The sequence below is a fragment of the Pararge aegeria genome, chromosome 14 (assembly GCF_905163445.1).
Source record: "Pararge aegeria chromosome 14, ilParAegt1.1, whole genome shotgun sequence".
NCBI classification, from domain to species: domain Eukaryota; kingdom Metazoa; phylum Arthropoda; class Insecta; order Lepidoptera; family Nymphalidae; genus Pararge; species Pararge aegeria.
The window spans coordinates 11,658,121-11,802,299 of NC_053193.1; the positions used below are offsets into that span (position 1 = coordinate 11,658,121).

At 35.8% G+C, this 144,179-nt stretch overlaps 2 protein-coding genes across 2 annotated transcripts in view; one reads left to right on the forward strand and one right to left on the reverse strand.

Moving 5' to 3' along the window:
* The window catches only part of LOC120629271 (NADH dehydrogenase [ubiquinone] 1 beta subcomplex subunit 10), a 2,887-nt gene extending 29 nt beyond the window's left edge, over positions 1 to 2,858 (reverse strand). The window contains exons 1-4 of the mRNA XM_039898161.1: positions 2,679 to 2,858; positions 2,462 to 2,597; positions 1,776 to 1,915; positions 1 to 160 (exon numbers count right to left, since the gene is read on the reverse strand). The exon at positions 1 to 160 is cut by the window's left edge and continues 29 nt beyond it. Coding sequence (XP_039754095.1) covers positions 54 to 160; positions 1,776 to 1,915; positions 2,462 to 2,597; positions 2,679 to 2,772 — 477 coding nt within the window. The 5' untranslated portion in view covers positions 2,773 to 2,858 and the 3' untranslated portion in view covers positions 1 to 53. The remainder of the gene's footprint in view (positions 161 to 1,775; positions 1,916 to 2,461; positions 2,598 to 2,678) is intronic.
* Positions 2,859 to 6,711: 3,853 nt separating this feature from the next.
* LOC120629208 lies at positions 6,712 to 111,089 on the forward strand. Its single transcript, XM_039898067.1, has 8 exons — positions 6,712 to 6,941; positions 25,757 to 25,857; positions 95,039 to 95,192; positions 98,161 to 98,346; positions 100,680 to 100,903; positions 102,537 to 102,753; positions 103,045 to 103,248; positions 104,531 to 111,089. Exons 1-8 carry the CDS (start codon positions 6,768 to 6,770, stop codon positions 104,666 to 104,668), a joined length of 1,398 nt encoding a protein of 465 aa, XP_039754001.1. The 5' UTR covers positions 6,712 to 6,767; the 3' UTR covers positions 104,669 to 111,089.
* The last annotated feature ends 33,090 nt before the right edge of the window (positions 111,090 to 144,179 follow it).

The window sequence follows — 144,179 nt, forward strand, 5'->3', positions numbered from 1 at the left end:
TTTATACATAATCTACTTATATATTAACAAATTGTTACACAGAAAAGAGTGTATCACTTGGTTTGATCGGACAGAGGGCCGTTGCGTCTTTCCCAAATCATGCGATGTTTCTGTTTCATATAGGCTTTCCTTGCATCTGCATAAGCGCCAAGATCTCCATCTATAAAAATATTAAATTAAATTATATCCAGTGAACTGCAATAAGTTACAATAAATCTTCAGACATCAGATTGAATTTAGTATTGCTATCTTTTTTAAATATGTTTCTCTTCCCCATAGATAATGAATTCAACCTAGCCATCTTTTGATGGCTAGGTTGAATTCTGTACAAATCATATCATCTAAAGATGGCTAGGTTGAATAGCTAAGGATATGGCTAGGATGAATCAAAATAAACAAAATAAGAATTTTTATGATTTTGTAGTATTTCAAAAACATACTAGACACTTAAAAAGTAGTAAAAATATAGTTAACATTAAACATAAGTAAGAAAAAAATTTGATTTTGGTTGATGATAACTTATGTATTTAGTGGAATCGGAAATAGTATTTGAGTCAGTGTCATAAAGACTTCTTACCTAGACAAATACTGTTGCTGTGGGATTTTAAGCACTATTGTATTTTAATTCATCAAAATCCTGTCAAGCCTTTTAGCGTAAAGTAACAATATCATTCTCATATCAACCCATTACAGGGCATGAGTCTCCTACCACAATAAGAAAGGGGTACAGATATTATTTTATTACTATCTTCTTCTTTTTTAGGTGCCTCTCCAACTAGTGAAGGTTGGCTGTCAGTTTTTGATACTTTTCCTTTTCTCTCGCGAGGCTAAACAGCTGGGCGGCACTCGCGATCCCAGTCCACTCCCAGTCAGGGGGGTAAGGGGGAGATCGACAATAACACCTGGTCGGCCCCAAAAGTCAACCTCACCTGCACGCGGTGCCCCCTGCTAGACAAAGGACGAGGCTCTGGCGACCGAAAAATGGTGGTTAAACCATAACTAGTGAAGGTTGGCTGTCAGTTTTTGATACTTTTCCTTTTCTCTCGCGAGGCTAAACAGCTGGGCGGCACTCGCGATCCCAGTCCACTCCCAGTCAGGGGGGTAAGGGGGAGATCGACTATAACACCTGGTCGGCCCCAAAAGTAAACCTCACCTGCACGCGGTGCCCCCTGCTAGACAACGGACGAGGCTCTGGCGACCGAACAATGGTGGTTAAACCATAACTAGTGAAGGTTGGCTGTCAGTTTTTGATACCTTTCCTTTTCTCTCGCGAGGCTAAACAGCTGGGCGGCACTCGCGATCCCAGTCCACTCCCTTTCAGGGGGGTAAGGGGGAGATCGACAATAACACCTGGTCGGCCCCAAAAGTCACCCTCACCTGCACGCGGTGCCCCCTGCTAGACAACGGACGAGGCTCTGGCGACCGAACAATGGCGGTTAAACCATACATACCTGATCGGTTCACTGGTCAGAGGAGGGCTCAGTAACCTTGGGTTCAAATAAACCCAAAAAGTCTGGTGCAGAAGGCAACGGGAAACCACTGCACTGCAATCCCTAGTCTGTCAGTTTTGACATTTATTACTATAAGCCCAGTAAACTACTTATTTTATATAAGTGCATCCACTTTTACTAAGTTTGTGAATAGAGAAGTAGGTTAACGGTACATGGGAAGAGCCAAGGAGATAAGGCTTAAGGCTTGAAAGGATATTTTCCAGTTCTGCCAGCACTTCATCAGAACACATCTTGTATTATTTCATATTTCATTGTTGCACTTACATTTAATAAACCAAGCTTCCTCAGCATCCTTGTACTTTTCCCAAAAAGGTTTGCAGACAGTCAAGTGGTCTGGTCTTTCATACATCATACAATCTTCATATCGCATACGAAGAATGTTCAATATCTCCGAATCTACAGCCCTGCACACATAAATTTATAATTAGTATTTCAATGGGAAAAGTTGCTAGCGTTTATTTCATTGCTATACCTAAATCACCATCATTAATAATTGATTGTAAAGGGATGCATTAAAACATGTAAAAACCCATAGATTTTGCTAATACATTATTTTTATCAGTCCAATTAATGATTAAGGGTAATGAAAAAGTATCCTAAATTACAAAAAAAATTATAAATTTCTTAAAGGTAGCTTATAATCCACTTTCATTTTCCACAAGTTGGCGAAGTGATTGTTAATTTATAAAATGAAGATAATGATAATGGGTAATTTCTGAGTTATATTCCTGCTCATTTGCAGCATAATCTACATTCTTAACTGGTGATACAGTCATTGCAAGCAGACAGACTTGTTATTTCAATAGTTCTTTTAAAGTAGTATTAAAAAAAAATGATTTTGAGCAGCATAGAGAATTTTAAGTTTAAGAATACCTGTCTTCAACAAGAGAAGAGGCCTTTGACTAGGACACTAATGAGTGCAATGATAATCGTAAACGGAAAAAAATAACCTATCACGCTTGAACTGTGCATTGGCTTCGAAGTCGCACACCACGTCATCCGAGTAGCATTGGTCGATAGTAGGAACACGACGAAACTTCTGATGGTACCACGGGTATTTCTTCTGGTTCGGCTCAACGATCTTCTCTGCAGCAAAGTGTACAACAACATTAGCGAGTCTCAACACTTACATAACATACGTCATAATTCTATCACACGGACACCTACCTCGGAACCATGTTACGGGCGCATCTATGGTATTGTAAATTGCACTCGCAAATGCTCTAAATAGATTATCATCTGGTGGTCCCCCTTGAACCATTTTGCAATAAAAGTCCACAGTTTGTCTGACCAAAGGGGACTCCTATGAATTTGATTTTGACATTTCTTCCATTAGGATCTATGACAGTTGACAATCAGCACTTGGCGAATGTCATTTGTAACTTTGATAACAGTATTTTTGTTTGGTAACATTATACACGTCCAGAATCAAAGATAAATTACTAAACTGAAATTAAGCCGAAAATGAAAACAATTCTTTTTTGTTATATCGATAGCTTTGTAAGTCTAATCAAACAAAAATATATTTGTTTTTGGAAATAATTATTTTAAAACTCATTAGTTTGGCCATCCAAAGGGGCAATGCTGCCAGCATCTTAGGAACTGTGCCTCGCTGCGGTGGTTTCGAGGAAGTTTAAGATTTTATTTAGTTTTAAATAGTTTATTTTAGGTTATATTTGGCAATAAAATAAGAAACAAAAAACATACAATAATAATATCATAAAATACGAATTATATATATATAAACTATTTTTTTTCATATCTTTTTACTTATCTTTACATACCTATATCTTCTAAGCACAAAAGCTTTACTGCAAAAATTGTGTAACTCTTAAACTTAAAACGTGATAGCCTTATTTTTGTTCTATGCCATAACACAGGCTTATTAAAGGCATTAATTTGCAATTGGGCCATGAACATTAAGAAAGATCTGGGGATGCTCCGGTCACAGAATTAAGAACATACAGAATCCTCATTTAGCCATTGTTGCATGCAGTGCATTGTGTCCAAAAACAGAAAAAACGCCCCGAGGATGTCTCACTTAACACCCGTGGAATGTTGCTAGGTAAACGTTTAGAAAATTAGAGATAAAATAATTAATGTCAACTGCTAAATGATTGAAGTGACTAACCAACCCCCTGTTCGAGAAACACTACTAAACCGGAGTTATTTTTTGCTTCAATATTAGTCGTGTACACGGTTTTTGTATTTTCTTAATTCTGTGACTCCAGTGTTCCTAAAAAGAGTCTGAAGCTACTGTTTCAGGTAAAGTCTTAGCTCACCCAAAACAACATCTGCAAGTCCTTCCGATGTCTGTAAGTCATAATAATTAAAATAAAGTGATATTAATGTAAACGTAGAAGGACCGGCTGGGAAATGTCACCAAAAAGTAATTGAGAATGTAGATTTAGACATCATGTCCTAAGCTGGAACAAGCTTATCTAGAAGCTAACTATTCACTGTTGTCTTACTAGACTGAGTGACTAGAATAGAATAGAATAGAAAAGAAAAGCTTTATTGCAACACAACACAATATAGGAAAAACACAAGGAAAACAGTAATAGTACTTTGTGCTAGGGTGCAAAGGCAGCCTTATCACTAAAAGTGATCTTTTAAAGGCAAACTAAGACTAGGTAGAGGAAACATAGGTAATTCGGAAGGAAGCCGAAACCCTAGCCGTGCATACGTGGCTGATACCCACGTAACAGTACTCGAAAATGCTTAAACTGTAAAGAGGCGATGGAAAACAAGCGAACAACAAACAATATTAGAGTTTTTTTACGCACACAACTTGGGTTGCAACTGGCCGAAGATGAAAAAACATAACTTGCATTATCTATTTATCTATATGTAGGTAATTATACCTACATATCCATCTGTGTCTACAAAACTAATGATAAAGCTCAATAGTTTGTTTACTGGATGTCGGATTTTGAATATATTATTTGCATTTGACAACCGAATTCCTGAGGAGGTAGGTTATTAACATTACGCTACGATCCATAAGAGATGGGCAACAAGAAAAGTCAGCACGAACGCCTATTAAAAGCGAGTAGCACGGGCGGGTAGAAGTAAAACAGTGAAGGAAAGTTGTTAAGGAACTGCTGTTTATTCTATGAGAACTCACATCGAAGCCTTTAGATTCCACGATGTCGCTGCACTAAGTGTTATAAATTTTTCACATTTTCCCCCATTTTCCGTCCCTGCTCCGGTCACGTTCTTGAATGCTCGGATACTAGCGACAGTCACTATTAAATTAATGGCTAAACTCGTACGTGTATTTTGCACAATTCCTTTCTTGCATATTCTGACAGTTTAGAAATTTCCTTACATCACTTCCATACATTTGGGCCTACAGACGTAAAACTGTTTTGCATAGAACTATCTTTTAGTCAAACTAATAAGACTGCTAAGTGGTTTAAGTGGTTAGCAGGTTTACTGAGGACAAAAAATATACTACGTTTGATTCACTAAGTTGTGAATCAAACCTAGTATATTTTTTGTCCCTGGTTGTTTATCAAAACTTTGTTAAATGCCTTGGGTTATCTGTAGAAATTAACCGATTCAAAGGATCGTAAGCTGTCCAACGTCAAAGTCCGCAAAGCTGCATTGGAGCAGCGTGGTGGGTCCAAGCTGAACTCGTGTCTTGTATGAGACAATAGGCCTTTCGCAATCGATCAAGTAAGTCTAGCTTGTATTATGGGTTACTACCCATAAAATCTGAGTGTAAAATACATAAAATCAGAATAGGGATTCAATATCCCGTTTTTTCGCTTCAAAGAATACAAATTCCCATATTATTGTCCTTGAGGAAAAAAATATAAATTGCAGCTTGGGATTATGAATATGATTTAATTTTATGGATTTCTAGTCTTACCCTTCTTTTTTGACATAATTTTAACAATTAAATGCTTTTAGTTCACATTTATAATTTTATGATAATAAACCTAATAAATAGAAAATTCTACTAAAATACTAAGATTTAAACGAACAAAGCGAAAAAATATCTATTCATCTTATTGTTCCTATAACAAAGCCTTAAAAGTTATAGGTAAGTAGCACCCTGTTTTTGCATCAGTGATGATATCTAAACAGGAATGTTCAACTTAATATTTTTTTTATTTTAACTTAAGAGCATTTCACTTTGGGAATTTAACTCGACGGAACTCTGATGAGCTAGAAAATTTCATAATCATGAATTTATACTAAGCTTTATTTATATTCGTGATAAATATTTTCATTTCATTATTCAAAACAGTATAATGCTAGTAGCATTAACCAGTTTTGCATATTTTATAACATTATCTCAGTATATCGCATACATTATAGGCAAGCTTATTGAAAGCTATTTTGGGATGCGTGATAACTTGACAAGATAAAACAGCTTTGTTCGCTGACCTAAATTAGAATGTATCTATATCATGATCTATATATCTAGGCACAGGGTTTTTTTTATTAGCGTCATTAAATAAATTAAATGAGATGTTCTGTATAATGATTTAAATATAAGTTTATATCATCTCGGTTTAATGTTTTAATAGAATGTACAGATTTTCAATTCAGGAAAGCTCGGGAGCTTACGAATCGCCGTCAATGAAAGGCATTGAACGGGGGGCGGGTGACGCATGCGTGTTGGCGATCTCCGGTTGGGTTGCTAGCTCATATAATAAGAGGATTTAGCGGAACACAGTCACGAAATCTTATAATATTGTCTCAATCTTGCCTAGTTACGACGTTAACTGTACCGTCATAAGTGTATCATAGTGTTAATTCACATTGAGACCGTTTTAAACCTTACTTACCATGTTTCAAAACTGTCGTTTTGTGAATACCTAATGTTTTCATTATTATTTGATTTTAGAAACAAAAAAATAATTGTTAAACTTGACAGACGTTCTTAAAATAAATATCGAACACCTGTTGCGAGGCGCAACCGCTTTAACGATATTCTAAATTGAAAAGCTTCTTTGTTTTTATGAATCAGAACAAGATGAGTTGTTGTGCGGCAAATAGCGGCTTGCAACCCAAATAATCAAACCGGTGGCTGTCAGTTCGTGTGCGTCAGTGTGGGGTGGAGGGACCGCAGTGTTTGTATCCTCTTTGGGGAGGACGGGAGTGATCGTGTTGTGCCGCGAGGAAGGGCGCCGAGCGTTCCGGCCCTAGTGACCGAGTGCGAACGTTCAGTAGTGTGTCGCCCGCGGTTACGGTCGGCCTTTGCCGGTTCGCGCTGATGATCGCGAGTCCAGTGCCGACACGATGCGGTGGCGGGCGCGAGCGGCGCCTTCCCGCGCGAAAGAGCGCGCCAACATCAGCTTCTTCATATTCATCATGTTCTTTGCTGTATTCGGTGTAATAGTTCTTACTGAACTGTTGTTGCTCGAGCGACCCACGCCTGGATCCACGAGATCTCGTTACAGTGACGACCTACAGGTAATTATTTTCAAAAAGATCATCGATCTTTGCATGATCTGTTCGAATCATTAGAAGTTTTTGTTTATCTTTGTTAAGTATAGATGTCTTTCCTGTTTAATATTTGCTATGAGTTTTTCATGCGTTCCTTGGCATCTTATTGCGCTAAAATTTGGAATTCTTCTGTAAATTCGGTAAAAATAATAATATATAGGAAGGTAGTCAAAGGAACTCTTTACCTGGATAGCAAAATTGCGTCGTGTTTAAGTTCGATAGATTAGCCAAGACAATTCCGGATGTGCCGTCCAAAGGTTCTGGAAGAATTGGTTGAAGCTGGCTGGGTTCCTTAAGGAATCCTCGACAGTAGGAAAAAGCCTTTTTTGAGCTTTACGCGCTATCGAGGGTCAGGATGAAGATGAAAAGTGTTCAAAGGATTAAGAAACTCTTAAACGAGAAAGTTGGTTGAATTTCAGGAAGCTGGACGGTTGCCATAGAAACTTCTTGGCTAAAGAAGATATTAACTCAATCGTGTTTCAGCTCTTTTGATTTGTTATGATATGTGCTATAACCCTATTCGGTATCCAGGGCCAGATGCAGAACTAGAAACTCCACAACCTAAAAAAAAGCCTAGTCTTGTTTATGCTCGATGGAATAATATTGATGAGTCCAGTAGGTGGAGTACAGCTGGAAGGTGAGCAAAGGGCCTGTTTTACTTAAGGAAATATCCTTACCAGTTTTGGATACTTGGATTTTTTATATAATCTTCTCAATTCAACATGTTTGGACTCGTTAGCTTAGAGAGTGTATCTACTATATACCTACATTGGTGATTTCCAGGGATATTTGCTAGTGCAAATATAATATATTTGCATAATAATAGGAATAGCCTCGTTATTTTTGATTTAATAACGAGACTATTCCTATCGTTTTGAGAGTCCTGATGAGTACCTACTACTTACGTTGGTGGTATCCAGGTTTAGATGCTTGAACCCTGAGATGGGATTATTCTTCTTGTTTCTGGATATAGATACTGACCAATAAAATAGCTTCGTCATATGAATATCACTGTCCTTCATGACTGACTTGATTTTTATTGGATATGAACTTAACGAGATTGCAAGCTTCAGTAGATTTTAAGTGGGAACTCCGATATTGATTGTAAGACAGATAAAACCTTAGGTTAGGTTAAGTAAATATTAACATCGATCTCTGCGTATTATTATCACGTGTTCAAAGTATTGAATAGTGGCAATATGTCCCACCGAGTGACTGAATTGCTAAAATAGGTATTATAATATGCGAAAAACCTCACGCCTGTCTCGCCGAGATCCCGACAGCGGCGATCTACAGGTATAAACAACCACAACAGCCACATCGATTTTCTTTCACCCTTTATTAAACCGGCTGTGTTTGTTGTGGGATTTTCTCTGTTTAGGGCGAGTTTTCAACCCTTCAACAAAACAATCATAGTCATCTGTAAAAAATGAATAAATGCTTATAAATACTACTACTACGACAATACACATATCGCCATCTAGCTCCAAAGTAAGAGTAGCTTGTTATGGATACTAAGATAGCTAATGAATATTGATATGAATTTAATGACACATAAATACTAATAATAGATAAACACCCAAACACACAGACACTGAATAAACATTCAAGTTCCAGTTGGGGGAATCGCCATTGCCACTTTAAATTGGATGGATGGATGGATCTCCTCTTCTAACGTACCTAATTTCGTTATAAGACATCTCGTCTATTTGATCACGAAGAGATAATTCGAGTATAGCTCTCTCCATCAACCTAAAACATTTTGCGATAATCTCCATTACCTAGTTAGTGACGATGTTTTGGAGCTATTTGATGAAAACTCCACATCAATCAAATAAGACCATACACTTGAAAGTTTATCATGGACACCTATGCATAATATTTTGAATATCTGTCTAGTTTATTCAATTTAAAAGGAACTAACACTAAATTTAGCGCAAGGTGACACATTCAAATTGATTTGCCACTGTGGATATCAGTCGTAATCTCTGATAATGTCTTCTACTGGATTCTAGACAGGCATCTAAGTTATCGGCAGATCATTGCACTATCAAATGTTCTAATCTACAGTATCGCTTTATCTTCGTAATATCTACACGTAAAAAAACAGTTAAAGTATTCAGGTTTAAACTGAAATGTTTGAATTATATATGATAAAAGGCTTGGGATGATGGATCTATTTTATCAGAATTCTTTAGGCCGTATGTTTTTAATACCCAGTGCTAATATGTGCGTGCCGGGAATCAACTCGATGCCACTCAAATGGACACCGGAGGGCTAAACACAAGGCGTGATAATGGGTACACATTATTATCTCGTCGCGTGCATTTTAGTCCTGCTGGTCACTTGTTCGCCACTACTTGCTACGATAAGCTCTACGATATTCTACGAATATTTTGTATGCAATTAGCAGTATGTAATTCATTATCTTCATTATCGACCCTTTACCCGCCTACTTAACGGTTCTGTCTTCTCACATAATGAGAACGTTATAGGCCGTAGACCACCGCTCTGGCCAAATGAGAATTGGTTGGCTCTCCATGAGAGCGTTCTGGGAAACTTTCTGACATGCAGGTTTTCTCACGATGTTTTGAAAACGCACATAACTCCGCAAAGTTAGAGATTGCCAGGGATCGAATAGGTTCGCCCGAAATGGAGCCGAAGTCCTAACCAGAAAACTATCACTACTTTTACTTACTGCTTTATTTAGCGTTATTAAATTTAAATATGTAATTAATATTTATTTGTTTATTTTATATTAAAGTTATTATATCATAATGTCATACTTATATATATGTTTTACCACCTACCAAGTATCTATAGCATTTTCTTCTACGCCTTTGGTTGCCTGGAAGCCAAATTGTACCTTAATGCTCTATTTTATTTGTATCTCTGTGAATTTTCTCTGTGGTGTACGATACAAGTGCATTCATTCATTCATTTATTCATATTTAACTACTCAACTTTTAATAGGGTTATTGAGATATTTGAGCCAAGGGAAATCGTTCGAATAATGTTAGTCGAACATCGTTTCGATGAGTAGTTATTGTACTGAAATAGCAGTATCTATTTATTTTGTTAAATTATCCAACAACTTAAACTGATAAATTTTAGGAATAATAATTCAAATACAATATTTACGAGTACCTACCTAAGGGGTAATGTGTATTCGGCTCCAAAGGATATGCAGTACAATAAAAAATCGATCAGAAAACCAATTATTTTTAAATTCCACTCTATGTTAGCCCTTGACTGCAATCACACCTAGTAGCGATGAAATGAGAAATGATGCAGTCTAATCTAGCAGTAGGCCTATCTGTTATGAGTATTGATAGTAGGTATAAGTAATATTAACACATACTTATGTTTTCTTCGCGGTTAGTGCCGAGTATTTTGTTTTTAACGATATTCTGTTGAGTGTTAAAAGTGTTGAATAAGTATTACTAATAATACGCATATCCTTTTTAAAAAAAAAAATGGAAGAACTGAGTCATTGAACAAGCAAAAAGTCACCGACCCGACGCATTGGTGCTAAATATTAAAATAATACCAAGCGCGTGCTTAAAACTACCTAATGCTTACTTGAGAGTACGATCTTTTTTCGGCAAGCCGTTCTTAACATACTTCGTATTTCATCATCATAATATCAACACATTACCGGCCCACTAGAGGGCGCGGGTCACACAGTGAAAGAGGTTATTTACTTGATGACAAAAATATAACGTAATAACGTTAAACGTATTCGTGGTCCATAGTGGTTCATTAGTAGGCATTCTACGAGACGGCATTTTTTTATATTTGTGGATTCAATTAGAAAAATAAAATATCACTTATATCAGTATATCTAATATGCTGGATCGAAGTTATTAACCACACGAGATCAAAATGAAAATTTTATTCAATCATTTTTAAATTATTACTTTAGAATTCTTTTATATCTTCTATTTTAGACTTTTGTCTGAACGTTAAAAATTTAAATAAAAATATCAACCAAGGGGCATACATATAAGCACTACGTTCTGACAAATAAAGTTTGACTCGATGAGATGCAAATCTGAATCCATCGACTCATTCCGCAAAAATGTTCTAGTAAGTATTAAAACTAAACGAAAAAATCAATGATCAAACGAAATTATTTCCCAACAAGACGTTGTAATAACGTAATAAAACTAACTGCAAACAGTTCGAAGAAAGTAATTATTATTTCATTAGTCCATGGGCAAGGAACATCTAGGGGTCATTGCACCCACGTGTGTAGTCGGTTGAGTTCATGGCTGTCTGTTGTTATTCGTCTCGGCCAGTAGCCGCGTATCTATCTATACCTTGGTTTTATGGGAATCAAACTAAATACTCTTTACTGTAGTATTCTAAAACTGAAGTGTTTGTTTGTTTGAATGCTCTAACCCTTAGAAGGTCCTCCAGATGATTTATTATTCGTGTTGCATAGTCTATTTATCGTGGTTTTCTTCTTAATTTTATGTGAAACCGTTAATACGACCAACTACAATTCATCATACAGGGCAAGAGTTATGGAAAGTGGGGCGAAGAAGAACATAATTCTACGCCTATGATTTTGGAAAAGCACTCGTTCATTAGGCAGGGTCGCGGCACCAAAAACAAGTTGCCTAAGGGATCGCCGACTTTCAAAATAAGATGGCCCTTTAAGAAGACGAACGAGGAAGATATAGTATAATCAATAGGAGCGGAGCATCAATAAAAAATATTGCTATATCGGGAAAAAAGATTCCTTTTTAGAGCTTACGGTACGTTGCGTAAAAGAACCTTCGTTGAAATAATTTTTGCGTAACTTTGAAGTTTGAATGCATGAGCATTACGAAATCGTTCGGAAAACTTCGGGGAATAGTAAGGTACTAATAATGCCGTTTTTTGTTGTTTTATTTGATCTTGTTAAACTTTTAAGTTACTAGTCGGATTTGAGAAATTGTTTTGGCATTTAACAGTTCAATTGTTGAGGAAGCTGGGCTATTTAGCATCACGCTGCAAACCCGTCTAGCAAGGAGCGGGCGATGGGACGCGGTGAAATTAACTTATCAGAAATTGTGTGTGGAATATATTTTAGAAACATTACGTTTATCGCTTTGTGTCCAGTCATGTGTTGATTATAGTTTAAGCCGTTTGGTAACAATAATTGCCTAATTATTCTAGCCTTGACTTGGCCTTGCTTCCATATTAGGGGACCCGTATCTTTAATGATAGTAATCCTCGCATTGCGAAGAACTGAAAAGTAATGTTCAAACAGAATACTAGCCTATTAAAATAGGATTATTCCTCTCTGTCCCCTACAAAATAGGAATAAATAGGAGTATAAAAGGAGTTTGTCGTTATATTAATTACGTTACTAGGGGTACAGGTTTGATATAACTGCTATACCTCTTAACAGTTTAGGCCGCCCATTTTAGAATGCATTATTACTTATCATCTGGTGAGACTGCAGAAAAGGCTAATTGTGTTCGAAGAAATAAAAACGGGGCAAACGTTAAAGTTATTGATAGCAAATTAGTTGTTATGATGACCTCGCTGGCGCAGTGGTGAGTGTCGTGGTCTTAGGTGAGAGGCCCGGGTTCGATTCCCGGCGGGGGCAATTTTAATACTTATAATTTATGTATTTTATAATTTTCCTCTGGTCTGGTCTGGTCGTGGCTACTTACCCCCTTACCGGCAAAGACGTGCTGCCAATTGATTTAACCTTCCAGTACAATTCCATAGATATATGGGTTTAATATAACTGTCATACCTCAGCAGGCTAGCCCGATACCATATTAGACAACATTGATACTTCAGGTGAGATTACAGTAACTTTTAATATACACTAAGAAGTAGAACGGGGAACAGGGGAATGGTAGTCTACACAATGTTGTTACAAAGGAATGAATCCCCCAAAACGGTACGCGGTTGATAAGAGATGACGTCATGACTCGTGATACAGTTTATAATGTAGTCGTTGGTTCTACAGGTGTTGGGTTTTAGATTGTGCGTGAGTGATTAACAATATGTTTGAGTAATGCCCGTTTTCACTAAACCTTGGAAAAACGTATCACCTTAATCGGATGTTTAGTGATTTAGGTGAAAAGAAACCTTCATTTACCCGGGATAAAATGTATACTATTTTTTTCCCGGCAAAATAAAGCACTCCTGCGAGATTTTTTAAAACACAAAATAAATGCGTACACAGTCACGGGCAACAGCTAGTCGTCACATGAACGCGGAAGTAGACAGGTGCGGTAGGTGCTTTATGTAAATTACAACTGCTGGAGTGATGTACGGTCACAAACGGCTAAATATTATTACAAAGAACGCAAGCTGAATGGATTGCACATACTAGCATGTGGTTAGCATACCTAAAAATAACTGGCGACGCAGATATTCGGTATGACTGTAATAAAAATATGACCGGATGCTTCAATAAGCGATATAACAATGTGGTAACTGTGGTTTTAGTCGACATCTCTGGCGTGGTGGTGAGCGCTGTAGGTTCAGGGTCGGTCGTACCACGTTCGATCGCAGAGACAATTTGGGAATTTATCGTGTTTTTTTTCTCTGGTTAGAACACTTAGTACAAGATTTTCTCGCTCTCAATCGAAGAGTCGTTTTCGAATATTGTCATACTTGAACCTCAGGCAAAATGGATCTCATGAGTATATAAAGTTCAAATTTGCGGGCAATAATTCAGCTAGGGCTTATGGCAAAACATTAGTAAAAAAAAACAGAAGTATGGGATTTGCGACTCTAAACCTTACACATTTGTACTCACATCAAGAGTAAAATTGATCTTATGTGAATTGAATTAAAGCTGAAATTCCCCTCAACACACTTCTTCAATCCTTAACCTCGGGCTTTTGATAGGTTTTAACAAAACAATCAGAAATACAGGAATAGCGACTCTAAAGCGAGAGGCATTAAGTTGAATATGCGACAACTACTCGTCGATTGTGAGCGAGCACATCTTGAACTCAGGCTACTGGTATGGTGTGAGGTTTCGGCTGTGGCTAGTGAACATCTTACCGGGAAAGAAGGTCCCGCCCAGCGATTTCGTGTTAGCGAAGCCACGTAGAAAATGATTAGTGGTACGAGTTGAATATACAGTCATACCCGTCACTGCCTGAAATGTACCTTACAATGGTACTAGGTAGTTTCTAGCCAAAAATTGTATTTTAATTAACGTAATTAAATGCCATACTCATTGTTTAAAACTTTATTTTAGTTTGAATATTGTCTATTAAAATATTTTTAATTTTATTTTATATTTTTTAAGATCTACTTTTATATATTATGTATATTTTATACTTATATATTACGTATATTTCAAAACATACATAGTATAATGATATGTATAACAGCGAGCCCTGAAGAATTCATCACTTTTTGAGAGCATTCCAACAGTGTAACTTGGAAAAGATCTCAAAACATAAATCATAACCCTGATATATAACAGTGAATTGAGAGGAATACCCACCTATTTTGAAAGCATTATCACGGCGTAACTTTGGAAGGATTTCAAAACATACATGTCATGATACATAACAGCTATTCCTGAAGAATCCCATCCCTTATTGAAAGCATTACCATAACGTAACTTAAAAACGATACCAAAATATGTATAGTACCTATCATGATATATTATAACAGCGAGCCTTGAGGAACAAATACCTACCTATTTGAGAGCATAACCATAGCGTAACTTGGAAAGGATTTCAAAACATATATCGTATCATAATATATAAAAGCAAACCTCGTGGACTACATACTTACACCCATTTGAGAGCACAGCGTACCTAACTCTGATAGGATTTGAAAAGGCTCGTAGGTACGGTTTCATTCAAAAGCGCCGATATAAAAGTTCGCTAACTTTGATTGAACACGTGTAGGTATCCTTTACGTCCTTAAGCCGGATCAATCAAGACGAATGAGAGGTTCATATGCGTTGACGCCGAACGCCCCTGGCGGCGAAAGTGCTGACTAATGAGATTCGACCCTTGCTATTGACATTTTTACTCCGGGTCGGTCGTTGCGAAACACCCCAGCCCCAATTTTATACCTTTTTATGTGAATAACTAGTTCTGCGCGGCCTTGCAACCGTTTACTATTCATGTGGTATCCCTGCTAATATTATTATTCATGTGACCGTTGCTGCGTGAAAGGAAAAACCAACAAAAGATATTAGTAGGTATTTTTGGTAAAAATTTCCTGTGTATTATCAGTCAAATTAATCAATCAATTTCGATTTGGTCTCGTGCGAGACCAAGAGCATTGTCAATTCACTCCATCAAACTTTTCAGTTCTCTGTCAACTCGCTTTTCATGATCGGACATATAAGGTATCGAAATGGAACGGCCGTATAGTATCACAGTGTTCTAGTTCACTATTTACTTTTCCAACAAGTTGCCAACTCGTCCCCGAAACGCAGAATTTGATAGCGACAGTTGTCAACTCATCGCTTATTTTGTATGGGTATAACAGGTGGCCACCGCTTAGCAACTGTTGGGAAAGTTAGTGAATCGGGTAGCAGAGCGGAATTCCGAGTATCATCATCCATGTTATCATCACACGTGTTATCCCGTCAACAACACGGATACGGTGATACGAAAATGATATATATTAATTAGTACGCTTAGTATTTAAAGGCATGCTTGACACAGTTACGTCAAAGCAATATGGATCTAGTTCTACCCCTTTTAGAGTCGCTAATTCTGTAATCTGAATTTTCATTTTACAAGAGCACTCTCTGATGAAGTCTGCACGAATTGGATCTTTAAAACAATGGTCATAAATTACATTACACTCTGCCATGGTGATTTTTACAATAGCGCTTGCTGTGGAAGTTTGGACGAAGTTTAAAACCAGGTTAAAAATAAACCATTTTACTCTAACGTTACAGAGTAACAGAATTCGAATCAAAGTACTCTTACTATACGATTTGTACTTTACAAATCGTATAGTAAGAGTATTCGAGTCGGATATACATTCGATGCGTTAATACGATGCAAAGAAAATGTGCAATCACTACATTCGCTATACAGAGATTGAAGCGAAAACAATTAGATGATTTAGATAACAGGCATTAACCGTAACGAAATCCGTCCATGCGGAAATGCAAAGAATCAGTTAGAGACTTACCTTAAGAAAACCAGCGTAGTTAAGTCGGTTTGAGTGGCTGTGGCGTATATATATATATATATATATATATATTTGTATGTGTGTGTGAGTGAGAGTGTGACTGTGTGCGTGTGTGTGTGTGTCTGTGTGTGTGTGTGTGTGTGTGTGTGTGTGTGTGTGTGTGTGTATGTGAAGGTAGTTCGTAACAATTAGATGCAGATTCAACACATTATACCCTATCGGCGCGGCGCGGCGTGTAAATACATATTACAGATAAGAATTTAATATTTCATCACGAATAACTAAGCGGTGATAGCCTAGTGTTTAAGACTTCGACCTCACTTTTTGGGAGATGAGTTTGACCTTCAGATCTATAATTTTTGTGAAGTTATTTATATGAACTGTTAAAATTTTAAGGGCATCTAACCCACCCGTGCTTATCCTGGAAATCTCGCAGAAAATGTATGAACTCTCTTAAAATTGTACAGACAGACAACAATGAAAAAATAACAGTTTTAGCTTCAGCATCGATTATGGAGGGCCCTCTAAAAAAATGTTCACAAAACAGCCGCAGAAGATCTAAATCTAACGGTCCCCATGGGATTTGTAAAAAAACCGTAAGAAACGCGAACGAAAACTGATAACAACTAGTTAATTTTAACTGTTTACTTTTAGCTATACACTATTTCATTTCCGTAAAGTATCAACTTCAATTATTTACCTAAATCCTACCTTTGAAATCGTAGAAATAGGTCAAAATCAACTGAAATAGGAAATCATAGCGAGTATCAATTTGTCGCAAAAGATAAATTTTCGGGGCTCCTCCTTGATATCAGAAGGATGAAAGTAGTTTGTTTTTATTACTTCAGCGCGCCATGTGCCGCTCTCGCCACAAAAGATAATGGTTTCAGAAAGAAAAACGTCTCTTTTTGTTTTCTTTTTATAACAATGGAATATATGGTGTGCGAGTTATATAAGAAATTAAAAAATATGATGTTGGGATATATAGGTTCTAATAATAAAAGACCGTATATAGTGCTAGTCGATCGATAAGAACGCCGTGCAAAAATTGTTGACATTACTATTCCACATGAAGAATGAATGAATGATGAATCTGGTGAGAGCTGAATAGGAAAAGGTATGTAAACACTTGCACCTTGCTCACGAGATTTTTGCCATGTGGAGTGTTGAGTCGTCGGTTATTGTTCCGATAGTCGTTTCAATGAATGGTCTTTTGGCGAAGTGCTTCGACCAACATCTTAAGAAGCTTTCGCTTGGTTGTCAAATCAAGTATCAAGGGTCGGATACAGAAGGCAGTTGTCCTTACAACGGCGCGTAATGTGGGGAGGTTCCTCACTCTGGAGCCCTGACCGCCGGTTCCTTGGGTATTTTAAAGCCCCGCAAGCGGAGGGTGGATGATTTTTTCTTTAAATTTTGAATAGTTCTGTTTTTATAATTATTAGGCATTTATAATAATAAGACAAAAAATTAATTAATCAATGATAGCGTAAAAAAATAGTGTTTAGTAGTAGTACGGTTTTTTTGACAGAGCTTGTCATCAAAAGTACTGCGGCCATGCTTATTTCTGCTGCCAAGCGGCATTGTTGCAATGCTGTATTCGGGTCTGTGGTTGCTAGTATTATTACAGGTATGAATAAAGCTTTCAAGCAATCTTCTTTTGGAAATAAATTCAAATTCAAATTCAAATTTTCTTTATTCATGTAGGCCTATCACAGGCACTTATGAAGCGTTCATACATAATTGTTTACATAATTGTAACGGGATGGTTATAACTTCGTTCGCCAACTTAAATCTAAAGCTACGAGGGTTCCAAATGCGCCCTGGTCTAAGAAGAGCCCACAACAAACTTAGCCGGGTAAATTTATTTTTTTGTTATCACCATCTTCCAGTAAATTTAAATTAAGCTATGAAGCTAGAGCAATTCACACCCAAGCTTTTTTATCGTTTAAATAATCCTTAATGTTATAATAGGATTTTTCTGTAAGCTTACGTTTTATATAAACTTTGAACTTATTGAGAGACAACTCAAAGATTTCATTTGGTAATTTGTTATAAAATAATATACAATTGCCCTTGAATGAATTTGCAATTTTGTGTAGCCTAGTAAACTGCACAACGAGTTTATTTTTGCTTCTAATATTAATATTGTTACAGTGCATTTTCTTTTTAAATTTTGATATATTTTTATGGACATAAATTAAATTTTCATATATGTACTGACTATGCACCGTCATTATTTTAACTTCTTTAAATATGTTACTTCTCGTGTATTTTTTTTTCTAATAGTTCGATATAAACTTTACGTATGTACAGGTTATACAAGCAAGTATACGTACGCGTATACTTGCTTGTATAACCTGTTTCCGAAAACTGGCTTTGCTTCCTTATTTATAAAATGTATGTCACAAAAAAATCTTTTTAAGTAAAAAAATTAATAATAATATATTAACTATTAATAAAGGTAATTTTTTTATAAAACCATCTTGTAAATCTCTGAGGAACCTTATTGCATTGTTGTTATTGGAAGTTTGCAAACTGATGCCAGAGATATAACAATTATTTATTTCGGAAAACAATCAGCTAATAATGTGTGACGAGCTATAATGAATGTTCAGATTTTCACACTTTATTTTAATTTAAGAAGCGATGGTAAGTTGTTTTTGGAACGGCTCATAAGGATTGGACGTTTAATAGGTATCATATGAAAAAACATGATTTAAAAAAATACACGCTCAAACACTTATACTACTTGTTATTATAGTAAGCAATTAGCAAATTTGACAATTTGAATCTACCAAATTGACACTTTTGCACAGAAGAAATGAACTTCTGCACTAAAAGCTCTTTGACCGAATGAAAATAATTTTGTAAAAGCCATTATCTCGACGCAGGTTTAAATGTTTGTACCTGTGTTCCTAAGCTAGATGAAAAGAGAAAAGTTACTCGTAATAACTTTTAAGCGTCGTTCTTACTTCGAAGAATTCTTAAGATATATTTGGGAGCGTGAGCTTTGGAAATGCTCGAGTTAGTTCCACCCTCATTGTCACTCGTAATTGCAGCTAAAAACAGATCTGTCAAAAATTATTTTGAAGAAAAACGCAATGCATTTTTTTGTCTACCGTAAAGTATCAGTGAAATGCTTTCAGACCTACTAAAGTCTAGCCTATTTACTTGATTAATGAGTAGCTTAATTTGACGTCTGTTTTGTTATAACATTTTTGGCATTACAAAGTTTTCAATTTACCCAGTTAAGAATCGATCGAGATTTCGAGGGCGATTGATAGAAATCTCTTTAGAGATTAGTTGTACTTATGCACATCCTGATCTTTTTCATGTTCATTTTAATATTAGGTATCAAATAAATAAATAATGAAATTAGTACGGATTACAACTTTTTGTTCTATAATTTATAAATTAACCCGGCTTATGTTGTATTTTTAAAATAAAAGCAGTGCTTTGTGAACAAATAGCCCGACTGTTTGTGTCCAACAATACAAAAGCGTCCACTTGTGACGGTAGTTTATGCAACTCGCCGGCTGATGGCTGGTTAACGTCGCTCGCAGAATTTCAATTTAGCAACGTGGTCTTCCACACTTTCATTTTTTCATTTTTACTGCAGAATGCCTAATAAGAAAGCTCAATTTTTTTCCGACTCTATTTTGGCTGCATGCTAAAATTAGAATGCCGCGCCGTGTTGTCTGGTAACTCTTTAGTTTATTTGCGTCCACGGTTGGCTTTGATAAGCAAGATATTCATGAGATTTTTTAGGTTTTTGTTTACAAAGCTGTAATATATGAAAATTCTAGCATATTTTCATTTAAGTCTGTTTAGGAAGGTTTTCGGGATTTACTCGAGCGCGTCAGAATAAGATAATGGAGGCAACCTTGCAACTTGTGAATGGATACTCCCACCATACATGAGCCCTGAACATAGTTTCAAACGTCTAGGGCAGGTTTGCGACGTTTGTGTCTTTCCTTCTATGCAAAAGTGACATTTGACGGCAAAGATCGCGAGCCTGCCATAAGCCTTATCTGAGATACGTAATCAACCTACCAATTCGATCCATTGACATTATCGATTACTCAGCGCTAATACCGTTTAGGATTTTTTGGTGACATGAATCTTCGTGTTGTCGGCAAACCGTGTGTAAACAATAAGTTAAAGATCTGTTAGGTAACATTAGGTAGCGGTAATTTAAACATTATTTAAAAAAAAAATTAACTTCAGGTACCTTCAAAGCAAGCTTCACGCGAATTAAAATAAGCTGCTTAATGTGGCGCTAATTTTAAAATGTCAGTGGTCAAGTACTGTAAATGAAATACAGTTTATTCTGGCATTATAAATAAGTTATTAAAATATAAATGCACTTATTGCTTGGCACAGCTTACCTACTACTAATATAAACATGAAACATTGTCCGGATATACGTACTCGTTTACGCAAAATGGATTTTGATAAACCTGTAAAGTAACATAGTTTATACATCAGAATACTACGTAAGCTAAAATTTTTGACGATATTTTGTAGATTAACCATAAAATAACAAAAAGTGTCAAGTAAGAATGAAAGTATTCTGCTGTCTAAGAACTATTTGGGCGTGCATAAATAGTGGTAGTAATGGATATGATAATGCTCTTACATCTCTTTAACAGTTCTAAAAACACCTCTCAGACTCATAGGAAATCAGAATGTCTGCGCAGACTAAGCATCCTGAATCCGCTAGTTTGCTTTAAGAAAGCATAAAAGGTCCACTAAAGGTCCTCCCGCAATGAGAAGGATTTAGGCCGTCGTCCACCACGCTGGCCCAAAGCTGATTGGTGGACTCCACACGCCTTTAACAAAAATATAGAGAACTGTCAGGCGTGCAGGTTTCCTCACGATATCTTAAAACGTACATAACTAATAAAAGTTTCTAACCACTCCGCCGCTCTCTCCAAATAGTATAAGTAACGTACGATATTTAAAAACCGCATTGAAAATAGGCCCAGAAGTTATTAGAAAAATGGTATCAAATAAACGCACAAACACAGCGTTCACCAGAGCAGAAAAAGCTCCATACAATCGAAATATTTTAAAATGTTTTGTGATTGTGTTATACTCTGTTTGTGCAACCATTCGGTGCACTTGATATTTTTCCTAAATAAATTATTTCAGAACTTTTCCGATGCTAGCTTTAATTTAGTCCAATTTCAATGTTTTGGTCACAATTTGCTGTGCGGCGGGTCCTTTGGGTATTTGAATTATGTCGATGATTATTTTATAATATTATATTTATATAAACAATTTTCCAACGGTTAAGAAATTTGATATGCATTTTTCAATGAATATTACTTTATTTCTCATCCTAAGTTCTAAGTTATGTTAGCATTATTAAATAAAGTGTGGATGGTAGAAAATAATAGAGAAAGTTATAATCTCGTTATTAATTGATCTGTCTATGTAGAATACTTAATATAAAATGGAACAAAAGTAATTCCACGTAACAAGTGAAAAGATCATTGCATTTATAATCTACTAGTGTACCCAGCCCGCTTCGCCGGTCTAGATTTTGCTTATTTTTTTTTAAACAATAAACTTACATCATTAAATTTTTAATTTAGGTCTCATAATACATTAAATCATTTGTTTCTCTCTGTATTCATTCTCTTATATTCTCTTCTCGAGCGGGTGAAGATCATGTACACCCAACAATAGAATATCATCATAGTAAATAAAAGCTGTATTTGACAGTTTAAAAATAGGAGTGCCCCGATCGTCACAAAACTTGACAGGATTACTCGCCAGGTCAATCCGAAGATTCCCTGAAAGTTACATTGAAATCGGTCCAGCCGTTTCGGAGCCTATACAGAACATACCCACACACTTTCTCTTTTTTATGTATAGATTTATACCCCGGGAAAGAGTTTTATTCCGATCAATGTTGTTGAAACTTAAGATCAAAGATGAATTATTTTCACAACAGGATGCGTATCCTTTTGTGAAAATAATTCATAACAGTACCTTCTTAAAATATTTGTTATTACTTCTATATGAATATTGAATGAATGCATAAACGTATAAACTTTTTTTTATTGCACACCATAAAAAGTACATAAAAAACTTGTTTGCACTTATGTAAACGCGTTAGAAGTTATACTTCTTTGGCGTTACAAGATAAAAATCGTTTAAAAAAAATTATCTTTCGCCTTATTCTAGTTTGTAGAAAAAACGACACTAACAATAGAAAAAAGCTATTTAATACATTGAAAGTTTTATTATAACGCATTACCTATTTAAACAAAATTTATTTAAATTTCACAAATAAAATATTACTACATAATAAAAGAAATGGACAAAATAAATATAATTAAATTTGGAATTCTAATAGACTCATTATCGGACAACCAAGTTTTACTCAACATTAAAATCACCGGAATGAGCCCGCAGACTTTGACAATTGAAAGTGTACACGGTCAAACCTTATAACTAACTTCGGGGGCGTCAGTTTTTTGTGACAAAGTGCGCGCGCATTTTAGAAATTTACTCTTATCATTTTTCCCTAACGCGCCAAAAGAAGTATAACTTCAAATTTGGCGACCACATCGCTTCATAGCGATTTCTTCCAGGCAAGCAATGCCGACTAAAAACTAGTACAGAAAATAGGTAGGTACAGTAAATACCTGTATGTATACCCCTACAAAAATATTTCATTACTTAAATATAGTTTAATAATACTAAAAATGTGTGCGTATACTAGCGTACACTCGTAAGAAGTGAAACTTCTTTATGACGTTATTTTTCAAAAAATAATTTACTATATGAAAATTTACAGAAATTGGTTAAATAAAGTTAAATTAGATAAAGTTTAATAAAAGGCTTTTATTATCATAGACATAAATACAAATTCTACAATTATTTCATTTTAGCTTATTACTACAAAGATTAGAGAGATTATTATTGAATTTCATTAATTGTAATAGAATTAAATTATGTTTTTTTTTTTTTTTTTCTATAACTTTCAATCAAACTTTGGTGGATTAGATATTATTTTCATCGGAGACTTACGTCAATTACCTCCCGTTCGCGCTACTCCCATCTACAAGCAACCTAAGCAGACTATTGTTGGACCAATATTATGGCGAAATCTGAAATTTTATGAACTAGACCAATACTTACAAAAATCGGAAACGGTGAACGTCTTAATGAAAGTGAAATATCTATCATTGAATCTCGTTTTTATTCCGTAGAAGAAGCTGCAACTAATTGTCCTCAAGGTATTCGATTATTTAATACAAATTACGCAGTCACTGAGTATAATAATCGAATATTAAACTCTTATTCAGAAAAAATAATTTCAACTGCTAATGATGTTTATAGTGGATGTACTATCAAGGATCAAGAGACTTTTGTGCACCAAAAACTAAATAAAATGTCCTTGATTGATACAAATGGGTTGCCTTACCTTACATTTTTATTTTTATATTTTTATATATTCATAGAACTTGTTTCAGTCTGTCAAGATATTTTGTAGGAACTCTTTGACGAGTCTTGAGTTTTGTTTACAAAAAAGATGGCGCGTAACGGAAAAATGTCACGCGTAACGAAAAAATGTTACACTAAATTTTTTTCCAACCCCGATAAAGAAGTTTCACTTCAATAATAATAAATAAATAAATATACTACGATAATACACACATCGTCACCTTGCCCCAAAGTAAGCGTAGCTTGTGTTATGGGTACTAAGATGACAGATGAATATTTTTATGAATTATATATACATAAATACTTAGAAAATACATATAAACACCCAGACACTGAAAAACACTTATTGCTCAACACACAAACAGTTTTTTCAGAACCCACGGCCTTGGACTCAGAAAGCAGGGCCGCTACCCACTGCGCTAGTCGGCCGTCAAGTTAATACAACAATACTTGTAACTAAATACAAATAAATAAATATGTAACTACCAATATAAATATGCTATACCAAAACGATATTAACTTAAAAATAATATAATAAATAAAGTTTAAATAAATAAATGCGATGGCGAGTTTATTTGTTTGTTTACTACGTTCGGATCAATCACTACATCAATGATTATGATATCTAGTATATAAATTATATAGCTTTAGGTACACATAGGATAGGTACCATAGATTTTCTATGCAGGGAAAGCAACCGGCAACTATTCTAACTATAATATTAACATTTGAGTAACGAATACAGGCACGATCAAGCTATTTCGGTTAAAATAAATTCCAGCAAAGAAAAACCTGCGATTATTTGCTCCTGTTTGGTTTGTCGGGGCTTTAAATTGACGCTCAGACGTGGCTTTTGTTCTTATTTACTTTAAAAAGGAAAGCTTTTTAGTGCTTAAATATTGAGCGTAATTTTTCAGTGAACCGCAACACGGAAATGCCATTAAGTAATTTGTTAATGTCAGGATTATTTCAGTACCTAGCCCAGTGGAAACCTTTTAGGTTTTAAAGTAAATATTTTATAAGTAAGGATAGCACTTAGACACTCAATTTCTAACCAGCCAACGTAGGACGGCACCTAATTTCCAATATCATAAACTGCACATTATCTGCGAAAGGTGCAGAAGTCATTAGGGATATGGAGACATCGAGATGGAATGAAGAGCGTTGTTATTGAGATCAAATATACTGACTGGCAAATATACGGTGTTCAAGTCACATTGTTCAGAGCCTATTGCACAAGTACTCTCGGAACTAACAACGCTCACCAAAACATTTTTTCCTTTCACTAACATAATTAGAGTTTTTTTTTACTAACGAGACTTGCGCATTCCTCTAATATTGGATAGAAGCAGGCGTTACTTTGCGGAAATCCATGATCTATTATCAAAATTAAGCTTCAGGAGATGTTGATTTTACAATGAATAATTGTTAAGATCATTGTAAAGTCAACATCTCCTGATGATGCTCCGGTTTCGGAGTGAAACGTGCGTAGAGGGTATATTGCCGAAGATCTGTTTGGTGTGGGGTATAAGGATTGAAGAAATTATAAATTACACCACACAGATTCTCCTGCTTTTCGCGGAGTATAGCAAATTAAGCTTAATTTTGATAATACATTCCTCTAATGTTAAACAAACGGACAAAAATTATAAAATTTAAGCGGGTAGGTGAATAAATACACCATTGTCGACAGACCGCACCAGACAGTGCAGTCCCACTGCTAGCTAGCACGCTAATATTCGTATTCATTCTGAAAATACTTCTTGAAATATACAACGTGTAATTGAAAACCGAAATAATACTTCACAGGCTTTAGAAGTACATTATTTCCATATAAATCCTCTGAAGTCTCTGAGACTTATCTGTTAAACCGAAACGCTAATAGTTTTTAAGTAAACCACTGCCGTAGTTTATGCAAAATTAAAATCAAGTGACTCCTGTCACTTATTCAATACATTGTAAAGGTACGCTTAGCGTAAGTACTATGGGCGTGTCGGTCTTTTACTTCAATAGGGTTATCATAAGTAAGCACTTCAAATATTTTGGGTTAGTTTGTATGTTGTTAATATAAATATGTTTCTTTTGATTTTATATTTTTACCCTTCAAATTACGTAATTCGGTTACTTGTGTATGCTTTTCGGTCATCGAGTTAAATGGTTTAAAATAATCTTACGTTTATTTTCAGGGCTGGGAGGGTCGAACGGAGACAGGAGGCGAAGGTGCGGAACCCCCACCTCCGGCACATGCGCCCTTGGACGCCGTGTGGCAGCCTGTAGCGGGCACTAGGTGAGTCTATACACCCAGATATTTTCGGGAAGTTTCTAGGACCTGTTTACAGCGTCAAATACAGTTAGCCAGTAGGCCCGTAGACGTTTATTCACAAGAGCCGGAGACGAGTGTCATCTATACTTAATTAGATGATAAAATGGATTTTATCTTCGAGCACATTGGCTTTTTCACTAGCAAACTCCTGAAAATAAGCTCCTTATTCTTAAGAAATCACTCATATTTCACGCATATAATAAAAGCAAATCTAGCCCTTCGCATCAATCGAGTTATATATTGTGATTTTTGTGGAATGTGGAAGTATTTTTAAAAACTTTTTGAACCCTAACAGGTGATAGTGCTCTGATATAACCACTGACGTATTATTAGGTCAGTGGATATAAAAAATAATTTTTTTCTTGGTTTACCCGTAAACACTTTTATGCACGAAATACTCGTAATAAAATATAGTGTTAGTCCAAAGAGGTTGATGGAGGGCACTTTGGAGGGGCGTAGAGGCCGAGGACGACCTAGGGGTCGGTGGAGTGATGGAGTTGAGAGGAATTTCAGGGTTCTGGGAGTTCGGAGCTGGAAAGAAGCAGCTTCTGACCGCCGAAAATGGAGAAATATGCTTGACCAGGCCAAGGCCTGCAGAGCTTTGATGATGATGATGATGAGTCCACTAACACTGTGCATAAACCAACGCTATGAGCTTAGATGTAAAATGGTTATTTATTTATAAGCTTAAACAGCTAAATCGGGAATAGTGCAACAATGAAAGTAGTGAAAGTTATATTTTTTATTAAAACGCCTCCAGTAAATCGGGATGCACTAGGTATTCCCATAAACCGCCGACAAACTGTTTTGGCTCAAAGCCAGCGATCCGACGTTGTCTTCTCTACTTGCCTTCTGCTTATTTTTGAAATTCGCTTAAAATATAAAGCTATTCCGAGCACCGGCTTAGCTGAGCGAAACAAAGCTTCTGTAGGAATATATATAACTCCTTTTAACAATTGAGTTATTTATCATAATATTATTTACACCAAAATTGGTGACCGCTCGTTCAAAGTTTCTATTTTCTAATATCACGTGGTATATGTAAAGTCTCAAAAAGGTATCTGATGCTAAATTTGAAGTTTAGCCACACAAGCAGACGGACAGATACACTGAAAAAATAAATTGAAAATGTATAATATAATCATTTTATACTAGCTGTTTCACTTTGTGCGCGTTTTTCGCTTTTTAAAATTCATCGCGAACCGTATGTTCTTTTCCTATGACCTTCTCCAAGATACGAAGTATCTGTTTTAATAACATGTATAGCTAAGAAAGGTTTTTTTTAAATACCCCGTGAAATCTACCCGAATACTTCCAGCATGGAGTCACGGATTATCATTGCAACAGATTAACAGAATATAAAAACGATTATAGGAATTATAACTGTTACATAGAATCGTTAAATTATTGTATTTATGTAATTAAATATGATTCAAGTTTTATGAAAAACGTATTTTTTTTATATTCTAAGTGAGGTTGGTATTTATTTTCACAAAATCAGACTGCAAAATCTAGCGATCCGCCATGACATGTGAATCACCCAATTCAAACTTATGAAGTCACGTCTATATTAATATGTAACTACCGTATGAGTTTCGAAAATCTCTGCGTATATCAAGTATTTTGTGATTTCAAACTATCACTTGCTAAGTTTTTTGTTATTAATACAAAAATCAATCCCTTTAGCTATGGATCAAGGACTTACTCTCTCGCTCTTATTTTCTTAAGACGTCCGAGTACGGCCAAGACACCCGGCGAGCGTTTGCGCGGGAAGTAGTTGTTTCAAATATAATTTGCAAAACTTTTAATTTCTGCAAATATTAGATATTTTTTGGTTATAGTAGATCCTTCCGGACATCATAGGGTACTTTTTCAAAATACCCATCATGCTTTTTTTGTGGGGCAGTTGGCTCTAATTGATATGTCTGTTCTTGATGGTCACACTTTTATTACTGTTTAAAATACAGGCGATAATATCTTATATTAAATAACACCGCACCTCCTCACAATTCTTACACGCGTTCACTCGGATACACGTTGACATATGATGAGATGTTAGGCGCTCCATTAAATACCGCACCATGGCCTTTCGTATGGTGCTTGTAGGTAAAAAGCATAGAATAAAAAATAGTTAGCCAAGTAAAAGATTCGTGGAAACTACCTTCAGAATTTGAAATACGTAAATGAAAAACTTTACGGTATTTTCTTTTAGCATTTCTTTATAAGTAACTGCTATTTAAAAAAAACTAGGCGTCCTCATTAACGAGACGTTTAAAATTTCATAAAGCTGGCAGACTAACATGAAGTAATGACAAAAGCCTTCTTTTTCGCACCGCGCTTTGCTTTAAGTTTTCTCCTTTAGCTCTCCAACTGTTCACCGCATTTGAGTTTTAGGCTATACTAGTAGATAGCGCAAAGTAGAATTTACAATACAATAAAACAGAGGGAATATATAAAGGAAAGAAGGCTTCTTGCAATCTAATATTACTCAAAACATAGAAATGAGTATTATTCCAAATAATGTACGCAATGTCATTATTATCTACGTCCATAATCTTTTTGGTTTGGGAGTAATAATCCGTGACCCCATTTAATTTAAATGTAGACTTCACAATCTTGTTCCTCCGTGTCAATCCTTGTTTTTCACGACCTTGAGACGCCGTGAGCGGTGGCATCCTTATGTTACCCCCTAGGATGTGGAATGCTCTCCCGGAAACGGTTTACTGCCACGTATTACTTGAGAACCTTCAAGGCAAGAGTGAATAGGCTTTTTCTGGGCAAGCGTGCTCCAACTTAGACCTCATCGTTGCTTTCTAACAGGCATGATATTTTGTTTGAGTGTTTTTAGCTGTTTGATGAAATTCGGTCCAAATGGGATGCTACTAAATGGCGGATTAGAAATTTTTCCACAGTATACATTACGCGGATTACATTTGAATAGTAGAATACTATACACAAAGACAAATATTAAATCCAGGACAGCCGCTATTACCAAGTTACAAATTACATTTTTTTTCACAACTCCCTTCTATATGGGTATCAAATGATAAAGCACTTTCATCACATCATGTGACTAGTAGAATATTAAACGCTGATTTGAAAGTCGAGAACTTTTTTCATTTTTAGAAACAATTAGCTTACTACGTTCTTTATTCCAGCTAAAATTTGAATTAAATTACATTATGAATAACATCTCAAAAAATTGCCTTTTCCAAGAGTAATTGGTTATGAGTTGTCTGAAAAAAGAACAAAGTTTATCTCATTGGTGAGATATTTTAAATTTCATAAAAGCGGTGAAGAGTAAATTGCGATAAAACCTTTTTTTTTCATTTCCCTCTTTGGTTTAAGTTTCCTTTTACAATTTGCTAACAGCTTCCTACGTTTGCACTCTGCACCCTTAGTATGAAATTATCGGACTCGTTAATGTTGTTGGTGTTCGAGAGCCGACACTTTAAAGTCGGAGTAAAATGGACCTTGTGCATCTTGTTTTAAAACCATTGCTTACCGAAAATCGAGTTTTATTTGACCAAATTGATTTGAGTTCTCTTTAAAATTATGCATAGTGTTGCAATACTCGGTATAAATTGATCCTCGCTACGGGTTAATATTCGTACTTAGAAGTTTGATTAAAAGAGTATTTACCTGGCTTCTCCTTTATTGGAAACTGAACGATATTGGAAATGAGTTTTTTATTCACAAACACAAAGGCGGCCTGCAATTTAATCTTTCTGCTTTTTTCTTAGGAATTAGAAGCTTTCGATTGATTGTTGGATCAAGGGTCGGATACAGAAGCCAGTAGTCACTCTGGAACTCTCACCACCGGTTGCTGGGGCATTCAAGACCCCGCAAGCGGAGGGTGTTATGTTTTTTTTTTTTTATAGTAATCATTGTTAAGAATCATCAATAAATGATAGAAAATCAATTAGACGAGTAACTACAGAAATAATCAGTAATCTGTCGCGTTCAGCGTCACTATCATAGTTTACAGTTTCGCTTTTGGTTAGCAAATAGTAAGGCAGGGCTGGTGACACGTTCTTCAATGTAATATTTAGTCCATATTAATTTGCAGATAATCCATTTTTATTTTATAAAATTTTTACAGTTCGTTAATTTCATATTTACGAGTGACTTAGAAATACCGGTTTTTCCGTTTTCCAGTTCCTCTGTACATTACTGAAATAGTGACGAAACTATTTATTCTTTGGTCAGTTTTTATTCCGAGGCACTAAAATTAACGTTACGGGATACATTTAAATAGTGATCAAAAGGCTTACTATCATCGTTTAAAACAGTATAGTTACAATAATGGTAACGTTTTGTTTCAGAATTATAATTGGTATTTTTAGGTTGTCAACGTCAAGTTAAAAAATTGTCGTTTTAAAAATATTGATGGTATAAGCCATCAGAACCCTCTCGGAGCTCAGGTTATAAACACTTGTTGTGCTAGTTCAAAGTATTATCTATCTTTGTGTCAATTTTCATCCCCATCCAGTAATTTTGGCGTAAGTTTTAATAATCGTCATAACTCTAAAATTAAATGTCCGACTCGAAATAAATACCCTTGATTATAAAACTATTTATTTGAATAAGAATTAAAACTACAATACGATTATAATGTGTTTGCACCGGTGATCTAATTAAATGTTAAAACAAAAAAGATTGTTATATAGGTATAATAATGCTTTAATCATCTTTATTGTTTAACTTTTAAGTATCATACAAATTCATTTCATAGGCAAAATTGTGCTACATTAGATTACATTACTGCAAGATCTCTAATTTAAAAACAATATATGGCTACATAAGCCATATATTGTTTTCCATTACGCGTCTACCGGCGTTAGCCAAACGGAGAATGACAACCGATCGTCTCGTTCAAAAATAGGATTAAAATAATAAACAAACAAATACGTGAAAATTACAAAGCTAATTAAATTAAAATCCTAACTATATTTAACATAATTCCGGAATCAAAAACTGTGGATAGCAAGAGACAAAATCTTATAAAAGATTTTACCGTGCTGATTTATTTTAAAAATTCATACACACCTTGAACAAATGATAGGAAAGCTCCGGGCATAGTGAACGGATCGGCGAACAGGGCACAAATGCAGGAAGCAGTTAGCAAATTGAAAAAGAAAACTTAAAGCGAAAGCGGCATGAAAAACAGCCTTTTCCAACATTACTCCTTGTTAGCTTGCTTTTATGAAATTTTATACGTACCGGTAATGGGATAAACGTTCACATTTTTCAAGTCAACCGGGCAGCTGTTTATTTGAATTGTGGAGTTTTAATTAGTTACAGTTATTAAATTGGTTTTGCCGTTTGTGTGAGTAATATTTATATTGGTTTTTACGAGATTGCTTACTTTTTAATTTATTTATTCAGTACTAATAGTGATATAACTATAAATTAGAAAATACGCTGACCAGGAAGCACTTATTTTAAAAAGGTCTCTACCGTAGGCAGTGGGAGAGATGGTGACGGAAGAAAAATAGGTACAACAATAAAAAAATGTAGGACTTATGCAAATGCTGAAAATAAGAATAGACATATCAACTCATTGCCTGTCCACTACAGAGCACGGGTCTCCTCCATTAATGAGAAGGGGCTGAGGCCGTAGTCCACCACGCTGGATTGGTGGACTGGTGGACTCCACGCGTCTTTGAGAACATAACTTACAACTCTTAGGCATGTAGGTTTAGATTCTCAGGCATGCAGGTTTCCTTACAATATTTTCCTCCACCGTTGAAGCGAGTGAAATTTTAATAGCTAAACACGCACATCACGTAAAAAAATTGGAGGTGCGTGCTGGGATTTGAACTCTGCCCATGAAGCCGAATTTCTTCCCACTAGGCTATTACTGTTTTAAAACAAAAAGAATAACAAACAACAGAAACAGATATATGACTAGATACAATACACTTCTTCTTTGCCCTAGCTTTATCTCATCATTTGGGGTCGGCTCTCCTCGTCTTTCTGCGCCCGGACTCTCTGTCTTGGGTTGTGACGTCAATTAGATTTGCGTTTTTAATATCCTTGGCCACCGTCGTCCACCACGTGGAAGCAGGGCGTCTTCTATTTCCTTTATGTTCAGGGAGTGCTAAGGCTTTTCGCACGGCGTGATCGTAACCGCGCCGCATAACGTGCCCGTACCACCGTACTCGTAGTCTACCTTCCGTCATTTTGTCGGTTATGTGGGCGACCTTATAACTGCCTCTGATGTATTCATTACGCACTTTATCGAGTCTTGTTACACCTGCTGCCCATCTCAACATCTTCATCTCGTTAACGTGCAGTTTTTGCTCATGCATCTAGACACTACAATACAATAAAAATTACAGAAATACTTTTACATGCAAAAATATATACTTCTAATAATTATTATGACAAGCAGGCCCTTTCAATCTGAATGTAAAAGTTCTGGTAGAGGTGTTATTTATCAAATGCCGTCAGGTAAAAGTTCAAAAGTTCCGTTGCAAGAACTGTAAAATATTTGGCATAATATATGGTATTGTAAGAAGGAACCGCCAGGGACTGAGTTTAACACAGATGGCTGAAATTTAGCACAAAGGTTGCTTTTATGATATAGACTAGAAATAAAGATTTTTAATATGAATATTTTGTTTTTAACTAGGGTGGTGAAAATGTTTGCTTAAATTAAAAGCTTCTTTAGAACAAATACTGTCCGTTTTTATGAGGTATATTTAAATCAAACTTATATTCATTTTTGCTGTCGCTTTAATAAATCAGATGTAGGTAAGGTAGTGTTATAAATTTGAGTGTGTATTTCTGCCTGTTTGTGATTTGATATTGACTAAGGTATAGTCGGAACACATTTTGAGGTTTATCACGGAAGATAGGCACCGGCGATACTGAGATTTTTTAAAAAATTTATGGGAAATCCAACATTTCTTGCGGACAAAGCCGTACGCAATAGCTAGTAGTCAATAAATGCACTGATCTGAATTAAAGAAGCGTAGAGGAAGGATCTAAGCAATGTATTCATCATCGCCATCCTGTACAACAACGGGCGTCCACTGCTGAACGTAGGTCTTTCGTGTTCTACCACGGTCTTGGGCTGCATAGGTCAACCGGCTCCCTGCGACTTGTTTGATGTCATCTGTTAAGCTTGTGAAAGGTGAATCGCCAGCGAGGTCGCCATTCCAGCATTTTGGGACCCATCATATTCCCGGCCATCGGTCCTCCGAGCTATCTATATGCTCCACCCATTGCCACTTCTGATACGCTACTCGTTGAGCTAAGTCGGTAATTCTGGTTCTTCTAAGGATCTCCTTATTCTTGATTTGATCACGTAGAGATACTCAGAGCGTAGCTCTCTCCATTGCCCCCTAAGTGACTCTGAGCCTACTTATGAGACCCATAGTCAGCGACTACGTTTCGGAACTACTAGCAACGTGCACTGATTTATGAATTACTAGCGGGCTCTAGTACTAGAGTCTAAAAGATAGTTATATGTTTTCGCGGACTGTTTTAGAACAATTAAAAAAAATAAACAATTCCGTCATACTTACTACATACTTCCTTCGTTTTGACGTAACATCTACCTTTAACACATCGCACGTATCAGAATCTCTTATATTTTTTTAATATAAGAATTACTTTTTGTTACGGAAATATATAAGTCGCTGACTTTTTAGCTGTACAACTAAGTAAGTATTATCAAGCTGTACAACTTTTCTGTACATCACTTTTCAATAATATATCTCTCATCATTAAGGCAGTGTTCTTGAAAAACTTTTTCGTCGACCGTTTTTTCTCAGACTTACTTTGCAAATCCGACTTACTCGTGTCTGGTGTTCTATTCAATTTTCATTTTGATATATAGCTTATGACACTCAAAAATAATGTGGCTTTATATTCGTGAAAGAATTTTTCAAATCGGTTCTTTAGATCCAGAGTTAACCCCTGACAATCTCACAAACTCACAACAGTAAAGTTTGTGAGATTTCTTTATAATATTATATAGTAACACAAATAGTAATTTAGTATGTAGAATATAGACCAAAGTGCTAAATGCTATTCGATAGTTCCTAAGTGCATTGCAAACAAATGCTCGCGTTCCCAATTCTCATATTGCGGTCATAAAATTCATTCCGAATGATTGACATAACAAAAGCACATTCGCTAACATCGACATTAGTTAATGGGACAAATTGCGTTTCAGTAATAATTATTATGAGTCATAGCAGGTTATTGTAACAAAAGATCAATAGATTTAAATACATTTGTGAACAAAGTTCGTAAAGTTATTGGTTAATCACAATCCATACTAATATTTGAAATGCAGTACTGTATCCGTCTTTTTGTTAGGTATTTAGGTATCTATCTTGATCTTACCTCACCAATCTTGATGACTTTTTGCACCTATATGTATAGCGTGCTTCCTAAACCAGAGTTACCGACATAGGTCACCGAGTAGTTAAGCTAAAGTGGCAATGGCGTTACAGAGAATCGATGGGCGTTGGAGTCCCAAGGTCTAGGAGTAGCGATTTCAGACTGGTAAACGCAGCGTTACCGGATCTCAAGTACGTGGAATGACTTAATAGAATTAGTCGCAGGATGCAAGATCTTGATGACATTTTGCACCTATAAGTATAGCGTGCTTCCTAAACCAGAGTTACCGACATAGGTCAACGAGTAGTTAAGCTAAAGTGGCAATGGGGTTACAGAGAATCGATGGGCGTTGGAGTCCCAAGGTCTAGGAGTAGCGATTGGACACTGGTAAAAACAGCATTAGCGGATACCAACGTGCGTACGTGAAAAGACTTCATAGAAGTAGTTGCAGGACGCAAGCTGTACAAGAAAGTGATATTTGGAACTTCTTACAAATTAACTATGTTCATCAGTTGACATGATGATGATGATGTTACTTACTTTTAATCCCGGAAAAATGACCCGAAACCGTTTCCGTAGATCTAACAAAATCAGCAAAACCACCATCCATCAATCATACATAAGTCATAATAACGCATTTAGGTCAAACAATAAATAAGTAAGGTAATTTGCAATCGTTATTATTAGACATAGAATATTGTATTATTTTATGAATAGAGTCATTTTATTGTCAAAACAATATTATGTAGATAAACATTGGCATTTTGCGAAGGACAGCATGTTATTTGGACGCAGTTAAGGATATCATTTCTGTAAAGTTTAAAATACGTACCTTAGTTCCAATAGGCACAGCGACGGGGAGCAGCGAGTCCAAATGTTTAAGTGTAAACAGTTTTCATAAGTAGGAAGTATTAACAATTTTATTGGTTCAACTATATCACTGAAATAATGAATCATTTAAATTAACCGCAATATAACTAAACACAAATATTGCTACCACAAATAAATCATAATCCAAACTTAATCACTATTGGTACGAAGTATACGTCACCAACATTGAACATGGTTGGTTTCTGTCATATCAACTACGGTTAACCCTATTTAAATTAAGGTAAATCGAAGGGGAAATTTGTTTGATTGGGCGCGATTGTTATGGCACCACTAATCTTAATCACAAACTAATAACAAAAGCATTTAATAGCGGTTACTTCTCATCGAAAAGTAGCATTCTATATAACACTACTTATAATTATTATTTAATGCACACTACCTGAATATCACTCCTACTATAATTGTTAACCTGTGAAAGTTCTGTCAAAATCGGTTTAGTAGTTCCAAGGATTAGCCCGAACTACACAATCGGTCATAAATAAACAATAACTCACAATTCAGGTGAACATGTTTTTAAATATTAGCTGTTGCCCGCGACTTCGTCTGCGTTTAATTTTGTTTTTCGATGTGGCATTAAATTTAGTTGTACCTAGTAAAAAAAAATTAAAGTAGTTAGTATCGCTAAGCCGTAAATGAGGGGATTGCTGCTGTCCGCTGAAGAGTTCTGTCCTCTATCTCCAACCACATTCAGATCTATACAAAGTTTGGGCCAAATTAAACACATATTTTCTCACACATATCTAAATCGGTTTTAATTTATCGGAGTTATGGTGTAAAATCGTCAAACACTTTCATCCCCTCTCCCAAAGGAACCTAGCATAAGGTCGGGATAAAAAGTATCCTATATTACTTCTTACACTTCCAAGAATAGGTGTACCAAGTTTCTTGAGGATCGATTATTTAGTTTTTGCGTGAAAGCGTAACAAACAAACTTACATTGACATTTATAATATAAAGTAGGGAAAGTAGGGAAGTAGGGATAGGGAAGTAGGGAAGTAGGGATAGGGAACTAGGGAACTAGGGAAGTTGGAAAGTAGGGAAGTTGGAAAGTAGGAAAGTAGGGAAGTAGGGATAGGGATAGGGATTAGAGATTGGATCGACATTTTTTTTATTTATTGCATGAATATATTACATATAAATTATGCATCCTCTGGAACACTTCAAGATTTTTAAAAAGTATTTTCAATTTGTTTAACATTTTGGAATTGGAGTTTAAATTAATGCATGTGGAACACGCCTTCAAATTAGACTACAAAATGGATTGCCTTATTTTTATTTATTTCATGAATACATTACGACCCTTATTGAGCTGAGGTTGAGTTGGGGTTCTCTGATTATGCATTGAAACGTCTACTGAACAGTCTGTCTTTGGATTTTTTAATGAATGGGATATCACTGATGTTTCGCACTAGTTTTATATTTTAATAACTCTACAGCTTGATGATCAGCTCATCGTGGACATCCATTGCTGGTCTTTCGTGATAGTTTCAGTTTTAAATTCACGAACGTAGTCATCATTTTCATTATCATCATATCAATACCATTACCGAATACCGTTTTTTGTTATTATAGTTTGTAGTGTTAATATCGGTAATTTTGTAGTTAATGCTGTTCACGCTAAGTGGCTAGTCACATTTTTAATTTTCCTTTACTATATATGATGAACAAGCTGTTGGTATTTCTTTAATAAATAAATAAATAAATAAATAAATAAATTAATTAATTAATAAATATTTTATTATTTTTTTAATTAAACCGCAAAATAACTATGAAACTTGTACTTAAAATTTTCGTTATAGGTAATTTGACAGTTTATTCAGTGAAAAGTTTTACTTTATAGTAAGTATAAATCGGACATCCGTTTAGTCAGAAATATGGCCACGAATATAGTCATGCTTAACTTTTTTTGAAGTTACTTCTTTTGGCGCGATGAAGAAAAATGAGAGCGCACACCGACACCTGAAATCTACATCATAAAGCATATGGCATAAAAATCGATAACTATGTTCAAGTTGTATATTCTAGTATTTTTATATTTAGAACACGTGTTTCGTAACAGTACAATCAGTGTAAATAAATAAATATTATTACGTTAATAAAACCTTTTTTTTTTTGAATAAGATATTTTAGATTAATTTTAATATTTTCCATACGCCAAAGAAGTATAACTTCTAACGCGTGTACATAACACACACTCTTTTTTCTGTGGTGAACTATACAGCTTATAAATAGTCAAAGTTCTTTCAACCTAACCAAGCAGCACTCATTATAACGTAGTAGATAACGCATTAGGATAATGGTGGAGCAGAAGGGAATTTCGAATGGTGATAATTTAACACTTTACGTAGGCTACATTGCAAAACATCATGAAACACAATTTTGGAATTTAATTACACACTGAAAACTGAAATTAAACGAATTGCATGTATGTGGATAGAACTGCTATAAATTTGTCTGCAAATTTGAGTGCTCTTGCTGTCTTTATTATCCTGGTTTTATTATTTTAACTAGCTGGATCCTGTGGTTTCAGACGCGCTTATTATTATACGCGAATTATGTTGGATAAACATCATCTCCATCAATAGCCTATAATAGTCCACTGATGGACTAAAGTCCTCTCCCAACGGGAAATTTTGCCCATAATCACTACTCTGGGCACGGGTTAGTGATCGCTGTGGATGGTAGTAGTAGCACAGACGACGCTTTTGCCCGTTCACCGCTTTATTCCCGTTTATATTTTTTAGCCCCAAGTTAGCCCGTGACTGCAATCTCACCTGCTGGTAAATGATTATGCAAAGAATACTAAGAAAAAAAATACTAAGAATCTAAAAATACTACTATCGCCAAAGGTTGTCTGGGAGAGATCGCTTTAGCGATAAGACCGCCTTTGCACACCTAAACTAGTTTTTGTTTATTTTTTTTTATTATTTTTGTAAATGTGTTTCTTTGTATTTTGTTTTTGTGTGTGCAATAAAGAATTTATTATTATTATTATTATTAAGAATATGCAATTAATAGCTTGGTGTAAGGATTCTATATCGAGTGTTATTGGTGCGGTACGGCGGGTGTATTATTTTTTATAAGTTTTTGGTATTTAATGCAGTAAAAAGAACAATATAAGAATTGGTACTTACATTTGATCAGATGCTATTAAATTTACAAATGCAGTCATTAATGATTTCACTTTTTATCACTGGTATAATACCTTTAATAATTCTGTATGATGCTTAAGAGTTACTGTTGATCAGATATATTCAAGGGGCTGTCAATATTTAACGACAAAGAGAAACTGTTTATAATATACGTAAGTATTCTATCTACCGATCCGAACTTATCGGTCTATTTTAGTTAAATGTTTGCCCGCACACACTCAATATTATTGACAATATGAATTATACCAACTCATTAGCGGCCCACCACAGGGCACGAGTCTCCGTCCACAATGAGAAGGGGTTAAGGCCGTAGACCACCACCCTGACCCAGTGCGGATTGGTGGACTTCACACACCTTTGAGAACATGATGGGGAACTCTCAGGTATGCAGGTTTCCTCACGAGGTTTTCCTTTACCGTTGAAGCGAGTAATATTTTAATTGCTTAAAACGCACATAACTTATAAAAGTTACAGGTCTCTGCCGGGATTCGAACCCGCTATCCTGAAAATGAAGTCGAAGTGCTACCCACTGGGCTATCCCTTTATTTTTGTCCAAACTTAAATTTTAGTTGGATTGGAAAGATATTTTGTGACATAAATCGTCCGGGGAAGTACCTACTGCCGCCTTGTTTCTGCCGCTAAGCAGCATTGTTCCAATGCTATTTTCTGGTCTGAACGGCGTGGTGGCTGCTGTAATTACAGGCACATAAGGTTTAACACCTACGTCTCAGGTTGATGGACGCAGGTCTGCACGTGTCAGGATGTGCTTCTTGCATGCCCTGCGAAGTGTTGCTCTCATTATAGGCGTTAGTTTTCCACTTATGTTCTTAGTCCAACAATTATTACTATATAAATAAAACCTAAATATGCCCATTATGAAAATAAAGCTTATACTAAAAGTTATATTAGAAAAGTTATACTAAAAGTAGGATAATCTGTATGGTGCGATTTATAATTTCTCCAATCTTTATACTACACACCAAACAGATCTTTGCAACTCTACGCACTTTTCTCCTGAGGATGCTCCGGTGTCAGAGTGAAACGTGCATAGAGAGTGCATAGCCGGAAATGTGATTGGTTAGGGGTATAAAGATTGAATAAATTATAACCATACAGATTCTCTTGCTTTTCGCGTAGTAAAGTAATTTAGTTTAATGCGTCTGCTTCTATCTAATACTATGCCCAGCACACAGGTAACAACAACCTTCAGATTGTTGTCAATAATATTGACGTGTGTACGAGGAGCCTTTAGGTATATCTGAGTAAGAGAAATATGAATATATCGCTGGGTGAAATGTCAGTAAGAACTTACCTGATTATGCATTGAAGCGTTCACAGTACACCCTGTCTGAAACACCCTCAAAGGGCTTTGAAGATTTAAAGCCCATGCTACGAATAATATTCCCTAGGTGGTTACGGGCATGTTTTATTTAGGGGTTCCGTGAGAGGAGGATGCTATACATCATTAATTTTTGATAGAATGAATTTCAAACTGTTCTCTGCCGTACTTCACTGTCTCATTCTGTTTTTTTTTTATTAACGATACGAACGGCCAGCGCTTGACAACAATCATACCCGTTAAAAAGCAATGATGAGGTCCCGGCAAGGACGCCGGGTCGGCGTTCCACATCTTAGCGGTACGTATCAGAAACGTGGATAAAAAACGTTTTGTGCGTGTTTATGGAATATCAATCACATAAGGATGCCACCGCTCACGGTGTCTCCCTTTTTTGTGGTAGAACGGGGAAGGAGGAACAAGATTGTGAAGTTCCAGAGCACAATCACCGAAGTATATCCGGTAAAAAACCGATAAACATGCAACATTGCGTCGGTGCCGGAGACTATGTAGTTTCACCTGTGTTAACGATTTGTCACCTATAATTCTCCTGGTTTATTCCTGATCCCATGGAAACTTAGGGATAAAAAGCACAAAGACTGACAGGTTTTATAAAATTTTATTAGGATTAATATTCTATGCCTAGAAATAACACAGTAACTATAATTAATATTATTACTTACAACAAATTTAGCGTGTTAATTAGTCGGTAATGGTTAGGTATTCGTATAATAACTATAAACTATGTTTTGTTTATCTTTTAAAGCATTTAGACTAAGTCTCCATCTCTCTGTTTCATTTAATTTAATGAATTATTTCGTGAATTCATTAAGTACATGTAGAGTTTCTCGCTGAGACAGATTTATCATATTATGTCCTGAGGCATACTAACTAATGTATTCCGCTCGAACGCCCTGAAACTCCTTTAATGATGTATTGCTCATGTTACGAAACACATCCCACGGGTTGTATGAATTTCATCACACTCAGAATTCAAATTAGATGCATGTGGGACACGTCTCAAGTGTTCATGACAAATTAGGTTACCTACGACCTACGAGTAAGCCCGCAGGCATGCCTCTTAATTTTTTATTTTTAGTCATATTAGAATCTTGTATATAATGCATTTTGTATAAGAATGTTTTAATAATACCACAGAATTCAAATTATTAATTATCGAAATTTCAGTATAAACTATTAATGCCTATAAATATTGAGAGTGAATTAAAGATGCCAATGCACAGACGCATTAAAGTAAACGAAAGTGACATCATGAAACAGATTTTACTGGTTGCAATTCAAGAACAGAACATTCTTATAATATATAACTTAAGTTTATTGGAAATTGAAGTAAAGTCAGTAGGATCGTTGGCGATACAAGTATATTTACTATTCGAGATACAACTGAGTCATCATGTGTTTAGAAAGTTAGACATTGTATGTGAGTGGTTACAGTTGTCACACTTTTTTATTAACTATACTTATCTATAGGATCAATGAATTTTTAGGAACTTACTTATATGAGGGGTTTTGAGTTGTAACCAAGCTGTTTTGATTGCCTCCAAAATGCACCTGCTTTATCAATCCAAGCGAGTTGTAGAACTTTGATGATGATTATGGAAATATAAAGCTGTGGATTGGAAATTGTATAGCTGTTTTAAGTTGCTCAAAACCCTTTTCTTCCTTGTAGTAACTAAATATGGAGTACTTAACAAATGTTCATAATATTCTTGCTATAAAAGCTTTTATTTTATCTGTATAAATTCTTGCTTTTAGTAAGACTTAGGTGTGTGCTCTACAAAGATTCTGTGAAGTTGTTGGATGTAAATAAATTGCTATAGCCAAAGTCCTCACTCCGATGCGATTGCCTGTTGCTTGTATAATTGGATTTGGAGTGCCTGAATGTGCGATGGGTAACAAATGAAAAATGGTGTACCGTAACTTAATGGCATTCTTTATAGTTGCGCAGTTGAATGGGGCTCGTTTAATATTTACGTGGTGGAATTGAGTTGCACGAGGTGGTATCTGGCCACTTAATTCCAACGTGTAAACATGACCATTAACTTTTAATTTGTGTTTTGTTAGGAAATCAAACTTTCATACATTGTATTTCTTCTATAAATATATATATACTTACTTATATGTATACTTCTTTCGATATGTTTCTGTTTTTGTTATATGTTAATGTTGTGGTATACAAATAAAGAGTTTATGTAGAGTTTATATATTTATAGTACGAGTCTGGTACTGTATTAAGCGGTGGTGGACTAGAGGTTAGGGCTTCAGCCCCTTTTCGGGGGGACCGAGTTCGATTACCGTCACGCACCTCAAACTTTTTTTTATTTTTTTTTTTAATCTTTATTTAAAGAGCTTTGTCGGTAATGCGACTATGCCGCTCTGTTAAAGCCACTAATTATATTTAGCTTACCGCTACATTATATAAATCAATTAAGTTTTTTGGTAATTTGGATGATATGTTTCCTAAAACTATATTTATACCGCCAATAGATTGGTATATACTAGGAATTCTAGGAATTAATTGAAACAATTATTACAATATGCACTTGCTTTAACAGTGAAGGAAAATATCGTGAGGTAACTTGCATGAGGAATTTCCATACCGTTCTCCAAGGCATGAGAAGGCTACTAATCCAGACTTGGCCGGCGTTGTGGACCACGGGCTAAACCCTTCTCATTCTAAAAGCGGACCCATGCTCTGTAGTGGTTAATGGGTTGATAAGATGAGGATATTTTATACCAACGATGTTATCTCCCATCTAACCGTTTCAAAACAGCTACACAGTTTACTGCAACCATTGATGTATCTTCATATTTATTCAATTGCATCAGTGCTGCCATCTTTAGAAAAATCACAAATAAATCGACATCGACAAAACTTTTTTAAACTTGCCGTGCCCACTATTGTAAAAAACTTTATTCAAAGAGAAAAACCACTAATTTGTGTTAACAAGTGAGTAAGTATTTCAATTTTAGTAAACTGCCCGCTGACGACTGACAAAATTCCGTAGGAATCCCTTAATTTCCTGGAATATTCATTATGTTATTCTCCAGGATGCAAGTTATCCCCGTGCCAAAATTTGTCAAGAATTTTTAATTCCACCACCATTCCAGTTAGCCCTTGACTGCAATCTCACCTGCTTTTAAGTGATGATGGAGTCTAAGATGGTAACGGGCTAACCTGTTAGGGGTACGGTAAGCGATATCGTACCGGAAAGTTGAATCGCTTAGCGACACGTCTTTGTCGGTGGTAAACGGCCGAAGCTACCCACCACTGAAAATTTAGAAATATAAATACCCAAATATCCTAATCTTTCAAATCAGGGAATTCTTCAAAACTAAATGCTTTTGTAAATCCCGTAGAAATATTTGTCAAGTAAGTAATTCCCGTGTTAATATAAGTCAAACTCGGTGTAGTTGTTGAACAAAACATAGGTGATACGCAGCACCGGTTTTATAATATTGAGTATTAGGTGTGGATACGCCACCAATAAAACTTAGTAAACTGTTTCCACGTAAAATTACCAGTGTAAGCGGTGAATCTAATTTTCCGGAACTAATAGTTTTTTGTTATAATTTAAACTTGGCACGCTGTGGGATGCAAGTTACAACTCAATTCATAGGTCCGCGGAAAACGCGCAAATGTGTTTCGAAAAGTTTATCCACAAGGGGCACTATTCTATTGAGCCATTTTTAGGCCCATTTTAGTGTTATGTTTAAAACGTTATCATTATTTTTCTCTATTATATAGGCCCTCCCACAAAAAGTCTCTAAACCCATGTCTCAGCCTTACATAGCTCAACAGGGCTAGCATAGGCAGGAGACAAATATTATATCCCCCTATTATATCCCCTGACAAGGTATATAATTAACGTGTCCACCTGCTAAATCACGGGAACATAGAATAGGAGAACTTTACACCCGTTTATTATTTACACATTAATTATTTGGATATCATTTCCAGATGTGTGCCAGTGCTCTGAGTGTTTATAAAGCTGTGGGAGAAGATACATTTTTATCCTTTCCCCGGCGAGATAATTGTCTCTTGCGCATGCTAGCCGTGCTGTGGGTAACTTCGTGCCAATGTGCTTGTTACACATACGATATATTAGATAGTCACAAAGACATTATTATGGATGGGTCACACAGACAAATCTCTTACACTGCATAATATAGCACAATCACCACTCTTTAGTCATTACACAATCTTTGTAGACAATCGTTAAAGATGGCCACAGTCTGAAAAACAATACTCGCTTAGAACTAGCTGAGAACAACAAATGTCATTTCAGCTCATTGTCTTATGGAACTAGGACACCAAGTGGTCTAAACTCTTCGTTACATCCCACTCCTGAATGTTAACGATTAAAACACCAGGATGAATTTTTGTGCCGACTTTGACTTCGAAGAAAATTGAAGTGTATCGCGCATGCACCCCTACTTACATCAAAATACCCACCGTATTATACATATATATACAAATGTCATGTCATTAGCTATTACTCTTTTGCTATAATATATTTCACTTATAAATTAGAAGTTCATCAATCGTTCAATAATTCACCCACTTGCCAAAATTACTTTAAAACATGGCTAAAATAATAACCCCGAAGATAAAGGTAATGGTATGGTTTTTCCGAAAAACTATATGTATTACAATGTTCTAACGCCTTCAAATTCCTTCTTTTACAACTTTCATTCCTCACTTCAGATGCTTACACACAAACATACAAAGTTTAAAATTTTAGTTAGATGATGGTCATAACCACATTCGTACATATAAACAAAAGCTGCGACGCCCCGAACTATAGCGTAGTCGTGTATTCTTTCGTTATAACCATCACACATATTCACCTAAAACTGTTAAAGTTTAAAAATGCATACTGAATCTTATAACCTACTCAATGAAGGCTTTTCTATGCTACTACTGCAGCTTAAGTTTGATACATTAATAACATATTACCTGAATCTATATATATATAAAAGAAAGTTGTGTTAGTTACACCATTTATAACTGAAGAACGGCTGCACTAATTTTTTAGATATTTGATTTTTGAATCGGATAATAAGTATTAAAATATAACACTCATAAAAGAAAAAATTATCCGCGGTACCAATTTCGCCGGGACAGCTAATTTCAAATAATGTAGACGTTTTAATTTATAAGTGTTAAGTACTTAAAGGCTATATTTCGGCAAAAGCGTCCCTAGTAAATCGGAGGCATTAAGTGTTGCCATTTAACCGCCCACGAACTGTTTTGGCTTGAAGCCAGCGGTACGGCGTTGTCTTTAGGTAGGTACATGTCTTGTGATTATTTTTGAAATTTTCCCAAAACGCTACTACAAACTACACAGTGGTTTACAAGTTTTAATACCGTAATTGTCCCGGTCAAAAGTGGTCTAGTTTATCAACTAGTTTAGCGTAGTTGAAACCATTTACTAAGCTAGGTTTTACTAAGAACCACACTAACTAATAATTGTATTGCCTTAAAGTTGAAATCTCATTTACACGTATATATGTTTACGAGCCGCGGGCAGACAGCTTTGAAATTTGATATGTATGCCGCCTATGCTATGGAAAAGGACATATTTTCTATACCGATCTCTGAAATAGTTCTCATCATAGGATCAGTAATTTTTAACGAACGAAGCTTTAGAAACAATTCTACGAAGCTAAGCTAAGTCTTAGTAGATTTTAAATTGCACCATTACATACATTTTTTACAAACACACCAATATAATTGAGGTACGCATTTGTTTGTATAATTATTATAATAATTACATTATAAAAACTCTATGTATTTTTTATTCTTGTGAATAAATTATATATTTTTTTTTTATGTACCTATAATTACTTCGGCGACTACGCCCTGCACACTAAAACACAGCAATGATACTCAGTGGTAAAAATAAATATGGCGGTAGTATTTCTCCGACCGATCTCTATTACAAAACAAATCTAGGTACTACTTACTACCTATGAATTTGATAATAAGTAAAGTAACGTTCTTGATCTTCATTTACCGAGATATTGCTCGTTGGCCGAGTGGTTGTGCGTGTAATTTGATATATATAAATAACTTTAAACTGGCATTAAGGTAAGTTTACACGGGCTTAGCTAAATAAATTAATTAAAGTTACACTCCTCGCAATAGTTTTTATTATTATTGGAAATCTTAGGTGCCCCCCACTAGAGGAATTCCCTCTATAATATATTTATTTATATGTGTATGTAATATATTGCGTGTAACTTTTATTAATTTATTAATTTAACACAGTTCGAAATCCGTATTTATTATCAAAACTTCACCTACGAGTACTACCAACAAAGTGGCAAGAAGTAGCCGTAGTATAATTACAAGAATTCGTTGAAAGGTAAATACGATTATAGTGGTGCTACCGCCTTGTCACTAAGTATATAGTATTGACTTCTATTAATTTGCTAGGACACAAACACTAAGAACTAATCACTAATAAAGAATGTTTTATCCTTATTATATTGCCCTTGACGGCAATCTCGTCTGGTAATAAGAGATGATGGAGTCGATTTTAGCGGACTAGCCTGAGGCTATGTCAGTTATATTTAACCCATACCCCAAATCGGTTTAGTAGCGGCATCGTACCGAAACGCTATATTAAAAGCCACGGTCAAAGCCTCCGACAAGATCAGTGTAACTTCTGAAATTATATATTCCCAAAATGTCTGTTTTATAAATAGAAGGTATTTATAAAATCGCAGCGCTCACCACATCTCACTGTCGTTTAAATATTGGGCACTAGTGGAAGTAACGAGTACTAATCATTGTCACGTTTTAAAAGTGCTTATGTTAGGCCTACTTGAAATAAATGAATTTTGAATTTAGTTACTAAGCCTGTGTAAACTTACCATTAGTCCATTGATAATGGTCATAGATATAGATTTTCGAAGACAAAGGGGATTGGAGTGACGGGTTGAGAGTTGAGTGGTATTGTCAAGACTCTCAGCTGAAGTGCCCTCGTCTACCTACTGCTCGAGTAAGTCTTTATTAGGAACTTGTGTGTCATCAATATACTCATACTTAAATTTCAGTACTTGTAGAGCTTTTTGTGACTGTGACGCTCTCCACGTTACCAAACTAGATGGCGCCATACGATCCTACATCGCGCTATTGAAGTTTTTTACAAATGAGGCCTTTGTATTATATACAACTTTCAAAAACGCATGTTTGACCTCGGCCTCGGAGATGCTTCTATTGTTACGGTCCAGCGCGTCCAGCGGTCCGGAGTAATTACAGGCAAATGAGGCTTAGCACCTACGCCTCAGGATACAGGGCGGTACTTTGAAGCAAACCCTGCGAAATGTTGCTCTGGCGATGGATGGATAGATTTTCCATTTACCATCCGGTAGGCCCCATGGTAAATATATAAAATAATTTAACGTATAAATATGCCAACCCGTAATGGAGCAGTGTGGAGGGTCTAAATTTGTTAAAAGCCTGAAGTTGATAATAATCCTCCTCCTTAGTCGTTCACTCTTGACAGAGTGGTCGTGGTTGATGATGGTTCTTTTTCTTTGCCTACAGCAGCCCCCGCTAGTATCTGATAATAATACATTAAAGCAAAATGCCACAAATACAGCATCAGTAAAGTACTTTAATAAATAATTGACTATTTTGGTCCCTATCAAAATAGATGCTTTCAGAGGTATTTTGTACTGAGGTCTATTTAAAGAATGGCTGTATCTCAAAGGTGTTACATTATTAAACACTAAATGTATCATTTTATTATCTTTAATTATAATAAAGCTAAAAAGCGTGTTTTTGTTTGCTTGAACGCTCTGGAAACTGGAACTCTGGCACCACCAGTCCGATTTGTTAAATATCCAACGCATTTAATACCCAACGCATTTTCTTTGACGTCTTACAAAAGTTAGCCAGTTAAGCTGCTAGTAAAAAAGAAAAAGAAATTTTTTATAGCAAGCATCCTATATTGAGAGTCAAAGGTGCGATGCGGTGGCGGTATTAATTTGAAATCAACTGCGGTCGCTTAAATCGCTCGTGCAGAAGACAAAAATATTCCAATAAGTTTTTTATTTGTCAGCGGCTTGCAAATTTATAAATGCAGAAATAAATGTTTTAATTTTTAATAACTCGTGCAGTAATCTTTAATTTTGTATACTATTTCTTTAAGTTACCATAGTCGGTATGGATGAGAGGAATTGTTGATGTTTCGCTATAAAAAGATTACTGTGTTTAAATGCATAGAAATATATAACATAAAATGCATTTACTCCTCATTTACTCTTCATCACGAGAATTATATAGTAAGCTGTAACGCTTGACAAAATAATAATAATTTCTTTGGACGACACGAGGTTTTATTTAAAGCGAAACATTTGTACATGGTGAATTCAGGTATCAGCATTGTATGTCATTTGTTCGGATTTCAATTTGTTTGCTAACATGTGCTTTTTAGTATTGTGTACGACTAAATTGTGGTCGTGAAATGCGGTATGAATCGCCCGATTGAATTAATTTTCCGGTAACTAATAACGGCTATGTTCAACAAACGCCAAACAAAATTAACCGACATACAACTAAACATTTACTGCGAGATATTTATAGCATAAGAGCAGCGTAGACAGTGATATTTTAGGAAATTAGTTTTCATTTGCCGTGATTCCCTTTGGCTTAGGAATCTTATCTGCGCCGGAAATGCGTTTTATAACGTGAAATTCATCTCTTCATATACCAGAGTAAATACTCTTTCAGAAAGTTAGAGATATTTAGATATTACTAGCTGCGCTGCGCGGTGGTACATGTGGCGATTACGTCGTTTAGTTACTTGGTTAGTTCGTGATGAAACGACGATATTTGGCTTAAAAATACGAATGTTCCTGTAAACCACCTTTAGGAATTCGATGTTTTTTCGACTCCAAAAGTAACCTACATTGCTCTCCCTCGTAAAATCAAGTCGATTGTTTGCTTAACTAGGGCGTGAAGGAAGGACAAACAAACAAAGATTTTAACTTTATTACTTCTAATAAACAAATTACAAATTAATAGTAGATTTTAAAACGTGACAAAATGTCCATTCGCACCCGAGTCATCGATTGTTTTGAAAAAGAAAGGTAAAATAAGTCTGAAAGATTTTTTCATCTCGCCACTTCATAAAATATTTAATCGATTTTAGCTTTATTTCTTTTAAAGATGTATAATTTTTAAACTTCATAAGAAATAAAGCTAAAATAGATTATTTTGTCTGTAATTTTGTGAAATCGGGGGTATAAATTGGGCAGAATAACTTTATGCACAGCTTATTTGGTATTAAAAAATAATACTTTTTAAGTACTAGTGTGCAAGCAGTTTAAAACTTTCAGCGGGAACGATGGAATTAATTGCCGGGAAACGAAGTGTTTACATTCTCTTTACCCGGGACGTGCCATACTTTTTTAGGTTCTGGATTTCTATTCAGTTTTATTGCTAATTTAATAACGTAAATAATAATTAAAGTGAACAAAAAAGTTATGGCCGAAAGAATATGCGAAAATAACAGACAAATTGAGAGCTTAATTTTTTTAGTCGGTAACTTGCAATTGTTATACTGTAATCCTTTAGTAAATAATAAAAATTGAAGTTTGTTACGTGTTCAGCCTATATTTTAGTCTTAGATGTAGATTTTTTGGATACTATTTCTACTTTTGCGCCCATTCAAGCCCACTAGCTGTGCAGAAGTGGGATACAAATTGGGTGAGTAAGGTGATAATATTACCATAAAGTATTTTACAGGTAGGTACTTGAATCATTAGATAAGATCTGTCACTTTTTTGATGTATATTGCGGCTACAGTTTTTCTACAGTAACAGCAACAGCAGTTTCAAAGAAATGCTAAGTAAAACAGCATAATCTATGGTGTGAATAATAAAGATAGCTGAATGAGGCAACGTGTGCCTCATGATTAGTATGGCATAAGTCTGCGATGTAGGCGCATTTAATATTTCTAACTACGGAGAGTCTCGAAGTCTCTCGCCTTGAATATTTCATTCCAACGTAGCGTTGCATATTACGGTGGAATATTACCGACACTGCTACGGAAAGTTCACATACATGTTTTAGTTTGAGACATTGCGACAGCTATATATTATATTGTGACAAACAGTGTTATTGACATGGATGTCTTGTTTTTTTTTTGTGGAGGCAACAACGACGGGGTTTTATAAGTCTGTATGTGTGTCTGTCTGGGGCATCGGAGCTCCCGAACAGATGCGATGTTGTTAGTCGGGAGTGTTTTTAGCTGGTAAAAATCGATCCACATTGGCAACAACAAAATTGCGGGTTGCATGTTTTTTCACAATATACTCAATATGAGTATCAAATAAACGATTTTGACTAGAAGGATAATGTATACTGTATCGAAATGGAATGAGTAATATTAAGTAATGAAATGAAAAATAAAAACTTGTAAATAATTTTATGATTACAAATTTGTGTGGGGAGATTTTTAAAATGTTATTTTTATGCAAGGTCTCCAACATGAGTTAGATTTGACTGATAAAAACTAACTCATGCTGGAAAACGTGGGGATGGGCATGAATAATATTCATTTTCACATAAGTTGTTCTAAATTCGGGCCACAAGAGTCCTCCTTCAAACACTTGTTATAAATTGAATGTCGAACATTCAATTTATAACAAGTGTTTGAAGGACTACAATGCTTCGAATTTTGAAAATTCCTATAAACGGCGTGTATACCTTTTACATACGAGTATTTACGACTAAATAGATCAAACGTAAAATATTAGGATATTAGTTTCCAATAAGTTGTTTCTCAGGCTTATTAATTATTATCTATTGATAATGTTTTAATCTACTTCCAATAACATTGAATATTTATAACAAATTTAAACGGGCGGACAGGCAGACAGTTTGATTAAGATTGTCGCAAATTCTCAACTACAGGTTTTAATTTTACTAACGTTATGTCAAGAACATCAGCTGTAGAAATTTAAGTTCCAGGCATTCCTGTGTTTCGATACTCGAAAGCGACTCGACGATTGCAATCGTATCAATGACGTAAAAAGGGCACTGTTTTCAAAATGGCGCGTTGGAGCGCGAGCTTACATCGTCGGCTATTAAACATTAATCACCGTTCGAGATTCAGCTTCACGGGAGATTTATAGGAGTAAGGAAAGTTACGACCTATCTATATTGTTTTTCAGTAGTGATACTTGTTATACAGTTTAGCTAACCTAACTATTCTTATTTTAACAAACTTCATTTCAGTGTTTAGTCATAGGTACTCGTATTATTCAATGGTTTTTCTTATTAGAACTTCGTAAAGATGTTGATATTTATATAAAAATATTTCGTAAAGTTGAATGACGTTTGAGTTCATAATGAGATACGCTGTAAATAGAGATTAAATTCTGTAAAATAAGAATACAAGGATGCTTTTACTAGAATACGTCAATTGCATTAATATTTCAAGAGCTTCGAGCCTCTCGTCGCAAATATTTCAGATCGACGCCACCTGTATACAGATGGAATATTACTGCCACGTCGCTTATTGTTGGAGAGATGTTGTAGTGAGAAGATGCTCGTAACGCCTTGGCATGTATTGTGCAGATAGGTACGAATACAAATTGTACGAATCATTATAAAAGGCCCGTTGTATAATGTGCAGAAACAACTCGTAAAGTCGCAGGTTTTTCACGTGAACACGCGTAAGATATGTGCGTCACATAGTTAATGCCGCTACAATTTCTCTAATTTGAACACCGCATCATTCGTCGGGGCGTATAGTACCGAGCATCATATCTCATTGAGGACGCAATTTACTTCGTTTCATACCACAAATTGATTTCATACCATGAATTGATGACTATTCCTGTGTCGGCTCTACTTTAATGATCGGACAAAAAAATGATTCGATACGGAACGGAATGCATCACGTGTAGATAGTGTCAAAGTGATTTATCAAGACCACGTATAATTTTTGCGTATCATTTGTCCACATACGCGATCATGATACGCGTCAGCGATATCCCGGCTCCAGTCTGACATTGTAATCAGCAGTTAGAGTTTAGTGACATCTTATTTCTACTCCTCTACGTCAAAAAGGGTGGCTCTAAAAACTGTAAATTTGTATGAAGATTTTGGATTAGATCTATTATTGTGTAAATCTTTTCGGAGCCTTTACCGAAATAAATATAATAATAATAATAATAAATAATAATAAAAATCATTTATTCACACGATTATTATATTGTGACAGAAATCATAGCTTAGTACCAGTGATTCAACCATACATAGTACGTATGGTTGAATCACTGGTACCTAAACTGAGTAAAAACTCGTATTATAGATATCAGTGCCCTCCCCTATTTGAAGCATGATCAAAAGTTGTCTAGGTTTCTTATCTAAAGTACCTACATTCTCGCTAGAAGCTGAATCTCAATCGTTGACGGATCTTTAGTCTTCTGACCTAGGTCTGATCACGCGTCCTATCGCGCCCTTTACTGAAGACATATCGATGGAAAAACATTAAATTTTTAGAAGCGGGAAATTTAATAAGAGGACGATTACAGCAGCAGGAAGCTATAAGTTAGGGCTTGGGGCCGGGCAGTCCGACATTGTAAAATCTTGTTTGGTACCTATTTCGAATTGATCTTTGAAAAATAAACAAAAGAGTTTGCGTTCGGTCAGCTGATTAACTTCGAACGAGGTGTGCCAGACCGGCTAGCGACTGATGGCGTGGTGACGCACAGTTGGCGTTTTGAGTTTTCCATCTAGTTTGTATCGATCTATCTACCATCTAGGTTTTAATCGATGTTTTGTTCCTAAAATTCTAAATATTTTGTATTTGATTATGTCATATAGAATAGATAATGTTTCAAATAACATGCGGTTATCCGCGAATAGTGCATTTTTAAATTATTATTAAGTGAAAACGAATTAGAAAGTTCTCTGTATTTAACTGGATAAGCAACCGAAACGTTAGTCGAAATGTTTCCGCTATGATATCAGAACTTAGACCGAAGCCGTTTTGTTTTTTTTTGGTTCAGAAGCTATGCGTCTACCGTGGTTGTTTATTAATTATTATAGAAAAAATAAAAACTTTGATCATGAGTTTGTATAACTCTTTTGGGTGAAATGAAATTGAACTTTCTGAGCTTTTGTTTGTTAACGTTAAATTTCCCAGTTTGTTCAAATTTGATTAGACTGCCAGAATTTAATTTTAACGTATGAGGGACAACCTTAAATTAGGGAGGAAGAGTTACGTTCAGTAATGAAAATTGCGGGGCCAAATTTTCGACTTCATATTTTCTGAACTCATTTGGCACTCGGAGATTGCAGGGTTAATTATTTTAATTAAATACGGGTAGGTATTCGAAGCTTAACTTTTAAAACATCAAATAAAGCTGAAAAGGTAGAACAAATTTAAATGTAATTTGACAGAAAGGAAGAATATTCTGCTATAACTTAGAAACTTTTCGTGATGCAACTTTTAAGGCTTTAAAGGGTCCGCCCTTCGCCCAATAATACTGCCTTCCCATGAAGGTAGATTGCGCGTAAGAGATTGTTTGGCATAGAATTACGTAAAGACTTGCTGTTGCCCGCGGCTTGGTCCGCATTTGATTTTAAAGAATCAAGAACAGTTTATTTAAGAGATGTGTGTCATTTAATTTAGGATTTTTTTATTTTTATATTCTTATGAAAAAAAATCCGGTGTAATTTTTTAAAGGAACTTGTAACTCTAAAAAGTCCTTAAATTTTTAAACTTGCAATAACTTCTGAATTAAATATCTGAGTATTATAAATTTAAAACACTACTACTATATAAATAGCCTTGATGATAAAAATGCAACCTACTTTTATTTCTACCGGCTAGAGATGGCTAAATAGGTAGAGCTAATAGTTAAATATATTGGATTGGTCGTAATAAATTTCATGTATCACCAATAGTTTTCTCAGACCACGCAAGGAAATAAATTTTATAGGGAAAATTTTGTTACTTTGGGTTACATTGCGCAATTTTCAGTCTAAAACGTACGTTTTGCGCCTATGAATATAACTTATCTTTTTAAATTTGTACATAAACCATATTTTCATTACTTTTTAGTCGTACATAATTTAATCTTTTCTAAAATAATTTTCATGTGGCACATTGTTTACTTTGACAGAACTTTCATATGTAGGTAGAACAATACACAGGCAGTAACATTGGCTACGTTTTATATGCGGGAGATAAAAATTATATCCCCCGATTATATCCCCTGACATGGGATATAAATAACGTGTCCACCTGCTAAAGCACGAGAACAGTGTATAGGAGAAGTTTACCCCCGTTTATTATTACACATATATTATTTGGATATTATTTTTACTTCTGCACCAATGCTCTGAGAGTTGATAAAGCTGTGGGAGAAGATACATTTTTATCCTGTCCCCGGGGAGATAATTGTCTCCTGCCCATGCTAGCCGTACTGGTGTGAAACCATGGTTGAAAGACGGAATAAAATTCCTGTGGTTTTGTGTGGTTCCTTTTAGGGTACCTATTGGTATCCGCTTCGAGTTTAACTAAATCTTTAGGGGTCTAAAGGGTATTAAGGAAAGCTTGGAAGATTATATCAGAGTCCTATGCTATTAAAGTTAGACCATTAACTATAATCTGTTTAGTTTTAGACTAAAAGCCTTTTTATTAAATATCCCTCTAGGGTGTCGAATAAGCGATAAAAGTTTGGATCGGAAAATCTTAAGTAGGTACCTACTCCAAATTGTGCGCAGAGTCACGGATAAATTCCCCTTTATGTTAGCCCTTGACTGCAAGCTCATCTGGTGGTAAATCATATAAGATGGCGTGGATAACTTGTTGGGATTGGCAGTTGTTTTGAACTCATCGGTTTCCACGCGGCATCGTAAATCGAAAAGGAACGTTGAATCTCCTTGCGGAACATCTTTATCGGTAGGGTGGCAACGAGCCACGGCTAAAACTTCCCACCAGACCAGATCAGAGAAAATTCTGAAACGTCCACGTAGCTGATTCAAAAATGTATGCTTTCTGCGTAAATACTTTTGAAAATAAATACCTTTAGAGCTAATTTCTATTGCGCTACTGAGAGTTTTAAATTGCGCTGAAGGAAAAGAGCTTAAACATATCACAGTGACACCCACCTGCATTCTGAGACGGAATATTCCTGCCATTTCTGCGGATCACGTTTGTGTTTTATTGTGACATGAAGGCTAGCTATTTTATCTTGCAACATCATAAACGGAGTATTTGTAGGTTACTAGTAAGATGTACTACCCGTTTCCCGCAGTGTTCCTAACTGTCTTGATGTAATGTTGGTAATAAGAAAAATAAAAGCCTCTCGTTTATCTTACTCAATAAACTCGGAGAAGTACAAATTCCCCTCCTGTAATCTATCTATCTATCTAGATATATAAAAGAGAAAGTGTGTGGGTATGTTCCGTATAGGCTCCGAATCGGCGGGACCGAATTCAATGAAACTTTCAACTCCAACTGTCAAATACAGCTTTTATTTACTATGATGATATTCTATTGTTGGGTGTACATGGGTGTAGATAATGATCTTCACCCGCTCGAGAAGAGAATAGACGACAATGAATACGGAGAGAAATAAATGATTTAATATATCATGAGACTTAAATTAAAAATTTAATGATGCAAGTTTATTGTTTAAATAAAATAAAGCAAAATCTAGCTTGGCGAAGCGGGCTGGGTACGCTAGTATGTTATAATTTAAAATACATAATCTTAAAGATAAGTCCAAATGACATGCTCAAAGCACTACGCTTTCACCGAGATTGCCGTCAAGACTAACTAACTACCTATAAATACTAGACCCTCGCGATTTCGTCCGCGTATAAGTCAACCTTAAAAGATAGACATGCTGTCACGCTCTTGTTCTTAAAAAAAACTTTTACCGTTTACGCAGCGCACGCAGTGGAAGCTCTCTAAAGGGGAAAAACCCCGAATTTGTAATATTCTTCATTGGTGTTATGCCCCTAATGGTCTTGGCGTAATGATACGTGGGATATTTATCGGACCATTAGATCTTGAGAACATCGCGTTCAAGTAAACAAACGAACAAATAAATTCTTTAGCTTTATATATTAAAGTATAAGATATAACTAACTATTTAGATGTCATCATCAATAGCCTATTAGACTCCACTGCTGGACTAACGGCCTCTCCCAACTGGAGGATTTGCCCGTAATCACCACGCTGGGCAGGCGGATTGGTGATCGCAGTAGAAGGTAGTAGTAACACAGAAGACGCTGCTGGCCGCTCTCCGTTATATTCCCTTAGTCGCCTCGTACAACACTTGCGGGAAGAAGAGGGGTGGTGACTGGGGTGGTGAACTGTATTCTGATCTGCCGTCAGCATACGGCAAACTATTTATGATTAAATAAATAAATATACTACGACAATACCCACATCGCCATCTAGCCCCAAAGTAAGCGTTGCTTGTGTTATGGGTACTAAGATGACTGATGAATAATTATATGTATAATATACGTAAATACTTATAATATATAAATAAACACCTAGACACTGAAAAACATTCATGTTCATCACACAAACATTGTCCAGTTGTGGGAATCGAACCCACGGCCTTGGCCTCAGCAAGCAGGGTCGCTGCCCACTGCGCCGATCGGCCGTCATGATTAGGATGAACTGCATGTGACTGACATTTTGAATTTGAATTTTTGAATTTAAAAGCTCACATTATTCAAATCTAATAGCCAGCTCGATTGCATAATCTAATTAGATACTGTACTGATATCCGGACGCTGTTGATATTATACCAATAACAATCCTGGAATGGATTAGATCACTGGACTGGATTGCTATTGGATTAGCAAGATACTTGCTTATGAACATACAGCTACGTAAAAGAAAAAGACAATACGTTTTTTAACTATGCAGGGGTTAAACAAATGAACGTTTAGGGTGTAACGTTAACTTGAAAACTTACACGAGAGCCTTAACAATAACTTTAATTAGAAACAAAAAGTGTTGTTGAACACAAAACTCCTGCGTTTGCTCATTTAAGAGAATATGCTAGTATGCGCAAAAACCAGAATATTGGACCAGTTTAAATTCAAGAGAACCGCGCGTAAATGAGGAGGAAAGTTTTCTACTGTAATGAATATAGCTGGTTGAACTTTCAGAGGTTACATTTTCTATACTTCAAAACTCGAGTATGTAACGGTTAGATCTTACAGTTTGAAACTTCTACAATAGACTGTGAACAATCAAGTTTAAGTTTAAGGGCAAGTACCCGAATAAAGATAAATAAAAATGTAGTCAGACGTTTAGAAACCTACGGCAGGCGTATTGTTTCCTTAGAACAAGCAAATAATTTGTACTCGTGTTTGGCGATTAGTACAATACGGTTTTTTAAGTTATACTTCTTTTGGCACGTTAGGGAAGATGAAGAAGAAATGATGGAAGTAAATTTTTGCGATGCGCGAGCGAAAACCGAAACCATAAAGTGAGCTATAGTCAAAACTTCAGTTTTTCTAAAAAAGGTTTGACAGTTGACTTTCAATAATTCAAACAATAGTGTAGTTTTTTCTACAAACGTAGAATGAGGCGGAAGATAAAATTTTTGAAAAGATTTTTATCTAGTTACGCCAAAGAAGTATAACTTGTAACGCGTGTACATAAGAACACACACGTTTTTTTTTTTGGAGTAGTAGTACTCAGTTATTGGAAGAAATGGGTTGTTTAAGCTTGTACCTACTCAATGAACCTCTAGGCGATAGTAATGCAATGCGTATTATCTCACCCAGTTTTTAAAATCGTATTGAATAAGTCTTACTTTCTAAACTCAAATTGATTCTCGCGTGAAGCAAAATCTAAAGTGCTGATCAATCTGTAATTTCGATCGCTCTATTTATAAAACTTATCTTCTCTTTTTAATTATAAATGTCGGTAACATGACATCTCGCACTTAGACAATGTGTTAGTGCTGCTATCTACTCACAAACGAACAAATGCCGATAAGAATTATTTAAATCTAGGTGGATTTGCTTTATATCTATCCCTCGGGGTTAATAAAATTATACCGTTTTAACTAACAGGTACAAAAATATTGGGACAAACTGTTTCAATATTCAACGTAACTATCGTGCAAATTAAATCACGAGACGGCCCACTATCCTAAGCGTGGAGCAATAAATTGCAATTTGTTTCAATTATTTTCGTTGGATGGCTCTCGAACTATAGAAAATCTAGTACGAGTCCGTACGTTTCGAAAAGTTTTTATTGTTTTCGATCGTGATGTTTTATGTAAAATGGACTTTTGATGCGTTATATGCTCTCTACTAATGCTGTCAATTTACCTGTTGTCATCATTATCCAGACTCTTCGATATTCTTTAGGGATTTCCACATGTTTTTTTCATCACCATCTTGTGGGGGAATCTAGGTCGGGATACATGGTCAAGCGGTTTAGCATCAGAAATCGTAGTGTAGGTAAAGTTCCTATACTGTGTACTAAGTTATTACACTAATTTTTGTCTGATGCGGTTTTCTATCCCTTATGTTTGAAGATCTTCAATAGACCCTTATGTAACCATTATAACGACATAAATAATTAAAAGATAGAATAACCTAATTCTTTCTGATGTAATATAAAATATTGTAAAGGTAACATTATTTCCAATTTGAAATAGACGTAAGAGGTTTGAATGAGGTTTCAAAATACTATAAAATCAACATAACCTTATAGACCTAACATAAATAGTTAATTATATACTGTTAAGCATTAAAAAGGTTATCCTCAGGGTTTTACAAGTATTAACAAACTCGGCGTCAAATTTCGATTTTGAGCACAAAATAAAGCGTACTAGGTGTATGGGTGAAAATTTGGTAGATATCGAGATAGATTGTGACCCAATTCCTGCTGCGATTGAATATTGATTAAAGCCCTATAAATTGCAAATAGTAAAGCCGCCTCTCCACTAGTACCAGGATGCGTAGTGAAGTTGTAAAACTACGAATTGGACGTGCGAGGGATACCTAGCACGTTTAACTTCTTTATTCGCTACCAATACAGTAGCGAGAAAACCACTAGTATCAATTATTACAACATAAAGTATTTAGAGTAAAAAATCCATCGTTCCTGTGAAAAAAGGTCCTGTTTCCGCCGGGGACATACCTACTAAGTAGATGACGAACTATGGTTTCATATCACAAATTTCAAAACTGTGTTAATCTCGCATTACGCATCCAGCACTGATCTAGTGGACAGGCAGCTTAAGACCAGTGCACGATGGCATAAAAAAATTAATAGAGCTTTCAGAATCGCAAATTAATCCGGAGCTTTATTTGTACAAATAAATAAATAAAATTTATATACCACGTCAATACACACATCGCCATCTAGCCCTATAGTAAGCGTAGCTTGTGTTATGGGTACTAATATGACTGATAAATATTTTTATGAATAACATACATAAATACTTATAATATACATATAAACACCCAGACACTGAAAACATTCATGTTCATCACAAACATTTTCCAGTTGTGTGAATCGAACCCACGGCCTTGGACTCAGAAAGCAGGGTCGCTGCCGACTGCGCCAGTCGGCTGTCATATTAATATTATACATTTGGTAGTGTAGTCTAGATAAAGGAATATGATTTTCCAATTTATACCTGATCGAAGCTGGGGCAGGTCGCTAGTTTCCAATAAAAGATATTCCTTATGACCGCAGCTTACGAAAAGGTTTTTCTGATAAATACGGAATATTCCAAAATAAAATTCAATTTTCCTCTTCAAAGATATGTGGGTGGGATGTGATGCAAGCCGTTAACTTGTTTACTTCGATAACACTTCTTTGTACTGAGAGAGGGTTGTTCACCTCCAGCACTATTTATTGTCTTTGCGCTCTAAGCTTACCCATCAACATCACTGTGAATTCTCACAGTGCTTGTCAACGCACAAAGTAGGCTCCACTTATAAGATAATTGAAGTTTCTCACTTTTAAAAATTGCATTGTAATAAGACTCGTAAATAAACAAATCCCATCGAACTTAACATCTTTTTATAGCCCCCGCCCCCTGTGTGTGTGTGTGTGTATGTGTATGTGTGTATGTGTGTGTGTTTGTCTCTGTAGCACCGTATTTCCCGAATTTATTCACAACACGCTTAATATGGGTATCAAATAAAAGGGCGTGACTAGTAGAATAACGTACACTACATTAAAAGCCGGTGTTTTATTTTATATATTATTAAATAAAGGAGGAGGTTCTAAACCTGGCCGCATTGTTTATATATTCTTGCTACTTCAGAACTCCGTCATTTATTAACCGGCTTAGAAAAATCTTTTTTTAATTCGAAAGAAAGGTATCAAGGGATAAACAGTATACAAACTAACACTTTTATGTAATGTTGTGTAAGTGACATCCGGAAGCTAATTTTACCATAATTATAACATTATTTTAGAAAAGTAGTAACCTACTACTATACTAGTAGCTGATTAATTTCATTTTGGGTGATGGACAATTTAATCAATCGCGTTAATATAATGCAAACTCACTGAATCAGAACTTAATTATTATCGCTACGCTGTACTAATATTAATTTTGTGTTTGTGGTTCTATGAAAGATACATTTAATTACTATATTTATTATCAATAAACTACTTATATATTAACAAATTGGCTTCTTAACCCGAAATACTATGAGACTGAAAACCTTATTCAGTAATGCACAGTCACACTCTCACCAACACCCACACTAGTTTACACATACACACATACGCGCGCACACACAAATTTAATTTATATTTATTTATTTAATTATACACCACAAAAAGAAAAAAAACAATGGACACAAAAAAAAACAAAAAACAATTTAATGTTCGATCTTTTCCAGAATGATGTATTTATGTTAATGTAAAAAAAAGTGTGATTTAGAGTATACTTTATCAGTGTATTCGATAGGTATTAAAGTAATATTATTTATTAATCTTACCTTATACATTCGAGGAAGGAGCGAGAACCATACACTTAGTATGGTTCTCGCTTCAGAGACATGCGATAATAACTGCGACTCAATGTTGCACTAAAGCAGTATTATTGAAGTTGATTTTCCTGATATACATCACCTTATGTTTATCTAATTTTGTATTGCTTTTACTAACTGTCTAACTGTTGTAATAAACGTATTATTATTTCTATCATTCATTTATATACATTTTTAACAGTTTCATAATAAAAAAAAACACTAATCAAAATTTATAAAAAAATCCACTATGCTACCAGCGGTCCGGGCTCCAGAGTCAGGAACCTCGTTACAAGACGCGCCGTTTCAAGAACTAATGACTTCCGTATGCGACCCCTGATCCAACAAACCTTTCTTGCCGGCTTCTTCCCGGTAGAATCTGCCTTCCGAACCGGTGGTAGAGTCACTATAAACAGACAGACTTGACGTTTCAAAAGTGCTTAGGCTTAATTGAAATAAATGAATTGCGAATTTTGAATTTTTAAACAACCGAAAGCTTTTTAAGATGTTGATCGAAGCTTTTACTTTTCACAATAACGGTTGTTACTGTGAAAATTTTTACGCTAAGGTGAATCGAGGGTGAAATATGTTTGCTTGGATATTGTTATCGATACCGCTTAGCTAGTTTACAATCTAAAACCGATTTTATAGCGGTTTGAGTCTTTTCGGAAAGCTGTTGTACCAGTTTAGTTGGGCTAGTCCGCCTTTTTTCCATACCTTAAGTTTTTCAGGTTGCAAGTCATATATGTGGTAAGTTTCATTAGTTTTGGTTGAGTTTTGTGCCGAACATAGGTAACAAACAGATACAGTTTCGCATGTATAATATTAGTATGGTAGTATGAATATCTTCGTGGAAATTTACTAACAATATTATTGAAGTAAACATTCGTAGTGAGTCAAAAGACGTAATATATGTTTGTTTTGTTTGATTTGATAAATTTAATTCGAGTTATTAGTCAGTAGTTTTGTTGTACGCTTTGTCAAACAATTTACAGTGTCCTTTTTTTAAAGTTATTTTACAAAAGGACAGTACTGTTCTAGATGAAAGGTGCCCTATGTCCTTTTATGTTCCCCTCAGAACGTGCAAATCTTGAATGCCCTTTTAGCTTTCGTTTTTCCTACCTATTAACCTTGACCTTTAATTCAAGAGTGAATAGACATTTAGGCAAGGGTGCTTTCCCTTAGTATGCATCATCACTCACCATCAGGTGTGATTGCAGGCAAGCGCTGGATTAATATAAAAAAAACGAACTATAAGTTACACGATCATTACTCATAAATAAAATGGTTACGTTAACATACAAAAAAACAAAGTTAAAACACAACTTTTTACTTATAACGATTGCGTGTTTGATTATTTTTAGCTTGCGTGTTCTAATGTGTGTCACATTGGCTTGTGTTTTTTCTGCAGTTTATCGTTGTTAACTGCAATAAAGCCTTCTTATCATGGGGATTTGTAGCGCTCGAGTAGACACAGTTTGTGTTTTATTACGAATTTGTATTTTGAGACGTGCTTTGCGTTCTCCAGTTTATATGAATATGCCATGTAAAGGTCCATAGTGGACTTATAGTACAGTAGCACTTGACTGCAGTTTCATAAAATTACTTTATCGCAGGGATTTGTAGCACTCGAGCAGGAACAGTTTTATTTTATTATGAACTTCTCTTTTGAGCCGTGCTTTGTTTTACCCAGTCCATATAATCATGCCACGTAGAGCCCAAACAGATCTCTACTAAGCACACTTTTTTTCTGCAGTTTATCTTTTTTTCTGTGCAATAAAGCCTCCTTATCACAGGGATTTGTAGCGCTGTATAGGCATTGTTTTTGTTTTTATTACAAACAAGTATTCAAGTTGTTTTTTTTGTTCTACAGCTATATGCATATGTCATGTAGGCAAATTGACTCTACATCAAGTAGTACTTGAATGAAGTTTTACCAACGGATTATGAGGTCTGTCTAGAAATTCTCAGCCAGGTAGGTACCAGCCAAGACATAAGAAGATGGTATCGTATATTTATTTATTAGCTTTTCAAGGGAAAAAACAGTACTATTTATTACACATAAGATGCCGTATTTATGTATCAAATAAACCAATGAAGTTGCCATATTGTCCGTAGCTTCAGTATATCGCTTGAGATTATGTTAGGGTTCTAACGATACCTCATTTTTAAAAATCTGTCTTGCATTTAGGAGTTAAGGTGGAATAAAGTAACTTACACAAATACATACATTACAATCCTTTTTGGCAGTAAGTTTAATTAAAAATAAACTATTAGATGTATCTACCTATCATCTACCTCAGGAGCACGTCAAAGTAAATGTTCAAAAAATATTTCACTTTCTTGAATGTTTAATAAACAAATTGTTAAACAAATAAAAATTATGTTTTATTCTTCATCATTTCTACGGTTTCGTTATAAAATATTAAAACGAAGTCTTTTTTTTCAGTAACTATTACATAAATATTTTCTTAACTTTCTTAAGAATTAATTATTTATTTCTTTCACATTTGTTTTATAAATATAACCTAAAATAAACTTTCTAAAACTGAATAAAATCTAAAACGTCTTCGAAACCACCGCAGCGAGGCACAATTCCTGAGATGGTTCACCTTTGGAATTCCTGCCAAGGTAACTGCCCGCTCTAGGATCACCGGTAGACTCGACAACCCTTTTCTAATTATTTAATAAGAGCTCGTGCCTCCGGACCCCACGGGCCCAAAGTCTCTACTCCAAAAGGCACAAAAATGAAACTGCTATCTTTTTTTAAGATATACTTTACTTTTTAAAATTTCAAATAAAGAAATAAACAAAACTTTGTCCAATTTTATTACAATTTTTGTATCAAAAACTTGTGTTTGCATAATCGAAATCAGTTTATTCCTAAACTTACGGAACGACGCTCTTTCTTTTGAAAATAGATAAAGTTGAAGGAGTATTGTAGCTCTGTGCTGTATCATTGAGTTTCTTTTCTAGGCGATAACACGTCTTTGTACTTTAACAGGGTTACTTATCGTCAGCATTTGTAACTCGAGTGAAGTCAAGAGCGCGCAGTGTGATTACTAAATTGTGTTTTAAGTCCCCGTCTGTAGCACTCTTTCACGCGCTTTGTGTTTTAGGCACAAGAGCTTTCAATGTGGATTTAATATTTCAAATAAAGTGTTTTAGCAGTTCATTCTTACTTGTTAGTGAACTAATTTGTGCAAATTCCGTGGCTTGAATAGTGAACTTTTATAGCACACATCGGTAAGGGCGCGTTGCAATGGCTAGAACATTTAACTAATTTTATATTTCTTTCTTTTAAATTCTATTCAATTCAATTCGATTCAATTCAATTTTATTTATTTGCTGATACAGGTAAATAGGTGTTACAGGAAAAAAATATATGCAGATCTTAACTGTACCACGACAAATTGGCATGCAAATTGTTTTCAGGGTAGTGTTTAAAATTTTAATTTGTTACTACTAGGTACAATTAAGATATTGGCAATTACAATGTTTATAATAACACAATACAATTAATAAAATAATAAATTACAATTAAGTTTATATGGGCACATGTCAAAGAATACAAATAAATTAATAATTACTAACAAATGTCATTTTAAATATTCATCAATAGTATAAAAAGAATGTCTATTTAAATATTGCAATAACTTATCTTTGAAAAATTTCTTGTCATTTATTGAGAGCGGTTTTAATGTGCGGGATATCTTAATCTATTTGTGCCATGACGTTTATTATAATAATACTAGCTGTTGCCCGCGACTTCGTCTGCGTTTGATTTTGTTTTTAAAGTATTCAGTATCGTTAAGCCTTAAATGAGTATAGTATATATATGTATGACATGTGACTGTCAATTAATTAAAGACAAATAATTTGCAATAAAATAAAATTGCGACTATAATTAAAGATCTAAGCTATCCTATCTCTTAAGTTGGAGCAGACTGCTCACGGTGTGCCAATTTAATTTAAAATCGGTTAAGTAGTTTAGGAGTCCATCGCGGACAAACATCGTGACAGGAGATTTATATATATTAAGATGTTAAGCTTTGTAAAATATGGCTTACAACTATCTCGCTTGCACAATTTACAAATTGTATGTTAAAATCTTATTATAAATATTATGTTTGTTATATATTTATATATATTATGTATATTTTATATTTATAAATTTCGTATATTTATTTAAATTATATATGTATTTGTATCTTTACATTTTGGTATTTATTTATATCTATCAAAACTCTTGGCACTATCCCGTTCTCTTGCTGTAAGTCCTATCTACAATGGTTGCCTGTAAGAGATTGCTTGCAGCAATAAGGCCGCCTTTGCATGTCAACATTGTGTACTGTATACTCCTTCCTTAATGTTAAGCGTGCAATGAAGTGTTTCTTCTTCTTCTAATTTCTAGCATAACTTATTAGTAACTGTATTTGTTGCAACCAAATGTAACCAAGAGTGCCTGATGATAGGTGATAACACATCTTTTTATTGCAACAGGGACACTTATCTTCAGCATTTGTATCACATTACTAAATTGTGTTTTTAGTCCCACGCGACATTTTATGCGCTCGGAGGTTGCTTTTTAAGACACAAGTGGTTTTAATATTTCTAAATGGGTGTAAATACGAATGCTGATGAATGCGGAAGTACGTCTGTTTGTTTGTTACCTATTTTAGGCAGTGCCTGATTAAGCAAGCGCGGGGTCCGTAGCAAATTCTTTAAAAGAGCCCTTTATCTGCTATGGGTTCTTAAGTATAAAGTGGTAAAAATACAATTCAATACTCAATACGTATAAACGTATCTTAAATATACGTATTTGCTATCTATAGGTTAAAATTTCAATAGGCGATGTCTGTGTACGTGTGCGTGTGCTTGTGCGTGTCAGTCTGTCTGTCAGTCAGTCAGATAGAGATGAGCGGTATGAAATATGCGGGGCCATTAGCAATTACTACTCTTTACTGATTTAAGGTTCAACCGTTGAACCTATCTTGATGAATTTCACACACACACACGCACACATGTAGCTTCAATCCTGTAGATGGAAATAAGATTATTTATCCCATAAAAGCCGCTGAGAAATGTTAGGCAAGGGATTTTAAAAATTGCAATGGTGATGGGTGAAATTATGCGTAGAAATAATTGGCAACGTGGAGACGGCCATAGGATACATTTGACATAAAGAGTTCCTGCGGGATTGTTATGAACTCTAAATAAAAAAAGGGACGGAGTCGCGTGCATCAGCTAGCTAAATTCTAGAATATAGCATCATCATAATTATCATATCAACCCATTACCCACTACGGGGCACCTTTGAGAACATTATGGAGAACTCTTCATGCAGGCTTCCTCACGTTATTTTCCTTCTTCGTTAAAGCAAGTGATATTTATATTGCTTAAAACGCACATAACACAAAAAAATTAAAGGTGCGTGCTGGGATTCCAACTCGGCCCCCTGAAAATGAAGTTTAAATCCTAGCCACTGGGCTATCACCAGTCTCAGAATCGAGGATACGGGGATAGAATGCGTTGCACTGCCTTTAGTAGTGAACTTATTTTATAGCATAACTTCGTAATGTTAGCAAGCAAACTCTGTCAGCATTTTCCTCGACTTGAAACGATACGATGCTCTTTCTAGTGGCAAAAGATATTTAGTTGAAGCGTTATTATTGCTCTGCGCTGCACCATTGAGTTTCCTTTCTAGGCGATAACACGTCTTTGTACTTTAACGGGGTTACTTATTATTGGCATTTGTTGCGCTCGAGTGGGATGAAAAGTGCTTACTAAATTGTGTTTAGAGGCACCTCGTACATTTTTTGATGCTCCCAGACCTTTAACGTACCTTGTAGACGGTATAAGTGCTTTAAATATAGTTTTAGTTTTGATAGATCGAGCGGATTAAAAACTGTAGTAGTAGTAATTTGTAGTTGCCGTTTTCAATATTAGTCGCTACAATATATTCGTTCTCTTAGTATGTATGCCTTACTAAAGCATTAACTTTAATTCGTCATCAACACATTACAGAGCTTGGGTCTCTTCTCAGAATGAGAAGGTTTTGTGCTGTCAACCACGCTGGACAAGAGCGGATTGTTAGACTTCACACACAGTTGAGAATGTTATGGAGAACTCTCAGGCAAGCGGGTTTCCTCATGATGTTTTCCTTTACCGTTTAAAGCAAGTGATATTTAAATAGCTTAAATAAAAAACGCACATAACTCCGAAAAGTCAGTGATGCGTGCCGGGGCTCGAATTCGGTCTCCATGAAAGTAAAGCCCAAGCCATACCCACTACGCTATCACCGCTTCTGTAACTTTCCTTACGACCTGTAGAATACATTGATATAATGTCCAATACATGTGTAGTTAAGATCGCGCGCAGTGGTTACTAAATTGTGTTTTAAGTCCTCCGAGACACTTTTGTATGCTCTCGGTGTTTTAGAGCACTAGTTTTTTTTTCTTAAGAAAATTTGCCTCTAAGATGGTAGCGGGCTGACCTGTTAGGGTTGAGAGTTATATTAAAACCATACTCCTAATCAGTTACTACGCGGCGTAGTACCGAAACGCTTAATCGTTTTGCAGACGTTTTTGTCAGCAGGGCGGTAACCACAAAGCAGACAAGACCAGAGACAATTCAGAAAACTTAAATTCCCTTTGTTTTCGCCACCGAAATCGGAACCTTCCGCATATAACAGTAACGCTCACATTTGCGGTCCCAAAAGCTACATTGGAGTGCTTTTAATGTAATTTAATATTTTCATATGATTTTTGTAGCAGGTAGTTGTTTCACTTTTGAGTTTCAATCACAATACTTATCACCAGGATTTGTAACTCTCAAATATCACACTGGTTACTTTTTAAAGGATTTTCCTCCTAAAGCAATCAGTTTATTACATTAGATATGTATGTACCAGCACACACGACACGAAGGCAGCTGGGCGGAAATTATTAATGGGAGGATTTTTAGAATGCATTGTGACTCGCCCCTTCACTGCATGCAATATATCATTTAAAAACAATCGATGGAAGGATCGTTGGCTTTAAAAGTGGGACGGGACAATTTCAAGAATTCTTGATTTTTAACAGGTTTTATTTTAATTTTGTCAGATTCAGACAAGTATCGCAAATTTTTCCTTACGCGATATGGAAAGAAAAAAACGAAAACGGAGAGTTAAGTTTTTAAGGGCATAATTGTCACTTGTGATCCATCGCGGCTTTGCACGGTTGCAATACTGCATTTGGATTAGTTATGAGTACTTATTTAATAATTACTTCGATAAGACACATCTTTGAACTTCTTGGCTTTTTTACTTTAATATGGATGTATTCTTACTAGGTACATATAATCCTTTTTCTAACCTCTTGTTTTAAACCTTTTTTTTTATGTGTGTTAGCTCTGAACTCTGTTATTTATAAACCGATTTGAAAAAATATTTTTTATTCTTTGAGACAATATACTGCCCATGTGGTCCCATTTTCATCAGGTCAAGTCGGTGCCAAGTAAAGTAGAAGCAGAAAAAGTAGAAGTAGTTCGGTAGAAAGCAAGGAAAGTATCAGTAAATTTCTACATTCTACTTGGCAACATCTTAAGAATGTTGAAGAAAATATTTATTTCTTGCCTTTTAGCGCGCTCTCTCCCTTGTTTCTTTTTTTTGCCACATATGGCAACAGAGCCTTCAAATCAAGAGTAAAGAAGCCTCTGCATTCAGTTGACTCACATATCATAAGGTATTCGCGCTCCATCTATGGCTGAATCATCAGGAGTGGTGCAAACTACAGATTCTACGTTTGCATAGCATCTTCGTCGGCTAAGATTAGGCCCAAGAACGTCAACCGGATTTGGTTTTAAACCACGGTCTTATACCTAGTTCTATAAACCTACACAACGTTGGATTTAAGTCGAGTCGAGGCTTGCAGGAGGAGTACCTAGGTTGAAGTTCCCTTGTCGCCGCCCTAAATCTTTGCAAAGCTTTCCTTTTTTCCCATTCCTCATTTCCCATACTTATGCATCCCTTATGGTGGCTCTTAGCTACTCGCAATCGGCTAACTACAACAACAGGCATGCCCTAGTCTATATAATTCATAAAAAAACGTAATAAAGACTAGACTCGGTAGAAGGTTTCAATTCAATGTTCGACGGTTTGAATATTTGTTCACCCAAGTTTAATGTTTACGTATAGTAACTCAGCTCATATCGATTCACCCCAGTTCGATGTTTACGTACAGGTAATTCAGTTTGATTGACCCGACGATAACCCAATGCATAAATCAACCTGCCCAGTCAATTAGCTCTAGAACCGTTCTGACTTTTATGGCGGGCAGAAGCGTAGTTAGTGAAATAAATGTAGACGTAACCACATATGTAAATTTTGCCGGTATTGGTTATTATATTATATAGGGATATATATGGTAATAATACGGGAGTAAGTTTGATGTGGGCAGTATCTTAGATCAGCTTCCGTATTGAAAACTTTGCTCACAGTACCGAAGTCGTGGCTAGCTTTCATCTCCACACCACTAGTATGAGCCTTAATCACTTCTCATTGTGGGAGGGGACCCGTGCACTGTAATGGATTGATATGATGATGATGATGATTCCTTCAGCAGGACGTTATGATATATTATCCTCCGTCCTGCCCAAATGACGGGTGTAGCCCAAATATGATTCCACCACGACAATAAAGGGCATTCTTCCGGGTTGGACCAATCTTTTCAAGGTACAGTGCTTTCTATTTCAACGCATCTAACCCGAAGTTAGGAAATCGGCCGCCGTCGGTCCCGGTTAGTATTGCTAACGTGATTATGTTTGTTAAAGCCCAGCGTGGAGGCACCAAGCTCAAAACCTGTTATTATTTAAGCTAGGGGACCTTGTCTATGAATGGGACACTTAACAGTCTGATGGATGGTGAATGCCAACATGGCCGAAAAATAACTGAATATAAAGTATTTGAAATCCCAAGAGCTCTAGTTTTAGGTTAACGAATGTATTAACCATCATCAACTAACAATATTGCATGCATTTATGTATGCCCGCTTCATACCAGTATAAATACTTGTGACAGGCGTATTTGAATAAAGTTTTTTGATTTGATTAATTTGAGCTTTAGTTTGACAATTCCAAAAATAAAACACTATATCAAAAATGTGATTGCATTTTCGATACACCCATCATCTGCTCTATCTTATTATATACTTGAAATGAATATTAATATTTCGGAATCGGTAGGATTTGAATGAAATTAGGTACGAAATTTTTATATTTAATGAGTGCGTTGGCTATTATGCCACGGGCCTTGAGCCACCGATGCCGAAATTGGTACATGCCTTTTTCGCAGCCTTAAATTTTACCTTTTCTAGGCATAAGTGAAGATCGCAGTCAAGTCAACAATATTCATAGGTACTCGCTAACTCAAATAAAATATGAATATAGAATAATATTTTTAAACAACAAAATATGCGTAGGTTTTGGTGCCGCGTGTTAGAAAAATGAATTTTAATTTCAACGCAGGCGGCATTGTTGTTAAAAGCTGGTGGCAGACATTTTTAAATTATTGGTACGTGTGGCAAACGTTGAGAATCTTTCAGCTCTGTAAAATACTAGCTGTTGCCTGCGACTTCGTCTGCGCTGTTATCTTTTTTTAGAAATTCCGCGTGAACCATTGCTCTGGGTAATTAATAGTTGACCCAAGTATGCGACTGACTTGAAATGTCCGAATGAAGCTTTACCCGCCTGTAACTTCGGATAGCAGCTCATTATATACCAATAAACCTTATGATTTCTCTCTCCTCATTGTTGTGGCACTCCTTCTAGCAAACACGCTACGGACGATGGCGTGCCATGTGAATACCGCGAATGCTAGTCAAAAGTGAACAGCTTATCTTACGATTTCAGTGAACCACATTGACGAAAGCACAAACCAAACGTGATGAAAAAATACCACAGAGTTCAACACTGCGCCAGGAAGGTTGGTAAAAAGAGTTGCATGCACTTTTGTGACGATAGCAGTGAGGCTTTGATCCGACCAACGAATCCGGTTACCTCCTTAAGTTCTCTTTCCTTCTACTTCTACTTGAAATACAAAAAAAATCTTTTCAGAAAAAGTGTTTAGGAGCCTTTTATTTTGAGCTACTTCGTGGACGCTCTGATTCTGTGTGCTGTCCATTGAATCTGTACTCTCGCTAACCATCATCATATCAACCCATTACCGGCCCGCTACGCCCCCCACAATGAATGAATGAATTATTGAATACACTTTTATTGTACACCAAAGAAAAAAAAGTAGTTACAAAGATATAAATACATATCAAGAGAGTACAATTTGGTGGCCTTATCGCTACATAGCGATTTCTTCCAGGCAACCAATGGCGTAAAAGGAAAAAACATAGAAAAGAGGTAGGTTGGGCAATAAATAAGATTTAAAAATTATACAAATATATTAATATAAATAACAACACTCCTCACAATGAGGAGTGTTGTAGGCTTTAGTTCACAACGCCAGCCCAATGCGGATTCTTCACATTATGGCGAATTCAGGAATGCAGGTTTCCTTACAATATTTTCCTTCACCGATAAATCCAGTGCTATTTTAATTGCTTAAAACGCACATAACTTAGAATAGTTATATTCATTCATAATATATGAATACACTTTTATTGTAGATACACAGACACAGATACGAGGCGACTGAGGCATACCGGAGAACGGACAGCAGGCTCCTCTGTGGTCCTAGGACCATCTTTATAGGTTATTGACGATTTTGTAGGGAGAAGTTGTATGAGCTGTATGATGAAAAACAATTTAATCATACTCCAACTTTCGTAGAACACGTAAAAAAATACTCTAAAATATTTAAGAATGTTTGCACTAATGCGAAATCGCTACACATTAAATATAGTATAATGAAATCTGATAACAAAATACAAACAACCTGGAAAATAGTTAATTACGAGTCAGGAAAAACTAAATCTCGTGATGTGGATTTTGAACTTATTGTTGATAACAATAAAGTGACGTCTGACAGGGAGGTTGCTAATACTTTCGAAAACTTCTTTCAGAATGTTCCCATTTTGTTAACAGATTCTCTAAGCTCTTCACCAATAGCAGCTCAGCGTATATTGAGAGATAATGTTAAAGAGTGCAATGTTTTATTTAATTTTAAACATATATCTGCAATAGATATTGTAAAGAATTTCAGGTTATTAAAGTTGAAAAAAACCGGTGATCTGTGGGGTATGTCGGTGATGGTCATTTCTAACATTATTGACGTTATTGCCCCTTATCTAGCTGTAATTTTTAATGAATGTGTTGATATGGGTATTTTTCCGAACCTAATGAAATGTAGTAAATTAATACCCCTTTTTAAATCCGGTCATAAAAATGACCTTAACAATTACAGGCCTATTTCAATCTTGCCAACTCTTAGTAAGGTCTTTGAAAAAATTATACTTTATCAACTTTTAAATCATTTTAATGTAAATAACTTACTTCATCCGGAGCAGTACGGCTTCACTAAAGGTCGTAGTACAACGGATGCAGGCGCAAGACTCATAAAGCATATTTACGATGCCTGGGAACGTTCGCAGAATGCCATTGGTGTTTTCTGTGATCTGTCCAAAGCATTCGATTGCGTTGAACACAAAACGTTGTTATTAAAACTAAGCCACTATGGCATCAAAAACGTTGCACTCAATTTAATTGCCTCTTATCTAAGTGATAGAGTTCAAAGGGTATGCGTAAAAGACATAAAGTCTAAGGGATCATCTGCCTTAATGGGTGTCCCACAAGGCTCAATTTTGGGTCCCTTATTGTTTCTGGTGTATATAAATGATCTGCCACACCATGTCAGGGGCACTTGTGAGATTGTACTGTTCGCAGATGATACATCTCTCATTTTTAAGACTGATAGAAACAAAGATAATTTTGACGACGTAAACCGTGCTTTTCTCACATGTGTCAGACTGGTTTACTGTTAATAACTTACTTTTAAATGCAAAAAAAACTAAGTGTTTGGAATTTGTTTTGCCTAACGTAAAAAAAATTGATAAAAACATCATAATAAATGGAGAATCACTTGAAATAGAAAACTCCACTGTTTTTCTAGGAGTGACCCTAGATTGTAAGCTACAGTGGGGTACCCATATAGAAAGCCTAGCGAGTAAACTCAGCTCAGCTGCATATGCAATCAGGAAAATTAGACAGCTTACCGATGTTGAAACAGCTAGGCTTGTTTATTTCGCATACTTTCACAGTATTATGTCCTATGGGATCTTGCTGTGGGGAAAAGCTGCAGATATTGAAAGTATATTTATACTACAGAAAAGAGCCGTACGATCAATATATAAACTTGGATCACGCGAATCGCTTCGTGAAAAATTTAAACAAATAGGTATTCTTACAGTAGCTTCGCAATACATTTATAGTAATATAGTCTTTGTGAGGCAAAATATTAATCTTTATAAATCAAAAGCTGAAATTAACAATCGACTTACCAGAAACGGTCATAAATTAGTGATATCTGCATATCGTCTGCGAAAGGTGCAGAACTCCTTTGTGGGGTTGAGTATACGCTTTTACAACATGATTCCTAAGGAAATTCTTGACCTACCAATGCATACATTTAAAAAATGTGTAAAAACGCATCTAGTACAGCGAGGTTACTATACATTTGATGAATTCCTCAATGACAAGGTAGAATGGAAGCAGCCAGCCTCGCTCTCATCTCCCGCAAGATAGCAAAATGATTGTAAATGTTGATGTTGGAAAAGAGCAACTACTGAGTTTCTTGCCGGCTCTTCTCGGTAGAATCTGCTTTCCGAACCGGTGGTAGAGTCACACAAACATGCATACTTGACGTTTCAAAAGTGCTTATAAAGTAGGCCTACTTGAAATAAATGAATTTGAATTTGAATTTTGAATTTGAATTTGAATTTTTGACGACGTTGTTAATCATCATGACACAACAATAAAAAAAAAAATAAGCTTGTGTGAACGAACAATTTGATAGCTTTATCACTACATAGGCAACCAAAGGCGTCATCATCGTAATCATCATCACTTTAATCGATTGGCATCCACTGTTGGATATGGTACTTTGTAGGGAGTTCCAAAATTCACGGTCCTGGGACGCTTGTTTCCACAGGCGATTCGTTGGATGTCGTTTGTCCACCTCGTTGGGAGCCGACCAACGCTGATTCTTCCAGTGCGGCCATTCTAGCAGCTTGGGACCCCAACGTCCATCATTTCTCCAAGCTATGTGCCCCCTCCCCCCATTGCTACTTCCGCTTCGCGACTTGTTGAGCTATGTCGTTTACTAACTTTAGTTCTACAACGGTTGTCCGCTGGAGATCCTCCTGTGGATCACGCAGACAAACTCCCACATAGTTCTCTCCATCACCATCACTTTATAGGAACCTAAAGCGTAAAAGGACTATATATATAGCTTAATATAATCACTATATCGCTTTTAATTTTTTAAAGCTGAGTGATTACGTAACATAATTCCAATTTCCTTTAATTTCCTACCCGACTACGACCTCGTTACTGTCCTTCATCGATGCTTTTATATTAATTGATGCCTGAGGCCCTGTGATTTTACGTACATTGTTTCTTTGTTACATGTATAATATCTGTATTGCGTTGGGTTGGGTGGGATATCGGATAGTTGATTGCTTTAACTTTTATGACTGCAGTTATTCGCCCGTGTCGATTTTTTATCCAAGATAAAAAATAGGCTATCTATTTATACCGTAATAAGCTCTTCATTAATAATTGCACTGTTAACCTACACATTATGTGAAAGTCGGTTAGGAAAAAAACCTAATTATAAAAGACGACATTTAAGTAGAAGGTGCATCACTAATGAACACATTTTACGTTTAAAAAAGCTTTCAAGTCTACTTAAATAAGTCTGATTTGGACTTCATGAAAAAAGGTATTCTTTTCAAGCGCTGAGTTGTTCAAGAGAGCACTTAATAATGTTCACGATTTTTATTAAAGTTCTTTCTCAACAATATTTAAAATATATAAAATGTTATAGAGTTTGTCCATAAAATATGTCGTGAATTGAGCCTTTAATATTTAAAGTTTTTGGGTCAAAATGCGAGGTTATATGACGCTCCCGAATCCCGATGCCTTTTTAAGCACGTCATTAACTCCCCTCGTAATGTTTCGCGAGTTATTAAGCTGAAAACGAACCCAAAGAACTAAAAAAAGCTTCATAATGTTATTATCATTAACTTTTTTAGTTGCAGTAGCAGTTATTGAGTTAATTAATAAATAAATATAATACAACATCACACACACCGCCAATTAGACCCAAAGAAAGCGTAGCTTGTGTTATGGATACTTAAATAAGTGATGAATATTTAAATGAATAATATACATTAATGCTTATATTATAAAGATAAACACCCACCCACTTAAAAACATTCATGTTCATCACACAAATATTTTCCAGCGATGGTAATAGAACGCACTGCCTTGGACTCAGAAAGTAGGATCACAATTTAAGTTTGATACAGACACTTTGTGTTTTTTTGGGACTGACAGAAATTCACAGTCAGACATAGAGTTAAAAATTGGCGAGCACAAACGTGACCATAAATCTGAAAAAACGGACGGAATATAAAGGTTATCTATCTTACGTTTTATTTGACGTTCTATTGGCACTACAATAACAAAATCCTTAATATATTTGTTTGAAAGTTTTTACTAATAAACGATGTTGGATAGGAGCAGCTGCTTATCATCATCTTCTTACGCCCGGACGTACAAGATTTCCATACCTTTCGCTTTTGTGCCACTTCAACATCATCATATCAACCGATAGACGTCCACTGCTGGACATACGTTTTTTGTAGTGAGTTCCAAATTTCACGGTTTTGTGCCGCTTGGATCCAGCAGCTACCTGCGATGCGCTTAATCTGCGTTGTGCCACTAGTGTCCAGCCAATCCTTGCGACACATTTTAAGTCGTCTGTTCACAAAGTATGGATACAACCACCACTACGTTTTCTAATGCGGCGCTACATTACTGAAAATCCGTGAGATCCAGACAAATTTGTACAGATTTGTTTATATATTTTTTTCTGTTTGATCGTTAAAAAGTATTGTTTATAGGCAACATATACACAATACGTTTTCACGATCGATGTCGATAACGTGTACATGTATGTGAGTTTGTAGCGTTGAGGTAGGTATAGACACTTTTATGGACCTTTTTATATCGAAGATGGATTAGCGCTTAACCGCAATGTCATCTGATACACCTGGAGCAAAAAGTTGCTAGATTAATGGATAATTGGGTAGCTCTCTTTTATAAGCGATAAAGTTTGTAGGATGGGAGAGTTCTATACATTGCCCATAAAATAAAAAATTGTATTTGGGATCTATGACCATTTAAGTCCATTACGTAGCATCACGGGGTTGTATTGTTAGCTGTCTAATAAGCAGTATAAAATCTCTTTGATCTTCGTGTTTTTTAGTTTCATATCACAAGTTGTTACCCGTGACTTCGTTTGATATAAGTTCGTTGTAATGTAGGCAATATTATAGATACCACTCTGCGAAAAACATGTCAATCTCCTGCTCTTTGGAAGACAAAAGGAAATCCATGCCACGGAAACCGTTCACATATCTGGGATAAAATTAATAGTCAGAATATCATACAGGATAAAGACTGTTATATGCTATTCCAGACTATAATCTATCGGGAAGTAAAGTGTGATAAATTTCTTCTTGATCCTATGTGTTAAGTGTTAAAGGTTTTCGGATATTAACAAAAATGTTGTTAAATAGCTGATCTAAATAATCGCATCAATTTGTGCGCAATCTGAGAAGCGCCATGTAAACTCTTAAATACAAGCGTAGACACTTGAATAGCACGCTTGTAAGAGAATGTCACATGCACTATTCAATTGGATAGCTTTGGATCCAAAGTGTAACCCAATTAGGAGACGGTTTTCGTTCATTAGTGAGGCCGTTCATGTTTTCGGCAAACATTTGCAATTTGCATAATTCGTATTTAATATTAGCCCATCTGCGCCCATTTTGGAAGCATGCGCACAATTTAACCAAACGGTCTAATAAATTGGAAATGTGTATTTTACTCGAGGTATTCAAACAAATTTGACTTCGTTAACGATGAATCGATAACTATGTTGCCCGACTAAGGAAGTAAAATTGTAAGTTTTTTTAGTTAGTCCTTGACTGGAATCTCGCCCGGTAAGTGATGATTAAGTTTAAGAAGGTCAAGGGTACCGGAATGCTAAATCGTTAAGCGGTACATCTTTGCCGGTAGGGTGGTAACTAGCCGCGGCCGAAGCTTCCCACTAATTTCCACAGACCAGATAAAATTCAGAAATTATAAATTACAAAATTACCCCTACCGTAGATTGAACCCGTTACCTCTCACGTTATATCACACCGCTGCTCTAGGAAGGTTTACTAAAATGCACTAAAAAGAAAGGGAAGATTACGAAATGATACTTTATAGGAAAATTCAAGTTGTCAGCAATTATATACAAAGTAGCGGGCAATCTTTAGTAAAAAATAAAAAGTAGTGTTTGGTGTTAGTTAAATAGAGCGACATTGTTATCGTGTATTTATTATAATCAAGTATACTAATTATTAATAGTAATGAAAAGATAACATTTTAATTTTTAATTAGGTTGATAAATACGTGTTTTTGTTTTCCTAATACCTATCAGAGTGCGATAGCTTGGTTAAAAAATACTAAAGTTATTGCCCTAAATTCGACTAATTTGCTGAGTTCAATTTTTAAATTTTAAATTGAATCTGGCTTGGATTTAGATACTAAACATACTAAAACTAATACAATTGGCAAAAAATATCTTCACTCAATAATAGTTCATAAAATACAGATAAACATCCAGACACTGAAAAACATTCTTGTTCACCACAGAAACATTTCCAGTTGTGGGAATCTAACCGCGAACTGCGCCAAACGGCCATCAAACATCGACATTGTATTCATTTGACAATAATAATTGTTAAACATAATATGGTTTCATATTATATTCGATAAGATAAATAGCATTATGTTTAGCTTGCGCATAGAATTGTCATTATGTAAAAATACAGTTGCTGAAAGTTGCATATAGATCTTTTACGTTGGGATTGAATGTTAGGATTGAATGTTTACAATGAGTTATAATAAAATGAACTAAACTATTATGATAATTGATTTACAAGCTGAAAAAGTTGCATTTATTATGTGTGGACGGAGGCTTTGGTCGTAGCCACAATATAAATATAATTAAGAAATATAATTTTATCTTATAAAGTTTAAGTTATCTTTTAATTACTATTAATAATTATTAAAATAGTAATGAAAAGATAACATTTTGATTTTTTATTAGGTAGTTTTTAATAAATACGTGTTTATGTTTTTGTAATACATATCAGAGTGCGATAGCTTGGTAAAAAAAAATACTAAAATTATTGCCCTTTTTTCGACTAATTGGCTGAGTAAATTTAATCAATAATTAAATTTAAAATTGGATATGGCTTCAATTTAGATACTTCATAATAAAACTACTCTCATTTAGAGAAAATATCTTCACTCACTGGGTCTATGTTGCGATCTTAACAAGTTTCATTTAAATCTTGCTTGCTTTTTGTTTGCAGAGAAGGTTTAACGCACGCAGGTAAATAGGACAATTTGGCGTGATTTAAACGCCGACGTTTAATATAAATCCTCGGGATGTTACCCTGTTCAATGAAATTAAAGGTCTCTCGCGTCGACGTCTGAATCTCATTAGGCGTTCATTAATTCCAGAGGTGCTTTGAAGTCGGACGACGTAATAAAATGGCCGGTGTAGTAAGAAGTGGGAAAAACACTTTAATGAAAAAGAAAGCTAAAGAAACTAATTATATTGTAATCGATCTTAGTAAAAGTGATGTGAAGGAATTTCTCGTAAGGGAATTTCAATTTTTTTTAATTAGTACTATGTTTAATTTATTATCTTAATGAAACACCATATATTTTTTTAAACTCGTCCATTATTATCTCCAGCGTCCCGTACTTCTAGACACCATGAGGTATCGTCATGAAAAATATATTATTATTACACTGGCCGGCCCAGTGGCGTGCGCTTCATACATGTACAAAAGCACTGCATACACTAAAATTAAAATATAGCCCGTATAAGAGGAGGATTTTTTTCCATTTTATGCAATTTTCCTGCTGTATAGTAACCCTGGTAAGAAACACAGTGCACGCCATTGCTGGCCGCGTTCTTTGTGCGCATTTATTAAGATTTTTTTTTTCAAATTAAAATTATAAATTTCTTTGGAACAGTTTGTTTTCCTGGGATTAAAAGTTGTCTACGCTACTCTCCATTCTTCCAACTAACTCTATGCCAAAAATCAATTTGATGGGTTGTTTAGTTAGAGTGTGAACGAAGGGCAAATAAACAATTTAACACACTCTCGCATGGGTAAAGAGGGACGTGAGCGGGGCATTTTCACTGTTTTTGGATTGTCTTGCACTGCATACAAAAGTGGCTGAATGAGGATTCTGTATATTCTTAAGTCAATGACATGTACAAGTTAGGTGGGCAGCTACAATAAAAAGCATGTAGTGTAAAAAATAGCATAGAATTTCTGAGGGACAAATACTCTATTTCTATGACATTTTTTTTTATTTATATCCTTTTAAAATAGACGGGAAACTATTTTACGCTTCGGTAGATATCGAATAAGGAAATGGACGTGCAGATGTGGGGCGGGATTTCACACTAAGTAGATGTGTAACGATGTGTAAACCGCCATCTTGTTTATTGAAAAATTCGCCTGAGCAAGTTGGAATACTATTTACTGGGGTCTGGGGTCGCCGTAACAATAATCCCAATATATATTATTCTACTAGTTCCTAACGACGGTATGTTGCATTTGTTTAGGTTATTTTAAAATTCAACCGGAAATTTTTTTTTCGTGTTTAAAAGTATGCTTATTTGTATAGATCGGTTTAGCTGCGAAACCGCGCTGTAAACTTTTTTTATACTTTGAGATGCTTCTGGAATACCAGCTATTTTGATGAAAAATTTAATCTGTTCAACGGTTGAACCAAATGCTGGTTCATCAATAGATTTTCGAATGTGAACCTTGGAAAAGACGGTTGTAAAGCATGCTGGACACTAAGGCAGTTTTAAACAAACAATCAGCAATCATCCGAGTTAAGAAATAAGTTTAAATAGGCATTAGTTACTCACTGTTTACCTAGAAAAAATCCATGTTCCCGAGCCATTTGTGAAAACCTGAATTTCACGTCGATAAGCTATTACTACAGCTTTAGTTTGCCAAAGATAATATCCTCGATATAAGGCTTATACTAGCAGCACCCCAAGGTTTTATCCGCGGTGAAAAGGCCTGTATACGTTATTGAAATTAAATAAAAATACGTCTACAGACTTATTCACCACGGCCAAAGCTAGCTATTGAATAAAGAAAGCCAAATACCAAATATACCCTTGACATTTTGCGTTCTTTTATTCCACGTTTTAAAATATAAGCTATGAAGGTATACGGTTTACCTACGGGATTATTTCAGACGGGTAAGCTTTGGATTATGTGTTCACACCGTGATATATAGTATCTTCCGGTGTCAAGGGAATTCGCGTTATCTGCTCTACCTGTTTTCAAACTGAAAGGGAAAATATATTGCCTCTCCGCGAAATATCCCTATGGAACCTCGTGTATCTAGAAATTGTCTGTGGTCAATTTTTAGCACTGCGTAGTTCGTGCATTTTATAATTTATAGATATAGTTCTTGTAGTTAAATATGCTTTGTTAGCATAGAGTTTTTCTTTATATTAAAATACGCGCTATTACCTATTCAATAAAGTATATGTTTATTTATTTTATTCCAATACAAGTTAGTCTTTGATTGGAATCTCATCTGGTGGTGATTCAATCTAAGATTTTAGCAGGCTAACCTGCTATGTGGTGCCAGTTTTATCAAACCCATACCTCTAATCGGTTTCTATACCGCAACGTACCGGAATGAGGGTGGTAACTAGCCACGGCCAATGTCAACCAGACGAGACTAGTGAAATTTTTGAAATATTTAATTCTCAATTTATCCCTACCGGAGGCAGAACCCAGTTATAAAACGACCGCCAAACCCACTTTTATTACCACAGTGCTTATCTGGGCCAGGGAGGTCGACAACTATAAGTAATAACATAATGGCAACGACAAATATCCGCAGTGCTCTCTCAACATCATCATCATCAATCAACCGATTAACGTCAACTGCTTGACAAAGGTCTTTTACACGTAATTCTTATCATTAACTAATAACAGCGTATCCATAATATTAACAAAGCTACTGTTAATTGTCAGTCAGTTGTTTGTTTTTTTTTGGAGTCTAGGAAAAGCTTTAATAAATTAATTATCTAAAGTGGGTAAATATCTATCAAACCTTCTGATTCGAATTTTACAAATACCCTAATAATAATTGATTAAATAATAGATAGTTTTAAAAATAACTGTTAAAATTATATTTGATTAATAATCAATGTTCATGACATTGATTTGGTGGGTATTTTGATATACATACGGGTGCATTTTCTATATAGCCTTTAGTCCTACATGGACTCGAACGATGCAAAGATACCTCCCGGTGTATTATTAGTTTATCACTCGCTACCTCCGACCCTTGAGCAGGACGGAGGTTATGTGTGACTCCCCCCTCTAAAGGGGGTATACCCAAACTAAAAACCACCACGGCATGTCCCTCTTGTTGGCTTTGTTAGACGCCTCCGGACGAGGCTACGGGAAGTGAAGTACTCACAATGAGAAGAGTTTAGGCCGTAGTCCACCATGCTGGCCAAGTGTAGATTAGTAGACTGCACACACCTTTGAGAACGTCATGGAGAACACTCGGGAATGCTGGTTTCCTCAAAATGTTTAACTTCACCGGTTGGCCGCCGACAGGACCGGTCTTCTTTTTCTTTGAGTCCTTCAACTGGGCAATAGGACCGAGACAATTTTTTCCATCCAGACCTATCCCGAGCTGCAGACTTAATCGTAGTCCAAGATAAGTTAGAAGCCTCCAGAGACCGCTTTCATGTTGCCTTTGGCCTTCCACGCCTTCGTTTTAAGCATTTTAATGGCAGCCTCGGGGAGGCAGACAGGGCCAGTAATGGGTTGTAAATGATCATGATGATACAATAAAATACTCGTATATATCAAAGATATCACGCCCGTGTTTGTTCATCTAAAAGCTCCATCTATTCAAACTAAGCTCACAATAGGTATATCTTGTGATAGATTCAAAGTCGTGTTAGAATTAGTAAGTTTTGAGTGGATAGGTACTTACTGAGAATTAAAGACATTGAAGCCCCAAGACGAAGTTCGAAGCAATATAAGTTTGTTTGACTAAGATTGGGCAAGTTAATCTAATTAGAAAACAATGTTAAACATATTGCAATTGTTAAACCTAGGAGTACAATGAGAGGTGGCTGACTTGTATATTTATTTTATAGATTCCAATTTTAAATATTATTCTGTATGTCATAATCCTTTGCTCATACATTTATTATTGTCTTCGTCGCCTGCTTCTGCAATGAACACAATACGATTGATTTAATTGCAATAGTTTTACTATACTACTACTATCCAATATTTCAAGATATAATATTTTCCTCCTAGAAATCTATATTTACTTAATATTATAAATATTGACTTAGTGACTTTTTGACCTATTCACGGTGACTTTTTGTCATGATACAAAAGTGACTCGTTTCTGTTTAATATTCTCTATTCATTGGTATAAAATAATAGACAATAAAAAAGAATAAGGAAAATAAAATTTATAGTTTGGTGTATAAGAGCATCCTATTCCTATAGAGTGTAAGTGGGCGTTACAGCGGTTTAGCCACAAGGTATTTACGAGTATGTCTACAATTTTCGCGTCTATTTCTTTGATGAGATTAGAAAATGTGTGGAAATAATTATCTGGTGGCGCGCATTTTATCCATACAAGAAACTAAACGAAGCATCCATGAAAGCTACAAAAATTTGCGTAGTGTGATTCATTATATATAAATTCTTTATATGCAACACCGTATAGATCTTCAAAAATACTATTTTTCGTTTGCATCAAATAACCTGACGTTCCTCCTAATAAGCCAAGATAAACATCATTATTTTTTGAATTTTTGGACGCGAGCTAATGAAATACTCGAGTGACAACTTTATTTTATCACACTTTTTGACGATTGATAGCACATGTAGTATTATTGATCGAAGGACGCAAGATATAAGTATATCTGCTCGCGACACGGGCATGCCCCGACCACGCTATATATACCTAAGCATTTAAGTTGATAATGCATTGACTACATTTTGATTATTACCTAAATCCTAATTACTAAAAATAAATATGGTTTAACTATATATGTAGTATTAGTATTTGTAGTATTCACGTATGTAATGTACATAATTTTCAAAATTACCTATTGCACTATCCCATTTTATGTAACATGTTTCTTCAACAAAAGGTTGTCTTCCACCCTCTTCCAGGAGATCGCTTCAAGCGATATGGCCGCCTTTGCGCATATATTTTGCATTATCGTTTGTTTTGTTAAACTAGCTTTATATTTGTGTGTGCAATAAAGACTTTCTTTCTTTCCCTCCGTAGTCAGTTCCCCGCGGTTTCACCCGTGGAAATAAAGGTTATATGGCTCACCTCTTAAAGCTGCCATTGTGGCTTAACTATATATTACATATATTTTTTCACAATTTTGTATCATTAATAGTTTTATCAGCCCTCTTCACATATTGAATTTTATAGGCAAGGCTCAGGCAATTTTCTTAGGGATCTCAAATATTTTTGAAATAAATTATGTTACTTTCTGATAAGATCATTTTTCTAAAGTAAAGATAAGGTTAAAAACGCTCCTCTAACCGAAGCCAAGAAACCGAGCTCTTTGTACCGAATAGGCACTACAGTGCCATACACTACAGTTCAGTTCCTTGGTTTCAGTTCTGCACTACAGTTTCTAGGCTTCTTGAATATTCGATACAAACAAAAAAAAACTATCCCCTTTGTAATATTAGTTTAAATACATATAAAATATTGGTTGTGTGCGGTTTGCCTAAGTGCGTAGCATAAATACAACAGCACACATAATACTTAATTAATGCCATGTTAGTGGTAATGATAGAGACCGATGTCTTGAAGTGCTGAAACACAGGCGAGTCAAAGCAACTCCAAAGTCGCAACTAGGCCACACCGCACTCCACTAAACATTTACTTAATGAATGTTAACTGCCATGATCCACGCTAGATTATTCTCTCAAGTGCTCTCGGTTTGAAATGCGATACGACATCAGAAATGTTCCTCCTACGTTTAATACGTGTTGCGGAGGGTTTAATTAAATTTCAAAAGGCCGGAGAATCTCTCCTGTGACGTAACGTGAGCGACACATCATTAGGCGCGGCGTTTCATAAGATAAAACATAAGCTTTGGCGCATGAGTGCCATTGCTGGGGTTCATTAGAACATTTCGTTTTCACCTGCATTCTCACGTATCTAATATTTTCCCTTTGTCTCTTTTGAGTCTCCGTTAGTATTTGAATCAACGTATGTGTAATTCTAGCTTCTCTTTTGAGTCTCCGTTAGTATTTGAATCAACGTATGTGTAATTCTAGCTTTTCATCGCCATGTATCCACTTCACAATCGGCTTGTTGGCATAATATCATTGTAAATTTAATTATATATTACAATTTCTTTAATTATTTTCTGTGAATACATTTACATATATGCATTTCTGGCGCAGAACAATAAACTAAAGTATTAAGAAATAATTATTAGTATAATAATTTCTAGCCAATCTTAAATAAAATAATCTATCAATACTCAAACTGTAACAGGTCAAAATCTGTATATTGAAGATATATTGTTATTAATTTTGGATCGATACTGAAGCCAAGCATGTCTGTTTGTCTGTATCATGGCCACGCATCACGCTGAAACTACTGAATGAATAAAAATGAAATTTTGTACGATTTAAGTTAAAACTACGACTACAAGGTAGGACGTAGGGTACGTTTATTCCAGAAATTCAGCTTAGTTCCTTTGGGAGAAAAGATGAAAGTGTTTGCCGAATTTTCACCATAACTAGGTCAAATGTTAACCGATTTATATAATTCTTTTAACACTTGATGGGTTTATGCTATATCAGTTTAATTTTGCCCAATTTTGTGTAGATCTGATTTCCTAATATGATTGGAGATAGAGGACATAATTCCTCAGCGGCAGAAACCTCTCACTTTAGGTTTAACGAAAAGGAATACATCTAATTTTGCCTCATTTATGAGGACTTCAGTGCTGGGACTAAAAAAATGTTCGACATTTTCTTGGCTAACCTTTAGCATAAGAAACAAAAATAAGGCAAAAAGGGAGTAGGTCCTTGGGACTGGCATTTGCTATTGGCAATGTTTACGAGGTTGAAGGTTTGAAGGTTTGAAGGTTACGAGGTGATAAAGCTAAAACGCATAGGAAAGATATATTTATTATCCGCTCACACCTCAGTCGTTTCTTTAAAAATGTTGAGACAGTAATAGAACTTAATATCAGGTTCATATCATCAGGTTTCTATATTTGGCACTTCCAGTAGAATTGAAAAAACTTTACGTTTGGTATCTGATTTATTGAAGTTGGTGTAGAATATGTAGAAGTACGTTGCGTCCCGTAGCTTATGAGGGCGTAGCTGCAGTGCATTTCATTATTATTTACAAATGGCAAATATATGTTTAAGTGATGCCATAAATTGAATCAAGTTTATTTATTAAAATATAGGGTAATTAAGAATTATAAGTATTGCACATTTGGCTTCGTAGCATATTATTGTACAATAGTCTACGTACTTGTATATTAATGTACAATCAGCTACGTAGCGCATTATTGTTCAATCAGTCACGCATTTAGTTGTACAGTTCGCTACATACGAGTAGCATATTTTTATACAATTATCTACGCAATGTATATAATATCCATAATAGTGTTGCACATTCAGCTTGGTTGCATCATTTTACACCATCTGTTACGTAGCATGCTATTATAAATCTGCCATAAACTATTGTATTGCACTATGGGCTTCGTGGTTAATTAGTATACAATCAGTTTCGTAGCGTATTATTGGCCAATCAGCTACGCATACTATTGGACAATCATCTACGTAGCATAGTGTTGTACCATCAACTAGGTAGTATCAACTTGCACCATCTGTTCGTAGCATGCTTTCATTTATCAATCAGCTACAGACTATTCTTTTGCACAATAGGCTACGTAGTATATATGTAAAATCAGCTTCGTAGCGTATTATTGTACAATCAATGAAGCAACTTTCTATTGTCCAATAGACTTCGTAGTAGGTATATTATTGCCATTCGCCTTGTATTACCTACGTATTAGAATATTAATCGTTTGCATTCATATTAAATTGCGAAAATATTTCAGGATCAGGTACGTAGCATTTTATTGTTTCATAGTATCTTTGGGACAGTTGTCTACAAAACAAATTTTAGTACAGTCGGCTACGTAGCGTATTATTTAAAAGTTAGAATTATTAGCATTATTAATAATAGAGGTCAGTAACAAATTTTATTATAATTTTGTAAAGTGCGTTAATAATTAAACTTTTGATAACTCTAACTTGTAATGTGCTAGATATTTTAATAAATTGATTATAATTTTAACATTATTTATTGTATTAGATTCCATGCCAGCCATGTTAATGTCATTGTGCTGGTGTGTATCTTAACATAAATACATCTTGTATATTAGATATCTTGGTATCTTGCCATATTAGATACTAATTAGTCTTATATTGAGACTCAGACGATAAAAAGATACCTCCTTGTGTCTTAATAAGACACAAGGAGGTATCTTTTTATACATTCTCAAGTACATTATTGATCAAAACCAAAAACTTTAAAACAGATATTTTAAATATAGAATCGTTGATGGCTATTGTAGTACATAATGAACCAATAAGGGCTCACTCTAGTCTTAAATCCACAAGGGCTCTAAGACTGAGACTTTCCGAGAGCCACTTAATCCTCAATTGCCTTCGTCGTTGAGGAGTTTGATGATTTATTAAATCATTCAAAAAAAGCAACGTATTGTTCGCGACTTTGTCCACGTTAGTTACGGTTTTTTTCTGGACTAAAAAGCCCATTGAACTAAGAACATACAGAATCCCCATTCAGCCATTGCATGCAGTGCATTGTGTCCAAAAACAATGAAAACGCCCCGCGCACGTCTCACTTTACACGCGCGGAATGCTGCTAGCTCACAAACTTTTTCCCATTTTCACATTTTATGGCGAACGCTTAGATCATTCGAGGTAAAATAATTACTGTCATCTGCTAATTGGTATGAAGTGTCTAACCGTTTGTTTGAGGACTATTCTAAAGAGGACTATATTAAAACATTACTTGCTGGAGAAAGCTTATTATAAAATAAATGACTTCCTAAATGAGAAAATTTAATAATGACAATAATAAATCCGCCTCTTAATCTGGTTGCAGCACCGTCACAGGGTTCCTTCCATTTCAAATGTGAATGATTGACATTCTCTTTTGAAATTGTAATAATTATGTTATCTATAATAGAAAGATGTGTTAGTTTATTCAAAATTCAAAATAATTTTTTTTCAAGTAGGCCTAATATACGCATTTTTTAAACGTCAAGTCTGTCTGTTTGTAGTGACTCGACCACCGGTTTGGAAGGCAGATTCTACCGAGAAGAAGCCTGCAAGAAACTCAGCAGTTGCTGTTTTCCAACATCAACAATTTACATTTTTCATTTAAACAGTGATTTTTTTATCTTGTGAGAGATGAAAGCGAAGCCCGGATGCTTCCAAGCAACCTTGTCATTAAAAAATTCATCAATTTATAACTCAAGAACGGCTGGACCAATTTTGATGATATTTGATTATTCTTAGTCCGCATAGGATGAAAAGTATTAAAATATAGTATTCATAAAAAAAACTGTTTGGCGGTACGAAGTTCGCCGGTAAATAAATAAAAGTGGAGTGGTTTTTTATGCCTCAATATTAGTTGTGTACACGGAATCTGTTTGTTCTTCATTCTGTGCCCTTGACGTAAGGTTACTTTAGATCAGAATACAGTTATCAATACCCTCTTCCCGCGGATGTCGTACGAGGCGACTAAGGGCGTCTAATATAACGGATAACGGGCAGCAGCGTTCTCTATGGCGTTCACCAACCCCATCTGCCCAGCGTAGTGATTACGGACAAAACCGTTCATCGGCAGAGGCCTTTACTCCAGCATTGCACTGTTGAGATCTTAGGTGAAGGTAAATTTTTCGGGAATATATATATACTTTTTTAATATTTATGTCTACTAAAATATTATGAGATTCACATCCGTAATTTTTGTTTTAAAGAATGAACCAAAAAAACCCTACCTATATCGTGAGTCATGTGTCTTGTTTAGAATATTTTTTTGCTAGCACCGTGCTCGTAGCTATAAAATAAAGCAAAAATATATTTTATCCGGCGTACGAATATTGTTATGAAAAATATAGAACAAATCCCTTTTGCCGGCGAAGGTATGAACCGACATAACATAGGGTTATTTCGCATTATCGCATTACATTTATATCCCGTGCAGGTATACCTACACTCCCCCCATTATGGCAGATCATATGTTTACCAAGAGTATCACAAAGAAAAAAACAAAATAGTAACAGAAAAAATTCTTATTTGGTCTTAAAAATTTTTATATCTGACCCCCAGGGGAAACTTACAAAACGTGCCTTTTGTGAAGGAATTGTGTAATGTTGCTTATACAATATGAATATATACATGTGTATATGTATACAAATTACAACGTGAAGATTAGCCGCGGATTATATAAAACCTATCTGGTGCCTGCAACTCCATCCATGATTATTTTACCAGGATAAAATGTATCCTATGACAGTCGTAGGATAGCAATGGGATGGGATGCAAAATATTTCAATACAATTTTTCACCAAGGTAAGTTAACCTGTCAAGTCATGCATAGATAACAAAGATTTTTTTTAATCGCGAGGTAATTCTTAACAGTAGCCTTTCCGAGATCTATCCTATGTCCATCGCCAGTATGCAAGCTAAAGTTATTGTTTTCTGCCATAAACCCTCTTTAAGATGCTTTATCACCTATTACCATCTAACGTAGCTAATTAGTAACTTTAAATTAAACTTCTAGTTGTATTAGATTATAGTAAAGCATAGAAACGTCCAATGATTTAAGTCTCTCTAATACTATTATTTGCAAGTGCACTTACAGTTCCGGGTCTACAGGCAAAATCATTTTAAATATTTGAATAACGAATGTTTTTTATAACTTACTTTCGAGCCACAAAATTTATACGCGCAATCCAAATGCAAATTTAAATATCATTTAAATTTCGAACGTTTTATATAAAAAAAATGTTGTCGTTCCGTTTCCAAACGCAACGCAATCATCGATCACTATTTGTGTTTACTTAAGGTCATTCTTCGCTACTAGTTATATCATACTTTTTATAGGTAGCAAATAATAGAGGTGAACATTATTTTCACGGGTATAGCACGATGTTTAGTTTAGATTTTTGTAATCGAAGAATGATGAACGGATGCCCATTTTGGTATTATTATTCAAATTGTTTGGCTCATTGCAGTCTAGACAGATACAAAAGAAAAAAACAACAAGAGGAAGCAGACATGAGGCGCTCTAAAATATCCTCCAATCTTTTAGATAGATAGGTACGAGTTGGAACAAAAATTTGTTGCTATACTTACTGTGAAAATGTGCTTTCGCCGGAAAATAATACCTTACATTTTTATTGACATATATATGGACATCTACTCCGATTTTTATTTAACTACCACTAGCTTATGCCCGCAATTTTTTAGGAATTGCAACAGTTTATTTACCCAGGCTTAAAATTATGCAATGTCTCTAGGATGCTGCAATGCAAAATCGGCTCAATCATAACAGAAACCTACTGAGAACAGTCTAAGCTAACCAGCGTCTTAAACTGTGTGTTAATTATCCGTTAGAGTGGACTTTTAATTTTACTGACATTAATGAAACTAAAAGAGATCTGTGAGAATTGATAAATTTTCGAATCGGAAATAGTCACGCCTAGAATTCAATTTAAATTTATCATGCTATATTATTATCATAGATTGAAAGCACGCTATGTGCTCGGCATGTAAAAATAGCCTATCTGTCGTTAGTTTTGTGATGTGGTGTGATATAAAACTAGATTTGATGATAACGTTGTCCACTGTTTTTGTTCCTGCGAAACAATATGTTACTCGTACAACGAAAATAGATTGTATTTTTTACTGTTTCGGCTACAATAGGTATAAAGTAACAACTATGATACTGTAAATGTATGTTGAAATAAAGCTATTGTATTGAAGCGGTGTTTATTTAGTCGTTAGGACTTCGGCTTCTTTTATGAGTGGACCGAGTCACCATTAAAATTGGAAATCTCTAGTGCGACATAAATTTTTGCGTTCATGATTCTTATCGTTGTAGTTTTCGCCTGAGTTGTTTGCTCTAGATATTTTTTTAAATTTAACTTAAGTGGTTATTTATATAGCAAGTTTTCATTGTTGCCTAACGGTTTATTGTTTACCAGCGAATATTTAATAAAAATGATATTAAAAGGCATTCTGTAGCTTTTTATTACGAAACTTTTCCCAACTTTTGCTCTTTTCGAGATATTTTCGAACTGAACAATGTTGGTGTGTTAGAACGCTGTGACCCGTTTGGCCGAATTCACGCTTCACTGCCCTCAACATTCACCACATTTCACCCATGAGTATAATATACTCACATTGAATGTCGTCTCCTTTATTTAATAAAATATAATAAACCGAGATACGAAAAGGCTTTAATATTGCCTACACTTTACTGGACATATGCCAGATAAATGTTGACTTAATAAATCCTAGGCCTTACTTACACGTTCGTAAAAAAGTGCTCCTGCGATTTTGAAAGTGCAATAAAAAAGCGTTGGTAATAAAAAAAGGTGTAACTAAAAAAATAGGATGAAGCGAAAAAGATAGCATGAGAGCACGATATCAGCCGCTTTTTATTACAAATATTTTCTTTAACGTCCCTGTTTACAATAATTCGATTCATTCAAACTTCTGTGTCGTAATATTTTTGATTTGCTATTATTATCATTGTTGATGCTACTGTAATGTCGCCTGATGCCGCGAGTACAAGCAGTAATTTCATAGTCAAGTTCAGCTTGCAGTAACAGCTATAATTTGCAGAATTCTGTGTAAATATATACACAAAAATCAACTCTCAATAAAGCTCTATACCAAAGCTCCATGTTACAAACAAAGTTGATATGTATATAGATAGATCTACGATGAAAACGATGAAATTTTTCAATAACAACGCTTTTTAAACGCGCGTTTAAAAGTGACCGTGTGAACTAGGGCTTAATAAGGGTAATAAGCAGCTTGTTATATTCCGAGTAGCGTATTATGTAAGGGGTGAAAACTATAGCATTTCGCCTAAAACCGTTTTGGTATACAGGCTGTGATTTTAGAAATATGGTAAAAGGAAAACACTTAAATTGTTATACGGAAAGAGTTTAGGTCCATGTTAAGGCGTTGTGAATTGAGTTTTAAATTGAGATATATAATTGTGTATTATATCTATAAGGGAGGTCTACTTACGTCAAAAGATTGCAACGCTATTTTCAAAAACATACATTCATTAAATGTAGATTCAATATGCAGGTATAGCCAGAAAAATTCGGGTGCGATTCCCGCCGACCCTGAAATATTGCGTATATGCAATACTATTTTAAAAAGGATTTGAGGATAAATATCTTTTTTTGGCCAAAGCGATAGGTGTGGCTACGCACAGTGAGTGAAATCGAGCGAAAATCCTTTCATAAGAATTTAAAATAAAGAATATTGAAAAAAATGTTGTAAACTATTCTTATTTGTTGCTTCAGTCAGGCATCCCACGACAACTTTTTTCATCATCTTTTTTGTATCAGTTGCAGCTGTTGTCAAAAAGTTTATTTTTAAAATATTTAACTTTTGTATTGACTTATGCAACAAACTTCACCCTGTGTAATGTTTAGAGAAATATTAAAAAAAAACATTTTTAGTGCTCGAATTTAACAGTTATCTGCTTTTTCTCTTACATTTTACAAACAGACTGTTCGGAAGTGATGAACAATTTCTCAGGCTGTTCTGCACGTATAGCTACTCTCCCATTTTTGTTACGTAGTTCAGCCGGAGTTCAGTGCGTCCGGGGTAATGTGTGGGGAATTGATATACGACCGTACATTTGTATATGTATTCCCAACCCAATTCCCTGAAACTAGCTAATCTTACTGTTAGATCGATGGCAGTACTGCTTGTATTTTAATTTTCCATCGGTTTTTGACCGACGTTGTTTAAACTTATCATTAGTAACATTATAAATGTGAAAGTCTGTTTGTTGTTTGTTTTTTTGTACATCCTTCTCGCCCTAAAAAAAATTAAGTTGATTAACTTTATGTTTGGCAAAGAGTTCGATGGAAGGATACAGAGTAATATAGGCTACTTTTTATCTCAATAAAACAAACGGTCTCCGTGGAATTTTTTAAAAAAGAGTGGTTTATAAACGCGAACGTTTACGGCGCGTTAAACACTTGAGAAATGTCATTTTTTTTTGCGAAAATATTATTAATATTGTAAGTTTACAAATCACGTTATATACCAATACGCTTCTTTACAAATCCCGCGGGAACCAATAGTTTTCATGGGTCTTTTTCGTCCTTTCAACGAAGTCTATGCCAAAAAATTGAGTGGTTCAGATGCTTAGTTAGGTTGTGAAGGCAGGTCGAATAAACATACTTTTTTTAAATTTTTTTACGAGAAAAACCATTGAAAAAATAGACTATTTATGATACAACAAGTTTTTATCTGAGTTACAGTTTCCATAATTTCAACCTGTATAAGATTACTGAGGCTAACCAAAGTCTTTTGGTATACCATACTAAGCCTAGAATTAAGCGGCGATATCTACGTTTCCTCTCACATTTTCCACAGAGACGTCTCTTCAGAAGTAATGAACAATTTCCCGGCTCACGCTGTTGTGGACGAGTACTTTCCCATTTCCTGTTATGTCGCTCGGCCGAAGTTCTGTGTATCCGGGGAAATAGGGTAGGGAATTGGTATACGAATGTGTGGTTCGTGAAATGAGCTAATCTCACTGTTTTGATCTATGGCACGTACCTACAATGGCGTTCATACATACAAGAAACCGGCTAACTACGGTGTGTGGAAGCCTGAAAGTTTTCTAGAATGTTCTCAATGGCCTGTGAAGTCTACCAATCCGCACTAGGCCAGCGTGGTGGACTATGGCCTTAAACCTTCTGATTCTGAGCGGAACCCTTTAGCGGGCCGTTAATAATGATGAGCGAAGTATTGTTAACTTTATGTATTAACTAGCTGTTTACCGAATCCTTCGTCACGTTTTTTACTGTTTAAACAAACACACTAAAAACGCACTTTCGCATTTATAATATTAGTAAGGACAGTTTCACTGTTCGTGGGCGTAGATGTTACCCCTTATGTGCCAATAATGGCAACCACGCCCTTGAGACCGGAACACAGCAATGCTACTTGGTGACAGGCCGGCAGAAGTAAGCATTGAATATTATCTTACATAATTAGCTCCTACATACAGTCTAAGAATACAAACTTACATTGGTACATTATTGAAAAGAGGTACAGATAGAAGTTCTGTATTCTTAGACTGTAGAAACTGTATTCTGCATTTTGTCATTTTCTTCTTCGGTAATTCTTTCACCTTTAAGGCAATTATGCTTCGGAACAATCCTGCTGAAATCCGTGGAAGTAATTCCCTACCTATATTTAAGAGTCGTCTGAAGGACTACTGCCTCACTTGGAGTGATGGCATTTGAAGTTGTTGCTTTATTATTGCTTGTAAATAATGTATTACAATCTTCTTATATATATTATGTATATATTTATATATATTATGTTTATTTAACATTTATATATTTCTATGCATTTTTGTATTTATGTATATATTACAACACTCTTGGCACCATCCCGTTCTCTTGCTGTAGTCAAGTCCTGTCTACAAAGGTTGCCTGTAAGAGATTGCTTGCAGCAATAAGGCCGCCTTTGCATGTCTACATTGTTTACTGTATACACCTTACTGTTTCTTTTCCTGTGTGCAATAAAGTGTTTCTTCTTCTTGTTCTGTGTACACAAATTATACCTCTTTTTAATAATCTACCTATGATAGACGATTGAATTTGTATCGACTTTATGAATTTCATTTTTATTCCAACGGTGCGCGCCGTGTTGCGGCAAATAAGTAACCAACCGTTATTATTAACTTGGTGATTTGGCTTGCATTTTTAATTTTTAATCCATCAATAATGACTGACGCCTTTTGTAAATATTGCACTAACAATTTATTACTTTTTAATTCCCAATACACTTTTTGCTATTGGTTTATAGATTCATTAGATGGCTGTTCATCCATTAATTCATTTGACAGATGTTTGGCGCAGTGGGCAGCGACCCTGCATTGTGTGGTCAAGGCCGTGGGTTCGATTCCCACCACTGGATTTTTTTTGTGTTAGAAATAAATGTTTTTCAGTGTCTGGGTGTTTATCTGTATACTATAAGTATTTATGTGTATTATATTCATAAAAATATTCATCAGCTATCTTGGTACTCAAGCTTCGCTTAATTTGGGGCTCGATGGTGATGTGTGAATTGTCGTAGTATATTTATTTCATTTATTTACCATAAAGTGACTTCGCCTTTTATAACCATTGTCATAATAACTAGCCTATTATAGGCATAGGGCCTCTCTCTCATAGAAGTAAGAGTTTTCTTGCATAGACCCACCATGCTACTCCACTACGGGTTGATGGACTTTTACGTTTATTATAACAATATTCAGGACCAACAGCTTAACGCTGGTATCTATCTGTAAACTAATCTTGCAATTATATACCAACTGTCTGGTTAGTTAGCTATAGGTATTTGTAATATAAGGAGGATAACCTATCGAGTTATATGATGTTATGCAACGTGTTTCAGAATTACGAAATACTGCTGAAGAGTGTATAAGTATATTTCATAAGGAATCACCCTGTAAAATATTAAATCAAAAGAAGCATATTTTTTTGTGTATTTAAGTGTTTACTTGTGACAACCCTATTGAAAATAAAAGACCAACGCTTGCATAGTATGGTGGTTTAACCTGGTGTATCCAAATTAGTCTTGTCTTCCACTTATTGATACTAATGTATATATTTACTTGTTGCAGGTTTCGATTTTACGTCTATTCGGCGTACGTGGAACGGCGGACTGTAGCGGCCGTGCGGGTGATCGCAGCTACAAAAACGCGCGGCGCGGACCCCGTCATGTGTCGCTTGTGGATGGCGGATAACCGCACCATATCGCTCAAGGCGAGGGTTAAGGTGAGATTATATTCTTTTCTTATTAATAAGCTATTTTATTAAATCGCGGGACCCCCTGCGACTCCGCCTGGTATACTTAGTTATATGTTTCCCATATAAACTTTCTTTAGAGTTCTCCGATACTCTATGGGATTCACTTTGCTTTGGCCATGGCTAGTTGCCATCCTACTGACAAAGTTCTTAAAAGTTATTAAGCCTTCCGGAATGATGCCGCATTAAATCCAATTAGGTGTATGGTTTTAAAATAGCGAGTATATCCCTCACAGGCTAGCCTTAGCCCGTTACAATCTTACTCTGCATCATAATTTAACACCAGGAAAGATTGCAGTCGAGGGCTAACTTGTACAAAATCGCATATCCACGTAGTAGGGGGTCTAATAACCACTCACCACTACAGCACCTTGGGACCCTAACGTCTATTTGCCCTCCTAATATGTTTCCATAACCAGTTTAGCTAAGCAACTCGTTCAGTTTTTACGGTAATATTGTTACCCTACAGATCTCATTTCTGAATAATTTATCTGAATATCTCTCTCCATGGCCCGCTGAGTGAAACTTTCAGACAAGACACTCACATTTTATACATAGATACAGACTAGTCAATTTAGTGTTTATTATGTAGATTTATACTAACTTACAAGATAGTAAATTTATACTCTTGGTTAAGGCATCTCTCAAAAGGAATATCAAACTCGAGTCCTCGCTAAGTATCTCCATAGGTATACCAAAGCTATGTTGAAGTTGCAAATTACTTTGACTATCTTGAGCTGCGGCTTAAAGTTGCCGGCTAAAGCTAAACTAGTTAATAAATTCAGCCGTGAGCGGATGATAGTAATAGCTTTCCTGTACAAACTGATTTAATATTAAAATATCCGTTTCAGCTTTGATAGACTAAAATAACCGAAGCGTTTATAAATTCTAGCCATATGGTTTTGATCTGCGCTAGAAATTATATTATGTTCTTTGCGCACCCATTTAGTGTTCTCCTATGAGATACGAGTAGGACATTTATAGGTTAAAATTGGGGTTCCAAGGTAATGAAATAACTACCCGGCAGTGCGGATAGTCCTAAAGGTTGTTGGAAAGACATTAAAATAACATCAATTAGCCAGTTGAAGGCACAGGACCGTGGAATTTGGCTTTTCGTAAAAATACCATTGTCTGGCTGTGGACGTCGATCGGCTGTGATGGTATTTTCCGAGTAAAGGATAAAGGTCACACGGAAAAAAATAAGAAAAAAAATATTTGTAAGCCAAAGGGAAAGTAAACGATCGATCTAGTTTTTACATTTTCTTTGTATCTAGGTTCATGTCCGTCGCGCATTGAAGCAAACGCACGTTTGATGATTTTTGTGGCCTAGAATTTTGCACCTGTTCTTATAATAATACGAGACTGTCAAATGTCATATTTTTTTATTCCACAACACCTTCACTGAAATCTCACCTGGTAGATATATAAAGTATTTTGTAATTTCAAACTATCAGTTACTCAGTTTCGTGTTTTCAATAGCTAAATCGATAATCTTTAACTATTGAAGAAGGACTTACTAAAGTTGACGTTAAGGGCAAATTTGAGCCATCTGCTTAAATTTGCCTTTAACATCAACTAGTGGCACTCGGCGACCGTTTTTGTGGGAATAACTTTTTTTAAACCATTAATTTCTGCAAAAATAAGATATTTTTAGGAAATAATAGATACTTCTACATAGGCAGCATCATAGGCTAGTTTTTCAAAATTTGTCATCATCCCGTTCTCATTGTTTATAAGGCCTAAGACTATGTCAGCCATCGATATTGCTACTCTGTTGTTCTACAACTTATGAACCTAAGACCATGTATCGTTTTGGGTTACCCAGAAGTTGGGGAAGACAAGATAGTACCGGCCTACCTTTTAGAAGGTACTAAAAGCAACTTTTTTAAGCAATGCAGAATTAACACAATTATTTTTCTACAAAAGAGCCCCAAGTCTGTTATTACTTCTCTCAGTGGTGGATCAATGACATCAATGACATGTAAATGAAAAAGAAAACTTTTAGTATTATTATGTGCCGCAAACAAAGGCATTTGTATGCGAAAGCAGTGCAAACTCTTTTCTATGTATAATGAATTGTGAAATAACATCTAAAATTGAAAGAACCCCGACAGCGCTAGACACGCTCATTTGATATTATCAATTCCACTATATTGAAAGGGATTATTCCTCATTCCATTTCCATATAGGTAGACTTTATTCACCATTAAAAAAAATGTGTGTGTGTGTGTGTCTCACGAACATACTCACACACACACGAACACGTACGTCCACACATGCCTACACACACACACACACACACTCACACCCACGACCACGTACGCCACACTTGCACACACACGCACACACATACTTACCTACTATACAAACCCAAACAAACACACACACACTCATACACACACGAACACGTTCGTCCACACTTATACACATACACGCACTCACATACACACGAACACGCACACACATACACACACGCACACACACATACACACACGTTCGTCAACACTTACACACATACACCCACACACATACACACGAACACATACACGCACACACACATACTAATACACAAACACACACACACGCACATACACACATCAACCACTATCACACATATACACACACAGGCACACGTTTCACACGCAAAAACACACACATCGTTTTGCGCGTGGCGTTTAAAAGCCGAGCTAGTATCAAATAGGTAATACAAAACTGCAATACAATATATAATAAAATAAAAGCCAAATATAAAGTAGGGCAATAAAATAGGCAAAATTATTCAAACCCCTTTTCTAATATTCTATACCTACGAGCCCGGAGTTAAGATATTTTTGTTGTGGCTTAGAAAGCAAGTAAAGCGCTTATACATTTCGGAAAAATTATATTTCTCGACCGGTGATACTTTCATGATAACAATGATGATGATCAATTTTTTCAGCCTATCCGTGAAAACTGGAACCTGAAATACAGCGCAACATACGTGCTATGCCTACTAAGGGACTCCGGAGTGAAGCCACAGGACACTGTCGGCGCTTCTATATCGATTGTCGCGAGCACAGCACCGAACCGACCGCCCACCAACCTGCTCACGATACGAGACACTGAACCCAAGAATGGCATTGAGGTAAAACCCATTTTTCCACTGAAAAGTCTAATTTTAATAGCTTTTTGTTACAGAGCTCATTCAGGGAAGTTATATCGCCATGCTTATTTCCAGTAACGCAATAATGGAAGAAACCCTACTTAATATAATACATGCGAAAGTTTGTATGGATGGATGGATGTTTGTTACTCTTTCACGCATAAAATAAAAATAAATAAATACAGTACAGTAGACACACAATAGTAATAGTAATAGCAGATTTCCGCTACAGTAAATACATGATACATAATACGAACTACAAATATACTAACTACTCAACTAATTTGACTGAATTTTAGAATTCCGATAGATTGTACTCTAGATTAACACAAAGGTTGCTTTTTATCCCGGGAATATGTAAATGATAATGCTATCTAATATGGTACGCGGGCTAACCCGTTATACCTTACCTTATCACTTTCCACGTTTACGTAACTAAACGCTGAACTGCTTGGCGACACGTCGTTGTTAACTGGTAACTAGCCACGACCGTAGCCTCCCAAATTGGTACCTATAATTCATTTGACATGCCGTAAAAGATATTATTATGTTTAAAATCAACGTTTCTAAAGTGTAGACCACGGTTTATATGCTTTCTGCTACTTAACTTGAGTACCTTCAGGCTTAAAGGTCAGAGAAAATAGGCCTTTTCTAGTGAAACGCGCTCCGTTCTAGATCTCATCTTTGCTATCCATCTGCCGAAATATTCGTAAAAAAAAGACTTACGGTTTTATTTATTTACTACTAATGCTTAACATCACTACAATGGCTGCTGATGCTAAGCTGATTGTCGTGTTTCTGTGTTAAGTGTTGCTGTACTGTTTAAAAGCCATAGTTTTCAACTAACAATCCGAGAGGCTATACGCTTGGTCATTCAATTATTACAAAAACAAAAAAAGACAATAGCGATGTAACTATAGCCATCGTCGCTGAAAACTGGAGCACTAACATTAATTTACCTATTGCTTATTAACAATAGAAAATTTTATACTTAGTCGTTCATTGTCATTCGGCGGCCAATTCGGCTCAGTGGGCAGCGACTCTGCTATACTCAGATAGCCAAGCCGTGGGTTCGATTCCCACAACTGGAAAACGTTTCTGTGATTCATAAATGATTTTCAGTGTCTGGGTGTTTATCTGTATTTTATAAGTATTTATGTATATTATTCATAAAAATATTAATCAGTGGTCTCAGTACCCATAACACAACCTGAGGTTACTTTGGGGCTAGATGGCAATGTCTGTATTGTCGTAGTATATTTATAAAAAAAAATCTACATCTCTAAGTAACATATGAGTGATATATATTGCCTGTGTGTCACAAAGCGCGATAATTACTGTAATTACTGCACAACTTAAAGGTCGTTCATCATGTCAAAGAATATTTAAAAACGTTAAACGAGCACTAAGCGCTGAGGGCTAGTACAGATTTGACGTATTTTTCACACGTATAAATGAATAGTATGCACCTCTATGGCCCATGAACATTATTAAAGTAAAAAAACGTGTGTGTACTTATGTACACGCGTTAGAAGTTATACTTCTTTGGCGTAAAAAGATAAAAATCTTTTCAAAATTTTTATCTTTCGCCTTATTCTAAGTTGGTAGAAAAAAACAAGTGTAGTTTTTTCTACAATAGAAAAAAAGTATTGTTTGAATTGTTGAAAGTCAACTGTCAAACCTTGTTTAGAAAAACTAAACTGTTGACTATAGCTAACTTCATGGTGTCGGTTTTTTGTGATGGCGTGCACGCGCTTTGTAAAAATTTACTCTCACCATTTTTCACTAACGCGTCAAAAGAAGTATAACTTCAAAAATCTGTGTTGCGTGAAAAAAATTCAAACCAATAAACACACCGTCTCATATGAAGTCACGCGGTAGCGTGTCAAGACAAGTCGAGCCAAGAAAAAGGAACTGTCGACGCAGCGGCATTGTCTTACCAACATAAGTTGAACCATAGGAGCCACTTTTAAAACCATCCATAAAAAGCTGGAGCTTCAAGGTCTCTTTACATAAATAACGCATAGGTTGAGCTACTTGCGCTTTTGTTTTTTTACTGTCTATTTCACAATGTGAGCAGTACAAATATTGTTTAATGCCTAACGTTCAAGAGAATGTAGATATTAGTACAAAAATGAAAACTATACAGTCAAAACGCAGCCCACTGGAAAGCATATTGCACATCACTTTCATATTGATATAATACTAAATAATTATTTTGTTCCATAAATTAATGATATCCCATTATGCCAGCAGTGCTGGTGTTTTAAACTGTATATACTTCTCTGTTTATTCATATTTTTTTCTGCTTCCAGGAAACGCTGCACGTATGCGTGAAACCATTTCACTTTTCATACTCGCGAGATGAATGGCTTATAGAATGGTTTGAGCTGAACCGACTCCTCGGCGCCAGTCACTTCTACATGTACAACGAGTCGCTGAGCGTACAAGTGGCTTGCTTATTGGAGCATTATAGGAAACAGGGTCTGGTTACGTTGCTGCCGTGGAAACTACCCATCGTTACTAAAGTGGAAATCAGGTGAGGGTTGAGGGTTCTAGAGAGTCAACGTGCTCAATTTATGAATTTTTTAAACGTCCCTGTCTCATGAGGCTTACTAGATTCGCTTAAAAAAGTTTAATTTTGATATTTTTGACACGATAGTAACATGTTAAATCGATTTTGTTGACGCTCTCGTTTCAGAATTATAATCCTTATTTTTGGGACGTCATGTTTAATTGCCATTTTAAAAATATTACTTTTCAAAAGATCGACGAGGTAGTAAGATTTTGAATTTTTTTAAATTTTAATCTTAAAGCATTATTTTTGTGTAATTTTTGAAATTCAAATCAACATCAGTAGCCCATAACAGTGCACTGCTGGACTTAAGGCTTCTTCTTTTGAGGGTTTGCTAAGAATCACAACGCTGTGCAGATGTGATGGTGATTGCATTTGGCGTTACACAGAGGACGCTGTCCGTTATAGTTCCTTTTCTGCAGTTCTCCTTTATATTTCCTTAGTCGCCTTGTACACCGCGAGAAGAGTGACGTTGGTGACAACTGTATCCTGGTGTGCCGTCACATTGTCACAACTGATAGCTGATATTGTGGACGTGGAATTAAATCTCAAGATACCAACTGCGTAATTCATAATTGATACCTAAATAATTGTTTGTGCCGCCATCTAGTATGTAACATTAAACTTCATACAATCACGTTGGTTCTCAGTACAGCAACAGGAATTTCAATTTTGTTTTGTACAGCGCCATCTGGGAACTGAATAGCAATACGTGCATATCCTTACTTTTTCGTATCTTGCACGATTTGCATCAAATTGTTCCAGTTATTGACACTTAGTGATAGAATAACCATTTTGATTTTTTCAAAGCCTTATTTATACCGAGTAGGTTTAGAAACGCTCTGTTTAGAAAAACCTGGTTTGAGAAACGCTTTAAAGAATTCCAAATGTAATTTTGGATTCATTTATTTATTTATACTCTTTATTTGCACACGAATAAAAATACAGAAGAAGAATAAAAAAATACACAGACAGAAGCAGTATACAAAAGGAGGCCTTCTCGCTTCGTAGCGATTTCTTCCAGGCAACCTTAGGATACCCGTATTAGGATTGATTTCTTGTGTGCGGGACCGTTTTAATGAATTTTTTGGTATACTTTTGGGTGGCACCCTGGATGGTTTAGATTCACAAATTAGCCCGACAGATGGCGCTGGGGTCCGCTAGTATTCATATAAATATTTAAAATAACATTGACTTAGGCATTGCCTTCGTAGTTTGTGAAAACGGGCAATATAGTAGTAGGTAAGTTTGTTATAATGAATACTGTAATACTCTGGGACATATAACTAGGAATAAACACTCCATGAAACGACTCGATGTCAAGGGGAAAGTGGAAGGTAAACGGTCACGCGGTGCGAGCTGCAACACAAACCTCCATAGTCCAATGTTCCCGAAACGCTGAAGACTGTAACAAGTGAAGGCGCGTCGCGGGGGCTGCTGTTCCAAAGAAAATGTATCATCGTCAACCACGACGATACATTTCGAGTATTTAATACATGTGGGTAGTTACAAAAGGGGTACCGAGAGGGGCAAAGCATTCCATTGAGGAGTACATTTAATTTAACCGTGTTTGTAACCCTTAGCTATCTCCTTTCAGGACAGAGGGACAGTTCGCAGCGTTTAACGACTGCCTGTACCGGTCTATGGCCACAGCGGGCTGGCTTCTAGTTATAGACGTTGACGAGATCATCTTACCGCGGCGCGAACGGACCTTGACAGCATTACTGACGTCTATGAGAGCTTCTTATAACCCACAATCGAAGGCGCCATCCGCTTTTCTGTTCAGAAACGCCTTCTTTTACTTACGATGGGAGGTAGGTTAATAACATTTTAACCCATAGCGAAATCGATAGTTAAAAGTTATCTCTGGGCATATAACCTCGAGGATAAAAGTCCTAAAAAAAGTTTTATCTCTTGATTTTGGTCTAGTGGTTGGCACGCTGGACTATGGATCCCGTGCTCCTTGGTTCAATTCCTTGGCCGGTAATATTTTTTTTTAGTTAAACAATTTCTGTAAATTCTTCTTTATTCCGAGGACTCTTGATTTATTATATTACTGAGGATTGAAGGAGGTTTATTAATTTCTATTATTCAATTAATTACAGGATGACCCAGAAGCCCCGGCGCCATTAGTAACATCACGTAAAACTAGAAGATGGGCGGCGCCGCACGCTCTGAAGAATCGCAGCAAATACGCGTTGCGACCGCGGGAAGCTGTCGAGCTCGGGAACCACTTTGTATGGGAATTGGCGCCCGGGGCCACCTCGATAGGCGTTCCCACTGATAGGGCGCTGTTACATCACTATAGGGTAAGATTTTATGTTATAGCATTTTAAAGATTCAAAGCAAATTCGGAAATTGGCCCCCAGGGCACCTCGATAAGTGTTTCTACCGATAGGACGTTGTTACATCACTATGGTGTTAGTATGTTTTATACAATTATAAAGACAGTGCTAAGAATGTGGAGGTTGGTAGCCATTTTGTTTGCGAACTGATGCCCGTGGCGATATGCCCGATAGAATGCTGTTAAAGCACGATAGGGTAAGATGTAATGTTATTTTGAAGATTAAAGATAGGTAGGTATAAAAATAGTAGAAAATTCGAGTTGCGACCGCGGTAAGTTGTGGAGCTTGGAAACCACTTTGTATGGGAACTGGCATCCGGGGTCACCACCGATAGGGTGCTGTTACTTCACTACAGGGTAAGTTTTCCTATCACACCATGTTAAAGATTAGTTCTTAAAAATCACAGCAAATATGTTGCGACCGCCGGAAGCTGTGGAGCTCGGGAACCAATGTGTATGGGAACTGGCGCTCAGGGCCACCTAGATAGGTGTTCCCGCCGATAGATTGGATAAGTTTTCTATTACACCATGTTTAAGGATTAGTTCTAAAAGTCACAGCCAATATGTTGCGATCGCCGGAAGCTGTGGTGCTTGGGAACCAATGGGTATGGGAACTGACGCCCGGGGCCACCTCGATAGCCGTAATCGCCGAAAGGGCACTGTTACATCACTATAGGATAAGCACTTTTGTTACCATTTAAAAGATAGCTCAGGAATCATTTTTTTTGGGAACTGTTTGGGGCCACCTCGATGAGCGTTCCTATCAATTGGGCGTTGTTATATCACTACAGGGTAAGTTTTATGGCTATACCATTAAAAAAATGGTTCGAAGAATCGCAGCAAATATGTGTTGCGAACGCGGTTAGTTCTGGAAGTCGGTAAACACTTTGCGAGGAGGTGGAAACTGACACCCGTGGCTAACTTGATAAGCATTCCCCAGTCGAAAGGTTGCCGTTTCATACCAATTATATTCATTTATTACTTTCATGTATAGCACACAATACTGTACACATTATCAAGTAGAGTAGTGTGGGTCAGTGTGGCTAAATAGAAGCCTAAAAGAATTTCAATTTACAATTTTAATGCTCGACAAGAATATTATACTATAATAATTAAATTTCAGCTTGTTTATCTTTAAAATGTCAGAGCTTTTCAGTCAAGATTATTGACTGAGCTTTCCAATTTCTATTTGTAAAAAATTCGTGATCGATAAAATCTGTCTATCTTTTATCTTTGGTTGATTGCAGATCGCGTGCGAATATGGCGGAATGCAATGCCTCACCGTGCCATCGACTGTTGACCGCACTGCGCATAGATGGGCCGACGAGCTGATGCAGAGAGTTACATCTGAGAAGGAACAGTTAGCCAGAGTGTGCCCCGCATAAGTCCCTGATCCAAAAGAATTGTGTGTTCCACTATGCCAGTTACTTCGCGTCACGATCTGGAATAGCGCATTGCTTACGTGTATCGTGTTATTCCGAAAATTTATCTGTGAACAAATAGAAAATAATTTGTTATATTATAAATGCGAAAGTGGGCTTGTTTGTTTGTTTGTCCTTACTTAACGCCCTAAGCACGCAAACGACTTGGTTTTATGCATAGGCTTAGTTAAAAGGACGGAAAATAACATAGGCTACTTTTTATCCCATACCAAAACCGTAATAAACGCGGAAGAAGATCGCGGGCAACAGTTATATTTGTGATATCTCTTAAGTCTCCTTTTTGTCACGACCTTTCATGCTATCTCATTCGCACTATATTCGCACGCCGTATATTGTGATAGAAAGAGGTAGCGCGACATCGGGTGCCATCTTTAATTGCACGGGTTATATGAAATTGCCAAATCATTTAAATGAATTACCAGGCTATCATAAGTGAATAGAATAACTGTTCAATAGTTCAATGTTGCCAGTTTGCTTTCTATCAATTAATGTGAAATAATTGTCTTACAAGCACGGCTAGAATAGGCAGGAGACAAAAAATATATCCAAAGATTATAAGGAATAAAATTAACGTGTCCACCTGCCAAAGCAGAACAATACGAAAACGGAGAAGTTTACCCCCGTTTCATATTACACCAATCTTATTTTGATATTATTTCCATTCGTTCGCCCATGCACATTTTGTCTTTTTCCCGTGAAAAAATGTTTCCTGCTTTTTACGTTTGTTTAACAGATAAAACCATTATGAAAACATTTACTTAAGAAATACCATTAAAATAACATACAACATAGATAAACCGATACAATGCCCCAATATCATACCATTAAATCTTAGAGGACCACTGAACTCAACATATAAATTTTATAAAACTAAATAAGTACATTACAATCAAGTTAGGTAACTATGCTTTTGTAATAATATCCACTTTGAGAGTCAATAGAAAATGGCATAGTTTCGTATTTTTAGTAAATACATTGTAACCAACGTCTTAATAATTATTACCCTTTGTTACCATTAACTGTCTGTTCTTATGATACCTGAAATCCATAGAATACAGAAGTTTATATCATTTCATTACCAAACTATTATCGGCCTTTTACTTGGCACGGGTCTCCTCCTAGAATTAAAACGACGTCTATAGTCCTTCTAATTCTAGGAACACCACGCTGGCAAAGTGCGGATTAGCGAACTTCACACGCTTCTGAGAACATATTGGAGAACTCTCAGACATATCTTAGAAAAGTGACAAGTGCGTGCCAATAATTTTAACAGACTGAAAACAGACAGAAGTGTTAAGAGCTGAAATTTATATCCCATTTGAAGCGTCAAATTTGGCATACGTCTATCTCTGGAATCTAATATTATAGCGTTTTTAGTCATTCAAATTTTAGTATCTTGGATACAGCCTCACAAGTCATAGCACCAAAATATCGTCAATCACTAGGCAGGAGAAAACAATCTTATCCCCAGTTTATATCTACTAGCAAGGGATAAAATTTACATGTCTGCCTGCCGTAGCACGGCAAAAGAGAAAAGGAGAAGTTTACTACAGTACGATAGTACACATGTTATTTGGATATTATATCGGGACTGTACCCATATGCTTGGAGAGTAGATAAAACGATGGGAGATGAAAAACATTTTGTTCTTTCCCAGACAGACAGAAAAAGAACGGCTAGCATGCTGGCTAGGCGCAAGAAATAACAGAAACCAGTGCATTTACTTCAAGTCAAATTATCCAATAAAATCCCATTTTCCATTGGCTGTCAAAGTTAATTCACAAGTAAAGTTACCAACTTAACTCTTATATAAAAATACTTTGTAAAAATATAAATTAAGGTTCGGGTTTAAATATTCGGTTACTGTTACTTAGATTGCTCAAATAATTTGACATAATCAGTATTATTATAACTCGCATTACATGGTGTCAGTAATACACTTTTAAATATTGCATTTTAAATTTAATGCGAAATTAATAATCAATTTCGAGAGGGCAGATTTAATTTAATAGTGCCTACCCAACCCTGACTTCAAGAGAAGAAAAAGGATAGTTCTAACAAATTTTAAGAAGTAAAGCTTTTTGTGACGGAGCTACGCCATATAACCGCCAAGTACCGCCATACGTATTCTTGCCGCAAAGCAGCGTTGCTGTCGCCAAGCAGCTTGGTTGTGTTCCGGTATGAAGAGCGTGGTAAGCGGTGTATGTACACTTATGGACAAAGGCATCTGTCATCTGAGGTTTTTGGATTTGATTGATTATTAATTTCTGGCGAAAGCCAACATGTTCGTCTCGGTGTCCAGTATGTAAGTTACAATACTGGGAAACAGTATTGTCAGTAGATGGCGCTCGTTCGATTCCATACAAATGATAGTCAACTTTCACGATCTCACACCAGCAGTGGCGCGCATAGAGGGTATGCACAGGGTATGCAGATGCTATAGAATGAAGAAAATCTCTAATACGAGTTATAAGAAACTTAAAGATAGGCATTATAAGAGCTTTAAAAAGCCTACCCTTGGGTATGCAGATATATACCGGGTATATATCTGCATACCCGGTGCATACCCTCTATGAACGCCACTGCACACCAGGCGTTCATGGCAGAACCCGTCTAAAGCGTCTTTAAAAATTACACCAATCTAATTTGTCATGTTTAAGAATGTGTAGCAAAGTAATTTGAAAGTTTATTACTGATACGAAATAATTTAAAACAAATATATTTTATTAAATCTCGTTTAAAGCTAACTTGAATAAGATTAAATTATAAAAGTATTAGATAAAACTAACGGCCAAAATGAATAAAGCCCTGATAATAATTTAAACGTTAGAATTTTTACGATTTTGAATTTTTTGAGAATTGGCTGCGTTTTGTATGAGACTCTAACACGCATTAAGTACGCGAATATAACTTTTGAAATAAGAATTTGAAAAAATTAAATGTACCGAGATAATGGTGGAGTGATGGTGAATACATAAGACCAGAACGTTGGTCAATTTATAAATATGAAATCAGAATAATATAACCTAATTTGATTAATAAGTAGGATATATTTTTAATAAGAGAGAAATGGCCTGATGCACTAACAATCAATCAAGATACAAACCTTTACAACAAATCAAAATGCAATGTTGTTATGAAAAACCTCAACCTTATTTCTCTTGTTGATGGCCAAAATAATGGAATTTTTTCTAAAGGATACATAGGTACCGTAATAATCCTAACTAATATTATAAATACGAAATGTTATTGTTTGTTTGTTATTCCTTTACGCCCTAACTAAGCCACCAATCAACTTGATTTTTGGCAGTTGAAAGGTCGAAGAGTAGTCTCTATAAAAGGAAAACAAACGAAGAGAACCGGTGAAAACCAAATGGGGTTTTGAAAAAAAACCGTGATAAACGCGGACGAAGACTGCGTGCTAGTAATTTTAATAATCCAAAAAAAAGTTGAAATGTTGAAAGTTAAATTCTGTTTCGCAGATCGTGATAAATATGATTTGAGTGTCGATAGGTTTTTTTTTGCTTACATTAATTGACAATGGCGCTAAATTATCCACCATGATATTTGACATATAACTTACTTAACATTAAATATATCGCTCGTCGATAATAATTGATTAATAACAGTCTTTGATCTTAGTGTTGTCATTCGTCGAAAATGCCCATGTTTTGAAGCTTATTTTGATTTTGCAAGTTAAAAAACAAACCAATTTTTTCGATGTAACTTTGTATGGGACTATAGGTACATGTTTTATGGGACATATCTATTACATTATTGATTGGAGGTTACAAGGCTTGAAATCCAGTCAATTTATCAGAACGGTTAGGGTAAAATTTGAAATTATTTTAGTAGTAGCTATAATTTCAAAAATCCGCTGTATTCTATTTATAATTGAAAACAGCATAAGGAAATGAAATTCATTATTTGTTTTGTGTGTAATCGTTGTCTGCGTTGTTTGATCTCAAGGTTAGCAGCGCGGCAAGATACGAGCGAGCGTGTATTATTTTCCTATTTTCTTTAACCCCTTGTATACGTGAAACAAGCCGAATAAATACCGGTCTTACACACGTTCAGAAATAAATTTGCTTGAAATTAGGGAAGCCTTTTAACCACATTACAAATTATATATATATATTAAAAAATATTAAAAAATTAAAAAATATCTATTCTAAGCCGGTTTCAAGACCTAAAAAGGGAACCTAAACAACGTAAACCATGAAAATTATACCACCGTCTCTTCATAATAAATTAATAATCTAACTATTTATCACGCTATACAGGTAGCGCGTCAAGTTATGAATGATGGACACTAGCTTTAAGTGTCTGGAAATATCTGCCAAAATCCTATCAGCCAAGCGCCAAACAATGTATTTACCCTCAGATCAAATAAAATACTATTGAACTGTTTAAGGTGTATGCTGCTAATAATATTGTTTGGTAGAGTATTGTAAGAAACAAAAATGATAATCAACGTTTTAGGTACACTGTATATACAATACATTTTATGCTGTTCAATGTAAATACCAAATAAATAACCTATGTCGCAATATTTAGTTTTTTTAGGGACCTTTTTAGGTAACCTACCTGACATCCCATCGTTACACACTTTATTGAACTTAAGTACAATTAACTTAAGGTAAATCATATTTATATATTGATCTTTAACTAAACTTGAAATTTATTGCGTTTCAAAGACTTATAAGTAGATGTTTTAAATGTCATACAATAAAAGTAATGATATTTAAGTAAGACAATACAAACAAATGCAACTTAATCTTTAAAATGGCCTCAAAAGTACAAGTGAAGGTAAAAAAATGAAAGATTGCGTTCAATCAATATTTCGATGAAATTATTGAATGTTTGTAACAAAAAAAAACTGTTTGCTAAACTTTAAACTGTCAGCTGTCGTGTTTACAAGTACAATATAGGATTAAATAAATAAAGTAATAATAATAATTTACGAGCAAAATGTTTAGAAGCCTATGAAAACAATATATAAGTAAGAAAGTAGAATAATATCATTATTTAATTTTAAAATATGAAAATGTAAATTGATTGATCGAAATTATTCTGCCAGACTTTTACTTTACAATTTCTGCCATTTTTTTTATATAATCTGTGAAAAGTTCAGTTGAGTTTAATTTTTGAGAAACAGGTAATATGAGAAATAAGCACCAATATAAATCTACCTTTATCCCACACAAATTAGAACTTTCTGACTGTAATAAGTGTTTGTTTCTTTGTAACTTGGTGGATATAACTATATTATATTCAATAACTATGTTATATCCACCAAGTTGGTAAGTAGAATACCTAATCGTCGTTCTACTTTATTCAATAACGTATAAATGTAAATATATTTAAAATGAAGTGTTCATTTACTTCTTAAATGTAAGCTGTTTGAATCTCAGATGTTTTTCCTGACCAGTTGAAAGAGGTAAAAAGTTAGAAGTTGTTAGTAAGTTATTTTATATTATTTTTATAAGCTTTTCAGACTAAAAATTTTCGCGATAATAAAAGAGTGTCGTAACTAAATACGTAAACTTCTGATGTAGCTAAATGATAATAAATAAATAAGTATAAACCTAAAAACAAGTCAGCTTAAGCTGCGCAAGAGTTAATTAACTCAATTGAAAATAATTACTGATAAAATATTGTTTCGATATGTATATACTTCGATACTAATTTGTTTATGAGTGGCTATAAAAATATCATTAATATTCATTTCATTTATGAAGTTTAGCTATGTAATATTATTTTGAACAATTTACTTAAAGACATGTATTTTAAGAGCTAAACTATGTTTGGCAAATAAGCTTAAGAGTTTAAGGCATTTACAGAGACGTAAACGGCATTAAATATCTCGGAAATTAGGATTTTAAGTTCCTTTTAAAATAAATGTATCATTTATTATCGCAATATGTATAAATATTGTATATTATTATGTAATTAATTCCTAGTTATGCTGTGAGTGTCTCGACTCTCGAGTATTAGAAGTAATCCGTCGGGGCATTGTGTATATTTTTTTTTATATTTCTAATGTCTATAGGCATTTTAGGCCATCTTTTATTGTATCCGTAATTATTATATTAAAAAAAAATTATAGCAACATAAATATTACTATATATTTTCTATAATAATATTTGAAAAGTATATGAAAATATGTATGAAAAAAAAAAGATGTTTATCGTTTCCGGCGGGTTCTTTTTGTCGATTTTAGTGGCAAAAGTATTTTGTGTCTATATTTTATCTGTGATGTCTATTTTAGAGACGATGGTTGTATTTGTTTTCGGAGAAAGGTTACTTGTTAATCGAATGTTTAAACTGGTCTTTTTGTAAAATAAAAAGATATTGACTTGAGTATTTTTTTTAATTAAAATTTCCCTTGCTCACGTGAGTCTTTATTTGACTTTTAATGCTTATGTATACCGGAGTAAAATAAGCTGTATTGCGACCTTTTCTTTCGGCCTCTTTTATATATTTATTTCGTAAGTACTTGACACTTAAATAAACACAGTATGCCAAACTGTGATACAGTTTGTCAGCAGTAGTTCTCGTGGACTTTTACACATGATGTATATAAATAACTATTTATTCCATACTTAACTTATTCAGGGCATTATCACTAGGTATATTGGAGCTACGACAGTTCCTTCCCGGAAGATTACGGGGCTTGAAGTGTGGTCACTCTGACAGCCCCATCGTATACTACACTGGATCTCACTGTGTAGCACAGAGGGGCAATTTCAAATTTCAAATTCAAATTCAAATTTGTTTTTCCATGTAGGCCTATCACAGGCACTTATTAAGCGTTCATTAATGCTAACTTAAACCTAAAGCTACGAGGGTTCCAAACGCGTTCTGGTCTGAGAAGCGCCCCCACTACAAACTTAGCCGGGTAAATTTTATCACCATCTTACAGTAAATTTATAATAAGCTATGAAGTTAGAGCAATTTACACACAAACGTTTTTTATCGTTCAAGTAATCCTTAACGTTATAATAGGAATTGAGTATTTTTATGTTTAACTTGTCACTGACCTAAAATAGGTTGTAGAAAATATTTATTTTTTCATTTATAGTTAATATTACATTCAAATACATTGTTTTGATAGTAGTTTTTTTTTTCATAAGTAAGCGAAGCTTGTGTTATGGGTAGGTACTAAGATAGCTGATGAGTATTATACACGTCCCCCGTCTTAAGTATCAAAGCAGAGAAAGATTTGACGAAAGTAAAATAAAGTTAGTAACTAAAATAACATTTATTAGAAGTATATACCTAGAAATAAACTTTAATCTTAACCTCATACCTCTTCGTTCCGCAAGGTTGGGAAGCACTGGCGTTCTTATCTCGCTCCTTTGTTCGATGGGCGCAAGCTATTCATTTGTAATTCCGAGCGCCTCCGTAGTTTTTGCAATGAATATTGCTAAGTTTGAACGGTGTTATGATAATTTATATTATTTCTACCTACGTTATGTAATTCATTCGAAAATATTGTTTTTTCTTAACCGAGTATTATTTACTGTTTGCACTGGTTACATTTTAATTTTATACACTGTTTACCATATTCAGGGCATTTGGAAACTAGTTGCGTATATTATTGCTATTAGAAGACGTCGATTTCTATTACACTATTTTATAGTTGTTAATGGATTACTATTAAGGTACACTGCAGAATTAAGAAGTGCACTTAAGTATGATAATACAAACAGTAGTTGGTGTAAGTTTCTCCATTGTTTATGTTTAAATACAACGTTTTTTACAAGAAACGGACCTACTATTTCTATTAATTTCAACACATTGTCATTGATAACCTATGTTGGTGTTGCAACTAAGTCGTGTGTATTTGGAAGGCTGCAGTATTCTTATTACTGTGTATTATTTACTATGGTCTATAAGTGGATTACTTTTAGGCTCATTTGGTTTTTTTATAGTTATTGTGTGCAGTGTTCACTCTAGCTAAACTCAACATTTATCACCATAATGTTAGGGGATTGCGGACCAAGACGGACACTTTTTCCAGAAATATTTTATTGAATGGTGACGACATAATTACAGTGACGGAAACTTGGTTGCTTGATAGTGTTTCGGACACGGAACTTTTTGACACAAGATACTCTGTATGGTGTCGTGATCGTGATTACAAGCAAATGTGTCAGACAAGGGGAGGTGGTGTAGCTGTGGCTACTAAAAAGAGCCTGAACGTTGAATGTAGGTCGGATTGGCAATCCTCAGCTGAAGACCTCTGGGTTTCAGTCACTTATCACAACAAAAATCGTAACACTTCGCGTATTCATATTTGCACTATATATCTCTGTGCGGAGAATATAGGTAATTCATTTGATCAACAATTGGATAACTTTTTGATCAATCTTGAAAAATTAACTAATGAACATCCTAATGATATGTTCTTAATTTTAGGTGATTTTAACATGAGTTCCATTCGATGGATTGAAACTGAAGAGGGCCTTCAAGCTTATAATTTAAATGATAATAATTCAAGGAACTTTATTGATACATTAAGTTTATGTAACCTTAATAAATTTAACAATATTAAAAATAACTTCGGTCGCATACTGGACTTAGTCTTATCGAATGATTCAGCGACTGTCTTTCATTGTGATGACCCTCTAGTGCCTGAAGATCCATACCATAAGGCCCTTTGTATCAATTTACCGTTCTTTTCCATCCAGACACTTCCATTGTCATCTAGAACTATGTATGCTTATAAAAGAGGTAATTTTTCTCAGATTAATGAAGCCCTATCGAATTATGACTGGGATACTCTATTGCATGTCGGGGATCTTGAATCTGTTGTCAAATCGTTCTATAAAATTTTGTATGAACTGCGAGATAGATTTGTTCCCTTAATCAAAAATAAAAGTAATAAATATCCATCCTGGTATAGTATTCCACTTATTAAAGCAATTAAAGAGAAATACAAACATTTAGTTAAATATCGTACGTATAAAAACCTAGAAGACAGGCTTTCATTCGATATACTAAGAACCAGAGTCAAACTACTTGAAGATAACTGTTACTCATATTACATTAATTCACTTGAAGAGTCTCTCACGAAAGATTCTCAATTATTCTGGTCACATGTTAAGCGTAGTATTGCCAAACGTGCAACTAGCTTCTATCCTAAGTCTATGACTTATTCCCATTCTAAATCTGACACTGGAACAGGTATATGTGAACTCTTTTCATCATACTTTCATTCAACCTATCAACAAGTAACTTCTTCATCTTCGCATGTGCAGCCAGGAGATTCTATTACAACTGATATTTATACAATTGAATTCATTCCCCAAGTTATAGAAAAAGCCCTAAAATCTTTAAAACCTAATAAATCAGCTGGCCCAGATGAAATTCCTGCCATTTTTCTGATTAGTTGTGCGCATAGTTTATCAGTTCCCCTTTCTATTCTTTTTCGGAGGTCTATATGTGAAGGATATATGCCCTCTCTTTGGAAATCTGCTTATATTACCCCTATTCATAAGAATGGCCCAAGAAATATGGTAGAGAATTATCGCCCAATTTCTAAACTTTGCCTTGTGGCCAAAGTTTTGGAACGTATTGTATATAATCAATGCTATAATGTCCTAAAGTCGCAATTTAGTCAGAACCAACATGGTTTCTTAAAGGGTAGATCTACGGTCACTAACTTGGCACTATTCTTAGATTTTCTTACTGATAAGTTAGATAGTCGTGACCAAGTTGATGCTGTATATACTGACTATAGCAAAGCTTTTGACAGGATTGACCACATCTTGCTTCTAAAAAAACTGGCCTCCCTTGGGATCAGAGGAGATTTGTTTCGCTGGTTTTCTTCTTATATTAATAACAGACTTCAAACAGTTGTGTTAAATGGTTTTAAATCAAATTGGATGGCAGTACCGTCGGGTGTGCCCCAAGGGTCCTTGTTGGGACCCTTTTTATTCACTATTTTTATTCATGATATCGATCTCTGCTTTATACATTCAAAATTTTTACTTTTTGCTGATGACTTGAAGGTATTTCGTACAGTCAATAATGTTAAAGATGCGGAACTTTTACAAGCTGACTTGTTTAGATTAGATGATTACTGCATTCAAAATAAACTTGATATTAATGTCTCTAAGTGTAACTCTATATCTTTTACTAGGAAAAGGGAACCTTTTCTCTATGACTACATTTTAAAACATCAAAACCTTAACAGAACTGATATTATAAGAGATCTCGGGGTACTCCTCGACACTAAACTAATTTTTGATTATCATATAGATGCTATTGTGACTAAAGCATTTAAAGCTTTAGGTTTTATTATACGTGTTAGTAAACCTTTCAAAAAAATGAAAACCATCAAAATCCTCTACTGTTCACTGGTCCGTAGTCAACTAGAGTATGCTTGCCAAATATGGAATTCTGCGTATCACATTTATATCAATAAATTAGAAAGTATTCAAAAGAAATTTATTAGATTCCTTAAGCACAAATTTCACCTTCCTAAAACTTCCTACGAAATATCATGTTCGGATTTACACCTTGTACCCCTTCATACACGTAGAAACATTGCCGACGTTTGTCTCCTACTTAACATTGTTAGAGGGTCAATAGATAGTCCGGAATTACTTACTAAGTTAGATTTATTTGTACCCTCGCGATTACCTAGGCATAAAAAGATTCTGCACGTACCCTTAACTAAAACTAAGAATAGATTTAATTACTTTATAATCCGTGTCTCTCGCCTTCTTAATTCTGTTTACAATGACCCCGAAATTGACTTATTTTATGGAAAGATGAATAGTGTACGTCGCAACTTAGTAGATAAACTGTTGCATGCTAGGTAAACTTAACACTTTGTTTTAGTTTGCTGCGTTTTTGCTGGGTTCTATCAGGTACCCTTGTTTATATAAGACTTATCTGTGGAAACCTGTTATTAGTTTTAAGTCAATCAATCTGTTAACTAGTTAGTATCTACAACTGTTGGTTTTCCAATTAAAGAAAAAATAAAATAAAATAAAGTAAATACTTATAATATATAGATAAACACCCAGACACTTAAAACCACCCATGTTCATCACACACAACATTTTCCAGTTGTGGGAATCGACCCCACGGCCTTGGAATCAGAAAGCAGAGTCGCTGCCCACTGCGCCAACCGGCGACCCACCCGATGGAAAATGGATAGCCATTGCCAATAAACAAAGCAACACTTCGCAGGGCATGCAAGAAAAACATCCTGCAAAGTGTCGCTCTGTGTCCATCTACCTTAGGAGTAGTTTCCTCGGCAACCACGCCTTTCAGACAGAAACAAAACAATGCGCCTTGGCGGCAAAGATAAGCGAAGTAGTGCTTCCCTGGACGAGCTCGGTCACCAAAAAGTCCAAGTAATATTACTAAATTTAGTAACTACATTTTCTCTTTTTACTTGATTTAATTGTAGGTTTGTAATGCAATATGTTATAGAAGCCAAATGGTAACTGCCTTTTATAAAACATACCTTAAATTATTTGAGAACGGAATTGTTGAGTTTTCCCGGTACTTCACCGTCAGCTTGTCAGGAGTATTTAACCATAATGTGAGTAGTATAAAAAAAATAGGAACCTTATACATCATCTACGCCTTTTCCCGTCATCTGGGGTCGGCTCTCCTTGTCCGTTTCCTCCATTCAAGGCGGTTTTGAATGGTTTACGCGTTAATGTTATGTAGCTTCAAGTCATTTTGGAACGTCATTAACCAGGTGCCGGGGGACTTCTGCGCCCACGCTTCGTCGTCGGTATGTCCAGGGCTATTCGTACCATGTGGTCTGCGGGTCGTCTGGTAACGTGTCCGTACCAGCGCAATCGTTTTCAGCTCGTCAGTAGTATTCAACCATAATGTGACGTGAAATAAAAATTGTCTACTTCCGGTAGACATCCAGAACCACATCATTATTTCACTTGACGAAATGGTGCTTTCCGAAAGAATATCTTGAAATAATATTTGGAAAGGTCCCTCTATTTCTCTAGGATCCTAGGATTGTAGATAATTTAGAACCTAGATAAGAATATTTAGCCTTATTTTTGAAGTACGTTAAAAAATAATTAAAACTGAGTAGAATAAGTAGGCATGTACTTAGCGCACGCTGCACATCAGACGTAATAAATGTTACAGTAATTTTATAAAATGGGTAAATAATTAAACTTTTGTAACTATAAATTCATGTTTGCCAGATATTCTGTTAAATTGATCAGGATTTTTACAAACACGCTAATTATTATTTTATAATTAATAAATAGTTTTAATGATTAACAAAACAATGTTCATGATATTGAGTTGGAGATATTTTCATACAAATACTCTATATATTACTTATATACTCTTCAGACCTGTAACAAATTTGAAGCAAGGCGAAGGAGAAAACTTAGTGATGAAACCTGCATACCTGGCAGTGCTCCATAATGTTCTCAAAGGTGTGTGAAGTCTACCACTGGGCCAGCGTGGTGGACTACTGCCTTAACCCCTTCCCACTGTGGGAGACGACCCGTGACCTGCAGTGGACCAGTAATGGTTTGATATGGTAATGATTACGATGTCGGTATGCCGTATGTCCACCGTTCGAATAGCGTGTTTCGATTTTAACCCATTTGAAGAGGCACAGTAAACTCGAATAGGATACACAAAGCTAGTAATAATATATTTAGTTGGCGGACCAGAAATGGGCCACGATGGCCATTTTCACTTTAAATAACATTTATCGCAATTTATTAGGGTGGTCATATATTTCTGTAGTATCACAAATCATATTACGATAACAGGCGAAGTGGTCATGCGGCCGCCGGCGTGACTAATGTTCCCAATTAACCGGGAAATCGGGTCGGAAGTCGTCCCTTGCCGCTGTTGATATAAAAAACAACGATATACACTAAGGAAACGAATTCGGCTCGAAAGGTGGTATCCTAACAGTGAGCCCATACGATAGCTCGCAGCAGCCGGGCACCGCCAAGATCCGCTGAATCATCGAGAACTTTCTAGCACAATATTCTCATCGCGTTATGCTAGTAAGTAAAAAATTTTACGTTGAGCCACTGCATTTTGAGAACCGAACGACCGACTGACTTTTTATTTATATTAATTTACCGAGTTTAAGAGTGCGTTTTTGAGCTCGGGGCTAGTACATGTAATGATGTATGGATCACAAATTTCGTGTTTGGTTAGCCAATCGGATAAATAATTGTTCTGTGAAGAAATCATTTCTGTGAAGAAAACTGTCTACAATTCAATCTTTCCTGCAATTAAAAACCTAGATAACGCCTTGCAACGTATTCTACCTGATTGCGAATCCCATCCCAGTATAACCGTTCTGAATTAAACAGACCGACAAGAAATTTGCAGAAGAAAGATGCTCGGGTTATGCCACGTAAAATTACCATCATATTGTTTGCTTATTAAATAGCAGTTGCATAAGTACCTTACCGAACCTAAGACAGATGTAACAAATGCTATTAATATTTTTTTAATGCAAAAGAATTTTTGCGATTTAAAAGTAATATGCTGTAAACTTATTTGGCAATTAATATTAAAATATAATTATTTGGGGCGTTATACTGTAAAGCACCAATTGTTTTAGAGCCTTATACAAGGCTGTGTGTCGTGAAATATGTATATCAATACTCGCTGTTTACTTTTTCACCAACGGATTATACATAAATATTTGTGGATCGGTGTATGTCAACGATGTGCGTTATTTATTTGCTTAGGAAGGTATATAAAGTTTTTGGGTCAAAAAGTCCTCGTATATAAATGGCAGTGCTAAATATTTTATAATACTTGTGTACCTAAATGGTGTGATTTAGGGCATGCTGTAATATTTACCCGTAGGTTAGCTAGCTACACCCCGGGGGATCTGCCGGTACACATGTAATTCTTTCAACGCGAAATTCAGTTTTTCACAAATCGTCCGGGAACTTTGGTTTTCCGGGGTAAAAATCTATGTGTATCTATATGTATGTGTGTGTAATATCCAGAATATAATCTATTCCCATTCCGCAATCAAATTAGTTTACGACATAAAAATTTCCGCCTTTGTTATTTTAGTGTGATTACCTATGCCATATTACGTACGACGTACGTACCTTTAAAACGTTTCTAAACGAAGAAAGTATTTTTATTCCACTACAAGCTAGCCCTTGACTGCAATCTCGCCTGGTAGTAAGATGATGCAGTCTAAGATGGTATCGGGCTAACCTTTGAGGGAGTATGGTAATCATACCCCTACGCGGTTTCTACGCGACATCGCACCGGAACACTAAATCACTTAGCGTCTTTGTCTGTAGGGTGGTTACTAACCACGGCCAATGCCTCCTACCACTCTAAACTTACGTGTTGGTATAACTAAAAAGTATTTCTTTCATCATCATCATCATCATCATCTCAACCAATGGACGTCCACTGCTTGACATAGGTCTTTTGTAGGGAGTTCCACAATGCACGGTCCTGGGCCGCTTGCCTCCAACGGATCCCAGCTCTCTTAGTTGGTTCTTAGTTTTGATTTCTTTAATGGCTTGATTGAAATTACTTTTATTATTATTTTGATTTAATTTCAAATAAATTAATTTGAATCCTATTCAAATCCTATTCTAATTACCTTTTATATATATAATTTTTTTTTATATACTCAATTACGAATGTACCAATTAAAATAATAATTATTGAAATTTGTATGACTTTCAGAAAGTGTACAGTTAGGTTTCTACATTGAAATTAAATATTTGATTCGATTTGATTAATAAACCAGTTTTTGTTGCATATTTCTATTAGATATTACAAAACAGTTTATCTGCCTGCCGTCATGCGACAGATCATTTTTTTTAATCCAAGATATGTCAAGGAGTTCGCCCCATTTTAAAAAAAATGTCCGAATCATGCTCTCGGATTTAGGATACTATTTGCAAGATTACAGCTTTCACAGTAAGATTTAAAAATGAAGACCTATTTTTTTAAGGATTTTTTATTCTGAACAAACCCAAGATATTAAAAAAAAAAATATTCGTAAAGTATTCTGAAATCGAGCAAGCATGGAAAACGGTCGTGTGGCTTCAAAATACGTGTATAAATAAAATGATTTTTCTGAACGTTCTGTGTGAAACAGTGGGATTTTAACACGAACTTTTATTCTTGCGATCTTTTTAACAAAATGGGACGATAGAGATTAGAATCCCTGCCAAGGCTGTGGCCAGTGGTTTCATTTCCGCTTGTTTAATCGGAGAGATAATAAAAAATGCTTTCAGCGAAAATATACAGACTATTTTTAATATCTTCACGCAACATTAAACAGATTTTAGCGATGTTCAAAGAAAATTTAATAACATTTATTAGGAATCCATTTTACGATGTAGTGCGTAGAACCCGTTTAGGATCTAAATCAAAAATATCAACGTACCTAGTTAGATATGTGTTTAAATTTAGGTAAGAGAACCACTAAAAATATGCTACCTAGATTAATAAATGAACTACCCCTGACGTTGAGAAATTCAGTGGCAGAGAGTAACATAAAACGCATTCTAAACAAATATTACCATGAAATAAATCATTAATCGAAACGTTTTTTATCCACGTTTCTGATACGTGCCGCTAAGATGTGGAACGCCCTCCCGGCAACTGTGTTTCCTGCCACGATAATTTGAGTAACTTCAAGGCTACAGTGAATAGGCTTTTTCTAGGCAAGCGTGCTCCAACCTAGACCTCATCATTGCTTTCTAACGGGCATGTTTGTCGTCAAACGCTGGCCTATCGTTATTAAAAAAAAACATAAAACCTATAAACATAGTTATATTGGAACACCTGTATAACGTATGCGTTCGGGGCAGCGCCAAACCGGTCGCTCGTATCTACTGAGCGACGCGATGGCTCGCAGTACAGAATGACCTACACTGGATTTATTAGTATAATATATGTAGGCTGCTGTATAATATATACAATATCATATTTTAACCATACCTGAGGTACATGATGGTATTCGAACTTGGCACCCTGAAAGTGAAGGCTCCTAACTCCTAACATAGTAACTCAATAAGCTAAGGATATATCACTTAAAAACATAAAACAGAGAAATAAGTACAAAAACGTTTACTTTTTAGTACAATCGGCGGCTTGATCGCAAGATCTCTTTCAGGGGAACGTAAAGGGACAGAAAATATGTTATACTCGTATGTTATTATGTAACCTGTTTAAATAAAAGAACAATTCCTTCGTTCCGCATTGTTAGTTCAGTGTTGACTCATTTATATTTCTACAAAAATGAATGACGGGAAAATGTTCTATGAAAAAATCTCTCTTTGAAATTTTTTCTCATCAAACGATGAGCAATGTCGTTCTGCGGAAACTGACAATAGGGTAAAAATCCGCAGAAAATATTCGGCTATTTATCTTACGTACCTTAGATACGCGGTTTATTTGATATTTAGAATTCAGTAATGTCAGTGATCTTTTCACATAATATATTTGTACTATTTCTGAGCAATGCCGTGTAATTCGTAACTTACAAATAAATAAATAAATAAACTACGAAAATACACACATCGTCACCTAGCCGTAAAGTAAGCGTAGCTTGTGCTAGGGGTACTAAGATGACTGATGAATATTTTTATGAATCATATAAATAAATAATTAGAATATACATATAAACACCCAGACACAAAAACATTCATGCTTATCACACAAAGATTTTCCAGTAGTGGGAATCGAACCTACGGCCTTGGACTCAGAAAGCAGGGTCGTTGCAAACTGCGCTAATCGGATGTCTTAGCTAGGCAATCTTAATATTATGTGTTAATTGTACTGTACTGTACTGTGGAAAAATGGTCCAAATTTGGCTAAAATTAGTTATCATTGTTAATTATTTTAAAAACATGTGTCGACTTTAGGAATTAGACTTACAGCTGCAAAGTGCACAATTTATAGGTAAAACTAAAAAAAAAAAAAAGGTTTCACGAAGCAAATAATATTCCGTTTGCCTCAAGACGTTTTAAACTTAAAGTTCTTTTCACAGATAACACGCATATAATATCTTAAAGTAATACTATAAAATATTATATGCGTGTAACTTTGCAAAAAAACTATTAAAAAACTAAAAACTATAAACCTAAAGTTTCTAAATTTATAATCTAAAACCTACATGCACTGTCTACATATGTAATAATAGCTTAACTGGCAACGACATCCGTAGTGAATGGATGGAGAGCACAATTCCCGATCCAGAAAAGTCTCCAGACATTCCGTTAATTAAAGCTTTAGTTTTCTAGATATATTGCTCGTTACAAATCGCCTCTATTGGTTTCTGTAGCGTTTTCCCGCGACTTTGTCCGCGTAAGAGTACTGTTATTTAAATTATGGCCATACGAACTTCCATCCGCTATTCTACACAGTATACCGAGACCCACCGCGTCGCATCGCCAGATGCGCTTTATATGATTTTATTCTCGGCTCCTTAAGGTCGTTTTCTCAAAAGAATTTCAAGTCAGACTTGAAGTTCCTATACTTTTAAACTAAATATATTCTAATTTTGACCTTGGTGAATAATCTGTGTACACCATTGCTTAGAGCTATAAGCCTGATAAGGGTTACAGTAAAAAAAAAAAAGGCCGATTTATGGCTTCTGATACAAAATGAAGAAAATCTCCGGTACGAGTTAAATACATTTTTAAGGGTAGGCTTTTTGTAACTCTAACAATGCCTATTCTTAAGTTTATTACAAATCGTACTGAAGATTTTCTTCATTTTATATCATCTGCATACCCTGTGCATACCCTCTATGCACGCCACTGGGGACATTCAAAGAGCACGTCATGCAACATGCCGCCCTGTGTCGAATTGCTGCGCCCCAAATTGATGAACGGAGTGTTAAGTCTCATATGCCTGTAATTACAACGGCAACCACGCCCTTTAGACCGGAGCACAGCATTAAAAAAGTGATTTCTTTCATACCTACTATGAGTAGACGAACTGGCTATACTAGCTAGATATTATCTGTGTCAAGAAAAACTAGCCCTCTGCAATAACAGTTTCAAATCAGTACAAAATCAAAACAGTTACTATTATGTAGCTCTAATTTTGTCATCTTTAAAAAGTAAAAAAAACGTAGTTAGGGAATTAAGCATGGCGTTAGTACTACCCTTGTCTAGGTATATCACAAAAAGCTTTACTATTACTCTATGTACGTATGTCTAAACTACAATGTGAGTTGCTCAGAATTTTAGTTAGTAATTCAATAATTACGTTCATTTACTTAGTTTAACGTGGAATAGTAAATTGTAACAATGCACATTAAGTAGGATAATTGCTTGAGGGTATATCCACACATTGAATACTAATTTGCCTTCAAAGACGTGATGTAAACATGTTTGTTTGGGAAATTCGTATTACTAAAGGGAACGTTTATAATCCCAAGTACACTCAGCCTTAGTTAACATTATATAAAAGTACATATTTACTAATAAATAAAAATTGATGTCTTTTTATTTTATCAAAATAGCACCTTCTCATTTGGTTATTTAAACAATAGCATAACCCAAACAGGCGCTTTTAAATTGTATCCACCAGTAGAGTGAAAAAAATTTAGGTATGTCTGTCTATTTCTACTTGTTATTTTTGGTATAGATTTACTCATTATAACTAGGTTGAGACACACAGGTGTACAATTTTACGGATACCTTTAAACGCTTTTTAGCTATATAATTATTCTGGCAATCTAGAAAGTGTATATTATGTTCCTTAAACGATCTAAGCAGTCGCTAAGAAAGGGGCTTATTGAAATTCACCCAATAAACCCCACCATAATGCACTGTTTAACCCTTTGGGTTGATTAGAAGATCGTATGAAGTCTCATGGGTTTTAAACTTATACTTATTTTGCCTCGCTGTGAGCACGGTAGTCTATGCCCCACCATGCTGCCGTCGTCCCGCCTTCACGTGGAATATGGAAAAGCAAACTGTCAAATTCCCCACTCTATCCGCTCTTTCTCTTTACCTGGGATTAATTAGTGGGGGGATCAAGGTGGTTGTCGCTCTAGCGTTATCTTCTCCGAGCGGAATCACAGCCCTCTTGATACCTCTTAGCTTCCTTTTTTACCACGAGGGGCCACAACCTGCCCAATGACAGCAGGCGAATAATTCCCCATCTACACCTGCTCTTCAGTCCCAACCGGGCCATCCATCTCCTAGTGTCAACCATACCTACGTCCTCTGTACTCTCTGCTAGGCATCAGAAGAATGCATGGTATTTTCAAAATTCAAAATTCATTGATTTCAAGTAGGCCTAATATAAGCACTTTTGAAACGTCAAGTCTGTCTGTTTGTAGTGACTCTACCACCGGTTCGGAAGGCAGATTCTACCAAGAAGAAGCCAGCAAGAAACTCAGCAGTTGCTCTTTTCTAACTTCAAAAATTTACATTTTACATTTTTTTTTTTTTTTTTTTTTTTTTTTTTTTTTTAAAGTATATAGACAAGTGCTTGACTGCAATCACACCTGATGGTAAATGATGATGCAGCCTAAGATGAAGCGCGCTTGCCTAGAAGATGCCTATTCACTCTTGATTTGAAGGTACCCAGATTATAGGTATCAGGGAAGACGGAAGATGGGAGGGCATTCCAGGCCTTTGCGGTGCGGATCAGAAAGGAAGAAGCAAAACGCTTCGTACGTGTTGATGGTATTTCAACCACGTAACGGTGCAGATTCTTTCGGTGCCTCGCAGTTCGATGGTAGAAAGGAGATGGTTTGACCAAATCGAATAGCTCCTGAGCACACTCTCCGAAATGTATCTTGTAGAAAACAGCCAGACAAGCAACCTTGCGCCGGTGTTCAAGGCTTTGAAGTCTACTGACTACAAGGTCGTTGCCAATGAGTCTCCTAGCACGACGATCCACCGAATCCAAAGCATCGAGCTGGTACTTGGCAGAGCCATCCCATAAATGGCTGCAGTACTCCATGCACGACCGAACCTGAGCTTGGTACAGGGTTAGAAGCTGTTCTGGCGTGAAGTAGCGCTTAACTTTGTTGAGGATGCCAAGTTTTTTGCCAGCAGTTTTAGCTTTGGACTCGATGCATTGTCCAAAGCTTAGATTGGACGAAATGCTGATACCTAGGAGCTCAATACTATTCGTGATTGGCACAGATACATTTCGGAAAGTCGGAGTTAGGGGGAACGGACTCCGTTTGGCGGAAAACAAACACGCTTGGGTTTTGGAAGCATTAAACTGTACCAGATTAGTGTCACCCCAATCGGACACCTCGCTTAAGGCCAGATTAACGCGTTCCACCAAGGCCTCTCTGAGCACAAGAGTTTCGTCTCCACTAGCTCGTGGACTGGACATGTATCTAGCCGTCACAGTGCTGTCATCTGCATACCCAAAGATGCCGGGTTTTAACAGATCATTTATATGCAGCAGGAAGAGCGTAGCGGAAAGAACCGATCCCTGAGGGTCACCAGCGTTGATGGCCATTAGGTCAGACGAGGACCCATCGACGACAACCCGAAAAAATCGTCCACTCAAGAAATCAGCGATCCAGTTGCAAAAACTAATGGGTAACCCGTAGGCTGGAAGCTTGTGCAGAAGACTTTCATGCCAGACACGATCAAAAGCTTTCGATACATCGAGTGAAACGGCGAGCGCTTCACCGTGCTTATCCATGGCTTCACCCCAGATGTGCGTGGCATACACTAAAAGATCCCCTGTTGACCGATTTCGTCGAAAACCGTACTGACGGTCTGACAGGAGTTCGTTGTTTTCTAGGTATGCCAGAAGTCTGTTATTAAGTACACGCTCCAGACTTTTACATAATAAAGAGGTGATAGCAATTGGTCTGTAGTTAGATGGGTCGGCACGGCTACCCTTTTTTGGAACAGGTTGCACGTTGGCAATCTTCCAAGCTTTCGGGACCTGAGTGGTTTTAAGGGAGAGGCGGTATAAACGTGTTAGAATAGGAGACAATTCGGGGGCACAGGTTTTAAGAACCACTGCTGGAATTCCGTCTGGACCACTGGCTTTATTCACATCCAGATTGCGGAGCACTTTTAAAACCTCACACTGTCGAATGCGTATCTCTGGCATGACAGAGTCACAAAAAGGTATGGTTGGTGGTGAGGCACTTCCTGAATCTAGCTGTGAATTAGCTGCAAACAGAGATCCTAAGAGGTTAGCTTTATCTGTTGCAGTAAAAGCCAGAGACCCGTCAGGTTTCAAAAGGGGTGGCAGCGAAGGACGGCAAAAATTCGTTTCGATGGACTTCGAAAGGGACCAAAAAGCTTTACTACCACGTGGATAAGAAGCTAATTTTGCCCCGATACGTATGGTGCGACTAAAACGAGCTCTTTTTAGTACCTTCTTGTAGGACTTGGCGGCTAAGTTAAAAGCTCTCTTCTTGGCGGTGATATCCGGAGCTTTTTTTGAACGGGCTTCAGCCCACGCTGCAAACGCTGTATCTTTATGTGCCTCGGCTTGGGCACACTCAGCGTTATACCACCGTGGAACCCTGCCATCGAGTGATACGTCAGCGAATGGAATAAAGTATTCCATGGCTTGCATTATGACCTCCGATAAAGCTTTTTCACTGCTCGACGGATCATTAGACGAGAAGCATACTTGCCGCCAAGGAAAAGATGCAAAAAAATGCCGCATCTCGTCCCAATCTGCTGACTTGTATCGCCACACCCGTCTGATTCCAGTAGAACCGGAGTCCAGGGGGTGATAGTTTGACACTGACCTAACCAAACAGTGATCAGAAGTGCCCAAGGGAGCTCTAACTGATACTGAAAAACGGTCTGGGTCGGTAGTCAGCAGAAGGTCTAGGCAATTAGGTGTGTGGCCGTCAATATCAGGTACCCGTGTTGCCTCTTGGACTAGCTGAGAGAGATCTAGCGATAAGGCAAATTTAAGCGCCTCTCTCCCGGCGTGGTCGGTGTTCTGGTATGGGAATAGCCAGTCCTGGTGGTGAGCGTTAAAGTCACCCAGAAAAACCATTTGGGCAGTCGGATACCGACGCTGTACGGTGTCAGCCGTTTCACTGAGATACTGAAACATCCGCGTCGTCTCCTGGTCACCACTATGTGAGCGATAAGTACAGGCGTAAACAATCTGATCCGTACCTGTATCCAATAGACACCACATGATTGAGAAGTTGGGTACCTCCAAGTTACGGAGACTCCGGCAACAGACGTCATTACGTGCGAACATACAGACCCCGGCACGAGGTTTAAAATTATGCTCAAGTGAATACCCTGGGTACTGAAGATACGCTACATCAGTTGGAACCCCAATTTGTGTCTCCGTAAGAAAAAGTAAATGCGGCCTCTCAGTCTCCAGATGATGGTGGACTGCACAGAGATTAGAGTGTATTCCTCTTATATTTGAGAAATGCACTTTTAAGGAGAGGAGGTGCAACCGCTGTGTATACTTACTTTTCTTCATTTTGCGTGTCATTTGATGTAAAGGGTGAATAGGAAAAGGGATGGCAGTTATACGAGGCGCGACGTTTGTAGACTCCTCAATCCACGAAGATACCACACTAAAAGGAAGACTCGACTGGAGACTGCGGGGACGCCCGAACCCCCCTGGGAATCACCATCGGGTCCTCTCTCTGGTCGTCAACCAGCACGATGGAAGCCATCCCAGGATTTTTCGCTAGTTGGCGGGGCAGCCTTTCATAGGTGACGAACCTATTAGTTGGGCCCCCTACTACCTGCGGTCGGCCAGCGGTGCACCGTGCTTCGGATCCCGCTAGCCTCCAATTCGAGGCGTCCAGTGTAGTTACCCCGTGGATCGGATCCTGTCATTAAACGCAACGCAACTGTACATACCCATCCCCTTTAGATAAGCTACTACGAGCATCGTTCCGGAACACGACAAATCGCATCAGTCAACTGACACAATCAGTCATTTTGCGGCGCGGTTTTGCTCGCAGGGTGGTAATTCTAGCCACGGCCGAAGCCTACCACCTAAGAAAATGATACTCGTTTAGCACCACCCAGGGGCCACGTGTAGGGTAACAAGGGTTAAAACCTAATTTCGGTAATTCCTACGGACGCGAGTACCAACGACCCCCAACATTATAACATTCATTTTTCTATCTTGTGAAAGATGAAAGCGGAGTCGGATGATTCTAAGCAACCTTGTCATTAAGAAATTCATCAATTGTATAGTAACCTCGCTGTAATAAATGTGTTTTAACAAATTCTTTAAACTTATGCATTGGTAGGTCCAGTTTTAACGTAACGTATTACAATATAAACCACTGCATTTAAGCACATTTTGATGTTTTGAACTGCTACCAATCCTTACATCTACACCAGGTAGAATTTTACCTATTAGAAAGATTGCTAGGTACTAAATACAAAGTGAATCATCAGCTAATAACAAATCATACACATGGAACCGGACCAAGAATTCTAGCCGCATTTCCTCGCCGGATTGCGAAGCTTACATAAATTTGATGCTGACTGTACGTGTGGATACATTGTATACCTATTTCTACAACGCTAAATTGCGATGTGGATAGAGAACCTACACAATAAAATACTATCTAGTTTATACAGTTAAGTTCATACAGATAAATGATTATCCTCTAGACAACGTGTAAATGATAACCGAAATAATACTTCACAGTCTGAAGAGGTACATTATTTACTGTCTCTGAGACTTATTTGTGAATCGCTTACAGTTTTTAAGTAAGCCACTGCCATAGTTTTTACTGAAAAAAAAAACAGACACAGCCCAACATAACAAGTAAAATTAAAATCAAGTGACTCCCGTATCTTATTTAATGTAGTGTAAAGGTACGCGTCGCGTCGCGTAGGTACTATGCGCGCGTCGGTTTTTATCCTCAATAGAATTGTCATAAGTAAACAGTTAAAATGTTTTGAATTAGTTTGTATGGAAAAATAACCCGTCAACTATTTCATAATTCGGTAACACGTTGTATAATATACTGTAATTGAAATAGGCTTCTTGACATGGCTTTGCAGGGTAGGGCATGACTACATACTAATATACCCTAATATTATACAACGTGTAACCGAATTATGAAATAGTTGACGGGTGCATAACTGTACTTCATAAGGAATCACCATGTACAAATATTAAATCAATATAAGCATATTTATTTTGAACAATTTATTATTTTACGTGTTGAACAATTTGAGCACGGTTACCTGAGAGTTATTATTCTATACATTTATTACTATTTGGACGATAGCATACATTACACTACACAAAATACAATACAAATATAAAAAAATACAACACAAAACAATGATCACACTCAACATTTTTGTCTGACTTTTGGGAACATTTTGGCCTTATAAAGGAACTATTTTTAAATCACGAAATAATTTTAATTGCGAAACACAAATAAACTGTTTTCTTTTGTAATTCCTATAGGTTAAAGGGATGTTGAATTCATTGTTTTTTAATACGCTAAAGCATTAATTGGAACACTTGCAAAGGTGTTAAATAGAGGATAACATTTTATAAATTACTGTTATTTATTTCATACTTTTTCATGCGCCTACAATGGACTTTTTGAAGGCACCAAGGTTAACTATCAAAGATTGCTCATCTTTAAAATTCTACCTTTTTAAATATTTTTTTATTTTGCAACTAAAATTCGGAAGCAACAACACCATGAACAAATATTTCAAGCCAATGTTACCGAGTAAACGTTAACGAGTTTAAAAAATGTTCTTCGCTAAAAACATGGACACCTACAACGATCGATTTTATGGTAATTACAGTGCTATTCAGTCTCGCCCGGGAGACCTAAATTACAGTCTTCGGGTCTGTAAACACATTTGTTTATCCGACCCGGCTTTCGAAAAATCTAGGACGAATTTAATTAGTGACGACACACTATATTTGGTTTTTTGTGGATGCTTTCCGTAATACTACTCATGGTGCTGACTCTATATGTAAATACGTAATGTCAAAATTAAATGAGCAAAACTATGACATACTTATTTAGTAGTTTTTTTGGTGTCATAATAGTACACATTGCATATGGTATTAACTCTATTTGTAAGTAATGTCGCTGTCTAATGAGCAAACTTATGACGCTCTTTATTTAGTAGTTTTAACATGTCATCGTAGTTCTCATAATTTATGCTATAAACTAACCTAGTAAAATGAAGTATGTAGAATTTATTTTATCTAACGTAAAAAAAAAACATTATAGTAAATGGAGAAATACTTGAAGTGGTAAACTCCAATATTTATCTAGGTGTGACCTTGGATTGTAAGCTACCGTGGGGTACCCATATAGAAAGCTTAGCAAGTAAACTCAGCTCAGCTGCCTATGCAATCAAGAAAATTAGACGGCTTACTGATGTTGAAAAAGCTAGGCTTGTTTAGTTCGCATACTTTCACAGTAAAATGTCCTATGGGATCTTGTTGTAGGGAAAAGATATGGAAAGTATATTTATACTACAGAAGAGAGCTGGGCGAATCGCTTCGTGAACATTTTGACCCTATGTTTGTATATTTACAGTAGCTTCGCAATATATTTATAGTCTTTTTGAGACAAAAAATACTGTTTATAAACGAAAAGCTGATGTTAATCGACTTACCAGAAACGGACGTAAATCAGTGATATCTGCATATCGTCTGCAACTCCTTTGTGGGGTTTAGCGCTTTTATAAAATGATTCCTATGATTATTCTGGATCTACCAATGCTAACATTTAAACAATGTGTAAAAAGACATCTAACACAAATTTGATGACTTTCTTTATGACAAGGTAAGGTAAGGTTCGCTCTCATCACCCGTAAGAAAGAAAAATGATTATAAATATTAATGTTGGAAAAGAGCAACTACTGAGTTTGCCTTGCCGGCTCTTCTCGGTAGAATATGCTTTCCGAACTGGCGCGGTGGTAGATTCACTACAAACAGACATTCTTGACGTTTAAAAGTGCTTATAACCTATGCCCAAAAATGGGCATTCCAATTGACGTAAAATACCTGACATTAGTATTAATTACATACTTCTTCTTTTACATACTTTTTTTGGCTTTAAATACCTAACATTGACATACAGAGATTTTATAAATAACAAAGTAAAATAACAAAAATAATTAAGATAGTAAATGATTGTAAAATTTTGACATACACACACCGGCTGAAATTATAATGAATAAATTTATTAATTATTATGTATACGACTGAAAATTGTTATGTGCACGAATACGAATGTTTTACAGTTTGAGTGTGTGTTTTACAGTACATAAAGGCTTTATTATTTTATAAAGTAGGCCTACTAGAATTAAATGAATTTAGAATTATTTTTTCCCTCTATTTGTAATAAAGTATTGTCGCGGGCCAATGAGCCCTTTATTTAGTAGTTTTTCCGTGTCACTATAATATTATGTTATTAGGTTGCCATCGAAAGAGCAACTTTTTTCCCGTCGTAGTACTCACCACAAGTAAACGAGTATTCGCGTGCAACGGTCTTTAATAAATTTCATTGGCCTTCAATTTTATCACCTACGCAGGTGATAAAATTACCCTCACTTATTTGAAAAGTTAGATAAAATGTGCTATATTGGAAAATAGCTAGTTTCAATCATAAATAATTCATATTAAACGGACGTTTAAATCAATTTTTCATAGTTAACGATGTGGAACGATGTCTATTATAATCACGACAATTATATGAAATTATTTATTATACAATACAAATCCTAATATCTTTGGCATGTAGGAATAATACAATAGGCTAATTGAAATTGATAGCCTTGGTTACAGATGCCCTAGTATTGATGTTAAATGATCGGTATTTGGAGATCAGGAGCCATCTTGGTAGGCACTCAATCTAAATATCTGTAGAGGCCATCTCCATATCAATCATATAAGCTTAATAATTAAGGCATCTTGTGAAACAAAAACCTCCCTGGCGCAGCTGTTACCGCTGTGATCAACGGCAGCTACAATTTTGAAATTTATTATTTCTGAATTTTCTTTGGTCTAGTATTTACCGCACAGACGTCCCGCCAAGCGATTCAGCGTTCCGGTATGATGTCGCTTAGAAACCGATCAGGAGTTTGGGTTTAATATAACTGCCATACCCCCGTTAGTATCATAGACTGTATTATCACGAACTAAATAACTCGTAGTGGTATGAAAAAAAAGGCTGTTGAAGCTGGCTTCATTTGTCTTAAAACTATTATGTTCTTTTATGAATCAGGAGGGTAATTCTTTTCTCACTGAAAGCACAAGATGCTGAATATTCCAAAATGATGTGGAAGCAAAATACTTATAAACTATTATCATATCTGTTCTTCATAGCGAATAAACATAGAAGTAGATTCTTGACTATCTTATTCTTTCTCTCATTCCCTGGGCTTGTCTCCGTATCGGCCGGAACCTTCCGTTGTAAGTTGTGCCACTGGTACGGCTTCCCGCTGGATCTCTCCAGCCAGCCGAGCTCACTCCAGAAGCTTAGCAGGCCGCCCAGGTCGCCAAGTGCTTCAGGGAGTGATGCTGGGGAGCCAAGGAATGCTGCGCGTTGCTCTGCTACTCCTCTATATCGGAGCATTACGTGTGTCGGTGTTTCATCAGCCTCCTCCTTGTCTGACTAAATAGTTATCCATTTTACAAGATTAGGTCAATCTTTCTTCGCTATTTATTTGATTTAAAGAAAAAATAAAAGATGTGGTGATTACTGATTATCTTAAATTTTATTTAAGCAACTAAAAATTGTCAATAAAAAATGTGAATCTTAAATGCGCGTATTGAGTTTTTTTTTATATTAATAATTGACGGACCAAGCTGTCACCTTACCTGAATAGTTAGTGTGAAACCATCGCCTATAAACGCAACGATTCGCATGACAATGCACTGCAAGGAACAACTTCTGCAACGTGCAGTCCTTTGTCTATCAACCTTAGGCGTAGGTATTTAGGCTCATGTGCCTTTAATTACACCGGCTACCATGCCCTTCAGGCCGGAACACAGCAATGCAAAAGTGCTGCTCAACAGCAGAAATAAGCATTGTACTTGTCCGGACGAGTTCTGTCTCAAAAAGCTCTACTGCTACTACGTACTAATTTCCAAAGTTTTGGAATCAAATTCAATCGAGAAAACCAACTCTAATATAATAATTGTTAAAGCCAGCCAACCTGCTTTGTAGCAGAGAGGTCTTACGAGTATGTTTTACTAGCGGTACCTCGCGACTTCATCCGCGTATAAGTCAACCTTAAAAGATAGGTTTATGCTGTCGCGGACTATTTTTTGGAACTTTTAAAGGAGAACAACTTTGTCATACTTTTGACAGATTTGCGGAAGCTCTGAAAAGGAAAAAAAACCTAGAATTTGAAACATTATTCATTGGTGCTATGCTCCTTTTGGTCTTAGCGTGATTTTATATCACTTCCCTTCCTCAATAAATGGGCTAGCCAACACGGAAATATTTTTTCAAATCAGACCAGTAATTCCTGATCAACGCGTTGAAGTAAACAAATAAACAAACAAACTCTTCAGCTTTATATATTAAGTAAAAGATCACGGTATGAATTTGATAGGTCATCGAGTTTGTCATAGGTTACCACAACTTTAGAACACGGGCGGAGTTGTAGGTAAATTAAGTTTTGAACGAGGAATAGAACACGTAATAATCTAAAATTAGGGATAAAAAAATACGCATTACGTAAACGCCTAAAAAATAGGAACGAAATAGCATTTCTTTAAAAGGGTTTGTAGCACTTAACTTTTTAAACATGCTTAGTATTTTATACGGGGTCAGTTGTAATTTACATACAGTAATTTCATCTTACCAACCGGTTTTCTCTTTGTACAAGCACCTATTCAAGATTCAGGATGTCTTTTGTCGTCATTGTCTCCTCTATTCACAAGACAGTGTAGTCTTGTCAGTTGAAATATTAACGAGGGACCATGGAAATCACTTAAGGCTGTCCCTCGACTATATTATACAAAACGATAATAATATTATCGGATGTCTATTATCCATATTATATAGATAACGGACAATTGGAACTATATATACTTAATTTATTAAGATGATTGGTAAAATAAAATGTGGCTTGTGATTAACATTGATAAACAAATATATTAAGACAATACACTCATCGCTAACAAGCCCCTTATGCGTAGCTTGTGTTATAGGTATCTACTAAGATAACCGATTAATATTTTTATGAATAATATACTTAAATAACCGAGAAACACCCAAAAACTGTAAAAAAAAACAAATTCATCACACAAACATTTTCCAGTGGTAGGAACCGAGCCTTGGATCAGATAGCAGGGTTACTGCCCTCTGCGTCGATCACATCTTTTACTACGTACCTCGTGATCAGTCGGCCGAGTCGGACAAATATTTTGAGGATTTGGGTTTTTCGGTTAAGAAATTCTCTGTACGATTCCGGAATTACTGTGTAATGTCATATTAGGTATACTATACATGTATATTCGGAGATATATTATTAAAAAGGTTTTTAATATAAATGCTGGTCCAGTCGTCAGACTTTTCATGTTAAGCCTTTCGAAAATCAAAACTTACTAATATTCATAACAATCACTACACGGGTGTGATATTCCATTATATTGAAGTACACTAGTATGTTACACTTGTAAATCCACCCTCGAAAGTTGGATCACGTTCAACAAACGTTTGCCAAACGCACACAGAGACGTCCCGCTAATAGATAGACAAACACATTGAAAGCTAACTTGTAATTAATTTTATGTAAATTATTCTTGTATGTATAGGATAGGGAGAAACACAAAGTTTGATACAAAGTGATCTGGGAACAGTTCTTTAAGAAGGATGAGTGAGTTATTCTCGGAATAGGTTAAAGAGGTTTTTTGGCATTTTCATTCATCATCAACAGCTTATAAAAGTCCACCGTTGGATAAAGGGCCTCTCCCAGCGGGAGGGTTGGTGCAAACCACCAAGCTGGGCAGGCGGGTTGGTGAACGCAGTAGATGAGTAGTAGTAGTAGTAGCGTAGAGGAAGCTACTGCTCGTTAGCCATTTTATTCCCTTAGTCGCCTCGTACGACACCCGCGGAAAGAGGAGGGGTACTGACAACTGTATTTTGATCTGCCAGCAACCACACGGCACAAAAACGATTAAGAAATATTTGCAATGTATATTTTGTTCGAGGGCCTAGATTCTTGGACAAGGTGATCTAAACGGGGTATTGTAGTTATTTACGACCAATGGGCAGAAGTAGGGACCGTATTATTCGCGGGGCGGTCTATAGCTATATTAATTGACCGTTGAAGCCCATTAAACCCACATTACAGCCAAAATGTGTGGTTTTTTGCGTACTATAAACGTGTATTAATTAATTCATTTATTCATTACACCAGTATAGTTCTATTAAGTTTAACTTAGCGGGGGTAGCATTGTAGGGCTTCAGGCTCGCCTTTCGTTTGATTAAAAAACCGTTATAAAGCACTTGTTTAAACGGTGTAGGAAAATATAGTGAGGAATCCTGCATGTCTGAGAATTTTCCAGAATTTTCTAAAAATGTTGTGTAGTCTACTAATCCAGCCAGCGCTTGGCCAGCGCGGTTGACTATGGTCGAAGCCCTTCTTTTTCTGACTGGAGACCTAAGCCTACAGGGCTTAGGTCTCCTACAGGGCTTAGGACCTAAGCCTACAGGGCTTAGGTCTCCAGTCAGAAAAAGAAGGGCCGTTGGCCGGTAATGGATTGATAATGATGACGAGATGGTTAATGCTCCAAATTATCTATTAGAGTGTAATTCTGTGTACAGCAATGGCATGTTAAGAGATGTAACTCACAATAAGAAATATCCCCATCCCTATCCCTACTAATATTGTAAATGTCATTGTAAGTTTGTTTGTTGCGTTTAACGCAAAAACTACTTAACCGATCATCATGAATCTTTGTACTCAAGTTCTTCGAAGTGTTAGAAGTTATATAGGATACTTTTTATCCTGACATTAAGCTCGGTTCGTTTGGGAGAGCGGATGAGTGTTTGACGATTTTACACCATAACTCCGATAAATTAAAACCGATTACCGACACATATCTAGTGTGAGATAATATGTGTATAATTTTGCCCAAACTGTGGTTGAAGATAGAGGACAGAACTCCTCAGCGGACAGTGGCAAACCCCTTATTTAAGGCTTAGAGTTACTGAATTTTTTATTTTTTTTAGATCTATAACTAAATTTAATACCACATCAAAAAACAAAATCAACTCAGACGTAGTCGCGGGCAACATCTAGTACGATATAAAACTGTACTTTTTCGATGTACAGAGTTTTAAACTACACAGACTTTAAACGAACTGGCTAAAATTACAACGCAATAGATTTGCTGAACTTCATTCGACCGCGTTAAATTGGATTGGTTAAAAATTGGTTTTTAGATCGATGGACTAGTACACGAACTAGCGGATTACGATTGTGATAGAAAAGGCCACAATTTTTTGCCTTGATACTGGGCTAGTTAATATTTGTACGAGAGATAGATAGAAAATTGGCATTTTATTCATTTTTATAACAAAAAAAAGTGTGTGTCAGCTCCAACGCACGACTGGAGTTTACTCCTACGATTGTCGAAACATACACAAAAAGAGTTTATTTAGCTGAATAAAGATTAATACCATATGAAAGGGTAAATTAAAAATCCTGTGCAATTTATTCACACACGGCGGAAGTGTAACTTCTTAAAAGTAGCCTACGGGAGACTGAGGTGGATGTAGAGTATCAGAACTATTAGGATAAATGTAATGTTTATTATTTAGTTTCCATGGTAACAGGAATAGGAAAAAAAATGTATAATGTTTTCTATCTCACTCTGTCCCATATATTACTGTGTTTGTTTCTTTACCTAGATAATATTCGGTATCCTTGGTAACTTAAATAGGAAAAATAAGCTAACCAAAGCGACATTGCATGTTTGCGCATCATAGTTGCCGGTCATGCAACGTCGCAAAGCGAAAACGTAACGAGGTCATACATCAGTAGATTTTACACTCACATTTTTCTCATACCGGGCGCCTTATATATGAAAATCGATTCTTGAGGAGTAAACTCCAAAAAGAATAACGGTTAACGCCCGTTTTCTAAATTTGAAATATCTGTAATCTGTTGATAAGTAGAATTATTTGTTAAAAATAGATATTTTTGACAATAAAAACGCTGCTAAGTAATAAATCTACAGATTACGGATATATTGTATTGTCTGTCCTTCAAGCCGTAACAGAGCAGCGGATTAAGGTAAGAACCTTAATCTTCTGCTCTGTTGCTCTTGGAGATACCTCCGCCACCCCGTCAGCTCGGAGACAAAGACGGACAGAGTGAACAACCCGATTCGTCCAGTTGCATGGTAAAGTCGTGGTCATGAGGGGCATCTCGGAGAGAGGCCTGACCTTGTTTGTGTATCGTTTTTCTACCGCGACCCCCGGGACACTAATAACTTGCGGTACAAGCTCTCATAAAGTTTACTCGGGATGAGCCTAATCGTTCTGTGGAAGTACCAGTACGTTGTTAAGAGATCCCAGAGCGTCCATCTATGTTGAGGCTGCCCACTGGAGGAGCTTTAGTGGGTAGCAATCTAAAAAATCCTGGTATCCTAGAAAATCGGTTATTTCGATAGGAGATTACGCTATGGGCAATAAAACTGGTTTTTTGTCTGGTAGTAGGCTTCGGCCACCACGTTCACTTACCACCCTACCGACAAAGAAATGGCGCTTGGCGATTAAGCGTTCTGAAACGATGCCATGTAAAAACCATAGGGGTACAGTTATATAACTCAAATACCTCTAACAGAATAGACCGCTACCATCTTAACCTGTACCAACACTTACCATCAGTTGAGATTGCAATGACTCACTTGTAGGGAATCCAGCCAGCGCCAGCGTTTGTGATTACCGTTTCTCTCAGACTCATTATACTTCGTATGAACTAAAGAAGTTTATTTACTATATACTTACTCCATACACTTACGGTTCTGTCTTAACGTATTTTCTTGATCATCACTTATTATTTGAACATTCCTACTCAAACACTGCATGACGTAATATCCTTACTGGCTTCCATACTGTATCGTAAAGGCTTTGATATAACCATATAAGTTTGCAGGCTCCAAAAAGGATTCCATAAAGTAATTAACGCAACCGTCTTGTATTAACGCGGCCGTTTTAAGTTCTCCAAGAGCCGCGGGTTCGGAGCCCGTGTTTAAGCATCTAATTAACTGTAAATTACAACCGGAATGAGCCACTTGGCCTAAAATTGAGTTTAAATGTCGAAACCCCTTAAATGTAGAAGAATTACTGGAAAACGAATCGCACTACTTTGTATTTATTTATTTATTTTAACATCTTTATTGCGTAGTAAAGGAGAAATTACAAATGTACATAAAAAAAATTAAAAGCAAAAGGCGACCTTATCACTAAAAGTGATCTCTGCCAGGTAACCTTACCGATAGTACACAATAAAACATGAGAGACGGAAATCGCAATTAAAATAAACAATACATAAATTTACACACTTAAGAACATACTACTAATAACTAATATAATAAATTATTAAAAGAGATAAATAAAATAAGATATAAATATATATATTATATATAAATATACAATAATAAATATTTATATATATTTACTATAGATACATTGTTTGATTGTTGTAATTGTATAATATGGTAGGTACGTATATATATATATTAATATTGGGCAAACGAACAAGTGGGTCACCCGATGTTCAGTGATCACCGCCGCCCAAAAACATCTGCAACACCAGAAGAGCCATCGATGCGTTGCCGGCTTTTATATGAATCATAAGCGGAAAAAATCTTCAGATACAAAGATTTTTTACATATCCATAGGAAACCGTTTCTTTTTCTGGGATATAATGTCATCTATGTTACTTTCCGTCGTTTCAATTAACTCTATGTCAAAAATCAAGTTTATTTGTTTCTTAAAAATTTGGGCGTTAAGGAAGGAATAACAAACACACATTTGCACATTTATAATGTTAGTAAGGATTATCTTTTTAACGTAACGCTTAACTGAACTTTATTCTTTATAAGAAATATAACAAAAGCAAGAAATGCCTTGAGGTATGCACTAAAACTGAAGTGGAAATGGGCAGGTCATATAGCGAGGCTAGCAAGAAACAACCAACCAGAGGTGAACCGTAAGTGCAACTCTGTGGGAAGGCCGTCAAGACAAAAGAGTGGGAGTGGGAGTTCAATAGCCGGTCAAAACTGGGCTCAAATAACAAAAGAAAGGGAAAAATGTACATCGTTTGAGGAGATATTTACCCAATCTGGGGTTCTTGTAACAAACTAACATTTGTAACAATAGATTTAAGTAAACGAAAACTAAACTACTACAAAAAAAAGGCATTATTATTTTTATTTTATTTAATTTTATTATCTTCTGTCTACTCGTATCTATACTTATATATAAAAGTGTGTGGGTATGTTCCATATAGGCTCCGAAACGGCTGTACCGATTTCAATGAAACTTTCAGGGAATCTCCGGATTGACCTGGCGAGTAATCCTGTAAAGTTTGGTGACGATTGGAGCACTCCTATTTTTGAACTGTCAAATACAGCTTTTATTTACTATGATGATATTCCTTGTTGGGTGTACATGGGTGTAGATAATGATCTTCACCCGCTCGAGAAGAGAATGAATACGGAGAGAAATTAATGATTTATTATATTATGAGACTTAAATTAAAAATTTAATGATGTAAGTTTATTGTTTAAATAAAATAAAGCAAAATCTAGCCCGGCGAAGCGGGCTGGGTACGCTAGTTCTTACTCTTATAAAAAAGACCACCGGTTTATTTTGTTGTCATTAGTTTAATACTCACTGTTACATTGGATAAAAAGAAGTCAAGAGAAAACTTGACATTGATAAACTACTTAGTAAAAAAAAAGGATAGTAGTTTCTCAATCCGAAGTGTAATGGAACCCACTCTATGTACGCTAATTTAATCCCGGAGTAATGGGCCGCAATAAAATGTAAGAGGCGTGGAATAACGAGAGACGTGCGCGCGTGACCTGTTGTCCCGAGTTTCCAGATTGCTCGACTAAACACGAATACTTATTTGCCTTATTTGTAGCACAAACGCAAATGGGTGACTATGATAAGGGTTCCGTCACTAAAGTTACGAAAGCGTTCTCATATACTCGTACCTCGTTTAATCTCTCAAAACCACATTAGAACCTAACTAGGCACGGGGGTCGATAACCCCAATTTCCTAATACCAGGCTTATAAAGAGAATTTCTTGACAGTAATAGCCAATATCCGGGCTGGTCAGCCTGCCATCGATAGATGCCTTTGCACACCACATGCATATTATCATCATTTACATAGATAATAAACGATAATAATCAGTAAAAAGACGAAATACAGTAGTTCTCTTGGTTCTCGTGAAAGACTGCCATTGCTTATAGAGGTTATGTACCCCTTTTTATTATTTCAGTAGGGGTACATAGCTAAGGTTCGTCGGAGCTCTGTATACTATACTTACTCTGTGCTCCAACTGTTCCTTGATCCAATCAGCTTAAACCATGAATAAATATTAAATAAATATACTACGACACTACACACATCGCCAACTAGCCCCAAAGTAAACGTAGCTTGTGTTATGGTTACTAAGATGGCTGATGAATGTTTTTTTATGAATAACATACATAAGTACGTATAATATACAAATAAACACCCAGACACTGAAAAACAGTTCATCACACAAACATTTTCCAGTTGTTCGAATCGAACCCACAGCCTTGACTCAGAAAGCAAGGTCGCTGCCCACTGCGCCAATCGGCCGTTAAACTGTGTTTAACTTTGGTGTCCCATATGTCACTGCCTTAATCAAATCAGCTTCAACCAAGAACTGTTTTGTCTCAGTTTTTTTAAAAGTCTCAAAAGTTCAAAGGGTACACTAAAAGATTGTACTAGCGAGATCGAACGCTTAAATCGAACCCACAGCCTTGACTCAGAAAGCAAGGTCGCTGCCCACTGCGCCAATCGGCCGTTAAACCATGTTTAACTTTGGTGTCCCATATGTCACTGCCTTAATCAAATCAGATTCAACCAAGAACTGTTTTGTCTCAGTTTTTTTAAAAGTCTCAAAAGTTCAAAGGGTACACTAAAAGATTGTACTAGCGAGATCGAACGCTTAAATCGAACCCAAAAGCTCGTGATCCTTCCAACAAGTCAACATGCTAAGTAGACCAACGAGACTGTTCTTCACACTGCTTTAAAACAGGTATGCGGCTTAGCGCGGTCGGTAGGTAATTCATACTTCCAGGCTAATAGCGCATTAGACGGGCTACCTCAGCCCGTTTATAAATATTTGAACCCCTACCGTAGCTTGGGGAAAGGATTTTTTACGTACAAATAACGAGATTTTACAGGGCTTTTATCTTTTAACCTGATTTACGTTGCGCAGAAGATTAGAAAATAGAGTGTTAAATTTAAAAATTGAATTTCAGAAATAAGATTTTTAATCAACCTTTTTATATTGAACACTAGCCAATGTCGGATGTGCAAATGCCACACGACTTAAAAAGAAAGCCTGGAGTTGACTCGTGGAGTATTTTTAGTAAAATGAAATCATAAAATTCGTAAATTAATATCTAGCAATTGTGACTTATATTTGTCAGGCCAACTTAAAAATATTGCAATAATCCTAGGTTGTTTGCTGTTCTACTTTCAAAGATCTCCATCAGATCCTCAAACGATTCGAGTGGAAGCTAGTCTTTAATTGTACAACATACATAAATTCGATAAAATTTCTCGAAGCTGCAAGCATTGCGTGAACAACTTGGATACATTTTGATGTATTGTTTAATAGTACTTAGTATAATAGAGGTTTTTTGGTCAGACCTCATCTGAGAAAATTCTACCGCCATGCTTACTTCTGCCACTAAGCAGCATTGTTGAGTTCATGGCTAAAGGGTGCGTGTTATTACAGGCATATGAGCCCTTGTTATTATGATTTAAAAAAAACATTTAGGTATCGTGTTTTTGGTAGCACAATACCTAGAAGCAACAATTTAACCAAATATTATCGTTTCGATCAGTAAAGCAATTATTATGATTTAAATTTGTATGACCCTTCCATTACCTACGGGAATAAGTCCATAATATTTGAACTCAATTTGAAAGTAATGGCCCATAAATTACAGGACACTTTCCATCTACTGGTCGTAGAGCTATTATTAGAAACTAAAATATTGCTCGAATTTAAGTGGTTAAAGCCATTTTGGGGTTATGTTATTCGTTCACGTAACAGAATAAATCTGTATTTTTCCCAGGTTTTTGAAAAACCTAAGATACTGCGTATACCTAGACATTTGACATGAACACATACTGCGTGTAGTTTCTTTTAAAATTTAACAAGAAAGTAAAATAATAAGAGATTTACGTATTTGAGATGTCAAAATAGGGGCATCAAACTCTTGGGAAAAGGGGGTTGCTAATGTAATTCATACTTAATATTATATTTGCGTAAGTGTGCATGTTTGACCTTACTTTAAGCCCTAACTAGGTCACCAATCGATTTCATTTTTGGCAAAGAGATTATACATTATGATAGTTTTTTCGTTTTTACACTTTTTTTTATCTGTTCTCTATGTGCGCAAAGCTATGAAGCTGAAAAAATAGAGTTCATTCAGGCTAACTAGCATAGTATTATATAAATCATCAATTATCCTTTAAACCTTTATTTTACCCATTATAGTGAGAACATAACCTTTGAACGAAAGCCGGGTTAGTCTGATTAGCAGTTACATTGATGCGATAGGTTATTTCTGTGGTCTGCAAATGCCTGAAGTAGTTATAATTTATTTGAAATCGTTAGATTAAAAAAAACACAAAATCGTCACCAAAAATATAAATACTTAATATACTAATTAGATAATAATCATTAAAAACATGTTTTTAAAATATAATCGAGTTCTTTAAATTCAATAAAGTATAATTTTATTCCGTTCCACGTATTCCAGTTCAGTAAATCGGTCGCACTTCGCAAGAAATTGAAAAGTCTGTAGGCTCGAGACCACACTTTAAATTGTTTTTTAATACAAAAGAAATCAATTTTACACAGATTATTGCTTAATACGGTGCGTTAACACAGAAAGCCATTTTTATGATATTTTTAATACCCGCTCATATATCGGAGGTTCTCATAAATCAGGCACTTCCGAGCTCTTTGAATTTCACTCCGGATGATGTACCGTGTCTGTGACAAAGCCAGCCTTTGCGAATGGCAATATATTTTTTATTTTTCATAAAACAGCGCTTTATTAAAAAGTGATAAGATACAAGGCATACAAACAATGGAAATATTTAACGGTCATCAATGTACCATTTCTAATGGTCGGATATTATATGATTAAATGAATGAAAGAAGTACTTTTTTAAATGTAGCCCTGAAAAATACTGAAAATGGAATAAAACCATACAAGTTAATATCCTATACTATCCTATCATACTTCATTCTTACTAATATTATAAATGCCAATGTAAGTTTGTTTGTTACGCTTTCACGCAAAAACTACCTAACCGATCCTCATGAAACTTTGCACACATATTTTTGGAAGTGTTAGAAGTAATATAGATACTTTTTATCCCGACATTAAGCTCGGTTTCTTTGGGAGAGGGGATGAAAGTGTTTGATGATTTTACACCACAACTCCGACAAATTCATAACCGATTTAAATAATTATTTTTGTACTATAGGGGTTATAATATGTGTTTAATTTTGCTCAAACTTTGTGTAGATCTGATGAATGTGGTTGGAGATAAAGGTCAGAACTCATCAGCGAACAGCAGCAAACCCCTCATGGGTTGTCCGCTGATGAGTTAGTTAAGGCATAGCGATACTGAATACTTTAAAAACAAAATCAAACGAAGTCGCGGGCAACAGCTTGTAATGTATACAATTTGGCTATCTCTTCCACGTGACGCGTACACGACAGCTACAGAATAGCAGTAGGTAGGGATATGAAATCTGTATTTTTACATATGACACAATAATTTAATAATATCATCATAATTATGATCATTATGATTGGCACTGCAGCCCTTTGTGGGCCCGGGCCTACTCCAGACGATTCTCAACCTATCTCTATCTTGTCTTCTCTACAACTTTTTATATTTTGTTTTTCTTAATTCCATTACAAGTGAGCCCTTGATTGCAATATCACTTTGATGTAAGTGATGATGCAGTCTAAAATAAATAAATAAATATAAATAAATATACTACGACAATACACACATCGCCATCTAGCCCCAAAGTAAGCGTAGCTTGTGTTATGGGTACTAAGATGACTGATGAATATTTTTTATTAATTATATACATAAATACTTATAATATACATATAAACACCCAGACACTGAAAAACATTCATGCTCATCACACAAACATTTTCCAGTTGTGGGAATCGAACCCACGGCCTTGGACACAGAAAGCAGGGTCG

Excerpts from the sequence above, each read along its gene's own strand:
- LOC120629208 (XM_039898067.1), top strand. The coding sequence starts at position 6,768 with ATGCGGTGGCGGGCGCGAGCGGCGCCTTCCCGCGCGAAAGAGCGCGCC. Across the intron at positions 25,858-95,038 it reads CAGCCTGTAGCGGGCACTAG|GTTTCGATTTTACGTCTATT; the intron begins GTGAGTCTATAC and ends TACTTGTTGCAG. Across the intron at positions 98,347-100,679 it reads AACCCAAGAATGGCATTGAG|GAAACGCTGCACGTATGCGT; the intron begins GTAAAACCCATT and ends TTCTGCTTCCAG.